The following is a 144,179-nucleotide window of genomic DNA, read 5'->3' as shown; positions in this document are numbered from 1 at the left end:
CAGAAAATAACAAAACCTATTCTGCTACTAACCAGAGCATAACACCTGAAGCCACTGAAAGTCGAAGAAAAGCCCATAGATCATGAAAAGCATGCCAGGAGAATCCTTTCCAAGCATCTTGGCAAAAGTAAACAATATACAAAAGCTGACTAATATCGATAATGTACCATGATATGTTTGATGTAATAGCTGCTCCAACTAACCCTAAACCCACTTCAAAGATTAATAACCAACTCAGAAACACATGAAATATCAATACAGCCAAGGCAATCCAAGCCATGGGCATGACTTTTCTCTGTGCCAGAAGAAACTTTTGCATTGGGAAACCTAATGCATATGCAAACAGTTTTGGTAGCATCCAAAGGGCATATTCTCCTGATAGATCAGCTACATCATCCCCCTGCCCTAGTAGCTTCAGGATTGGAGTTGCAAATATGTAAATAGAACTCAATAGCACTGCTGTACCAAGTAATATTAACCATGAACGCTGCAAATACACTCCAAGCATTTGACGATTTCCTGCTCCAACAGCCTGACCACATAGGGTTTCCAATGCACTGCCCATTCCCAGCTGCATACAAAGTCAAACCAGTTATGATTTTTTCACGGTGGTATGATTTTGAGCATTGTAACAAGCTCATAGATGGACTCTACTATACTGAACTAAGTAGATTTTTTTATTAAGAAAATAATACATGGATGGAATTGAGTCACTATTGATAAAACAAGAGTGATTAAAACTTTAATCTTTCAAGGTGAAGAAAAAAACGAAAGTTCTGCTTATTTTTCATATTTTTCATAAATTGTGTTATTCTAGTAATAAATAAAACTTATAAGTTTACTAGAGTTGCTTTTGGTTCCGACCATCATGGCTTCTACGGAGTTGCTTGGAATTTTTATCGTCTCCCCAAAGAGTATGGAAGCGTTGACCTTCTCTCCACATAGAAGAAAGGCCTCGCTCTTTGTGCAAGATGGATTATTTGTGCCATCAATGGAGATGAAGTTGGAAGATTTTGGTTTGGCATTGCATTTCTTCTAGCTCCCTGTTAATAGGCTTGCATGGAAGGGGATTGGTTTTCAAACCCTTCTCATCATGCGAGAACCCATGCACATACAAGGCTCTTTTGTTATCAAGAACATATGGAAAGCTTGGAAAGTTGTCAAGCCTTGATTTTGTTGGTCTGGTGATGGGTTCTATGATGGACTCTTTTTGAACCAACATAACATTTGGTGGTCTCCTATGTTTTCCATCTAGGGTATTCCTCTAGCCAAGACTCAGGGTGCTAGTGCTCTGCATTTTTTCAAATAAAGCATGAAAATTCCTAAAGATCTTTTCTCAAGGGTCTTTATGAGTCTCAGATCCTAGGAAGATATGTAAGTCCAGTTCTGTCTTGCCTGTTCAAATTGAAAAACTTTTGATTTGTTGCTTTCTGCAATTCCGGATCACTTAATCTACAAGGTGGGAATTCAGTCTATTCGACCTTGGTGGGCTAACTGGAAGTGGTATCCTACAACTCCCTTCACCAATTACAAGTCAAGTTTGGGATATTGATGGCTTTCTCCCCATCTATCGATGGTGGATACCCTCAACCAGCTGTGGCATTTGCAGTCTTCCCTTTCTTAGTGGAAAAAGTGCTTTGACACTATTTGGAGTGCCATTATAGAACCCAAGATTGCACATTTTTCTTAGTGCCTCCTAACTTTTCAAGGTCTTCTTCTTGGGCCTTGGCTTAAGCATATTGGGGTTCTAGATCCTCGGTGTCTATTTTGCAAGCAACTAGAGTTTTTCTTGCATATTTTTTGGTTCTGTAGATGTGCTCAAAATTATTACCAGTAGATTCATGATTTCTATAAGCCGTTTTAGCTTAACCCTTTTCTTGGCATATGGTTATTTTGGGTGATTCCCTTGGGTTCCTTAGAAAATTTACCCAGATCTAACATACTTTCAAGATGGAGATTTTGTTCACTCTGTGAAAAGATAGAAATGTTATTCTTTTCACTCACAGTTTTCTACATAAATGTTTCTATGTACACTAAAGTGTGCATTTGTAATAATCTAATGATGTAGATTCAAGTGCAAGCCAACAAGGTGGCTCTGGAGGTGGTCCACCTTCAAGAGCTTCTCAATCATTGGGGTAATGCCCCTTGTACGGTTGTCAGAGTGCCTCCTGATGCTTTGGTTGATACTATGTTGCAAGGGGCACAACTCTTCTGGCCACTGCTCACATACGCCATGCTCACAAACTTATCACCATCACTCTCCTAGTGGTGATGGTGGTTGACATCACCGCTCGGTTTCCCCACCTTGTGGTGGTACAGGCTAGTCGTTGGACCTAGTGGCTCCCCCCTGGTGCTTGTTTCTAGAAAATGGCCCTTTCACTTGGAATTGGCCATCTCACCTCTATGGCCTAAATACCAAAGATGCTGATTAGGCCTCTAATGATGCTACTAATGGTTGGACTATTCCTAGCTCGCCTACTAATCCCAGAGATGAGTAGGAATTTCATGATCAGGATAAACCACCATCCTCAACTGGCAGTGCTTTAGCTGCCTACAGATTGCTTCTTATATGATTTTTTTGATGAATAGATGTTGATTACGACTTTGGTCATGTAACTTTCACGGAAGTATATAATTTATTAATAGAAGATAACTATTCATTAAAAAAATGAAGTATACTATTTATAAATTGTCTAAATAAGAATTATTCTAACCACTTCAAAGACAACTCACACAAATTCAATTACTACTCCACATTTTCCAAGAAACAATGCTTAATGTAATTTTTAAAGCTTCACCTTTATTTATAATTATTATAATCTCCTAAATGTACTTACTCTGCTCTCACTCAGACGAAGAATGTACAGTAAGGAAGGAAGGATGAAGGATGATTGTGCTTAATATGCAAGAGGAAGATCGTCAATGGTAAATAGCTGTGCATGGAAATAGAACTCATCTCTTTCCTACTCTACAAGGCTTTAGAATATTCAAACATAGTACCCCACTACTTTAGAGTGTTACAAAATCTACAAACAACTGCCTTTCCAATATCCATTCACCAATCAACAACTATAAAAGACCCAAAAATATTTTTAAAACACGTACATTTTTCTTGTATATCAGCAAAACGAATGTTGCATTAGGCAAAGAAAGATTCAACCGACCAAGAGTCCAAAAGACAGGGATCCAATGACATTGCCTTGAATCGCCACAGCTGCCAACTCAACATTACCCAAGTGACCTGCACAAATTGTCGTGATTAACATCATTGAGTATGAGCAGACTCTGGTAAAAATGGCAGGCCCTGCAACTCTCCACAGTTTCTTCGACTCCCTCAAACTTTCTTTCATCAACTGTTTGAAACTAACAATATTCTGCAAGTCTGATAAACTGATATTCTCTCTGTCACTAATTTCATGATTAGCAATATCATTATTTTCCTCGTCTTGCTTCAACAATGGTGAAATAAGACCATCAGCCATGTTTACAAGCAGAGAGAACTATGCAACTTCATTCATGTTCTTATTTAAGGTGTATTATTTATCTATGGTCTTCGCTTTGAATGACAGGTGAACGTTAGTATAGATCTACGTGAAAGTTGAGTTGGCCAAGTATATATAAAACATTATCATACTCACAATTCCATACAAACGCCACAGTTTCCAAAGACTTCCAAAACCAAAGATATTTACGGCACATCTATAAATATAAATATTATTTTAAGCAAATAAATTTCCTCCTGATAAGATGCTCGCCTATTGTTCGTACATTCCGTCACTCTTACGCTAAGAAATAAGGAAAAATATGAAAGCGGTGTGGTAAAAACAGTCAAAGGCAGGCAAAAAAATGTAAGCGGTATCTGGCTCCGTCAGATTCCTACCACAAAAAAGTTGAAGGGAACTGGTTTCATGACTGTGGGTGGCAGTGGTGGCCGCGTTCTGGTCACTCTGAACTAATACAAGTGTTGAAACTAATACTAGTAGGTCTTACAGATTGTTACGTGAACACTTGACGGAGAATTGAAAAATTGATATTTTTATATTCTTAATAACCCCTTGCTATCTGGGTTGGAACAGTGCTGTCAACGTGGTTGGAGAAGAATTGAGACTGACTTGCAGGTGGTTGTGAATTTATTGAATAGACGGAACCTTGTGGATGTGGACTGATATTTGGCTCTAGTTATTCAACAGATCACTCAGTTATGCAATTCTCTGGATTCTGTGTCTTTTATGCATATCCCTTGGGAGTGGAATAGTGTGGCTTATTGCTTGGCTAAATGGGCCTGTGAGCATGCGTTGGATTGGAACATTGTTGATCATAGGATGCTTTCCCTTGATTTATCTCATAAGCTGGCTCAATTTGTTGACCAGGATAAAGCTCTTTAGTGCTCTTTGTTTCCTCTATTGTTCTATTCTCTTTGGTATACAAAATTTTTTTTACCCTTTTTTTAGTTTAATACTTGATAATATTGACTTCCTAGCTAAAAATATTAAGCACAACAATTAGATAATATAGACAATAAGCTGATTTTAAAATGCGGATATCTTTCATATGAAATGTATTATACTAAAATTCAAAAAAATGGAAAATAAAATTCAGTTTTTTGAAATTTTTAGCATTTGTTCATCTATATGTTTTGTAATGGAAAACAACGAATTTTTTTGAGGAAAAACATTGTATTTTTAGAAATTTGAAAAGCAAAATTGACTTTTGGTACATTCTGATGTAGAATAGTGCGCTGATTTTCAATGCTATTTCTTAAGTACTACTAAGTTGCATTTCACCTTCCAATAAATTCTTAGTATTCTAATATTGTTTCATAAATGCCCAGGCCATGTACACAAATTGAAATTTGCTTGGAGTGGTATCATCCTTGAAGAGATTAAAAGCTTTTTAAATTAATTTATTAAAATTTTGTAGTGTTATGCATGTTGAAGGCAATTCTTAATCAAAGATATCATAAGATATTCAATATAAATATAATGTTATTGAGTTGTGTGTGTATTATTCAAAGGTTAATAAAATGTGTAAATGAAAAGTGCAAAATAGCAAGACACACTAGAGGACATGGGAATACTATTGATTGAAAAGAGCAAGTTTACAAATGGATGCAATTAATATTTATAGATCACAAGAAATCAGTTAAAGAGACATAATATATTGGAGGAAAAATCCCAATAGACCATCTGTCTTCACGTACTTAACAATCTCCCCCCCCGAAGACAATAGATGCTTCAATTGATCATCCATTCCCTTCCTCTACATGCTGGCCTACTTCTTTTTAACAAGGCCAAGAGAAGTCTGGGTAGATTCAAACTTCTCCTAGAAACAACCTTCATCAACATGTTTGTCAGATTGATATTTGTATCAATTTTGGAAACTTTTAATCTTCCTTCTTCTACCACATACAGAACATAGTGAGCATGCTTGTCAATATGTTTAGACTAATGCTAAGAGGAATGACTATGAGCCATAAAAATTGCACTTTGACTATCAAAAAATAATACATAATCATCTTGTTGCCAATGTAGATCGTTGAATAAGAATTGCAACCAAATCATCTCTCTAGCACCTTCTAATAGAGCCAAGTATTCAAATTCAAAAGAAGAAAGAGAAACACAATATTGTAGCCTTGAGGGCCAACTCATAGCAGCTATAGCAAATAAAAAAATATAACTAATAGTAGACCTATATTTCTCTAGATCTCTAGCTATATCAGAATCACTGAATCCTTGTAGGTGAACATAATTTCTACCAAAACACAATGCATAATTAGAAGTGTCCTTGAGGTACCATAATATCCACTTAACCACTTCCCAATGAGGCTTTTCACAATTTCTCATGAATTTACTAACTACTCCCACAACATGAGCAATATTGAGGCATGTAGAAACTATAGCATTCATAATGCTACCAACCGCTGATTTATAAGGAATGTTATTCATAAATTCCTTCCATTCTTTTTTTTTGGGACATAAATCAGAAGATAAGATGCAAGTGAGGAGCAAGAGGAATAGGATTTTTTTTTGCTTCAACCATACCAAACCGCTCTACAACTTTGTCAATGTATGATTGTTGTGACAATGTAAGCACCTTTTTTTGTCTATCTCTAGTGACTGTCATTCCAAGAATCTTTTTGATAGCTACCAAATATTTCATTGCAAACCAAGAAACTAACTCTCTCTATAACTTGCCAACAATTCATGAAGAAGAACCAACAACCAACATGTCATAAACCTAGTGTAGAAGAATACAAAAATTACCACTAAGAATCCTTTATAGTAGACACATGGATCTAATTCACACTAGTTGAAGTTATGTTCAGCCATAAAATTAGCAAATCTAATGTACCACTACCTTGGAGCTTACTTAAGCCCATACAAACTTTGCTTCAGCCAACAATAGAGATGTTTTTTTTATCTTTGGAAAAATCCTTCAGACTATTCCATGTACAATTCTTCATTGATTTCACAATGTAGAAAAGTTGTCTTGATGTCAAGTTGTTCTAGTTCAAGATCTAAAATGGCTACCAATGCCAAGACTACTCAGATTGTAATCATCCACATAATTAGTAACAAAATATCTACAAATATTAGGCCCTTTTGTTGAGCATACCCTTTGACAACCAACCAAGCATAGTACCTCTTTCTACTACCATATTCCTCTTTCACTTTATATGGAGTTATGTCCAATGATTTTTAAGAGTTTTATAGTTGGGTTGAAGCCATACAATTCAAGAATACCTAACGATTTATTTTATGTTAATGAGGATGGTGAACCTTATTTCAAGATGGTAAACTTTTTAGAAACAAGATACTAGTAGGGGGAGGGGGAAGGGAACTGTGTAGTTTTTGAGTCAAACTCATTGACCCATAGTGATTCACACATGAATCTATATCTCATGAGAATAAATAGAATGCTTAGCACTCATTGGATTTAGGTGATGCTCATAGAGGTGAAGTACTAGACCCATGTATCATGAGTAGTGATTTACACATGAATCTATATCTCATGAAAATATATAGAATGCTTAGTACGAATTGGATATAGGTGATGCTCACAGAGGTGAAGTACCATACCCATGTATCATGAGTAGTGATTCACACATGAATCTATATCTCATGAGAATAATAGAATGCTTAACACTCATTGGATTTAGGTGATGCTCATAGAGGTGAAGTATCAGGACTTCCCGGGAGGTCACCCATCCCAATACTACTCTAGCTTGAGCATGCTTGTCTATGGAGTTTCCTCCATGGTTAAACCCACTTTGCAAAACCTTCACCAAGTTTTGTGTTTTATGAACCATTCATTAGAAAGCCCCTTAAGCTCATCAATTGATAAGTAGGAGATAATTTTCATAGCAAGTCAAATTATGATATTACTATTAGGATTTAACTGCTTAGTTATAATGATGATGAATAAATAGGATTTATTTCTATTAAAGATGAAAAGCCTTAAAAAGAAATAAAGGAGGAAGTTAAAGAAGATAAAACATTAGCTTCATAGATTGAGAAAATAAAATCTAATTGGATATAGATAATGGTTGTTCCCATCATATGATTGGAGATATTCAGTAAATTTAGGGAATTTAACTATTATGATGGTGGAGTAGCTAGAGTTGGAAATAATGTAACATGTCACATAAAAGGAAAATGATCTATTACTCTTGATGGAAACACTCACATTGATGATTTTTACTTTGTGGATGATTTGAAACATAATATTTTGAGTGATGGACAACTAATTAACAAGGCATAGTTACAGTTTACAAAGAAAACTTCCATTGTCAAGGATACAAATAGTACATTGATTGATACTGGTACATGGACAAGAGGTAATGTATTTTAGTTGAACCCTACTAAAATTATACTTTTAGTTGATAAAATGGATGTCAATTGGTTATGACATTACAGATTCTATCATATCAACTTTGATAACATTGTGAAGTTCTAAAATACATTCGTTGTTAGAGACTTGCCTAAAATTATGAAACCTTCTAACATGATGTTCAAATCACGTGTTTTGGAAAATCAGAAAAGTAATTCATTTTGAAGAAAGAAATTTAATAATTTAGTGAAGTTGGAGATTGTGTATATAGATCTTAGTAGTCCTAAAAAGACTTGAGATTTTTATGGTGAAATGTATTTCATGATTCTTGTTGGTGATTTCATCACAATGTTGTGAGTTGCATTTCTTAGATGTAAATCTTAAGATTTTCAAAATTTAAGATATTTAAGAGTAGAGTTGAGAATGAATTTGGTTTGACGACTAAATACTTGAGATCTGATAGAGGTGAAGAGTTAATTTCAAACAAGGTTAATATTTGGTAAGGATAATAGAATAAAAAGACATCGTTAAGCACCTAAGACTTTGTAGTAGATTGAGATACAAGAAATAAGGAACATATTAGTGATTGAAGTAGCTAGTGAAATGATGTTTGACAATAATGTATCATATATCATGTGTAGAGAAGTGGTAAGCATCACAATATACACTATGAATAGAGTGACATTAGATAAGAAACTAGTAAGACATCTTATCAAATTTGGTTTGAACATAAGCCTACTGTGAAATTCTTTAGAAAATTTGGAAGTAAATGCTATATTAAGGGAGATGATATTATTGGAAAGTTTGATGCTAGAATTGATGAAGGAATATTTTATGGATATTCATAGAAAAGAAAAATACATAGATATTTTAATTAGATAAAAAAAACTATTATTGAAAGTACCAATGTGATAGTTGATGAAAGATTCATAATTCAAGAAAGGATACTTGATTATGATTCTAGTGGAAAGACTAATTTCAGAACTAACTATAAATATGTTGATCATGAACTTTTTTATGAAACTAACACTAATTTCCAAACTAAACTACAAAGAGAAAATGAAGAACACAAAGAACAACCAAGATGTGAAGCTAGTGCAAAATTTGGAGTTGAACAAGTGACACCTAGAAGAATGTCACAAAGAATCATCCTGTTGAAAAAATCATTGGAGGTGTAAATAAAGGAGTTATGATGAGACATAAGGTACATGAAGAATTATGTTTAATTTCTCAAGTTGAACCTAAAATACTGATGAGGTTTGCAAAGATGGTTATTGGATTAAAGATATGAAAGAAGAATTGGAGTAGGTTGAGAAGAATAAGACTTGGGAATGAGTTCCTAGACATAAAGATACAAATATTATTGGTTTACTAAATGGATATTTAAAATTAAAATGGTGAATTTTTGAGGAACAAAGAAATATTAGTTTGTAAAGAATATTCACAGCAAGAAGGAATTGATTTTGATGAAACTTTAGCACCTATGGTTAGATTAGAAGTAGTAAGAACACTTTTGGGATATGAAGCTAATAAGAACTTTAAAGTTTATCAAATGGATGTCAAGTCATATTTTTTGAATGAAAAAATTGAAGAGGAGGTATATATTGAACGATCTAATAGTTTTCCTCTAACAGGTGATGAGGATATGGTTTGCATATTGAAGAAGACAATATATGGACCAAATCAAGCACCTAGAACCTGGTGTGCAAGATTCAACAAACACTTGACAAATTTGGGATTTGTAAAAGGTAATGTTGATAGTAATTTGAATCTAAGAAAGAATGAAGGTAGATTAATTTTTTTTAGTATTCATGGATGACATTCTTTTTGGAGGTAATGATGAAGCTAGCAAGACATTTTAAGAACAAATGAAGAAAGAATTTGAAATGAGTATGATTGGAGAGATGAAAGAATTTTTGGGACTATAGATAGTAGAGGAAAATGATGGCATTTGTAAACCTATTGGAACACCTATAGAAATTGGATGTATAGTATCTAGCAAAAATGAATCCCTTAGTGTTGAATAGAATAAATAAATATCTTTGCTTGGTGGACTACAATATTTGACACATACTAGACTTGATATAGCTAATGTAGTTGGAATTGTGATAATATTTCAAGATTATCCTAAAAAGAAACACTATACAACAATAAAAATAATTTTTGGATATTTGAAACGAATATTTGATTATGACCTATGATATGAAAAATCACATGATTTCACATTATGTGCATACACTGATGTTGATTAGGAAGGAAGTGTAGATGATAGAGAATGCACTAGTGGTTAAGCATTCTTATTGGGAGGAAGATTGGTTTCTTCACTAAGCAAAAAATAAGATTGCATTTCACAAAGTACAATAAAAGCATAGCATGTTGCAACAATAAATAATTGTAATCAAATTATTTGGATGAAGAAAATATTTAAAGATATTAGAATTGAGTGTGCACATCCTATTATCATATAATGGTATAATATAAGTACATTGAGTATGTAAAAGAATCTAGTTTTTCATTCAAAGAAAAAACACATTTCAGTTATGTATCACTTTGTGAGAGAAAAGGTAGAAGAGAAAGATATTAGATTGGAGTATGTTAGCAAAAAGGAGAATACATAAGATATATTCATAAAATCTTTCACTAAGGACATATTTGAGTATTTGAGAGATATGCTTAGGGTTATTCCCTAACCTAATTTTGAGTAGATGATGTAGAGATTGCATTAGTCTAGTTGGTATGAGAGCACTATATTTTTTACCTCGACTAGATGCTTGATGCTTCTCCTATAGGGTACTATCTATTTTTGAGATGAATCATTAAGGACTCTTGGTATTGGCATTTAACAATGTTATTGGACACTTGAGCTTGAAAAAATTCATTTGGAAATGATTATGTTGGTCAAATAAAAGGTATTGATAAATGAGTGTCAACACACTTAACCATTTTTATCATACATGTCGAGTACACAATAGATGCTGAGCCAGAATTTTGATAGGTGCTAAGTCACAGTTAGTGTTGAGCAGATTACAATATAGTATGTGTCGAGTGATCCAGGAATTATTCATATACCGAGTAATAGAATCATTCAGGTGCCGAGCAAACCAGGCAACATAGTTGGTGCCTAGCAATCCAAAAATAGTGTGTGCCGAGCATCAGCAATACTTCATGTGCCGAGCAACACAGAATCAACACAAGAGTTTGTAATTGCACAAACTAAGATGTAAACCATTTTTGGAGCCAACTTAAAGAACTTTCGTAAGAGAATAAGGATAAGGATGAGTTGTTTGCATTCCCTATGAAATTTGCATGCAACCAATTAGAAAAATGGTGAAGACATGCAGCCAATAAGAAAAATGCAAAGTATGAGTGAGAATTTGAGATTCAATTTGGATTGTACATCCATACCTAATCTTAAGTCTTTGCATTCTTCATAAGGAGAATGAATGTACCATTGTAAATAGATAGAAAAGCAGCAAAAATGGGAGACTATAGTGGAATTTCAGTGTGAAGAGAAAAGACTTAGTGAAAGGGATAGCATTTATATATCTAGTTAATCAGAATAGAACAGGGGACATATTCAGAGATTAGATCTAGTAGAGATATGAAGAGAAAGAGCAGATCAAGTGCCTGAAACTAGCAATTCGAGATTGCATTTAATTAGGTTAAATGTTCTAATACTCTTTCACAATTGTATTAGAGGATAAACTCCTATGGTGATAGGTTAGCTTAACAGCTAGGTAGGAGAGCCTTTGGAGAAGGTCAAGAAAATCCTATGCATTAGGTGGGTTTAACAACCTTTATGTAAATCATTTAATAGGGTGACACTTCTTGTAAAGCATTTGTAAATCCTTTCAAGAGGTCAATATTAACATAGTGTAAAGCCTTTCACAGGGTAGGCCTTTAACAAGACAAACCATCAAAAGTGGTTGAACTCATTGCTATAGTAATTTTTTTTGTGCGTGTCATCCCCACCCCAGTTTTACCTTCTTATTCCTAGAGGGTTTCTGGGTCACCAAAATCTCTTGTATTATGTGTTGATGCATGTTCTCATTTTATGTTTATTTACTTGCATGCATGTTTACTCTTCCCATATGAACATTCCAACAATTGGTATTAGAGAATCTGGTTCGCACAAGGAGAAGCCTAACAGTTTGGAGAAAAAGGTTAGAAGATGGAATTTTTGAAACTTGGCAAGATCATTGACAATCAGGTGATTGATGTACAACTAGCTCTACACAAAGTAGAGGAAGCCAGGGAGGAACTGAGAAAATATTTGAAAAGAAGAAAGGAGATAGCCATAGCTAAAAATGACATACACTACAAGGAGATTGACACCACACACATATTTTCTAAGGGAGATTCCAAGGAATTTGATGCAGCAATATCAAAATTAATGGAGAAAAACATAGCAGAAGCTGAAGAAATCAAATTACTCAAGCTTGAACAAGAATCACAAGCCATATTAATTTTTGAAGTGACTGAACAAAAGAAAAGAGCTATTGAAGATAAGGCCATGATAGAAGATGAAAAGAAAAATCTCATCCATAAGCTAGAAGAGAAGACAATTAAATTTGAAAAGATTTCAAACATGCAGTTAGACACCTTAAGCTAGATGATGAATGCTCATCACGAGCTAAACATGAAAGATATTGAGATCTCCACCTTGAAGATACAAAATAAACAATTGCAGAATGAATTGAATAGAGAAAAGGAAATAATAGAAAGTTACAACAAACCCAATGAGGCCATCAAGTACTTTGAGCAATTGCTGAAATCACCAAAGACTAGTAATGACACTATAGGACTTGACAACATCAGCACTTAATAATGAGAATCATCCAAGGCTATTGAAGAAATAAGCAACAAAGGTAAGAACACTAAACCTACTTGTCATTTCTATGGTAAAAATGAACATACCTCTAATGTGTGCAAAAGTAAGAGTAGTCATTAGCATGATAAGCCTACAGATGCAAATTTCTATCACAAGTGCAAAAAATAAAGACACTAAGCACAAGACTACAGAAATGAGACCATGAGAACACCAAGATTTGAGGGTCACTATTACAACTGCAAAAAATATGGACATATGGTATCTGAATGTAGATCAAAGCCTATGTGGAAACCTAATCAACCTACAAGGAAAAACAACTATGCACATCACTACAATTGGGACTATAATACAAGGAAAAGTTGTCACTACTGTCAAGAATATGGTCATGTACCTCAGAATTGCATAAGAACACACTTCAAGGGAAACTACAGTAGATGGTTGAGTCAAATTACTTGTTTTAGTTGCTTAAAGACTGGACATGTTAGCAGGAATTGTCCAACAAAGGCCAAGGCACCCAAGACTGAAGTTAACAAGGGCAAAGAAAAATTTGACGTGGAACACATCAAGAAAGATATGAAGAATACATGGTAGAAGAAAGGTGAATGCAGCACATCAAATGGAGAGATCACTTCACCCACGAGGTCAAGTGATCACACCTCAACAAACTAAGCACTAGAAAGGCATATGAGGCTGATACATATAAAGATGTATCATAAATTAGCCCAAAAGGAACATAGGAATGCTGCAAAGAAGAAATTTGCATAAGTAAAGATGTTAGGATAAAAGTTGAAAGATGATGTTGAGTTGCCTTTGGTTGCCTAGTAAAACTATAGTACATGCCGAGCTGAATAGTCTAGTAGCTATCGAGTAAGACTTGCTAGTGGCTGCTGAGCAATTAACAAGATCAGTAGATGTCAAGTGAAACAAGATAGTAGCTATTGAATGAATGAAATATAGTTGATGTTGAGTTAGAAAATCCTTTGGAAGCTGAGTGACAACTGTAAGCATGAAAGCAATAAATGCTAGGTTTTAAGCCTAATAAAAGGTAAAAAATTGTTTATTTTTTGATCACACGAACAAAGAGTAAAGACAAGCAGAGTGATTAAGCAATTTTCCAGTGATCAAAAGGCAATTTACAACAATTCAATAGCAACCCAACTTAGTTTCATCGATTTACCAGTTATTCCATTCAAGAGCCGAGTTATGCAGTTTGAAAAATTAGTTTAAATAGTAAACCCTAGTTCGGTTAAAGATGGCATCTGATTCTAAATCTGCAAAGGAAAAGGAAGGATTGGAAATCCAACTATTTAGTAATGAAGTTAAACAACCAAAGTTCAGACCCATCCCTGAAGTTTCTTACAAAAATTATTCGGCTGGTGCCCTATCCGTGATTCCTGATAAAGTAGTAATGGTTTAGGATGTATGCAAATGCTATAACTGTAAGATAGGTGCAATAGGAGATTTGGAGATTTTCAATGCATTTGATAAACTCTATAAAAATGGGATAGTTAAAGACGAATTCTCCATAGTTGAGAAGAAGGGTTTGACCAAAACCCTAGTTTTCCCCATTGTCTTTAAAACAAAATCGATATGCATTGTGCTAAGAAGAATCCATGATGGAGCTTTTTGGTTAGAAACTAAGCCAATAAAGTTCACAAAGAAGACTGTACATAGGGTTACTAGTATTCCAACCCTAGATCAACCCAAAAACCTAAGGAGTGATAAGAGGGAGCCAATTGAGAAAAATACTGGTGCCAAGTGGAACAACAGGGGCATGGCAATTAACACCATCAAAGACCCCCTACTAGATTTTTCTATAAGGATTATATCTCACAAATTTCATCAATCCAATAGGTTAAATAGTGTACCATGCATAGATGTAGAAGTTTCCTACAAGCTAGTAAAAGAGGATCACACTCATGATCTTGTAGAATTGATGATGCAACAAATAAATGAGAACTTGGGAGCCATAAAGAAATCCAAAGGGGCTCAATGCAAATTTGGTGCAGTATTGATTTGCATGTTTTTCTACATTATGAAAGAATTCCCCTCAATAGGGAAGGTGAGATGGGATCCAAATAAGAAAATTTTTGATCAGATAAATGGCTTCATTGATCAAATGGGTGAAAATTTTGATGCCCAAATGACTAGTTATTTTGAGGATTTCAAACAATCCATGAAACAGAGAGTGAGAATTCTAGTCTCATTAATGGAGCAACATGAAAAGGACATTTTTTTCTAGTGGGGATTGACTATACCTACATACAAGTAGTCATCCCTAGAGTCAGATGGCTTAGACCACTGGGCTATGAACTTGATGTGGATCAGGCATCAGTAGCTATTACAATATTGCTTGTAGAAGAAATTGATAAAACTGCAAAGCACTTTGGAACCCATGATGTTGTCATATCAAGGGTGATAACAAATCTCAAAACAACCATAATGGTAAAGAAGAAAGATAAAATGGTTAAGAAGATCAAAATGAAATTTGGGGTAGAGATTGGAGAGACAGGTAGTGTAGAAGAAGTAGAGAAAATAAGTAATGAAAAAGAAGAAGATGACAATGAAGGAGACAAGCTTGAACAAGAGTCTCTACAATTGACTCAAGGATTAGGAGAAGATGAAGAGGAAGATGCAAAGAAAGAAGAAGCTAAGGAAACACCCATCAAAACCAAGGCCACCAAGAGAAAACAAAAAGCACCACCTGCTTCTCAGCCCAAGCCAAAGAAGGTGACAAAGCTTGCACCCAAAAAGCCTACAATTAGAGCTACTACAAGGGCTACCACACAAAAGGAAAAGGAAGAGGTAGCTAAGAGGAAGGAATTCGCCAAGAAAACTGAAGAAGAACTAAAGAAAAGAAGAAAATTTGTGGCACAACTTGATTTAGAGGAAGAAAAGACAGAAGCAGAAGACCACAATCAATTTAAAGAGGTAAGTCATTCCCCAAAGTCTTCCATTGATAAATTATGTGCTAAGATTATGAATGGAGACTTAAATGAATTGAAGGATATAAATTTTAATAAGCTCACAACAGATGAGTAAAATGAAATAGATATATCTGTCTATAATATGATGGCAGAATATAAACATACACCTCTTGAATTGGATAGTTCATTTTAAAAGGAATTATATAAGATTGTAGAAGAAAAATGGCATTTTTTTTTGCAAACTAAGAAAGAAATAAGGGAGTCTACCTTAGCAAGCATGTTTCTTGATTTGACTAAAAGTAAAATAATAAATGCAGTCAAAAGGAACAATAGTAGATTTGCTCCCAAATATAGGGCATTTAGTATTTTACAAAATAAAATTGAAGAGGTTGTGAACAAAACCAAAAAAGTGTGGAAAATTATTTACAAGAAAATTGATGATGTGTTTGATGAAGAATACAAGGCAGAAGCAAGTGCCAAAGCAAGAAGAAAGAAGGTAGAGGAGAAGGAAGTAGAAGAAGAAAAGGAGGAAATTGGTAAAGAGAAGAAAAAGGGACAAGTGAGCAACAAGAATAGAGTGTACAAGACACACAACTACCACCTCCTAGCCCTCCTCATTCTACCATCACACCTATAGAGACAATCAAGATAAAAGATGTCATTGACACTTCTAGTCAAAACATCAATCCATTAACTATAGAGGATCTAGAAAAGATCCTTGACCAATAAAAATAAGTGGCTAGGCTATGTTCAAGCCCAATATTAGTCAGTGTTAATGAACTCCAAAAAGTAGTAGCTAAATTAAAAGAAAACAAGGCATAAACACAAGAACCACCTGTGACCATACAATCTACTAGACTTTTACTTCTTCCACCACCATCTCCACCAAAAGAAGTCACAGTTGCACTTCAGGAGCCGAGTGCAGCAATAGGGGATGATAAAGACAAATTAGTATAGTCAATAGGTACACCCCCAACCAGAATGATAGAAGAAGAGAAACAAACAAAAGAGAAAGAAGAGACAAGAGATAAGGAGGAATCTACAATACAAACTTTGGTTGAACTACCAAAAATAGGTACTCCAACAAAAACTCTTTAGCAGCCGAGCACTAGAACACTAGAACTGCAAATTAGAACACCAGGCTTGAGCTCCACTAGGGTAGCTAGGAAAATTCATTATGGAATTCCTGAGCTTGATGAAGAAATAAAGATACCCTATTATGAATCTAGTACTCTCACTGAGGAAAAGATGAATGAAATTCAGAGTGCATTGGATAGAAGAAGGAGACAAGAGGTACTTAGAAAGGATTACAAATATAGGCAAGCATTGACTGAAATTAAGGATATATTCATGGATGCCTTTAGTCTACAGTCTCTAGATGAATCAAGACCAATTATAGAGCAACTATTAGATATCATTGATCAGGTAACAAATGAGGACCATGACACCAATGCCAAACTAATGGAATGGTCAGAAAATAAATTCCAAGGAAAGGTCAATAAGAAGATAGCAAATACTATCATACTAGGACAAATTGATCTGAGTAAGAAAATAGAAATGGTTAAAATTGTATTAGGGAATATATTCTCCCTTTACAATAAAATGTGTGACTTTTTAAACTTTACACATGAGACTAGCCAGAAAATAATGAGCTTGGAGAGAAATCTAAATATTTCTAGTACGCAACTCCAAATCAATCCAACTTAGAGTGAGAAACATTTTTCTTAGATGTTTCATACTCAAAGGGAACTAGTTGTATTATTAGCAGAGGAGGCTAATATAAAATCTAAGTTAATACAAATTCAATCCTCCATCACCCCTCACTTAGAAGTACTTCATAAGGAGCAAATGTATGTAGAGACAGTCTTGAAGAAAGATCCCAATCTTTCTACACATGAAGGACTTGTAGACCTAGTAGTAGAGCTTGCAATCCAACACAAGTCATTGGATATTGAATTAAACAACTGGGATGCATCTCTAAAGATACTCCTTGAAGTCAACAACTCATTTTTGGCCAAACATGGTATTACTCCATAAAACCCTTTGACGTTAGTGTCAAAAAGGGGGAGAATGAAAAAAGGGGGAGATATATTATAGGGGGAGTAATGAGAAAAAGATGAGATATGTAGATACTATGGGTGATTACCAAATTTTGACAAATTTTGATCATTATGATTACATTCTTTCACTCCATTCTTTCATTCATTTTGAGAATAAAGTGGAATGATTGTAAATAGCCAAAAAGGGGAGACAAGGAATAAAGAAGTGAAGAAGAGATGTAAACTTGTGGTGATCACATGGAATACAGGCACATCAAACAGATCAGATATAGTATATAGGGTTAGAATGCGGAAACAGGTCAAAGGATAGAGAGGATCAAGCACATTGGCATAGAGTGGCACATAATTTTAATTTCAAAGGCATAATCAACATAGGGGAGTTATAAGGTATATTGCTACTCACAATTTTTTGAAAATTTGCATGTAAGCCAAGCAAGTAAAGAATGCACTCAATTAGACTAAGTTCATAAATGCTTAGTTAAGTGTTTTTGACACTCATGTTAAAGGGGGAGATTGTTGGTCAAATAAAAGGTATTGAAAAATGAGTGTCAACACACTTAACCATTTTCATCATACATGCCGAGTACACAATAGATGCCAAGCCATAATTTTGATAGGTGTCGAGTCACAGTTAGTGCCAAGCAGATTACAGTATAGTATGTGTTGAGTGATCTAGGAATTATTCATATGCTAAGTAACATAATCATTCATGTCCCAAGAAAATCATGAAACATAGTTGGTGTTGAGCAATCCAAAAATAGGGTGTGTCGAGCATCAGCAATACTTCATGTGCCAAGCAACACAGAATTAGCATAAGAGTTTGTACTTGCACAAACTAAGATGTAAACTATTTTTGGAGAGGACTTAGAGAAATTTTGTAGGATAATAAGGATAAGTATGAGTCATTTGCATTCCCTATGAAATTTGCATGCAACCAATTAGAAAAATGGTGAAGCATGTAGCCAATAAGAAAAATGCAAAGTATGAGCGGGAATTCGAGATTTAATTTGGATCGTACATCCATACCTAATCCTAAGTCTTCACATTCTTTATAAGGAGAATGAATGTACCATTGTAAATAGATATAAAAGTAGAAAAAAGGAGAGACTATAGTGGAATTTTAGTGTGAAGAGAAAAGACTTAGTGAAAGGGATAGCATTTATATATCCAGTTAATCAGAATAAAATAGGGGACATATTCAGAGATAAGATCTAGTAGAGATCAGAAGAGAAAGAGCAGATCAAGTACCTAAAACCAGCAATTCAAGATTGCATTCAATCAGGTTAAATGTTCTAATACTCTTTCACAATTGTATTAGAGGATAAAATATTATGGTGATAGGTTAGCTTAATAGCTAGGTAGGAGAGCCTTTGGAGAAGGTCAAGAAAATCCTATGCATTAGGTGGGTTTAACAGCCTTTATGTAAATCCTTTAATAGGGTGACACTTCTTGTAAAGTGTTTGTAAATCCTTTCAATAGGTCACTATTAACACAGTGTAAAGCCTTTCATAGGACAAACCATCAGAAGTAGTTGAACTCATTGCTATAGTAATTTTTTGTGTGGATGTCATCCCCACCCCAGTTTTACCTTCTTATTCTTGGAGGGTTTCTTGGTCACCAAAATCTCTTGTATTATGTGTTGATGCATGTTCTCATTTTATGTTTATTTACTTGCATGCATGTTTATTTCAGTTAAATTTTGTTAAAGGGGTTGAAAAAAAGAAATTAGTTACTTTTGATTCACTCCCCCCCCTAGAAGTACTCTTCCCATTTGAACATTCCAATAGATTAAGATTTGAAAATTGACATAATGATACCTTTTTCATTGATGTCAATGGGGGAGAGAAGAGTATCACATGAAAATAGCCTTTGGGAGAGAAATGAAAAAAACATCTTTGAGGGAGAGAATAGTACATGAAGAACATTGATTAATGTAGATACCTATGTATGTGGGAGATTAACACCTTCCTTATGCATATTGGTTATTGTATGGTCGTGAGTTGAACATAATAAAATATCTGCAAGTTGTATAAGTTAGAGGTATGTTTACATTCATAAGAAACATGAATGGAGGAATAAAGACAAACAATGAAGAAATATATTTGGTATTCATGGAATTTAGGCATTTTTCATCTATATTGCCATCAATATCTAAGGGGGAGATTGTTAGCATCAATATTGTTGGAATTCCTCTAGAGAAGTATATTAGTATTGCTAGAGATATGATTTAGTGTCTATGTGTTGCATTCATGATAGAGTTTTTCATTGATGTCAACATATGTGTTATTATGTGCATATTACCAGAATTAGAGAGGAAAATTTGTTTGGCATAGTCAACAATCAATGACTTCTAATTTGCACTCATAGATATATGTTTAGTGATGTGTAAGCATGGTATAGTTAAGTGCATGAAATGAAATATGAAGACATGATAGAGTTATACTATGTTTTCTAAAGGTATCTTTCAAACATAGTTTCTAGAGAGTAGTTGCTAGTAAATCAATTGTATCTTTTGATAGTAGTAGAATCTGGTTAAGTAAGCTTGGGGAAAGGTCAAAAAAAAAATCAAAGATGCTATGGTTGAGATAGAAAAACTAGATATGTCATTTGAGCTGAATTATTGAAGACTATTTAGAGTATTATTTCCTATGTGTCAACTATTGTTGATATCATTATAGAAAGAGTTTAAGTGTGATGTAACATCTATTGTAATATCTTAATAAAATTTCTATGTTATTATTGTAAATTGGAAAATCCTTTGGCCCAACTCAATACTTGTTATTAGGACTTTCTATATAAAGGAAAGGGAATTTCCTTGTGGAAAAGTGTGAATGAAGTGAATGATATGGTTTTGATCAGTTGTACGAACTTGAATGTGAATATATTTTGATCATAATAGAGATTGATGAGGATTGATGTATTCTAAACTTCAAATGAACTATATTGGCAAATGAGTTGTTTTTTAGTGAGTTTAGAGATCTTGGATATGCTTATCTTTCTAGTGGAGACTATTTGATGTCTTTCACATAGTGAGTTCATTTTTCCTCATCTCAACTTCTAATAGGGTTGGCATAGCTCCTTAAAGGGTTGGAATCTCTTAACAGAGATTCAAAGTCTCTTAAAAAAGGCTCTATGTATTGATTTTTTTCATTGAATCTTACTAGGGAATATCCTTTCACAAGAAACTTCTATATTAGTACTACATTATTCCCACTATGTTTTCCCTCTGATCAAGAATTTCCATAGTTAACATATCTAGTGTTTTGTGCCTGGTTATATTTATATGGACATTTGACTTCAAATTAAAATATCCACCCATTTTTCATAGCCCCATCTTCCGATTGAAATTTAAGATTGTGATATGTTGTCATTTCTAGAGAAGTAAGTCTATAATTTTAGTTTTAGCTTCCTTTTTCAATGCAACTTGATTCTAACTCCATAAACTACTGACTTTGATACCGGTTTCATAGTAGAGAGAACATGAAAATAATAGATATCAACACAATAACTGTCGATAAAATTAAAATCTCAAACAATTGTGCTACATGAGAATATTAAAACCAAAAATCTTTTTTTTTATTAATCAGCACACCAAATGAATTACATTACATTTGTTTATAAGAACCTTCTCACTAATAGTGATGGAAGATCACACCAGTTTATTATATGTAACATAGGAATAGTTTATTTTTTGAACTTCTGTTAAACTATCTTCTCTTTTACCTAATAGAAAGTTATTGTGGAAGACATTTGTTTATGAAGGTGATTAATCCTACATGAAATTTTTTTAGTTGATGCACTTACATTCTAACTAAAACATGGTAATCCATTACAACTGCTATGGAAGAAATGAATTTGGAGATCTATCTATTTCTTAATAATCTCATGCATATTTCATGCATGAAATGCATCCAACATATAACTATCCATTAATACAGTTACATGGAAGAAATTATATTTTCTATCAGAGATACCTTCCCATGCTAATTCTGAAAAATAAAATCACAACCCTAAAATTTTGCTCCACAAATGAAGGTGTCAAGTGCCAGTTTTCCTTGGCATTGATGGATGCTGAGTGATAGGAAGGTGCAAAGTAAGCTTGGCACAAGAGAAGCCAAGTGAACTCAACAAACAAAGGGACAACTTAGCTCAAGTATATGTCGAGTGAGCTTGGCAACAAGCAATGCCAAGTGAACTCAGTAGCCACTACAAAGTGGTGCTTGGTAGAAGAAGATGTCGAGTGAGCTGGGTAGAAATAACAAAGTTATAAACTAGTCAAAGACCAGGCCGAGTGACAATATGAAAGAATACCATTAAAATGCAAAGGGTTGAAGGATGAATATTTTAACAAAGAACTTCTCAAATGCAAAAAATGCAATAATAAATAAGAGAAGAACAACAAAGATATGTATGCCTACTTGCTTGCTATTCAAATATGATAAACTATTACAAAATTTGGGAGTATTTGGCCTCAAACAAAAAACCCTAAAATTTTCAAACTGGTAAAACCTAAAACTTTAACTTTTAAACTTATAGCTCTAATGGCTACATACAAAAATGCTTGGAGCAATCACTGCTTCACAAGAAAAATCCAAAAAAAAATAACAAACTTATAGAATGACAAGAGGAAACATGTGCAACTACAGACACAAGAACAAACTTCCTTCTATCTTTTGCATTTTGACTTGATCTGCTGACTTCTCTACTCTACTCTGCAACTCTCTGATCTGATGAACTGGTCAAATGAAACTGATTCATTCCTTTTGTCTCTCTTCAAAAACATTTCCCCCCTCTTTTCCAAATTTTAAAATCACCTACCAAGCATTAATATTTTTGATGCGATCAGGGTGGTATGTGGGCATTTGGTTCTAGGGGCAAACAAATATCTACATTTAATATTTCAACACTCTCCCTTTGTCTTGAGCCAAACAAACAAGGATCACTTCTGATCCAAATCAACTACACCAAGACTCTCTCTTAGGTGCACAAAAGTTCCAATGTCTAAAGGCTTTGTGAAAATGTCTGCTAGCTGCTACTTAGACTTACAAAATCCCATTTTAATATCCCCATTCTCCACCAACTCTCTAATGAAGCGATATCTAATCTCTATATGCTTGCTTCTCCCATGGAAGACTGAATTCTTGGATAATGCAATTAATGAGATGTTGTCACAATAAATTATGGTTCCATCCTCTTGCCTTTCATTCAAATATGTCAAGATCCTCCTTAACCGAAAAGCTTGACATGCTACTGCATTTGTTGCTATGTGTTCAACCTCTATTGTAGATTGAGCAACAATAGGTTGCTTCTTGGATGCCCATGAAATAGCACCCAATCCCATATGGAACATGTATCTAGAAGTGCTCTTCCTATCATCTAAACTTTCAGCCCAATCACTATCTATGTAACCAACCAACTTGAAATCATTTTTTGCAGTATCCAAAGTCCCAAATCCCTTGGTATCATTCACATACCTTAGGATCCTCTTTCCCACTTGCTAATGGAAATCCTTTGGTGTTTCCATAAACCTAGAAATTAAACTTACTACATGCATCATGTCTGGCTAAATTGCAGTCAAATACATCAAACTTCCAACCATACTCTTGTATAGTGTTGGATTCACACTTTTGCTACAATCTTCCTTGCTCAACGTCAGACCTACTACTATTGGTGTTGGGGCTGCCTTGCTATTCTGCATCTTGAATCTCTCCAAGATATGCTTTGCATATTTTTCTTGAGAGATGAAGATGCCATCATGCATTTCTTTTACTTCTATGCCTAAAAAGTACTTCAACAGACCTAGGTCTATCATTTCAAATTCATTTTTCATGGCCTCTTTGAACTCACCAATTAAAAAATTATCATTTCTAGTGAAGATTAAATCATTTACATACAAGACAACAATCAACACATTACCATTTGCTGCCTTGATGTAAAGTGTGGGCTCACCATCACTTTTGCTAAAGTCATTGCTCATCAAATATGAGGGTAAAAGCACAAACCTGTGTCACCTTTTATAAGGGAAAAGTGATATTAGAATTTAAACTCTTCAACTTTAATGACATAAAAGTGGCATTTGTGTTTAGAATTTGAAGATGATGTAAACTAATGTAATGTGTAAACTTGGATGAAGTTTATGTTTGTAATTTTTTTTAAAAACATTGAGTGAAAATTTTATTGATGATTGAATTTTTAATGTCTATTTTTAAATTTTTTAAAAATGCTTAAAATATAGAGTTTTTTTCCCATCAAACAAATATATGTAAATGTTCATATTTTGGTCTAATTTTGGAATATGTTAGAGTTGACATGTATACCTAGTGCACCAAAAAAGAAAAATTAAAATTTGGCTAATATTTTTCAAGTTATAACTGGTCAAAACCAAAGTTATCAGAAATTGATAGTTTTTTTCTCCTATCAAACTTTTTCCATAAAATCTATATATTTTTAAAAAATAATTACATATTCTTGAAGAAGACTCTCTCCTCTATTGTAGTATTAAAAATAAATAATTTTTGAACATGATTTACTATTTTTTTCCTATTTTTGAACAGACATCTTCTTGAATCTTAAAATACCTACTTGTAATATTTTCAAGTTATAACATATTATCCATAATAAAAATAATAAAAATTTATATGACCATAATCGTGACTCCAAGACCTACAAAAATTTATTTTTAGTTTTGAAAAAAAAATTAATTTAGTAGGTCAAATTGTCCTTCAAAGTGAGATGTTTACAAAAGTTCTTATTTTTTCTTGTGTGGCTGCCACCTAGGATGCCACATAAGGAGTTACGACAGAAATGGTTTCAGCCATAACACTTTCAGCTAGACCTATTCTAGAGGAAACCCCTATTGGTTGATTAAACCACATGTGATTAATGTGGCTATTTCATATAAAATAAAGTTTATGTTTTCTTTTTTAAAAATAAATATACAAAACAATGAAAATTGGAAGAGCATTTTCAGAAGACAACTAATTTCGAAGTCATTTTCAGTAACTATATCATGGATTTAATTAGAATTGCAAAGGATCAAATATTTTGAAGGTGTTTTTCCCATCTACTTATTTTTATTTTTATGTATTTTATATTGAAGCATTAGTTGGTATTTAGTGAAATGTATTTTTTTTTTGTTTCTATAGATTAAAGTATTCAATGGGTAGTAAAAGGAAAAGATCAAGGAAATATAATAGAATAAGAGATGATAAAATGAAAGGTCATACAAAACATAACCAAAACCAACCTACTAAAATTCCTGAACAGGATAAGATTCATGAAGAAAATGAAAGTAATGAAGAGGAAAAAATTGGCAGTTCTACTGATAGAGACAAATTAGAAGACATAAAAAAATTGATGGATTTGGATGAGGAACTAATTTTTAACCAAATTCCATTTAAAGATATGATAAATGATAACACTATTAGAAAGCACTGTCAGAAAATGTGGGATGAATATTTTAAGGATAAAAGTATATTTGGACAGGCACAATTATTTGTCAAGTTATTTCGGAGAAAATATATGAGACTTGTTTTGGAGTTGTTGGGTGTTGATAACAAGAAAAGCCATGTGCATAATATTAATAAAACAATAGTTGAAAACTTGCAAAATTCTTATAGCAAAATTGACAACACAACTCAAGGAGGTGATTTGAGTAATGCACGTAGAGCATTGATGACTACTATATCTAGTAGAAAATTGACACATAGAAAATAGGTAAATACAATTTTTGATGTACTACATATATCTAGAAGAATTGTTCAAAGATACATCAAGAGGAGAAATATGCTAGATGATAACATTGAGAATAACTGGGTGAATATTTGTAGAGTTCCTCAAAAAGATAAAATTTTTGAAGATGTAAAAATACAAGTTGTTGAATTTTGGACCGCACATTCTCATGTTTCTTCCAATAGATGTGATACTATACAAATTAAAGATCAAGAGACAAGGGCCAAAATTGAACATCCAAAACATTTCATAGATATAACTCAAAGTGAATTATTTCAAATGTTCAAACAAAAATTTTCAAATATCAAAATATGTCAGAGAATGTTTTAGAGTTTGCGTCCTTCCTTTGTACATATAAATAAGATGTATGAAACTTCTTGTTGTCAAAATCATGTTCAATTTGGTCTACATTTGCAATCATATAAAAAAGTTATGGTAGTACTTGATCCTAATTTGGTCATCCCTAGCAGTACAACACAATTTTTGAAGTCCATATTATGTGATAAATTAGAAGATTCAGATGAATTCAAAGTGCAATGCATAAAAAATTAGTGTGAAGATTGTGGAGATTTATTTAAATTTTTTGAAATGAAAATTGAGAATATTAAAGAATCCACTCCAGTTTCATGGATGAGATATGAATATGAAACATACCAAAATAAGATAGGAGATTACTCCAAAAAAATTGTATTGAAGGAGAGTGAATTGTGTTATGATGAGTTTATGACCGAGTTTCGTCCATGGATATATCCACATATCCAACATTGTCATGGTGCACAATGGCATGCTAAACAGTTTCATGATTCCAAAAATTATTTTCCACCTAGTTGTATACTTTCAGTTGTAGATTTTTCTAAGAATTATACATTTGCACCTCAAATAGAGCTTCAAGGGCAATATTATCATTTTGAACAAGTTGCAATATTTGTGCAAGTGACCTATAGACATGCACACTTTGAGGTGGATCAGATAGAAAGGTTGGAAGAAAATGAATGCATCATCATCAAAGAGGTTCATTTCTATATTAGTGATGACAGAGTTCATGATAGGAGTTATGTGGCTCATTATTTTGTAATGTTCTCTGAAGATCTCAAAAATCATGGAATAAATGTTTCAGAGTGCTGGATTTGGTTTGATGGATGTGCAGGTTAGTATACACAAACTTACACATTTATTTAACTTTATTTTAACTTATATTTATTTGGACATACCTATTTCAATTGGATACATGTAAGTACATAGATAATTGTAGATACTTATCATGTTTCATGTTCACATGACAATTCAAATATGCAAAAGCATTTAAATTGTTAGCAATGCAACATGCTAGAACCAATGTTATGTTTTTATGAGATTTCTTTGAAAGTTAACACAAAAAAGGGGAGCATGATGGAGTAGGAGCATTTATAAAATGTGCACTTCGACAACATGAACTTTTAGGTAAATATATGCATTTTTAATGTGCATGTTTAATACTAGAGTAGCATATATTTTAAATTTTATATATATGCATATTATATGTACATATAGGGAATAGGATAGAGAGTGCAAATCAAATTGTTGAATGGTGAAAATTTCATTTTGATACTCGAGATATTGAATACAATAAGCGTTACTTTTGGAAAGTGAAAGGTGAACTTTAAGTTATATTTATTTTGAATGTATTTTTCAAATCAAGTTGAGTTTCTTATTAAGTATTTATTTTGAAATATAATAATTATTTTTTTGTATTTGTAACATATATAGATTGATCTAATCCTTTCAATTGTCAAACAATTCCTGTTATTAGAAGTTTACATCAAGTGATGACTACAGGAAATCATAAAATTCCAATAATTAAAGTAAGAAAGAAAACACGTTTTTGTGATGATTGCGTTAAGGACAATCCAGTGAGTGCATGTGAAAATATTTTGAATGGATATGTTTCACATTGGAATTTGAAGGAGATAGTTAGAAAGCCTCCTTTTGAAGATGCTGACATTGAAATTGACATTCATGGTCTTGTATATTCAACTAATTATGAGCACATTTTTTATTTAGTTAAGGTAGGTTTGTGTGCATATATACATATATATAAATTAATATACATGTATATTCATTTTAAAATTAATTTATAATCATCTATATTTTTATAGACATGCAGTAGATATTTTTGCAGTTCAAGCCTTACCAGATAATGCAAAAAATGTGGACTATTATCTTTTAAAATGCACAAAAGCAAAACACAATTTTCTAGAAGGAAATATAGATGCTGATCAATAGTCATATCCAATTGGATCAGTTGTTATTGAAGGAACATATTATCAACAAACAAGGGTAACTGATAGTGGTATTGAATTTATCGAATACAAGCCTAGAGGAAAGGTTTTACATTATAGTAACCATGTTATAGCAACCAAATTACAATTTGAAGCAATACAAAGAAGAGGATGTCATGGAAATCAAAAGTGGAAACTGTCTATTGAAGAACATGAAAAACTTCTAGAGATAATAAAAACTAGAGAGGATCCTAACAATACATTGTTTGTGGAGCTCTAGTTCAGCTATGTCTATATAGTTCTTATACTTTCAAATTTAATGTTGACAAGATATTTGTTTTATAAATTTGTATACATTGGATCATTTATCTTGGATATGCGAAATTAGACATGTTTTATTATTTTTATTTAAATTCAACATGGATATCTCATTTAAGACCACCTCTTAGGACCTCCCCTTAAGACAACCTCTTATGACCTCCCCTTAAGACCACCTATTAGGACATACCCTTAGTACCACCTTTTACCTAACCTCTCCTTAAGACAACCCCTTTAATATTTATATGTATTTATATACATGTTTATGTTGTTATGTATTTATGTACATATAATCTTTATATGTTCTTATATGATACATTCTTTATGTAACTTGTATATAATATTTATGTTCTTATATGTATTAACTATTATTAATTAAATGTTGAAACATGCATTCTTTACATCATACTCTTTATATGTTCTTGCATGTATATGTTATATTCTATGTTACATATTACATGTTATATTTTATTAATTAAATATTGTTAATTATAGTTAATTAAGGCATGTCATTAAATATAGTTAATTATACTTAGATTAAGGCATTAAAAATAGTAACATATACATAAACATGAATATTGAAAAAATATACATGCCTACATCTAACATGAACATATTTACATATATCTATGAAATAAAATATACATTCTTTATGTTTGTATAAAATCTAAGTTATGTTCTTATATGTATTAAATTTTATTAATTAAATGTTGTAACATGCATTCTTTAGGTCATAGTCTTTATATGTTTTTATGTACATGTATGTGTTATATTCTTACCTATGCATTAATCTAGACATTCTTATAACATATAAAGTTTAGGATCTCCCCTTAAGACATGTCATTAAATATAGTTAATTATATATTTAGATTTTAAGGCATTAAAAACAATAACATATACATAAACATGATTATTGAAAACATACATGTCTACATTTAACATGAACATATTTACATACATCTATGAACTAAAATATACATTAATCTACATTCTTATGTATAATATAGGATCTCCCCTTAAGACATGTCATTAAATATAGTTAATTACACTTAGATTAAGACATTAAAAGATCAATAACATATATGTGTACACTAAAAGATCGATAACATACATGTACATATACCTAGAGAATAATGTACCCATATCAAATGTATAAAAATATCATGTATCAAATGTCTAGAAATAACATATATAAAACATCAAAGTGTCCATATAAACATGTATCTGGAAATAACATATAAAACATCAAAGTGTCTATATAAACATGTATCTGGAAATAACATATAAAACGTCAAAGTGTCCATATAAACATGTATTTGGAAATAACATATAAAATGTCAAAGTGTCCATATAAAATATAAATCCAAAATACTATATCAAATGTCTCCAAAATAACATGTGTACATAAAATAAAAGGCCATGATCTAATCAACTGCATCCCCCTCCTAACCCTGGATGTCCCCATAAGGGTCTATCAGCTGCATTTGAACCCTGTGTCAAATGATAGTGGACCAAATTATGTACATAAAAATTAAATCAAGGTACATGTATATAAATCAAATATATATTTAAATTGTAACATACTTGAGACTCAAGATGTGTAGGATTTGTCGGTGTTTGCAGATCAGCAAAACATAACATACTATCACTCAGACCCTATAACACATACAAAAACACACACATATATATAAATTTAAATATATAGACATATTATTTACCATAATTAAAATAAATTTAAAAATATAGAGATATTTACCATAACATCATGTAATGCTTTGCTGATTTGACTGATATCTAAATCATGCAATAAAAAAACACTATTACTATCCAAGTCGATAGCGCCACCCTGATCTGAAAGCATGGAGGTAAATAGACCGGGCTATCTTGCCATGAAATCTTGAGTAGCTGGGGCTAGTGCTATAGCCTAGGCTTGTGTAGCAATAGGAGTAGTAGAAGATGCAGGAATGTCCTCCTACCTCTGTGAACCCTTTGATCCTGTTGTACATGAAAAAATATGACTAATCTGAGAGGGGATGTCATGAAGTGGAATCCCTATGACTATAGATAATGTTCAAAATGAATTCAAAAGATCAGATGCTAAACATGATCCCAAATGCTGCAATGCATCCAACTCTGAGACTGCAAAAACCTCTAGTGGAGAAGGTATGTCTACTACTCCATATGCATCATCAATAGGTGCACTAGATGATGCAACTATGGGAATGGTACCTTGAGACCTAACATATATCTACCACATTGATAAGAAGAAATCTTGTACAATTATGTGGCGATGGTGGTGATGCTCAAATAAATCTGTGTCTTGATTGTATCATCAGGATCACTCTAGCCTACAACAACTATTTGTGGACCTCTTGGCATAACCAAAAGGTTTGGACCCACCATTTCCCATTTGTTAACAGGCACAATAGTGTCCACAGGTCTAAATCTATCTGAAAGTCTCCCCAGACCCTACCCAACATGCCTTGGATAATTTGTGTCGTCAACATCATATCTAAATGAAATTTTGCAAACAATTATTTGTAGAAATACAGAAGGAACTCATCCTTCTGTGGCCATCTATGATTAGTGGCCAACTAGTGAGGATACATGAATGGTGCGACAAGCTCATCAATACACTTCATTATAGAGTAGCCTCTAACTCTAGCTCTATCTCTATAAGATGGAAACATGGTCTTCACCATGGTAGTGGAAACCTCAATGTCAACCTATCTATACTTCACAATGCTAGTGACACTATGAGATAGAGAAGAATAAAAAATGTCTCAATGCTAATATCATCAAAAGGGTTGTATGATTCAATGGTCTGAATCATATAGAACAACTCCTCTCGCATCGCTATGATCTTCTTCCTATTAGGGAGGGTGGTAGAAGAGGAAAGTGAGGTGTCCAAAACCTCTATAGCACGAGATAATCTCACAAGTGTATCTTTGAATAACTGCTCTCTATTCTCAGTGGAGGGTGTCGATCTGCATGCTATGCCATACTCAACACTCTGATCCCCTCTATGGACACTAGCATCCCCTAAGGATGTAGGACCATGATCCCCAGAACTAGATGCCATAATATATACATGTATATAATGTATGAGGATATGAGTATGAAGCTACAAGACTGATAAATATCTAAAGATCTGCACATGCACACGCGCACACACACACACACACACACACACACACACACACACACACACACACACACACACACACACACGCACACGCACATGCACACGCACATGCACACGCACGTGCATGCGCATGCACACGCACACGCACACGCACACGAACACGCACACGCACACGCACACACACACGCACATGCACACGCACACACACACACACACATAAACATACATGTGTATAAATTAAAATAATTAAAAGTTAAATTTAATTTGAAACACACATACATATATAAATATAGAAGATTAAATGTATGGTGTTATTCAATCATGTAATGTATGTATTTTAAAACAAATTATCTTAAAGACCATATCTAATGTATTTTAACCTGCTCATGCAAATGTGAAAAATAAATATTCGTACATGTACATGTATATGCGATAAAAAAAATAAAAATTCTTGATTAAATTATAACTAAGTCTACACATGTATATGCGATAAAAAAATAAAATTCATGACTAAATTATATTTTGATTTAACTATAGGGTTAAACAATTTTTCTAAATTTCATATAAATGTAAAAGTGTTTCTAAGTTTCATATAAACATACATTTTACCTAATGTTTTTCTACATTTTTATCTAATTTTTTTTTGCATTTTTTCAGTAATTATTTTTTACATTTTACCTAATGTTTTTCTACATTTTTAAACTAATTTTTAAAAAAAATTTTACCTAATGTTTTTCTACATTTTAAACTAATCTTTTTCTACATTTTTACCTAATTTTTTTCTACATTTTAAAACTATTTTTAAAAACATTTTTACCTAATGTTTTTCTACATTTTTAACTAATGTTTTTCTACATTTTTACCTAATGTTTGACTACATTCTTGCTTATGTTTTAAATAATTTACTAACAAATCTGAAAACCAATTTAAATATATTAAAAAATTAACAAATCTAAAGATTTCACTCATAAAATACATAAAAAACAATTAATTTAAGTACCATTAACATTTACTAAACAAAAAACACATTAAAAAATTAAAAACTGAGGGAAAAAAACCCACTAACCTGTTACAACTAAAACACCTAGACTGCTCTCTGAGAAGTTGGGAACTGTAACAGTCAAAATGATAGTTACAAAGGGTTTTTCAACACTTTTATAGAACTTGGGCATTTCAGCTGGAACCCTTTCATTTGAAACCCTTTTGGCCAAAATGGTACATGCCACATCAGCACAGGATAATGCCATGTATGTATGGCCAAAAATATTACAGCCAAAATTGTTTCGGCCAAAACAGTTATGGCCAAAACCCTTATTGATATCACCAAAGATGTCATAGGTTTGTGCTTCCACCCATGATTCAATCCTATTGTACCATGCCCATGGAGCTTTCTTGAGCCCATAAAGAGCTCTTTTCAATCTATAAACTTTATGTTCTTCACCTACAACTTCATAACTAGGTGGCTGCTCCACATATACTTCTTCTTTTAATACACCATTTAGGAAGGCAGACTTCACATCCATTTGTGATACCTTCTATTTGTGATGGGCTGCAATTTCTATGACAACACACATGGTTTCCATTCTTGCAACTGGGGCATATGTCTCATCATAATCTCTGCCATACTATTGCTTGTACCTCTTGACCACTAAACGTGCCTTATGCCTATCTATTTTTCCTTCAGCATTGCACTTTGTCTTGTATACCCATTTCACTCCAATTACTTGTTTCTTGGGAGGCAAAGTAGTTAACTCCCATGTCTCATTCCTTTCAATAGCATCTATCTCCTCATCCATGGCATTACACCATTTCTCCTCATTCATAGCTTCCTCAAAATAGATTGGATAACTATGAGAAAATAATGCAAAATTTACACTCTCATCATAATCTTCCTCATACCTTTCATCTTGGTATATCTCCCTTAGGCTTTTGGTCTTTCTTGGCAATAGGGAGGTGAGAGTGGTATCTAAATTTTTAGTATTTCTACTGCTACTATTTTACATACTAGCCTAGGGTTGTCTTGAAGTGCTTGGAGCTGTTACTTAGCATATTAAGGGCTGCTTGCCTTTTTTCCTTTGTTTGCAATCTATGTTTGCTGCTCCATCTTCTTGCTGATCACCAATTCCATCTTCTTCCTCTTCAATAGTAGACACTTTACTTTAAGTGCTTGAGGATTCATCTAATGAGTCATCCCATGACTGATTTCCAAGAAACTCCACATCTCGTGAAATGATGATCTTCTTGTTAATTGGATCATACTATCTATAAGCCTTTGATTCTGAGCTATACTTTGTGAAGATGCACTTCACACCTTTGTCATCTAGCTTTTGCCTTTGTTCCTTAGGCACATGTGCATATGATACACATCCAAACACTCTCATGTGCTCAACTGTCCATCTATTCTTTGACCAAGCATCAAGAGGTATCTTGTCACAAACTGATTTTGTAAGACACCTATTAATCAAATATACTACTATTGCTACAGCTACTCCCCAATATTTAGTTGGAAGTCCTTTTGCTTTTGTCATACTTTTTTCCATTTCAACAATGATCCTGTTCTTTCTCTTGGTAGCTCCATTTTGCTTGAGAGTATAACTGGCTATAAGTTCTTTCTTGATGCCATTCTGCCTGCAAAAATTTACAAACATATTCGAGGTATACTTCCCTCCTCTATATGATCTAAGGACTTTTACATAGTGTCCACATTTTTTTTCAGCTAGGGCTTTAAATTAAAAAAATATATCAAATGCTTCAGGTTTATTCTTCAAAAAATACACCCGTGTCCTATGACTGAAATCATCTATGAATGTCATAAAATAAGTACTCCCCCCAATAGAAGTAGTTTGCATAGGGCCTACCAAATAAGAATGGACCAATTCTAATGGTGCCCTAACCCTTTTAGAATTTCCAAAATTAAAGGGAAGCCTATGTTGCTTACCCAATATGCAAGCTTCACACTTGTCATATGAATCTACAATGCTTGGCAAACCGTCTACCATTCTTTTCTTGGACAACAAATTTAAACTAGCAAAGACAAGATGCCCATACTTGAGATGTCAAAGCTTGGAGGGTCTTCAATCATGCTCCTAAGAGCTGATTGCTGATGTACTACTGTACATGCATGCTTGGGAGGTGCAACACTAAGTTTAGAAGAGAAACATGTCTCTATCCTCGATAGGAACATTCGGTTCTTTATCATTTGGATTGCTACAAGTAATCTATTACTCCCATCCTTCTCATGAATGACACATTTTTCATTTTCCATTAGCACTTTATATGCATTTTGAATGAGTTTTCTAACACTCATCAAGTTGTACTTCATACCGGGGAAAAAATACACATTTTATATCTCCTTCTTCTCACCTTGCTTGGTGCAGACCATAATAGATCCTTTTCGCACAATGGGAATGATTCCATTATTTTCCATCTTAATTTTAGACTTAAAAGTCTTATCAATGAAAGAAAATAAACTTTCATTACCACTCATGTGGTTGCTACAACCATTGTTCAGGTACCATACATCAGGGCTTCCTTCTTCACTGATGTTACACATGATGAAGTCTATGGGATTGCTTGTATTTCCCATGTTCACATTAGCCACATTAGCATTTTTCTTTGACTGAGCACCCTATTTCTTCTAGCATTCACTTGCATAATGCCCATACTTATGATAATAGTAGCATTCAACATTACTCTTATTGGTGTTGTAATTCTTCTTACCTCCTCTAGAGTTGTTTTGAGAGGTGCTTGCTCCCTCTTGATTTCTTGCTCTTCTTGAGCTTTCTACACCAACATTCCTTTGACCATTCCTTCCATGACCTTTGCTTCTTGAATTCTCTTGAGCCTTGAAAGATTACTCTTGGGAAGTTGTAGCTAATTTGTTTATCCAATGCTCATGGGTTTGAAGAGTTCTCGTCAACTCATCCATGTTCAATGTGGTGAGGTCCTTTGCTTCCTCTATGGTCATCACAAGGTTGTCATATTTCTAAAGAAAACTCCTCAATATCTTTTCTAAAATCCTTTGCTCATCATAGTCTCCTCCATTTGATTTGAGCTGGTTTATCAAAGTGGAGATTCATGAGTTAAACTCTGCAATAGGTTCAACATCCCTCATCTGAAGGTTCTCAAACTCTCTTCTAATCATTTGTAGCTTCACTACTCTAACCTTATCAATCCCCTTGAAGTTCATCTCAAGGATATCCCATGCTTCTTTTTCATAATTTGCTACTACAATCTTGGGAAAAACTATCTCTGTGATCGCTGCTTTAATTAGACTTAATGCCTTAGCATCCTTTCTCCTTAACTCTTTCAACTGAGTCTTTTGTGGATTTGTGAGAGCAACATACTGAGTTGGGTCTATCACATCATCGAACACATTTATCACAAACTCCCATAAATCATTTACAACCATTATGGTTTTCATCTTGTTTTCCCATGTATCATAATTTTGTCCATTAAAGGATGGTGACTGCTACCATATCTTTCCTGTATCTCCTGCCATGTCAAATATCCTAGAAAAAAAATGCCCTAACTTTCTATGGATGTGGGGCCTCAAAGCTCTGATACCATGTGAAAAATAAATTCACAACCCTAAATTTTTTCTCATCACATGAAGGTGCTAAGTTCTAGTTTTGATTTGTACCGATGGATGTTGAGTGACAAGAGGGTGCCAAGTAAGCTTGGTACAAGAGGAAGCTGAGTGAACTTAGCAAAAAAAGGAGCAACTCAGCTCAAGTATATGCTGAGTGAGCTTGGCAATAAGAAATGCCAAGTGAACTTAGTAGCCACTACAAAGTGGTTCTCGATAGAAGGGTATGCCAAGTGAGCTCGATAGAAACAAAAAAGTTATAAACTAGTAAAAGACTAAATCAAGTGACAATATGACAGACTACCATTAAAACACAGAGAGCTGAAGGATGAAGATTTTAACAAAGAACTTCTCAAATGCAAAACATGCAATAATGAATAAGAGAAGAACAACCAAGATATGTATGCCTGCTTGCTTGCTATTCAAATATGATAAACTATTACAAAATCTAGGAGCATTTAGCCTCAACCAGAAAACCCTAAAATCTTCAAATAGGTAAAACCTAAAACTTTAAGTTTTAAATTTACAGCTCTAATGGTTGCATACAATAATGCCTAGAGCAATCTCTGCTTCATAGGAAAAATCCAAAAAAAACAACAACAAACTTACAGAATGACAAGAGGAAGCACGTGCAACTATAGACACGAGAACAAACTTCCTTATATCTTTTGCACTTTGACTTGATCTGTTGATCGACTATTTCTTCTTCCTTCTTTGCTCTGCTTTGAAACTCTTTGATCTACTAAACTAATCAAATGAAATTGATTCATTCCTTTTGTCTCTCTTCAAAAATATTTTCCCCCTCTTTTTCAAATTTGAAACTCACCTACTGAGCATTAATATTTTTGACATGGTTAGGGTGGTAGGTGGGAATTTGGCTTCAAGGGCAAATGAATATCTGCATTTAATATTTCAACAACTTGATCAAAAATCCTAGATGCATTAAGGTATGTTTTTCATTTAGGCCATATAGCTCATAGTGTGATTCCATCATATTGAAAATCATTTACTATTTTTTTTATGTTAGTTGTGACTGTAAATTAGGGCTTGAAGTAGGAAGAACCTTTTTTTTTGTTTTTCAAGTTTTAAATGTAATGAAACACTTCAAAATCCAGATCAAAATGTTATGTATGCATAGGTTTTTGTAAGAGATTTTTTTTTTTCTTTTTGGCTCTCTTTGGGTAGGATTGTTTTCTCACAATATAGAAGAATTTAAATTTTATTTACATATATTATGTTCTAGGTTTTCATCTCTTTACTAATTAGTTTATCTCTATGCTTGATTTTTTTTTTTTTTTTTGTATATCCTTGAATAATTTTAATTTACAACCTTTAATAATTGAATTTGGAGAACATTTTTAGTCATCTATCATATTACATTTGTAAAAAATTAAATTGATGGTAGAGCTAGTACAAATGTAATATCAATCAGCCTCTTTACTAGCCATCTACTTGACCATGCCCTTCACCAACACAACTAATTTGTAGCTATAGTAGAAGAGGATCTTCAAGAAATGTTTTAGAACCATTTTCCAAAAGTTTTCATAGTAGGTCTTCACTATTTCTAATGAATACTCTTATCATTTTCTTTCCCTTGCAACCCAAATTTGAGAGCATCAGTCAAAATATGAAAAAATTTCACTTCACTTGAATTGACTGTTCCATGTATTTTTCAAGCAATATATCTAACATGCACACACTCACTTTCAATGATTCATTTGTCTAAGTTTCAACTAATCCTCCTCAACTCCTCATATGATTGTCAACTTGAGCGGCTTGAACTACAAAATAAAAACTAGTCACAACAAAAATTAAGATAATGCCTCAATAGCTTCCAAAGAAATATGACGCCTTACCTCTCAATTTTGGTTAGTGAAATATGTGATTAACAGTAAAATAAGAGTGTGGAGTGCTATTCCACAAATCATGTCTGTCCAAATGCCCTATTTCAGCATACAAAATTGAAATTCAAAAGAGTTTCATACTTTTCATAATGGATAGATAAATAGAAGAGATCCAAAGTGTATACCTTGGCTCTAAGGTTAAACTTATATGCAATAAGAAGTCTAAGGGATAATCCAATAACATAGTATCACACTATGTTTACATACACTATTAGACTTTGCCAACCTCCACCTACAGCCTCACCTGAGATTTTTGCACTGATAAAAAAGAGGTTTCAATAAACTTGATATAGCAGTATGAATCTATAATGAAAAGGATCATGAACTATATAGTATAAGCTATTTATCTTTCACAATTGCCTCCATGCAAAATAATATTTGTGAATGGGTATTTAGATTCTACCTAATAGAAATGGTGTACACTATTCAAAACCATTGTCACTCCAAGTAACATTACCATGGTGGACACTGTTTCCATGACCACTTCATTACTCGTGAATAGTACTGCAAAATCATCTTTGGTTGCAAGAATGATAGCCATGAATATAAGCCTAATTGACAATGATGTTATAACCACCACCACATTAGAAAATTTTGCAGCTTTAGGGTGACCAGCTCCAATTTCATTCGATACTCTCACACTACATGCATTGAATGAGAAATAGGCATGGATTGAAAGTTTAACATAGAGATGAAATGATTTTGATTGTTCAAGTAATATATGTTTACCACTGAATATATCTAGTAGTGGGCTGATAAATTTTATTTCAAAAGAATCCAAAATGAGTATGAAACATGATATACTGAAAGGAAAATTCATACTTAATGGCAACATTGAAAACAATGAAGATCATGGCTTCCTATCCATTCAGATTCATGTTGTAAAAGAAACAGATTAAGAACTATCCAAAGGAGAACATTTCACTACTGATTGCAAAAAAAAAAAAAAGTTTAAACAACTATATACACCTTTAGATGCCCAAACCCTAAACCCTAAACCTATGAAATGCTCATTTCTGATTAAATTGCTACTACACAAGTTGCATTTGAAAGATAGATAATGCATTGACTTCAATTGTTTCATTTTTTAAATTACCCATCATCATAATGATTGACATCATTTACCATATTTTTTGAGAATTGTGTCTCAACCTCGCAAGCTTTTTCTAAAATAATGTAGAAAATTGCAGAATTTTTTTGTGGTAGTATTCCACATGTTTATGAGTTGGAAGAAGGTGTATGAATTGTGAAAAACATGTTTTGTCCCTAGTGCAATATAGGAGGACTATTTTTAGGGTATAAACAACTCATTATATGACATGTGGCATGGTTGTTTTGCCTATGGTTTTGGCCCATGGTTTTGTAAGACCACAAATGGTTTCCAAGTTGTAAATTACTAGAAAAGGAGGGCTTGGGGAGGTGTTTGTATCATCAAGTTTTATTTGCAAGACTAGGTGCTAGAAGAAGTCTCTCTGACTCTGACTCTGAGTTGCAGTTGTGGTGGTGTGCTCCTCTAAGAACTTGCATTGCAAGTGTATTGTAATCTTCTTGATTTGAGAATATATTGTGCGAGTTTTAGAGGGTGAGGCTTTTCTCTCGGAAGGGATTCCCCATGGTAATCATTGTGTTATGTGTTTATTTGTTATTTTGATTATATTGTTATGCATTTTTGAGATCTTTGCAATAGTTAGTTGAAATTGCATAATCATCCTCTCAAAGATTAGTGTAGGAAGCAATTCCCCACACCTTTTCTTCCTTACAAGTGGTATTAGAGCTTGGCTGGTTTTGGTTCTATTTGTTGGCTACAGGGTTTTTTGAGCTAATCAAATTTTGAGTGGGAGCTTGTGTAGCGATTTTCATTTTTGTGTTATAGGATTGCAGAAATGGAAAGCATATTAGGGATGATTGATGTGGAGAATTTTTCTGGCACAAAATTTGAGATGTGGAAGCTGAGATGGAAGATCCATTGAATGATCGAAATCTATGGGATGTGATTAATGAGAAGATGTTGAGGCCTGTAAATCTAACTTTAGATGCACAATATGATCTGACAGATAGAAATACTATAGGTCTTGTTAGATTGTGACTTGTAGACTCAATTTTGATTAATGTCCATGAAGAATCTACCATGAAGAAGCTTTGGAAGAAGCTAAGTGAGATATATCAAGCAAAATCACTTATGAACAAGATTTCTGAAGGAAGAAGTTGTATTTCTTGAGAATGGAAGAAGGTGGATGAACTTCTAAGCATCTTGAAAGTTTTAATATGTTGGTGACTCAGTTGACCTTAGTTGGGGTGTCGATGGATGAAGAAGAAAGGTTCCAAATCTTGCTATGTTCATTATGAAATTCATAGCACAGCCTCGTCATAGCCATAGGGAGCACTTCAATTGTCTTGAAAATGGAGGACATTGTTGGTTCTCTACTTTCTGAGGAGATGAGAAGGAAGGTCTCTCTAAATTCCAAAGAGGCTTTGAGTGTTTGAGGAAGACCAAAAGAAAGAGGCAAGGACAAAAAGTAGCATGGTCATTCTAAGTCCAAGAATAAGGGGAGATCAAAATCTCCTAGTAACTCCAGGGTGATCTGCTAGAATTGTGGCAAACCTGGACACTTTTGAAAGGACTACAAAGAGGAGAAGAAGAAAAAGATGAAGAAGCAAGATTCTAATTCTAAGTCCAAGAAAGAAGATGGAGATGTTTTCATTACAGCCTTGGCCACTCATGCAAGTGAAAATGCATTGTTGATAGACTTAGGTGCATCTTTTCACATGACTCCTAATAGAAATTGGTTTAGTAAGTATGAAAAGTTTGATGGTGGTAAGGTGTATTTGGGTGATAACTCAGTTCTTGATATTGTTGGCTATGGAAGTATTCATGTGAAATTTTTTGATGGAAGAATTAGAAGATTTGAAGGTGTCTTGCATATCCCAGGACTAGTGAGAATTTTTTTAATATGTTAGCAAACTAATAGATGCAGGTGTCTATATATAGTTTTCTAAAGCAGGTGTGAAAATGGTGAGAGGCGCTATGGTAATAGCAAGAGGAAGTAGATTGGGTACATTTTACTAGCTTGATGCATGCATGGTTGATTGCAATAGTACTTCTGATAAGACTGTGAGGATGACTACTTTGTTGGAGAAGAAGAGGGTTTCTCTTTCAATAGATGGTCATGGTTTTTGGGTACCCAAGGGTGCTTTACCTTCTGAATCAAAGTTACCTATAAAAAAGACTATGTTATAGCACTAGAGACTCAGCCACATAGGTGAGAAGGGTTTACAAACCTTAAAAAATAAAAACCTTGTTAATGGGTTGAATGATTGCAATCTTGAGTTTGATTTTTGTGAGCATTGTATCTATGGTAAACAAAACCACATTTAGTTTTATTCAAGTTCTCATAAGTCCTCATGTATTTTGGATCTAATCCATTTAGATGTATTTGGTCCAATTGATGTTTCTTCTATTGGTAGATCAAGTTGTTATTTTTCTTTCATTGATGATTTTGATAAAAGAACATGGGTTTATTACCTTGGGAGGAAAGTTGAAGTTTTCAGTCATTTTAAAGAATTTAAAGCAATGGTTGCATTGCAAACTAGAAAGAAGATATAGTTTTTGAGAACTGATAATGGTAGTGAATTTTTCTCTGATGATTTCAACACATTTTGTAATGATTGTGGTATTAAAAGAGAGAAGGAAACTCCATATTCTCCACAACATAATGGAGTTGTAGATAGAATGAAGATGACCTTGATGAAGAAGGCTAGGAGTATGGTGAGTGGAGCTAGACTAGAACAAAAGTTCTAGGCTGAAGCTGTAGCCTCTACTTGCTACTTGATAAACAGGTCAACTACATCAGATCTTGTTGATAAGACACCAATGGAAGCATGGTCGGGCGACAAGCCTTCACTTGGACATTTGAGAGTTTTTGGTTGTGGGGCATATGCTCATGTGCCAAAGGAGAAGCATACAAAAATTGGATAGCAAAATTGTCAAATGTATCTTCATTAGATATAGTTATGGTGTGAAAGGATACAAGATTTGGGATCTTGTTGCACAAAAGGTATTTTATTCTAGAATTGTTATATTTAGAGAACCTAAGCTTCTTCTATTACAGTGCAACCAGAATGGATAGAAGAAAAGAAGGATGTGATTCAACTTTCTTCTACAGCTGAGAAAGTTGAATCGAGGCCCTTAGAAAGACAAGATATTGAAGAGAGCTCTATGAGTTCTAAATCATCAGAGGAAGAGGGGGAACTTGATCATGAACTTGAACCTGAATCAGATATTGTTCGAAGGTCTAGTAGATAGAGGAAAGCACTAGAAATGTATGGATATTCTCTTGATGATTGGAGGTGTATATTTTCTTTGAATGCTAATATAGATGAACCAAAATCTATAGAAGAGGCTCTTGGTATGAATGATTCAGAGTCCTGAAAAATAGCCATGGAAGAAGAGATGGTAGCTCTTAAGAGAAATGACACATGGGACCTTGTACCATTGCCTGAAGGATGAAAACCTATTGTTTGTAAATGGGTGTTCAAAAGGATGATGGGTTAAAATGGAACCATTGAGAAGTATAAAGCACAATTGGTTGCAAAAGGTTACTCCAAGGTTGCAGGAATTGATTATGGTAAAAAAATTTCTCCTGTAGAAAAAATGACATCCATTTGATTTTTACTTTCTATTGTAGCAGCTTATGATCTAGAAGTTGAGCAGATGGATGTGAAGACATGTTTCCTTCATGGAGATTTGGAGGAAAAAAATTATATGACACAGCCAAAGCATTTTATGCTGAAAGGTAAAAGTCATTTTGTTTGCAAATTGAAGAAATCCTTGTATGGTCTAAAACAAAGTCCTAGGATGTGGTACCAGAAGTTTGATACATATGTATTGAGTTTTGGATTTGTGTGATCCAAATCTAATCACTTTATATACTACAAGTTTGATGATGATTATCTCTTGGTTATTGCCTTATATGTTGATGATATGTTGTTTGTTGGGAAAGGAAAAGTTTTGATTGCAGAATTAAAATCTTAGCTCTTAGCAAAGTTTAAAATGAAAGATCTTGGTGCAGCAAGGTACATTCTTGGAATGGAGATTATAAGAGAGGCAAAATAGAAAGCTTTGACTAGGCTAGAGTAAGTATGCTGGTAATATTTTAAGAAGATTCAATATGCTGGATTCCAGACCATTGAGTGTTCTTGTTACTATGGGAACAAAGATTTCTAACTCAGTCTCATTCATCCCCATTAGAGATGGAAGAGATGAGTTGAGTACCATATCAAAGTGCTATTGGAAGTTTGATGTATGCTATGGTCTGTACAAGACTAGACATTGCCCAAGTAGTGGGAGTACTTACCTGTTACATGTCTAATTCAAGAAGAGCACATTGAGATGTAGTAAAAAGAGTTTTTAGATACTTGCAGGGTACCTTAGAGTACTCTATATATTTCCATGGAATAGGAAATGAGCATTCCTTGGATATTCAAGGCTATGTGGATTTAGACTAGGCTAGTGATGTTGATAGAAGAAGATCCACCAATGCATATGTGTTTGCATTATTTAGTGGTGCAATCAATTTAATGAGCAAGTGACAAGCTATGGTCACTTTGTCCACTATAGAGGCAAAGTATATGACAACTACTTATTCCTACAAGGAAGCTATCTAGCTTAAGAGACTGTGTTTAGATATATAGTTCAAACAGGGTGCAGTGACAATTTATAGTGACAGTCAGAGTGCAATCTACCTAGTGAAGAACTCAACATTTCATGCTAGGACCAAGCATATTGATGTACAATATCATTTTGTGAGAGATATGGTCAAGGATGGCAAGGTGAAGCTAGACAAGGTGGAGACTTTGGCGAGTGTTGTTGATGCATTAACTAAGCTTGTGAGCACAGAGAAGTTCAGATGGTGTTCAAAGTCTATGAGCCTCTCGACTCCTAGCAATTAAGTCCATGACACTTTGGATCCCCTAACTCTTGCAAGGTGTTCGACAAGTGGGAGAATGTTGTGAATTATGTTTCCACCTCACAAGGTTTTTCTCTCAAAAATTGTAGAAAATTCTAGAATTTGTTTGTGGTAGTTTTTCACATGTTTATGAGTTGGAAAAAGGTGTATGAGTTATTGAAAATGTGTCTTGTCTCTAGTATAATATAGGAGGACTATTTTTAGAGTATAAACAGCTCATTATATGACTTTTATGGGGGTCTAAACTAGAGGACAAAATATGGACGAAAATGTTATTCTTGGAGTTATAAATGACAAGTGGGTAACATGTGGCATGGTTGTTTTGCCCATGGTTTTGTAAGACCATAAATGGTTTCCAAATGGTAAATTACTATATAAGGAGGGCTTGGGGAGGTGTTTTTATCATCGAGTTCTGTTTGCAAGATTGGGTCCTAGGAGTCTCTCTAAGTTCGAGTCCAAGTTTGAGTTGTGGCGATGTGCTCCTATAAGATCTTGCATTGCAAGTGTATTGTAATCTTCTTGATTTGAGAATACATTGTGCAGGTTTTGGAGGGTGGGGTTTTTCTCCTGGAAGGATTTCCCCATAGTAATCATTGTGTTATGTGTTCATTTTTATTTTGATTATATTGTTATGCATTTTATGATCTCTAAAATAGTTAGTTGAATTTGCATAATCGTCCTCTCAAAGATTATGGTAGGAAGTGATTACATGCACCTTTACTTCCTTACAATATCTCCAAACTAAATAAGAAAAAATCCACAAATGATATGAGTAATACAGATTGATTCATTTCCTTAGAGATACACTATTGTCAATTTTTATTACTAGAATGAATTCTATAATTTTAAGTTAAATTCATTGATCTCCATATATCATATATTAAAAAAAATCAAGCATTGTGCTACTAACCATAACATAACACTCGAAGCCACTGAAAGTTGAAGAAAAGCCCATAGATCATGAAAAACTAGCTAGGAGAATCCTTTGCAAGCATCTTGACAAAAGTAAACAATATACAAAAATTGATCAATATAAAAAATATAGCATGATAAGTTTGTTGTAGTAGATACTCCAACCCACCCTAAACCTACCTCAAAGATTAATAACCAGCTCAGAAAAGCATGGACTACAAATGTTGCTAAGGAAATATAAGCCATGGCCATAAGTTTTCTTTGTGCATGAAGAAAATTTTGCATTGGGAAATATAATGCATAGGCAAATAGTTGTTGTAGCATCCAAAGTGAATATTTACTAGACAGATCAGCTACATCATCTTCCTATTCCAAAAGCTTAGGTTCCATTTGGATCGTGGATTTGAGTAGGAATTTGAATTTAGAATTCTCAAAAATTCTGAATCCCCTTTTGGATTTGCAAAATGAGAATTAGAGTTTGGATAAATGTGGATCTAGTATCCCCATTTGACCCCCAAAATAAGTATTTCATCTCCTCTCAAAATACTTGTTATTTGGAATTCTCATTTTAATTCCTATTTTAAATCCCATTTTTTGGAAATGATGATTTCGACTAAAGTGAAATTTTAATTGGGTTTAACATCTGGATGCCCATTTGGGAGCACCTATTTTTACACATATTTTTGAAATTTAATTGATTTGTAACTAAGAGGTGAGTAATTTCAAGAAATGATACCCTTTGCATCTACTTTGTGCACTCTTTGAATGCCATTTTGTAAAAATTAGTAGGTGTTGCTTGAAGAAATTAGAAAGATTATTGCAGAAATTTGTATGAATACAATTTTTTTAAATTGGAGAATTTTTTTTGGCTATTGTTGCACCTTCTCATATGTTTGGAGAAAGTAAAATATCTAATACACACACATAAAAATTCTTTCTTCTTTCTTTTAACTTTTTATTGAATTTTTGTTTTGCAATGAACATTGACATTTTTGGTAGGTGTGGAGTTCAAAGCGCCATGAATAGGGACTTGAACAAATTGGAGATATGAATCGCTTTTCTCACTATAACTTTTATATACATATTTTGGACCATATATTCATATTTTGAACCAAATAGGCTTGGAATAAGAAATTCCAAATATCAAATATTTTGGGTTTGAACCAAACAATCCCTAAATAAATTCCTAAAACTGTAATATGGATTTCGAGATCAAGAATCCTAAATCAAAGATTTTAGATTCCAATTCTTAAATCATATTCTAGCAACCAAATGAGCCCTTAAGGATTGGAGTGGCAAAGATGTAAATAGAACTCAAAGGAACTATTATAGCTAGTAATATTAACCGTGAATGTTGCAAATACATTCCAACCATTTGAAGTTTTTGTGCTCCAACTGGCTAACAATAGAGGGTTTCTAATGCACTGCCCATTCTCAGCTGTATACAAAGAAATTAAAATTTTGTCATGGTGAATTTAGTAAAATGAAAATGATTTTGAGCTTTATAAAAAAATCATGATTGATGCACTATGTTCTCTTGAATTACGTAGAACTATTATACCAAAATAAGGGAAAATGTAATATGTGGGCAATATGGGGCTAGGCTAATCTTCAGAAAAATGTACTAAAGAAAAAAAAAGTCATTTTTTTCCTAGATTCATGAAAATGTTGTGATTTTTTCCCTTTTTTGTTGTTTTCAACTATGAACTATGTAGATTGCTGATTTTTTCAAAAAAATCCATCATATTTTCAATTTTTTGAAAATAGGTGAACTATATAGTTTGCAAGGAGGATAGTTGTGTTCAACAATATGTGGGTAGAATGGATTCATTATTTGAAAAGTTTATATTGAAGTTGAAAAGAAAAAACTAGAGTACCAAATTCATAAGTTTTGAATGTTATGTGAATAGAAGAGGTAGGGTATGTAAGGGCTATGCATTTAGAATATTTTCTGAATTATCTAGTGGCTTCATGGCTTTTTTCTATATAAAATAGTATGATTATAAAGATACAAATGGACATATATTTTACATTTTTTTAAATGTAAATTGGATTTTTACATATGCATGTAGGTTGATGATAATTAAATAATAAAACATTGTTTTAGATACATTGTTAACTTAGCATTGTTTTAAGTTTTCTAAGATATCTTAACCCTACTAAGCAAGTTCTATTGTGAGAATATAGAACATATAAAATAAGAAATGAGGCTAATACACACACACACACACACACACACACACACATTACTCCGATATTATATTAAAGTAATATATAGTTTAAACTAGAGATAATAAGTGACTTAATAATTAAATCAATATGATTTAATTAATAAGAGGTTCATTTGGCATAAGTGAATTCTAAAAATTTCAAATTTCATTTGGGTGCACCAAATCAAAATTGTGAATAGGAATATGTATTCTATTTTTTTTTTCCCCAAAAATAAGCATTTGCAATTCCACCTAAATAGGTGGAATAGGAATACAGATTCCTGTTCCAATTTTATTTATTTTAGAAAACATAAAATTTTGGGTTGTGAATTCTCCATCAAATCCAACTGAACCAAATAAGAATATGAATATGTATTCTTATTCTATATTCTAGAATAGTAATCCCAGAATACGTATTCCTATTCCCATATTCTTATTCCCACAACCAAACATTTGTAGAAGTTATCACAACCAATCTAATATATATTCCAACTAAAAAATATTAACCCTTAAAAAATTCTATGCTGCACAAAATCACTTGATGTACAATCCTGACCTCATCCCTTATGGTGTTGGAGCCTTGCACTCATGAAGACTTGATCCTTGGTGGGCTCTTTGTAAGCCATTCAACTTCACCAATAGACCAAGAGCCCACAGAATCACATCTAATTTTCAATATCACGAGACCCTAAAATATTTCATATAAAATTATTTTCCTTGTCTTAATTTATAAATAGTGTTATTAATTAATATTAAATATTATTATCACAATGAAATAAATATTCTTATATACTTTTAATTTATTATTGTTAATTTTATTAATAACCTTATTTTGTTTATAACCAGTTTTGCATTATTTTATTTTTGATTCCATAAAAATATATTGAAGAAATAATTATCTCTAATTTTTTTTTTGACATATGAGTTGATTGAGAATAATCCTCAACCACTCAATTTTGACCATTTAAAAAATTAAAAAGTTATAATAATAACCTCTTCTAGAATATAATGAGAAACAAATCCTAGGCAACATCAATTTCTTTTAAAATATTTATGATCTCAAAGACAAACTATTAATATATATTAAATGTACAACTATTGACATTATTAGTTCATTCAATTCAATTGACCAATCAACTCATAGATTTTGCAAGATTACAAGAAACTTCAAATGTTCATATATTTTTCTAATTTTTTAGTATTTTAAAAATCCCATTTTTCATTCATTCTATTGGACCATGCTATTTTTGGTAGGGAGAGAATTCAACTTTCTTCAACAAAAATAAAAATATTTTCTAACAACTCTATCATGCATGCATTAATTACAACTTTATCTTTTACACATTTGTGACAAGTTGATTAGATTAAAAAAAAAAATCATTTTTATCTTCCACCTCAAAAATGAATATCTAATCAATATTAATTATCAAAATCTACTTTTATTACCAAGTTCAAACATAGAATTAAATATTTTATATTTCTTATTTTAAATATATCTATTAGTTTTACATCAATGTTTATTTTTGCCAATTGTAAAATGCTATTTCTTTAAGTTTAAACTATGTTTTACTAGCTACTATTTTACAATCTTGCTTTTATTTTATTTAAGACCACTTTATAGATTGTAAAACTAATACTACCCCTCAAACTTACTAGTTATTTTGGTAGTTTAAATTAAGTAATCAACAATTTATTTTTTAAAATTAATTATTTCAACTTATAATTGAATTGGTAGAAATGAGCAGTTCATTCATATAATATAATTTTTATTGTTATTTATATATTTCTTGAAATAATATGTAATTATTAATATTTTTAAAATTCCCTTCAACTTTCCCCATCATTCTACATTTACTCGTCCTTATAATAATATATCATTCTCTCTTTTAGCTCTTTCTTCGTATCCTTCCTATCTATCTATAAATATCTATTTTCCTTCTTGTCTAATTATTGGCAAGAACTTTGATGCAATGCATCTAACAAAAATAGCTTTTGTCATTCCTTTGACAATGTGACCATGAAAATATTTGGTAAATACGTTGCAACTACTAATAGTACCTTATTCTTTTACTATCTATATCAAATTGTTTCCCAAATAAGAGAGACCGATCACAAAGTTTGATTGTTAAAAAAAATCTATATTTAGATTAAAACAAATAAATATCCAACCAAAAGTAGCAACAATTATTCAAAGTTCATAATGTACTTTTGTGATATTTACAAAAAAAAAAAAAAGCAGTTACATTATAATTTCCAATAACTTAATAAATATAAACAAAATATATTTGGATTTCTACATACGCTTCTAAAAATTTCCATTACTAACTATGCCTTGTATAGATTCTAATAATAACAACTGATATTTAATACTTTTGATATCCTCACAGTAATTAATAATGACTTTGTGTCATAATTAGAACTAGGTATCATTCTTGGGGATGATCGCTTAGAGTTTGGATTGGGACGAAATGGAAAAAATGAAAGACAAATGAACTTGCAGTTGGGAATTCCTACGTGCCCATTCTTGTATTTTTTTTTGCATTTAATTCTTATATTAAGAATTGCATGATAAATCTATATAAGCCTAGTTACATTTTAGCTTAAAGAGTCCCATTGCATTTCCTAATAAGAAATTGCATATCTTGTTGCAAATTTGGCAATATCTTCATCATACTTGCATCAACTATGCTTTATACTTATTTTAGACTTAATCAATGAAAGAAAGCTTTAAAAAATGATAGTTATGCTTGACCAATTTTATGTTTGACAAGCTTATGAACCTCTTAAACTAGAAATGGTAGATTGGGTATCTTAGTGTGTTTGACCGACACCATCCATGAGATCTCTTTTACCTAGGTCCATACTGGAGGGTAAACTTTAAGAAACCCCCCTCTAGAAAAAAGATATAAATTATTGGTGAATCTTTTATTATTTTGAAAACCCAAATAATTTTTATTGGTGAACCTCTTAATTTTTAATTTTTAATATTATTTGCATTGAAAATTATTTTGGAATCATAATTTTTGAGTAGAAAAAAATGGAAAATCTCAGTAATAATAGGAAGTTCACTAATTGTCATGGAATATTAAAAATCAAAATTGAACATGTTTTATCTCATGGAAATTATGAGGATAATTACATTATATTTTAAATCAATAGGGAAAACTAAATATTGGTAATATATCCTAAAGTAACTAATAATTATGATAATTATTGGTTACTTAATTTTAATTTCTTTGATAATATATAATATTTAGGTGAATACAATCTAATATTTTATTGAATATTGAGGTGAAAAAACTATTGAACGATTTTAAATATTTTAGAACTAAATTTAATAAAAATGTGGTGATTTAGGTTGCATTAAATCTTAAATTATTAGCCAAATTACTAGCAAAAAAATTCTAAAATTTAAAAAATTATGAATATTCACCACTAAAAAACACCCTAGTCCAAACTTTTAATAAGGGTCAATAATTTGATTTCACAATTCCTCTTTTCTCTATCATAGTCGTATCCTTCTATTTGTCCTTGTTTGATCCAACTAGCATGTAGTGTGGTTGAGATTCTTGAGCAAGAATTGAGAAAGTTTAAAGAAAAACTCATATGAAAAGTTGCATGTTGTTAAGATTTCTTCAAAGGTGATTAACATCTCAAAGTTTAAATGTTTCCCTTTTTTTTCATCTCACATATGAGGCTTAAGTTTCAATTGGGTTTCTAGACAATTCTATTTTTTTGTATGAATATAGCATCTTTTTTTGTAATCCAGGATAATTGCTTCGACATGACAGTGGCATGGATAGGATTCAAGTAGTTCATAACAATAACAAACATAAAAAGACATTCTAGTTTTGATCTTGTCAGTCACAAGAAATAACAGACAGTCACAAATGAATTCTCTATTCAGCCATGAGGCCAAAAGGTCATCTTCTATGTGATTCAATGCCTCTTTTGGGTTTGAAATTGGAAGCAATTTCAATGTATTATTTTACAAAGAGACACAAATGTTAACATTTTCATTATACATCAAGCAAAAGTTTTAATAATTATTGTTTCTCTATATAGTAAAGGCTTCATGGGAATGCTCATTATCTTGAGTAGCCATTACATTATGCAGGGTTTCATGCTATGTTAGCCATCCATTTATGGTTAGTAGGTGATATTCCTAGAAGTTTCAAGATCAAAAAGCTAAGCACAACTAAATGTATAGTCACTCTAAGGCACATTAGAGAACAAATAGATCTGCATAAGTGTGTGTGACATCATCAATCCCTATTCTTTTCTTTGTTGTATTCCTCTAAAATGGCACATCAAAATTTCCCTTGAACTAAAGTCTAATTCACATCTAGATGAATGATTTGTGATACTTGCTAACTTTTTAGTCTTAATGGGAATAATTGGTAGATCACATCCTTCATAAATAAAATTATTTCCCTTTCAAACATTACAGAACATGTCTTCATGAAATGTAATGATTAGAGATGGGGAGGTCAACACTTATGTATCTATAGTGTGTTACTTAGAATCACATCTATAGGTTGTTAGATTAAATTATTTTGAAATTATTGATTCGCCCAAATTTTGTAATTTTAGTTTTTGGCAGAGTTAAAAATTAGGATGAGAAAAGTTTTTTCTTTGCATTCTACAACAAAGATTGAAAATATTTAACACTATAATCTCAGTGATATTTGGAAAACTGTGAAATCATGTTATGAATTTATTACTTAGTAACTTACTCCTACTACATTCATTTATTTATACTAATGAAATTATTAAGAAATTTCAATGATTGAAAAGCTACACCTACTGGAGGCATTCCATGTCAGCATTTTACTTTCTAAAAGTTTAGAATATGGATTATTTTCAGAAATCTTTAAAACAATGTTTTATAAATTATCTTAAGTATTTACTCTTTGTAAATCTATTCTAAAAGGATGATAAACGGCTGACTTAGTGTTGATGTTGCATGAAAACATGTCTAATATGTGCTTATGTGTAGATAGTGCATTTGAAATGTTAGTGTAATTTAGATGCAATACCAATTTTGGAATTATTATTTTCATTGACTTCATTACATATCTTTTGCATTGTCTTAAGAGGTGTTAGTTATGGAATACCATAGGAGGATATATCTATTGATGTATGCTTAAATTTTTATCCATGTATGGTGATGAAACACGCATGTGGCTAGGTATCTCGATGTTGATAAATCATATTGGCAATGAGACTGACACTAAAGTGGTAACTAAGAACAAGGTTGTTTTTCTATCTTGCGGAGCTATGTTTTCTAACACTTGAATATTTCTGAGACTATTTTGCTACATAATTCCATTACTACTCTTAGTTTTTCTTGTTTAGTCTTCCTTGATGGCAGGCTAGGTATCTTTCAAGTCAAGAAAGATTTCAAGCGAACTTAACAACTTCATGGTAGGTGGTAAAGCACTACTACAATATTCTCACCCTTGTGTTCTTAGATAGGTTCTTTAGCTTCTGTCAACATGGTCGATATAATCGATACATCTTGGTATTCTAGTAACAAAATTATGACTTCTTTTAGATATGAGCATATATGTACATGTAATATTTTTGTTAAAGTTAATGATAGTTAATCAACTATTGTTGACTGGTAAATATTCAAATGACTTTGACCCTTATTGAATTTCTTACATTTTATGGAGATTGCTGATGTGGCATTGGATTTTGTAAGGGTAGTCTTTACATATGGTATTAGAGCTCTTGGTTTCACACTTGGGCCTTGAGTTCACCATGCTAGACACACAACTATAACTCAACTAATTTAATTTATATTGTATGAGTTGATGACATGGGTGGCATATTGTGTCTCTTAGTTATGATCACTTTTGACATGTAAAGATATGATGCTCCTTATGCATGTCATGATTTTGAGTTGAAATGACATTCCTTTAAAGATTGTTAAAATGGAAAGTTATGGAATTATTGGTAATTATCCTATCTCATATGATTATATGATTATATTTTGATTTAAATTTAAATTATGTGTTGGTATAATATGCATATTTCTGTATTATACCTAAATTATTTGTTTCTTGCAAGTATGATGCAAGAAGAGTCTAAAATTTTGTTAACTGTTGAGATAGTCAAATGATGGTTGACTTTTGCACTAGACTATGAGTGCCTACCAAATGAAGATTTAGCTTGTGAAAAAAATAAAAATGTCCTTTTATTGTGTAAATGACATGTGATGTGCATGTGATATAAGAATTTATTTTTTATTTTATGCCAGATTCATGAGGTTCATTGAGTAACCTAGTATGATAATTAGGAAGAACACAGATTTCATTTACAAAAGTATTGCATGTTACATTATGCATTTAGAAATGTGTGATTATCAAGATTAATTGCATGTGATGTATGTGAATTTTGGTTATGTTCTTATCAGTCCTTACATGCAAGGTGTCATTAAATATCTACTCCCTCTTGGTAACTAGTGAGAGTCATTGTGCTTTATGTGAATTGGGTTTTCATTTGATTATGTTTAGTTTTCATGAACATTGATGTGATGAGGGGATAGCTTGAAATTTTTTCTTGTGACCACCTAGCCACCAATTTCTTATGTGACATATCTTCTGTGACTCTTGCTCACTTTTATTTTATTGGTTTTGTGCTTCCTTTTTGTTCTTTGATTTAAGAATTATGAATCCTAATTCCAAGATTTCTTGATCTTAAGGTGGCTAGGGTGTGTACTCTTATGGTGCTAGTCTTGTGTTTTGAAGTGATGTCATCTATCATGTTCAACTTGGGGCAATGATAGGATGTATAAATGAGTAGATTCTGAAGAATGTTTCATTCTTCCTTTTGCATTTATTATTTTATTTTATTGTTCTGGAAAGCTTATCTTTCGATGTGGGTGCTGAATGTGGATAGACACTCTACTTGCCAGTGTAATAGTGGAACTACAAAATGCTTTGGCCAAACTTATGTTGCCCTTGTTTCATCTCCCTACCACATCCATGATTATGGCTATATGGGAATATGTGGGGTTAGACATATGTGTGAGGTAGTACATTTCATGGTTGCACCAGATCCCTCATGTCTTTAGTACTATATGGGCATTCCATAATTGGGAATTCTACGTGTTAGATAAGATTCCAAGAAAGTACTTTTTGTATTACTAAGGCACTTTTGGGTTGGGTAATTCTATGAGATAGGTAGGATCCCAAGGAAATGTTTATTGGTAATATTTGGGCATTATAGGGTTGGGTATTCTATGAGTTAGGTAGGATCCCAAGGAAGTGTAAGGCTTTATGGCTAAGCAGGAAAACACCTCAACCATATTTTATGTGATGATTTAGTGGTACATGAAGGCCATACATCACAACTTGTGCTTATATGCTAGTTAAGCACACTCTGGTGACAAGATGAGATTGAGGGCTTGAGGTCACTGAATTGATAAGAAAAATAGATTTACTAATCCTTGCAGGTGATTGGTGAGCATACCTAGATGATTTAGTTAGTGATGTAGATCATATGGTATATGACATTGCACTTGTATAATGTGCTTATTTTTCCATGTCTAACATGTAGCTCAACATTTTCTATGATGCCCATTGAGTTATAATGTTTTATATTATACTTCATGTATTTATTAAACATGCATTTTGATCGATGGATGATGTATAGGTCAACATCCCTGGATAATTTCATGTCTTACCTTCTATATCATCTTAAAATGGAAGAACTTGCATGTTAAAAATGTTTAGCCCTCTAAGTAAGTGGTTTGGGGTCATGTCAAGTTCCTTGTATGGGTTTTTGTGTGGATTTGGTAGTTTTCCCCCTATTCTACTTCTCTCTCTATTTCCAACTTATTTCTAATAACTTTCTTTGTGAAACTGAGGACTTTGAATTTTTGGGCCAAGGATGACCTTTTAGGTCAAGGTTGACCTCAAACCTGACCAAGGTCAAGGATGACCTCAACCTTGACCTAGGGCAGAGTCGACCTCCTCCCTGACCCCAAATCCAATTTTTAATTTTTAGAGGTGTCAGGTTATTGGGCTTTAGAAATTTTCTTTTTCCCACTTCCAAGATGGTCATTTCAGGTTTCAAAATGGTAGACTCTTAAATTTAATTTAATCTAGGTCCATTTCTTAGGTTAATTGACATTTAATGCTCCCATGTCAGCCTTCTGTAGGAGTTAGTGCCCTAGATCTCTATACAAGGAAGCCTTCTTCCTTCATTTTGACATCCACGATCTATGAGAGGTTACCTAATTTTCAAAAGGATATATTAGTAAGCATTCTATTATACAATCATTCAAATTTTTTATTGAAGATCAAGGATTGAATCATTCAAGCCTTTGAAGGGATTTGGTTCAAGCATTCAAGTTCATCATTCAAAACCCTAGATCTAACCATTATGGTGATGTGATCTTCCTTAATGATCCTTTATTTATCTTCAAGTTTTATTCTTTTTTCTATCAAGGTGGATTCTAAGCATACAATCATAGAGGTTTTAATTTACATTTGCTAATGTTATGTTCAAGCTTTCATATCAATATACTTATTTACATTTTAAATACAATTGAAGATCTATTGAATGTCATAGCTTCATTGTTAGATTTACTTCTACTACTTGCTAACCTTCCTTATTTCAATTCTTTTTATTAAGGTTGATTCCAAACTGTGGTTTGACCAAGGCAAACCCTTCATCCAAAAAAAAACCATTTTTCTTGTAGATATAGGTGTGGAACAAAAAATTAAAGAACAAATTTGGATACCCTTTTTGTCAAACTTGTGAGATCTATGAACATAAATTTCATTAGAGAAGTATAGGTCAAGGTCAAATTTTTAGGGTACAATTGTGCCTTGGGGTAAAATTGTGCTCCACTATTAGGGTTAAGGTTGACCTCCCTTCAAAAGGACAAAAGTTTTCTAGGTTTTCTCCCTCTCAATAGTTCTAGTTTGGAACAGGTTATAGAGATCCCCGAAACTATACATAGACACCAAAAATCAACATTTTCCATAATTATTCTACTTCAAGATTAGTATTTTTCTTTTATCTTTAATATTTAAGCACACACTTCTGAAATAGGATGAACATAGGACCTATTTTCACCCTATTCACTTTCTTAAATGGATAATTATTTGCTAATCTTTGAACATGATTGTACAAGGTAGAATATGGATGAATAAGATTTAGAATAGTGCACATGACCACATTTTACTTATAAATATAGATTATTATGATATGGGATGTAAATATAGGAGATTAAAAGAAAATAAAAGGTACTGACCTCCAAAAAGGAATCGGCTCAAAACCTTATCAAATAATCTAAAAAACTATCAATTTTTTCTTGTCTGAATCGAAACTACAAGATCTTCAAAACCCATATATATATTTCTTTTTTGAGAGTAGGTCAACCTTGAGCCAAATAGTGGAGCACAATTGTTCCCAAAATAGTCAACCTTCACCTGCACTGCTCTGACAAAATTTTTGTTCACGGATTCCACAAGTTTGACAAAAAGGGTATCCAAATTTGCTTTTTAATTCATTTTCCTATACCTATACCAACAAGAAAAAATGTCTTGTTTGTTTGGATGGTGGTTTTCCTTGGCAAAACTCTAGTTTGGAATTAACCTTGAAATGTAATTGAAATATAAATAAAGTAAATGGAACTATTCATCTTGCTTATATTGAAATTCTTATGGAGGATTAAAATCCTTGAATCCACAAGTATGGATGCTCCAAATGAATGTAGAATAGGATGTATGATGTCTCAAATCAATTTTCTTAGACCTTAAACACAAATCTTGAATGGATCTTAGCATAGGAAGCGGCTTGGATGAATATAGATGGAGCTTGAATATTTCAATGGCTAACAATGGACTTCCTTGATGAATTGAATGCTTGAACTCTTGAAGGCTTAAATGCTTGATGGATAGTAGATCTTCACTTCATTGAACTTGTGAGCATAGACTTCATAATAGGTGGATATATTGTAGATGTCAAAACGAGGGAAGTAGGCTTTCTTATATAGAGATCTAGAGAACACACTCCTGGAGAAGGCCGACATGGAAGCATTAAATCCAAATCAACATTAACCCCTAGGAATGGACCTATATTAAATGTAATTTAAGAGTTTACCATTTTGGAGACCAAAACAGGAAACCTGGAAGTGGAAAAACAATTCTTTTTGAAACTTAACATCTAGAAATCATGGAACCTTGAAATTTGGACTTGGGGTTAGGGAAAAGGTCTACCCTACCCTAGGTCAAGGTTGAGGTCATCCATGACCTAGGTTAGGATTGAGGTCGACCTTGACCCTAAGGTCAAAAATCTTAGGATCTCAGTCTAGAATGCCATAAAAGTGTAGAAAGAAAGTGGAAAAGTGGCAAAACATGGAAAAACACTAGATCTAAGCCAAAGACCCATTCAAGGTGGTTGACATGACCCTAAATCGCCTGCTTGGAAGGCTAAACACTCTTAACATAGAAGTGCTTCTATTTTAAGATGATACATTTGGCCTCCACTTTAGTAAGAGTATGGACTCAATGCAAACTCTTGGAAAAGTAGATCATAATAAAATGATAATCTTATTAAAATCAAAGGGATAAAAGGATCCTCAAGCCTTGAGGGACTCAACTCTTTTCAACTCCAAGATTATAATAAGAGAGACATCACTAGAACAAAGAGAGAAGTGAGAGAAAGGAGTGGCTAGCTCGCCTAGTAAGATGTGTGTATCTCACTATGAACCAAAAAAAGGATAGGATGACCCACCAAAAAAGAACTTGATATTCACCACATAAAGTTGTATGCCTTTTGGTGGCTTTGTGTATTTATATAGTGTGTCTTGTGATTACTTTTATAAAGTACCCATGTATCCATATTCTCATATCACCATAAAATACATTTGTAAAATGCATATCTCTTTAGGATTTAGAAACGTATGTGCATTAGCTTCTGGGGATTAACATATTGAAAATTGAAAATGCTTGTCACTTTAGGATTTAGCAACTTATGTGCTTTACCTTAAGAGGATTAGCTTATTGAAAACTAAAAATGTGTGTCTCTTTAGGATTTAGCAACTTATGTGCATTACCTTCCAAGATTTAGTATACTGCAAAATAAAAGGTTAGAATAAAAATGCATAATATAGAATGAGGGAGGCCATAGATATGCCCCCCTCCTTAAGATGGAAAAAGTACATACTATTTTGACATGCTAAGGAAAGAAAAGAACAAGGATAAATCCTTCTTCAACATCAAGATAATATCCATAGACACCACCCAATCCAAGCCAAGAAGGTCATAGCTCCTATGAGGCCATAGAAGGGATGAATGCAAAGAGATATCATGCAATAAGAGAAAAAATAACCCTTGTGATGGATAGCACACAATTCAGCTTCCAAGGTGAGAGATTTATTAACATTAGAAACCCAATGCCCAACAAAAAAATAGGTTATGATTAAGGACATAGACCCTCAATGCAAACCAAAATTTTCATGTATGATTGAATATCACATAATAGATAGATACTACTTAACCAAGGAAAAGTGAATCCTAGAAAGATAGAAAAGAAGGAGATGACATCTTTTCCCAAAAGCATAGGAACAAGGATGAAAGGGGACCTACTATATTGCTTACAACACTATACAAGACAATGAACCTACAAATATTAGGCTAACATTGTTTACATAATGCAGAGTTCCATAATAGGAATATAAAAGTTATTTAGAGAAAACAAGATTGAAATACAACTCATTACCAAATGATATATAAATAACCTTACCATCAATGAGATACCTAATCTTATAATGTAAAGCTTGACATTCATTAGTAGAGTGATCATGAAATTTATGATATAAGAAAAAAGGATAAGTCTTTAAAAGTTTGAATTATGTTTCTTTTTGCATTTAGGTCTAGCAATCATCCTAGAATGAAGGAATTTATTGAAAAGAAATTCTTGATCAAAATCCTTCATAGTTTCATCATGTTTTAAAGTGTTATTTGAGATGTTGTTAACATTGATTTTTTTTTTTAGGATTAAATCTCAATGCATAAGAATGCTTATGCTCCCCATTCTATAAGGGCATTTGAATTTTGCTTTTTATGCTCACCACATGCTTGACCATTGAATCCTTATTTAACTAGGAAATTATAACCAAGAGCATAATGAGAAGCCATATTAGAAGGAGTGAATGGAACTTCATTAGTCACTATGTCATCATTAGTAGGTTTGACAATTTCATTGTGGATAGAAGCAATGAAAAAGTTATTATGAAGAGCTTTAGAATTAAAAACTTGTTTTTCAAACTCTCTTTGTGGCTTCATAAAATCAAGATCAGAAACCTTATACTCTCCAATAAATGTAGGAGTAAAACCCAAGATTCCCCACTCATCACTAGGAAGAGAAATAGAGGAAGAAGGATTACTATTAGAAATAGGAGTAGTGTGGGTTTGAATATTCAGAAAATGATTTGGAACATCATTTGCATGAAGTGTATACATCATGTTGTTATGTATAAGCTTGACTTTACGATGAAGTGTGGAAGGGATAGAATGCATCTAATGCAACCAAGGTCTACCCAAAAGAAGATTATAATTGAGAGTTCCATGCATAACATGAATAGGTGTATTTAGGATGACTTAACCTACTCTGATCGGTAAGGTAATGATTCCAAAAGTGCTCTTATAAATGTTATCAAAGCCACATATAAGAACATTATGAGGTTGAATAGTTGAAAGATCAACATTAATTGCTTTGAGCATGTGCATACTACAAACATTTAAGCCCAAATCCATTATCAATGAAGGTCCTATGAGTGATACTTTTATTGATAGTAACCACCATAAGAGCATCATATTGATTTTGAACTTTTTTCTAAGGTAAATCATTTTGAGTAAATACAATGTCATGAGCACTTGGGGTAGTGTGTATGCATTGTAAGAAGTTATTGATGTTCTCTTGATTAGGAGGTGGAGTGGGAAGAATTGCTAGAGCTTTTTGCAAGGCTTCATAGTAAGTAGTTGAAGTTTGAAGAAGCGCCCATAAAGAAATATTGGTAGGAGTATTTTGTAATTGGTTTATCAAATCATACTCCTTACTAGGAAGATGGGGTGGAGGAGGAAGGATTGGTTAAGAAGGTGGAAATGAAGTAGAAACCACAAAATTAGGTCAAAAATTACTTCTTGTATGATATGTGTGAGCTATAGAATCTTGGACACTGAAAGACTCTAAAGAATCCATAGGTTTTCCTTTGATAGTAATGTGAGGACAACCTTTGATAGTAAACAAAGGTTCTAGATAAAATGTTTTAGTTGTCTCAACACTACAAACCAAGGATAACTTTAAGAAACTCCTCCTAATTTTTTTTCCTAAAATGTTGGTGAATCCAACATTTTATGAGTAGGAAAATGTTAATGTTAAGGGTGATTGTTTTGTTCCATGTAGTGAAATAAAACACTATATGTTGGAAAAAAAAAATTTCCCTACCAAAAATCATTTTAAATGTGTCACCACATTAATTTTTTTCTTGATGACAGATAAATAAATGATGGCTATTTTTTCTTTGCCAAAAATGAGATTGTAACGTTAGAGGTGAATTACTTGTTTTGTAGGAAAATGAATAATAATGGTCTTGGCTAATCTTTAGTGGTAAACTAAAAAAATGTTTAATCTGAAAGTGAATTTGCATGTGTATTGGCTAGTCACTATACTGACTACTGAGTAGTCACTTCAAATTGTGTACTTAGGTCTATTATTAATAATGTCTTTATGTTAGTGTCACTATTACCAATTTGGCTACCATCACTTTCATATCATTAATAAAATAATTTTATCGACCATTGATTAATTAGATATCAACAAAAAAAGATGCATTTTGGGGCTAGTTTCTTGAAAAGACCCAGAGTCACATGAAATTCTTCGAAATGGAGACACGTGGAAAGTTTTACACAAAAAATATTAATTGGAATGTAGTGAACATCACATCAAGATTAAAATCATAAATGTGGTACTAACAGTTACACTTATTACTTTCCATTTACAACCACCTTGGCAGGCACTCTAACTATCTGACAGTAATGTGAGTAAATTTTGCACACTTGAAAATTAGTAGGAATTCCAAAAAAATAAGATATGAAAGATCACAAATGCCAAACAATTTAATGCAACTACCATTAAATAGACTCTTTAGTTCCTCTTTCATTAACATTTCTCAAATTCTCAAATCTGAATTTGGTTTGTAGTGTTTCTTAGTTTGGAGAGTTTCTTAGTCATGGATATGCCAATTCACCTTAAATGCACTACAATGGGTCTGCAAAAGCCCTTTTTGGGTATGATACCTGATGATGTCCTAGCCATTGTTTGCAAGGAAGATGCCCAAGGTCCTTTTATCTATCATTCTTTATTCATGGTCCTTGGCCATGACTTCCTAAGAAATGATAAGAGGTATCACATGTCCATAGATGTTACCTCTTGCTTCCTCATGTCTCTTCTCAACTTTGGAGGCAATCAAGTAGACATTTTGATGCTTTTACGTAACATTTTTAAGGAATGCTTTTAGAGGAAAATGTAAAAATTCCTATATTAGTAGAGTAGGTACTAAGGTTGGGTATTGGCATCCCTTTTGCAGACATAGCAGACAAGTGATGGGAGCAAGGCATAGGGAGCATTGTATAGAAGCATCCCTTCTTGCTTGGCATGAATCAATGATAATTGACTCACCACAGAAAGTAGGTTTGATTTGGGATTAATTTTCTATGGAAGTGGTTGTTGTTCGATGACATTGGTGAGACTGACTTCACATGGCTAGATGAGTTCAATGACATCATCTTCCCCAAGAGACTCCTCATAGAGGGGCTTGAAGACCTTTCTGATTAAAAGCTTCAAGCCCTGAACCCCTTAGCTTGCTTATGCTCCCTATTCCTTGGTTCCTTGTTCATTGGTTCCCTATTCCCTATTTCCTTCACCCTTTCCCTTTGGGAAAACAAATATTTTTAAAATATCTATTTTTTTTTCAGATTGGGCCTTTCCCTTTAATGTAAATTATGAAATAGTAAAACTAGGCTGATTTAATCAACTATTTTGAATATATATGCTATGAATCGGTATTATGTATAGTGTATACTCTAAAATATTATAAATGAAAACAATAGTTTTTGGCTTCTCAAATCGTTGTTCCTATTAGTCTATGACTCTATTTTTAGCATCTCAATGCACTATTGAAATGTTAGTCTATGACTCAATTATAAAAAATTAACTCTTAATGGTTATAAAGTTACAAACAAAAAAAGGGTTTCAACAATCCCTTTATGGTTTCATAATTGATTAACGATTTTTAATAAAAAATTATTAAATTAAAAATTATCTAAAGAAAATTTGTAAATTTGTAATATGTATATGTATGTCCTTTAAATTTCAAAACCTGTAAAATTTGATAATATATGAATGTAGGGGCCAGGGCCATGCAAGTTAATAGTTATTAGTTGTAATAGTTTTAACTATTATTAATTTATTTAAAAATATTAAATAATTATAAAAATAGTTTGTTAAAGTTAAACTTATGATACATGTAACATCATGATTCATGAATCATGAATCCTGAATCTTGATCAATGATCATGCAATTTCAATTGTATAGATAATATTAAAATTTGATTTGAAAATAAAAAAGTTTAAATTATAATTTATATATAAATGTTCATATAAAATATTGAATATTAATTAATTTATTTATTTCTTCCTATTTTGAAATGTAAATTTATTTAAATATCATGATCATCATAATATTTTTTAAATTTTTATCATATTTTGAATTAAATGAAAAATCCCATAGTTATTTAAATTAAAACTAAGTTATCATTATCAAGTTGAAGCAATTTAGCAAATATTGATTATAATCTAAATTAATTTGAATTAAGTAAAAATGCTGCGATTATTAAACCAAGTTATCATTATCAAGCAATTAATGATCGATGAATGATAATTGATTACAATTTACAAATTATAATTTTATATTTTAAAAAATTTGATGTTTCATTAATTTTAATTACATGCTTAATTTTATTCATCCAAATCATTGATTTTGGAAATTGTCAAGAACTTCAAAATTTTTTATGTTTGCAACTAGTTATTGCACTTTGTGATTTAAGTTTTAATTTGCATGGTGCAACAATAAGATAGGGGAGAGGAACCAATAGTCATGAGGGCTAACTTCATCAACATGTAGCCGCTATATGGGATATCGTAAGACCTTCATTTTTTTTAGAAATGTAAAATGGACATTGAACTACCTATAGGCTACAACTAAGGTTTGAAGCCATGACTCATCATGCAACTCATTAAAATAGTGCACCTAGTGAGATGTGTTGGTTGCCAGCTGGGCTAGGGTTTTTCCCCTAGCCTATTCTTGGTGTTTGATCTTTACTATTTTTCTGTTATGCTTGGATTGCTAGCTACTAGACATAATTTGCGTTGGTGTTTTTGGAAATCTTCTACAGTCAATTTTGGATTGGTTTTTTATTGTTTGCATGGCAGGGCCTGGGATTTCTTCTTCGTTGCTGAGAACAGATGGTTCTTCTCCAACTATGCATGCAATGCGATCTGAATCATTTTATTCAGGGGAGAGCTCCAAGCTGAAAAAAGTTAATGGTTGTTTTCCGCGTAGCCATGATCACCCTGTTCTGGTTATTCCTCCAACGACTGTAATGGAGGACATTGATTATTGGACCAAGCATGCTTTGATATGCAAATTTCTTGGAATTCGGATTTCCCTATCCACTCTTGAGGCATGGATCCACCATTCTTGGCAGGTGGAAGGCGATATGGAGATTATGTTGGTAAGGAATAGTTATTTTTTTGTTGTATTCTCTTGCATGTCTAATCGTGATCGTGTTTTTGAAGGAGGCCCTTATTTCTACAACCATGTGGGGTTATTTTTCAAACCTTGGCATTCAAGTTTTACTTCTGCTGAGGATCTCCCTTTAACAGTGCCAGTTTGGGTTCGCTTGCCTCGTCTTCCCTTGGAATTTTGGCATGAAGACATCCTTCGACAAATTGCTGCTTTTTTGGGGAAGCCAGCTACGATCACACATCAATCCCTCGATAAAAAGGTTATTTCTTATGGTAGAATTTGTGTTGAAATTAATTTGAATAACCCATTACCAAATTCTTTGGAAATTTGTTTGCGGGATTCTTCTTAGGTGCAGCAGTTAGATTATGAATCCCTCCCTTTTCGTTGCCAGATTTGTCATGAGTATGGTCATTTACAGCGTCAGTGCCCCCGTAACTCGAGTTTCAAAGGAGTGGATGGTTCTACAGCTGGCAATACTAGTGGTTTGGCAGATACTATAGGGAAAGGACAATCTCAAATGGTTAATACTACCAAGGGGATGAATCCACAAGATGCTATAGGTAAGGGTAAGGCTTAAATGCAGGATAAGGATGGATTTACCCCTGTTCGCCCTCGAGCTAAGGGACGTGGTCAAAAGAGGCCTTTGAAAGAAAGATTATCTAATTCAAGTTTTAACCGCTTTGAGGTGCCGGATAGTATGGTTCTAGAGGAGGGTATTCCTCCTCCTATCTCTTCTGATCTAGTTTTCCCAGATGAGAGATCTGTTCCTAATGATGCTTGTGGGGCATCTCAAGTTGTAGTATATCAGAACTCTGAGGTTCCTATAGCTCCTGTGATAGAGGCTCTGGTGACTCCTGCAGTGTTGGAAGATAATGATGTTGTTTTGGTTGACTTGGTTAAGGATGTGCTACCATCAGGTAAGGGCAAGGGATCTCCTCTCCCCTTGGGGTTGCTGCCTTGACCCTTTAAGCGAGCTTCTTCTACTCTCCCTCTAAGGAGTGGGTGCAAAACAGACCAAGAGAAGATTAAACTCACAGGAGATATATTGATTGAGTCTGGTTCAATGAAACCTTTGGATTATCATTTTCCCAATTCTACCCAATGATGATTATTCTCTCATAGAATGTAAGGGGGTTGAATAGCATCCCTGTTGGGCCCATTTACCGTTGCACCAAAAGCCATGACTATTAGTGAACATGGAACACCACATAATTAACCACCTGTGGGTAGGGGAGCGCGTCGCATCACCCAACAATCTCCCCCTTGACGCGCATACCAGGTGCTTACGCGGGTCGGGAAGGCACCGGGGAGATTTGAACCCATGACTAGGCCAAAAACCAGGCTCTGATACCAATTGTAGGGCCCACTTGCCGTTGCACCAAAAGCCATACCCTAGACAAAAGGCTATTCATAACTTGGTGGTTGATCATAGTCATAATGTTTTTTGTATCCAAGAGACTAAGCTCTCTATGGAGTCTATGGTCCAACATGCCTCTAGTATTTGGTCTCATGGCCAATGCCAGTGTGTTGGGGCAACAGACAATGTTGGTGGTTTAGCTATATTTTGGGATCCTCAAAAAATTTCTCCTCTTGGTTGGATGTCTTCTCGCTCAGCTCTCTCTATGGTAGCTTCTGCTCTAGACTCAGGAGAGGTAATCATGGTTACTAATGTGTATGCACCTGTTGATCTTGTGGGAAAGGAGGAACTTTGGGAACATATTCAATATGTTAGAAATTGTCATCCTTATCATCCTTGGGTGTTAGCAGGGGACTTCAATTCAGTTTTAAGTCTGGAGGAGAAGCATGGTGGTTTGGCTAGATCGGGGCCTTCTTCTGCTCTTCTTTGGCAACACATATCTCTTTTGCATCTCTCTAATGTTAAGCCTTCTAATGGTCTCTATACCTGGAATAATTGTAGGACTGGTGTTGCTGCTATCTCAGAATGTCTGGATAGATTTTTTGTTTCTTGCTTCTGGGTTAGTGGCACCCTTACTATCTCTTCAAAAATCCTTGATTGGAGGGGTTTAGATCATTGGCCAATCATTTTTTCTGCTATAGGGGCTTATGTTCCGAAGCATCCTCCTTTTAAGTTCCAATTGATGTGGCTTTGTGACTCCTCTCTTCATGATTTTATTTTTTGTTGGTGGAAAGATGGTGATCCTGCATATGGTACTGCAATGTTCTCATTTTCTAAAAGGCTTCAATATGTTAAAAGGTAGCTCAAGATATGGAATAGGGAATGCTTTGGGAACCTTCACTTTATGAAGAGGCTTGCTCAAGAAGATCTTGATGTCATCACAAGGGAGATTAGAGATTGAGGTTTCTTAGAGGATCTTGGCAAGGCTGAATCCCTTGCTTCTAGAGCTCTAGAAGAATGGGAACTTCGAGAGGAAATTTTTTGGAAGCAAAAGGCTAGAGTTGATTGGCTCTAGGAAGGTGATCGAAACATTACATTTCTCCATAAAATAGTGCAATCTCACCAGAATCAGAGCACTATCTCTTCTTTGGTTAATTCTCAAGGTATTCAACTGAATTCCTTGCCAGCTTTGTTCCAGGAGGCTATTTCGTACTTCTCTACCCTCTTCTCTGAGGACTCTCCTCCTATTGATAATGAAGAAAATATTATTTTGTCATGTATTCCTTGCCTTATCACTTAGGAAATGAATGATTATCTCATGCATCCTATCTCTTTGGAAGAGCTAGAGGAGGTGGTCTTTGGCATGCCTAAGGGGAAGGCTCCTGGTCTTGATGGCTTTCCAGTTGAATTCTTTCAGGAATTTTGGGACATCATTAATCATGATTTGTTGGAGGTGGTTAAAGAATCATATGCTAGCAAGCAAATGCTTCGAGCTTTGAACTCTACATTCTTGACTCTTACTCCTAAGAGAGAGGGTGCTAATCAATTGGAGTTTTTTAGACCAATTGCCTTATGTAATGTGGTTTACAAAGTTATTACTAAGTTGATTGCTGAGAGACTGAAAAGGTGGCTTCCCATTATTATCTCAGAAGAACAAGGTGGTTTTGTTGCTGGCAGACAAATTTTGGATGGGGTGGTTATTGCTACTGAGGCTATTCACTCTAAGGCTACTTCAAGGGAGAGAGCCATGTTTGTTAAGCTAGATATGGCTAAGGCCTATGATAGAGTTAAATGGAGCTTCTTAAGGAGTATTCTTCTTTCTTTTGGATTTAGCTCTGACTAGGTGAGTTGGATTATGAGTTGTGTTACTTCTGCCTCTTTTTCTATTCTTATTAATGGTCAACCATCTCAACTATTTGGTGCTTCTAGAGGCCTCTGCCAGGGTGACCCTCTCTCCCCATATCTATTCATCATCATGGCTGAAGGCTTGGGTAGATTCATTAAGCATCAGGTGTCCCAGAATTCTATTCAAGGCTGGCAGTGGGGTAATGGCTTACCTTCTCTTTCCCATCTTCAATTTGTTGATGATTCTTGCCGGTCTTGCTAGAATCAAGGAAGCTGAAGCCTTTTGACATGCTTTGGACATTTATTTGGCAGCTTCATGCCAGAAAGTTAATGAGCACAAATCTTTCATTTACTTTTTTAACACTCCTGATTCTATTCAGCACAAGATTGTTGGTATTCCACGATTTTGGATAGGTTCACTTCCTTTGACTTATCTTGGCATTCCTATTTCTGTTTCCAGGCAGCCACGTCTCTTCTAGAAAAATTTGATTACCAAGCTTCAGTATAAGGTAAATCATTGGACTCATAGATGGCTTTCTACTGCTACCCGAGTTACTCTTCTTCAAGCTATTATACAAGCTCTTCCTACTTATAGAAGCATGGTTCACGCTGCATCTATTTACTTTCTCAAGGAGTTTGATGCTCTTTCTCGACAATTCCTTTGGAGTGGTAATTTGCGTAGTACTAAATGGAGCTTGGTTAATTGGGCAACTATTTGTAGGCCTAAAAAGGAGGGTGGTCTTGGTCTTCGATCAGCTCTATTGAGTAGTCAAGCTTTGGCTGCTAAACTTTATTGGCGATGGTGCTCTGGACAACATCAACTTTGGGATCGTATTATCTCTCATAAATATTTTCATGGTGCTGATCCTTGCTCTATTTCTGCACTTCCTCTTGAAGGTCGTGGCTCAATGGTTTGGCATACTTTGAAGACAGGTGCGATGTTGGTGAAGAGGGGTCTGTTCTGGATATGTAAAGAAGGTTCTCAGGCTTTGTTTTGGTCTGATGCTTGGGATGGATTCCCTTCCATTTTATCCATATACCCTCATCTTCAGCCTCTTTGTGACTCTTTTCTTGCCGCTGGATGGGATAAAGTGGCTCATTACGAGACTCCTTATCAATTGGGACCTATTGTTGGTTACAGATGGAACCATTCTTCTGATTGGCCTCCTGGAGGTATAGACATGGATTGTTAGGAGCTTTCTCAAATTATGGCCTCTAGAGAGTGTTCTTCTTTGCTTGGTCTAGATGTTTTGGCTTGGGGCGGTACCTTGTCTGGTAAATATCATGTCTCTGTTGGGTATCAGGAGATAACTAGACAATTATTTGGGGATGCTGAGGTCCCTTGGTGGAAGCATGTTTGGAATAAAGTTTCTTGTTCCAAGTGCAATTTTTTCATGTGGCTAGTGGCTCACAACCGTTGTCTTACCTGGGATAATCTTTGTAAACGTGGATTTCAGGGCCCCTCTTATTGTGTTTTGTGTGGTAATGGAGAGGAGTCTGTCTCCCATCTGTTCTTCCATTTCTCTTATTCTACTTAGATATGACACCTTTGGTGGAGCGCTTGGGGTTGCTCTTGTCGGCATGCTTCCTCTTTGCCCGAGTTTTGGGCCCGCTTGGGTAGTGCTCCCTCCAAGTCTTCTTCTCTCCAAGCTGCTTGGATTGTTGGCCCATCTTTCATGCTTCGGCATATCTGGTTGGAGAGGAATCGTCACATATTCTAAGATGTTCGGCTTGGTGTTTTGCATCTTTGGTGAAAAATATCACATTCTCTTCAGGAAACTATTTTTGTGAAGTGTGAGCTTGATGGGGGTATGGATCCGGTTGATCTTGCTATCTGTAATCGCCTCAATTTTCATCTGCAGGATGGGGTTGCAGCTCATAGGTTTCCTTCTATGTCCAGGTAGCTTCACCATCAGAGGAAGGGTCAGGTTAACCGGGATGGGCACTGGACTCCTGCTCCCTGTGGAGTTCTGAAAATTAACACTGATGGTTCTTCCCGTGGGAATCCTGGTTCGGCTGGTATTGGCGGAGTGGCTCGTTGTAGTTCTGGGGATGTTAAATTTTTCTTCTTAGTTCATAAAGGTGATTATACTAACGATCTCATGGAATCTTGGGCTATTTTATATGTTGTGGAACAATTTTTCTTGCGGGGATGGAGTAAGATTATTTGTGAGTCTGATTCCCAGGTGGTGGTGAACATGCTTTCTTCACAAGAGCTTGAGGATGTTAGTTGACAGCTGGCCACTGTTGTTAAGCAGATTCTTTTCTTCTCTTCCTCTTTTCAGTTTATTAGGTTCACGTATATTCCTCGTGAATGGAATAGAACTGCTGATTGTTTAGCCAAATGGGCTTCTAGTCATGATTCAGGTTGGAATATTAGGGATAGGAGGCAACTGTCCTTTGAGATGGTGCAAGAATTTGATGATCTTGTTGCTCAGGATCGAGCTCCTTGTTGAGCTCTCCTTGTTGCATTCCTTTTTGTCTTAATAAATTTTTACCCTTCTTTTTGCCAAAGCTTCATCTAAAAATATATAATAATTGAATTTAAAATTATTATTTGTTGTTAATAGAATATTGTATAACTATATGAAATGTAACATATATGTAACTTACATGAACCAAATAGTTACTATTAATCATAAATATTTTTTACATATAACTTTTATATATAACACAACATGACAAATATATTTGTTGTTATAAAAATAACACATTATTATATAAAATATAGTCTATAACCATCAAAAAGAGACCATTAGTTGAACACTAAAAGTTTTTGACAATCTCACACATTTCATAAGAAATTACAAATTATTTATTAGTACTCACCTTTTATATTTGTGATGAGACATATTATTGATATGATATACTCTATGCATATGCATTGGTACCCCAATCATTGTACACATAAAGAGTAATATTTGTACACTAAGATATCAATGTTTATTTAATTGAGTATATTATATTTTTTAATTGACACATATATGAAATATGTAACACCCCGCCAGGGGACCCAAAAGAAGTTAGCCTAAAGTTTTATTAAGTTTGACAATTTTTTTTTTGAAAGATAATAAATTAACAACAAATATGATATAGTGGAAGCAATTAACATACACTCATACATCAAAAACAAATAAATAGGTTACAACTCTTAAGGGTCTCATGATGATGAATCACATTTAAGTTTAATTAAAACTAAAATTAATATATAATAAATCTACATCAAATAATAATATACAAGTATAAATCCATTTAAATTATATACAGTCATCTTGAATGCCACTTGGTAATAATCATAACATACCATCATCCACTATACAGGTCACAGGGTATGAAGGGCTAAAAGAATATACAACTTAAAAATAGATTACAACAACATCTGATAAGATTCACAAAATCAAATACAACACAAAAGGTGTAACCATCCATCACAGTACACAAGAATAGAATGAAAGGAATACAGAATAGGGAACTCGAGCCATGACATCAAACTATTGGATCTCAATAGTACAAGAAAAAGCACTACCACCTAATCTTGTGGAACTCAAAAAGGTCTACTCCTATTGCATTGAGGAGATAGTCTCAAGTCTCAAATAAGATAACAAACTCACAAGTCAAAACTGACATCTAGGTCAAGGAAACACCTAAAAGAAAATTATCTCAAAGGGTACCAAGACACAACTATCAACTAATCACAAAGGCAACAATGACACATAGGGAATTTATTATGCATTTGGGAAAGTGTCATCAGACAACCCAACTCTAAGGTTACCCAACTAGTATTTTAATTATCCGGCCCCCTAGTGACTCTATGTGACACTAGTATCCTTTCATACTAACAAGGCATACTAATGAGTCATCTCTAAGGTTACTTGGCTAGTCTTTTAATCCTCTACCCTCCTAGTGATTTTCTATGGTACCAATATCTTATTAATTAATTAAAAACCTATTCACTAAAATGTTATCACTTATTAAATAACCTACAATAGGTTACCTATTAGCTTCTTTAGGGCCTTAGCCTCCATTGCAAGCCACTTCCCAACATGACATATAAATAACCGACCCTAAGCTCAATAAAATTAAAAGACCTAAAATGACCATAAACTACACATTATTTCTTAAACAAGCAACTAGAAAGAATTGAAATATTACTGATCAAAATCACACATTCCACCACTACAATCATCCTAATTGAATTGAATGAAAATCAATTACACATAAACCAATCCATGTAATAACATGACATCACCAAGAACAAATCATACAAACACCTAACTCCTATAAAAGTGACTAAAAAGAAATCCAAATACAATTAATCAAAGACTCAAATGTTATATTAGATAGATCACACCATTCACCCCAATTTCACACAAGAACACTAGAAAGCAATAATAATCAATAGGTCAGAACATCTCATAGAGCATACAAGACACATTAACATGGTTGAGTATAAAAGATTGTTACCAAAAAATCATCATGACATCACAAAATAGAACTCCTGAGCCTCTAGTAAACATCCTAATTTGGTCAAAGTTAAGTCAAATCCTGAAACCCAACATTAGTAAAATTACACGTCTTATATAGAACATACAATAGTAACTTTTCATAATACATTAGGTTTTGGAAAATATGCATATTTAATTTTCACTATAGGTTTCCAAGTTTTCATTTCAAAATATTTAGTTCATAACATTTTTGATCTCAAATAGGGTTTCAGTTTCCATTTCTTTAGTTACTAGATTCACTATGGTTTTTAAGTTCACTAGAATCCTAGATGATTCAACAATTCATATAAAGTTGTTTAAATATTGCTTCATAGTTCAATTTGTTATCAAAACATAAAAGTTTAGTGAACATACACATCATAGTTTTCATCTCTTTAAAGTATGTTAATTACTAAGGTTTTTGAATAAGAAAATTTTCCTAGCAATATAAATCATTTTCATATAAAATTGAATCATCAAGCACAACCCAAGTTTACTAAAGATAACCATTAATTCTCCCAATTAATTTATTTGATTTTCAATTTACTTTAGAATTATATTTAAATAATAAAGTAATAAATCAAAATTTCAAATAATTAAATTAAAATTTTTAACAATACTTATTAAAATTATTAATAATTATTATTATCAATTATTACCATAATAATTTTAAATTTATTAAACTTTGGAAAAAAAATTCCAAAAATGAAATATGCTAAAAATAGAAACTTTCTCAAAATGGAAACCTACTAAAAATAGATACTTTTCCAAAATGAAAACTTGCTAAAATTGGAAACTTTCCTAAAGTGGTAACTTGCAAAAAATATAATTTTTTTTCAAAATGGAAACTTGCTAAAAATAGAAACTTTCTCGAAATGAAAACTTGTGAAAAATATAAACTTTTGTGAAATAGAAACCTGCTAAAAATAGAAACTTTTTTGAAATGGAAACTTTCCAAAAATAGAAACTTACTAAAAAGGAAAACTTACTAAAAATGAAAATTATCCAAAAATAGAAAATTACTAAAAATGGAAACTTACTCAAAATAGATACTATCCAAAAATGGACACTTAATAAAAACAGAAAAAAATTTAAAAAATGAAAAGTTACTAAAAATAGAAACTTTCCAAAAATTGAAACTTACTAAAAAGAAAAAAAATTTCAAAATTGAAAACTTACTAAAAATGGAAACTTTCCAAAAACAAAAACTTACTAAAAATAGAAACTTCAAATTAACAAGGGTTTCAATCCCTCCATTCATTACAGATACTTTTGAAAATGAAGAGCAATAATTTCAACATGAGGGTTTCAATTTCTCAAAGCATATAAAATATATTTCTCAATCAAGGAAGAATAACTCACATACAAGAGTTTTCAAATTCAATTCAATACTAGAACATATTTGTAAACATGGAGAAGATAAGAAGTTCGAAGAATGAAAACTAATATACAAATGTAACCACACAATCCTACCTAGATCTGATGCTAAAACGACGGATGCACAAAACACACAACAATTTGACTTTTCTGAAAAACCTTCCTCTATCCAATTACTCCTCCAAAATTCGATTCATGAAGAAATGAACTCTAGATCTCTGATAAAGAGTTCTCCCCTAAATTTAGGGTTCTTATTGTGTAATCATGCGAGGGAACTTGCTAATCAAAATCTTTTAATTATATTATTATCTTTTACATATTCATGCGCAACCTTTTAGATTTTTAATTAAGATATATTTATTAAATTAATTAGTTTTCTCTCTTTAATTTAATTTATTATATTTTAATTTTATGCATACACTTTATGAAATTTAATTAAAATAAGCTTTATTAAATAATTGTTTACCCTATCTTATTAATTTGTGAGACATTTTTAATATAATATTTATTAACTTAAGTAATAATAATATTTAGCATTTATTTAAAAATAAACTAATAAATATATTATTATCAAATTAAATAAATATTATCATGCCCAAATTAGGTTATAACTTAATCTTTAAATTGAATTCTTCTATCTAATTAATTCATGAGATGTTGTTAATAATATATTTATTAACTTAATTAATAACATTATTTAGAGTTTGTTATTAAAATAAAACTCCTAAATAATTATCAAGAAATTAAATAAATATAAGTAGGTCAAAAATAGAACTTTAATATAATCTCTATATTTAATTCTTTTATTTAATTAATTTCTCAATTAATTAAATATAATTATATATTAAATTTCTTTATTAAATTTCCATTAAATTCTCTCTTATTATGATTTAATTAAAATAGAAAATCATCACAAATTTGGTCAATTGAAGACAAAGAACATAATCAAACTCCGGGGTCAAAGTCACAAATTCATGTCACTTGACAAATTTGCAAAGGTGAAACTAACTGGGTTACTTGTCCAACTTTCTAGGACAACAGGCTTAGGGTTTAGGATTCAAACTCAAGAGTCGTATCCCCACTTATACCATTGAAATACTACATCAGGGTATGCTCATCCTAACAATTCAAGGAAGTCGATACCCTATACTTGCAATCTACATAAAATCCACACATATACAAACACATATATTCTAAACTAAATAGGCAATGGTAGGAAGTGGTACATTGTGTAGATCCTAACTAGCAGGTGACTATGACTCTCTTTCTCAACCACATCAAAAATGTCATACATAAAGTTAAATAGACAGGTACACCATACACATGCAAGTATGAGGTAAGTAACCATAGAACTACATATAAATAATCCATCTACTAATCATCATGAGATAACTGAAATCACAAAATAAACATGCATCTATCATTATTGAAATAATCATGAAATAATTGAAATAGGTAAGTAAGTCATCACATATATCAACTAAGAATAAAATAACATTTAATCAAATCTAGTAACCAATCATCAATAATCATAAAACATAATCCGAAAATTGACTTAAAAGAATTTGGCACTACAACAAAAAAGTCAAGTAGGGGTAGGCATTAAAAAATAGCTATGATATTTTATTTGAGAGAAATAGTTATTTATTTCACTCATTAATGAATTAATATATTTATATTTTCTATAACATTTATAAGTTTTCATGTATTCAAGTATTGGTATATTTTTTATCAACATTTGGATTTTTTATATGTACAAATAAATCAATTAATTACAATTTATAGTAAAAATGTGTTGGAAGATTGGACTCTATGTTCATGATAGGGTGATTGACTATTGGACCCCTCTCAACTATTGGGTCATCTCCCCTAAATTATAATTTAAATAATTAATATTAATTATGTGAAAAGTTTAACTATTCACGATTTGATCTGGACCATTCAATGAACGATAGATCAATGATCGTGACTCTATTTTGGGCCAAATATTTAAAGATTAAAGTTAAATTCTATTTCCACCCAAAATTAGGACACATGTAGTCAAAGATTCTTTCTTATAAGTTAGAGTTATGTCTGAGTCCTGACTTCCTACCATTGACTAAAAGAAAGATCGATGACCTAAGATGAATTTTAGGTAAATTTTTGAAATGCTATCACTGTTGTCAAGAAACATCTAGAATCGTGACATGTGTCTATGAGAATTTTCCACTATCCAACATTGGGACACATGTAGTCTAAGATACTCTCTTATAGTTATATCTCATGTTCAAGTCTCGACCATTGATTAAAAGAAAGATCGATGGCCTAAGATGAATTTTAGACCAATTTGGGGAATGTTTTTTGATTTGCCTAGATTCATCCAGAATCGTGACATATGTCCAGTCTTTGAAAAGATTGATTAAGTATCAGGACTCGGTTAATACTAATAATAATTATGTTTAGTATCCTAAAAAAATTATTACTTAATCCTGACTCTACGACTATTAAGTAAAAGATAGATCAATGGCCTGAGATGAATTTTGAGTAAATTTTGGGAATGCTATCGCTATTGTTAAGAAACAACCAAAATTTTGACATCTGTCCTTGACAAGTGTCATAATTTTGGATGAATCTTGAGAACAATGATAGCATTCCACAAATTAACCCAAAAATCATATCGATCATTAAGTTTGTTTTTTAATCAATTTATTTATTTAAAATGAACAAATTTCAAAATTCAAATGTATATTAATATAAATTTTTACTTTTTATTATTATAGTTATGTATATTTTTGTGTCTTGATATCATTTACATGTACAATGTACACAGTATTAGTAAAGTACTTAAAACTATTAATTACTTAATACTTATGTTTTAACTTTTAACTACTAACCTTTTATGTTTTTAGAGTATGAAGTTCAAAGTTCTTGAAGTTGAGAATTCGATATGATAGGATTTTCAAATTTCAACTTTTCAAAGACTGATTGAATTCCATTTTGTGTTCTAAAGATTCAAAGTGTGAAACTTGAGTATTACAAGACAACACCAATTATTTGAGTATTTGCTAGCACCAGTATTGTCGAATCTTGATTCTTGATTCCAAGTATTCAATTTATTTTAATTTTTTTTCAGTGCAATTTGCAGGAATAGAAATCTTGATTTTTATTGTCTTAGGTTTATACTTTACAATTTTTGTAAATAGGGCTTAAAGAAGAATTTTGTATAATAACTAGTAGCAAGCATGGGCAAAATGAAGTCAAACACCTCCAGTACGAGTTGAAGCATAAAGAGAAAGAAAGAGATTATAGAACTCAGGGAAGTGCTACAAACCCTAGGTTTCATTGATGAATGTCTTGATATTTTTGATCTTGTTGTCCATGGAGATTTGAGAATCATGAGAATTAGACATTCATTATTTAATAAGTGGAAATATCTACAAAAGGGGAGAGATTATTACAAATATAACAAAAGTATTCGTGCACATAAAAATAAACTACCTTTGGTTACTAGATTAGAAAACCTTTCTATACCCAAAGTATTCCCTTGCCTTGAAATTGTAATGATATTTGCTCAAAATTATGATGAAAATAGAAAGGCAATTGTAAACCAAAACACTCAGGAGGAAATTTTATCCATAACTGAGAGTGAATTTTTCACTCTATCAGACCTAGGGCTAGGGTTTAAACTAGAAATCTTTAGTGAGTGCATTGACTTGGATAAACTAGCATAGGCTTATGACAAACCGGATAGAATTTTTCAAGATTCATATATTAAGGGTTTAATAAACTCAGAGTCATTTACTGATCATACTAGTGTTACTGTTACACTAAACATAGAGCATAAGCCTCCTTATCAATATGATATTTTTGTGCCATGGGTTTAGAATACTATTTCTTTGTTATCATTTTGTTTGGGATTAGACAATAACAAGGAAGTGGTGGCCAGTGTTCTTGAAATGATTTATAATATCCATTGTCTAGGTTAGTTAGTTGAGAAGGTAGATGTAACATATAATTTTGTTTAGCACATTGTTGAATCTATGCAAGAACAATTACTAATGATTAAATAAAATATAAACATAGGAAAAATGAAGACATTTAGGTTCACAAGTTATTTGTGCTACCTTCTTTTAGCAAAGCATCACCCAATATTTGAGAAAGAGAACAACAAGCTTGATATTGAGGTTTATAAGTTTGATTGAACCCAGAAGAAATCAGAGACTTCCAGTCTAGTATATGAATGTACACATAAGAGGAGGATGATTACTAACAATAATAACTACAACCATATTATAGACTTCTTTTTGGCACCTATTTACCAAAAAATCATAGGCACTTTGATGCCTAGATTGCCTATATCAAGTGTAAAGATTGCATTCAACTAGGAATTCAAACTCAATTGGCTGATTGATTCTTCATGGAAGAGTACACTATCTTAAGGTTTTTCAGTTCAGCAGTTGAACCATGCAAACTTAAAATGCATGTTACATACAGGGTTTTTACATTGGAATATGTATGGAAGATGGAGAGCATAGATGAACTTTTCATTAGACAACAAAAGAAAATGATATTTCCTTCCTTGCCTTTTGCAATTGGAGGCCTCACATTTGAGAGAAAGGCTTTCAAAGTGGCAAATGAATTGGTAAAATTGTTTGGCTTTGATTTTGTCATTCACTGGAATTATTATCCACTGAACATAATAAAAATAAGACTTATTGTCAATGAGAACTCTGCAAGAAAATATCAACATCAAAAGATGTTTGATAGAAAAGTTAAAAAGTATGGATTCATGGGATGAGGTTAAGAAAGAGATGGAGAAACATGCAAAAAAGAATAATATTTCAATATAGGAATTTTCATCCCAAATTATGACATTGCACATATCAGAGTGACACAAATCAAAGCCTCTAACATACTTAAATTTCTGCAAGAAAGAATCTCAACCTTTTAAGATTTCTATGTTGAAAGCAATTATAGAGGCATGCGCATCTAAATTTTGGTGTCAAACCAAGATGATTGATTTTTAGAAAATGAAGCAAAATTTGGGTGAACCAAAGACCTTAGCAGGTATGGAGGAAATTGAGGAGGATGAACTTTTCAGCAATTATTGGAATAACGAGCATCCAACTATACTATATGATTTTGATAGTTGCAGTGATAGTGATATTCAAAGACATAAGGACCTCGAGTCTGATGGAGACATTCAAGGTATTCAAGATTTTGGGTCAACCAGGGGCAATTATAGTGTTAATTTTTAAAGGAGTAATTCTATTAAACAAATTTTTAATAAAGGGGCAACTATGACACAAAAAATGGGTTATGTGGGTATGGGGCCCATTGGTGCAAGTGGTGAAGGGATTTGGAATCTAGTTCCAATACCAGACCCACCCAAAATAGGATGTGAATCAATCATTGCACTCTCCAAAAATATTGAAGGTGATTCATCTAGAAAGGGAAAACAACATTATACTTCTACTTTTGAAGGTCATCCCAACACAATATTTGTTAAATCTTCAAATCCAGGTGAAATTGATCCCATTGGCACTAGCATTAGCACTATCATGGATGAACCTTGTACAAAAAGGAAAAAAGGTATGAAAATTACAATGCAAGCAATGTCAGTAGTTACTTCACCAATGTATGCACCAATAGGTTCTATACAAAACCTTGAAAATAGTCTAAAATGCTAGGATTTGGAATGGGCCATCTTCAGTATGTTGGAAATACTCAAAATACAATTGTAGGTGGAGTAAGTATAATTGGAGTTGGAGGAGCATACAACAATAAAACTAATAATTCATCTTTAAAACGCTCAATTGTGTTAGAAACTCCAAATTTTAGTTTAAAGGAGTTTGCATCAAAGTTTGATCAGACAAGCAAAAGAAATAGGCAAATTGTGAAGACTTTGAAAAGTGATGCAGTTACTGAACATTAGGGATCTACTCATAGTATATTTCCAACATATGATCCAAACACCAAAATGATGAACTTCATTGATGTTATTCCCTTGGCTATAGATAATAATCCACTAGAAAATGTAATAAATCATAACGATATACAAGTTACCAGTCTTTAAATGGATTTCTCAAAAGTGAAAAATGTTGACAAAATCAATATATCAAAAGAGAGCAACAAAATGGTCCAATCTAAAACAAAAAATTTACAAAGAAAATAAAAAAGTTATAGGCAGACCTTAATAATGTGAGGGCCAAGGAGAAAGCAATATACAATAGGCTCAAAGAATTGCAAAATACGATAAAAAAAATTTCTTTTATAGAGGCATTTGTTTAGCAAGAAAAGATGAATGAGTGCAAAAGAAGAATTTAGGATGAAAAAGCCTTTACTACATAGTTGTTCAAGTCTATAAAGAGTAGTGCACAAGTCAACAATAAATTAAAAACTAACCTGAACTCTATTGTCAAGAAAATAATAATTTGAAGATTGAATTAGAGAATGAAAAGAAAAAAGAGGAGTCTAAGGTAAGGATAATTGATAATTTGCGGAAGGAATTGGGGAATGAGAAGAAGAAAGAGGACTCTAGTGCAAACACAATCTAAAATTTGAAGAAAAAATTGGAGAATATGAAGAAAAAATAGGAGTCAACTACAAAAACAATAATTGATTTGAAGAAGGAATTGAAGAATGCAAAGAAAATGGAGTCTAGTGTAATTGTAAATAGTAACACAGTCCACCATATGAAGAAGGAATTGAAGAATGCAAACAAAAAGGAGGAGTTAACTGCAAAGAAAATCCTAGATTTGAAGAAGGAATTAGAGAACACAAAGAAAGAGGGTTCTACTCAAACACTACATGATTTGAGGAAGGAATTCGACAATGCGAAGAAAAAGGAGGAGTCCACTGCAAAGACAATCCATGATTTGAAAAGGGAACTTGAGGATGAGAAGAAAAAAGAGGTAACTACTGCAAAGACAATCCAAGATTTGAAGAAGAAATTGGAGGTTGAGAGGAAGAGATAAACTAATTGGCAAGGGCAACTAGTTGAAATACAGAAAAAAAGTGAAATAGAGATGTTTGAAATGAAGAAAAAGATGGAGAATGTAATTGCAAAAAATATAATGACATCTTCCGAAGACCATATTGTTAAGGATACTATAATAAACATGGTTAAGCTCATCAAAGAAGAAAATTGGGAGAAACTAATGAATAACAGTGATAGTTTTTTTTGAATGCCTTGATTTAAATAGCAATCTCAAAATTTTATTTGAAAATGTAAAAAAAGATGTTGAGGGTAAAAGAAGTATCTTAACCAATTCCTTAAAAAATCTCGCTAAACAAATTTTGAATAAAATATAGAGATCTAGTGATAGGGATTTGGCAAACCAAGGAATAAACAACTGCTTGGATGCCTCTGTAATGACTTTTGTTGTCTATCACAATTGTGAACAATTAATGGAAATAGATGAAACTCTAAAAAACAATTCCAGAGACTTGATGAAGATGAATTATAGCATACTGAACTTGGTAAATGTTGGATTACCAAATCCATCTTTGTTAGACGGAAAATTCATTGGAAAAAAAGATTACATGAAAAAGTTGCACAACACCATGAATTCTGATTTAGGCAACTTGCTTGAGGAAACCACTCTAGAAAGAATTGTGAGTTACATCAAACCACTATCAACAATGAATGTAGTTATAGATAAATTCCTTGATTCATATAATAATGTCTCTTTGAAGTATTCATTGTTGACAAGGTTACAACTATTTAGCTACAACCTCAAAAAAAGAGAGCTTCCAAAAGATGTAGAATGGAGTGCCCTAAAGAACATCATTGGAGCTAGGTCATCTTCTCAAATTATTACTGTTAGTGTCAATGATAGTCATAGCTAATAGCACTATGAAGTAAAAACTTAGTAAGTGATAGTACTATAATCGTTTTGTTACTCGTTGCTCTTTATTTTCAAATTTTAGATTTAATTTCAAATTTTTTAATGTTAATTGTTATAGGGATCAAGAGCTGACATATCATAATAGTTGGATAGGTAGGCACTGGCATACTATTACTACATAGAATAGATGGAAAAAATTTCCCTACTCCTACTTGGAAAAATTGTACAATTGACAATGTGGCAATGTGATTGTACACACATAATGTATTATATAATAATAATCTAATTATATATACAATTACAAATTGACCTACAACTATTGTTTCTCTATTATATCTATAAAATATAATTCAGGGTCATTTGACATTGAGTCATTTGCAAAGGGTTGTAATTGTTAAATGTATTATGTTACAAGCTGATTTATAACTATATATTATAATACATTTAAAAAAAAATAAAGCTTATTCTATTAAATGCATTATGTTACAATTTATTAAAGAAAATAGAACCAATGAAAATCTAAAAATGTTTAAAAACTAGAATGAATGAAAATCTCAAGTTCAACGTGTATTATTGTATTAAAACTAGAATAAATGAAAATCTCAACATGTTTAAAAAATACAATCAATGAAAATCTCAACATGTTTATAAAATACAATCGATGAAAATTTCAACATGTGTAGACTCTAAAAGTAAAAACTAGTTTCAATAAAAATCTCAACATGTAAGTTTGTAACATCAACATGTTCAAAAAAAATTTAAGCATCTATAAAAGGATAATGAATGAAGACTATAAATTAACTTCTATAAACATAATTAATTACTACATAGAGTCTTAGACATTGGTAAGCCTAGATCACATAAATTGATTTGAATTGAAATGGGTAAGACTAGAGCTACTAGCCTACTACTTGACTCATGCAGAAGTTAGAACTTGAAGTTGAGAAGCTTTTATAGTTGCCACTCTGCCTGGACTAGTTCAGTATCACTATCATCAGAATCCTCCTCATTTATTGCATATAACATTTCATTGTTCATTGTGTTTTCTTCAGATTCACTGCCAGTGTCAGTATGCATGTTGAAGTCAACACCATCTTCATTGCTTCCAATATCAGGACATGAACCACTACCACTGCCACTGCCATCGTCACTACTACCACCACTACCACTATCACCATCATTACCACTACCATTTGGGTTTGAAATGTTGGTCATCCCTCTTCTTCCACATTTGTTTCTCCAAATGGTGAGAGCCCTATCATAAGGGAATCTATCTACCTCATACCTAGAATTATAGAGTCTCAAATAATTGTCCAAATTTTTGTCTAATTTGTTTCTAACCTTTGACTTTAGGAAGCCCAAAGTACTAAAAACTCTCTCATCCTCCATTGAACCCAATATGATTGTCAAACATAAATTGGTAACCTTGAAATATTCTACTATTAACTCTCTCAACTGATTGCTCTGAGCAAGGTTTTTCCAAAGCTTTGTTATCACTCCCTTTTCATTTGGATTCTTCATAAGATCATATTGTTCCCTCATTATATTTGTAAAAGAATATGGTTGATCTCTTAGTCAAGATTCATCTAAAATTCCATTGATTACTTTAGGTTTACAAAAATGCTAAATCAAAGTCATCATCCTTCTTCAAAAATTACTCAAACAGTTTAGAGACTAATATTGAGGAAAAACACTAGATATTGCTTTAATCAGTTCCTCTAGAGGGAATTTGAATCTAATTTGTGACAAAATATTGTAGCAAACTCACGTGAAAAAGTCAAGCACAAAATCTTTGATCTTCTTGAAGTCTTCACTTGTAACACATGAAAGTACCTTCTTTGGTTCTCATTCTACTTTTCTTTCGACTTCATTGGGGTTGGAGTTAGGATCAACGTGGGCATAGTACTAATTGGTATGTCAACTCCACATACCCTAGAATATACCTCATCATTTGCACCAGTATTTAAAATGTTCCTAGGATTGTTCAAATCTATGATTTCTATTTACTTTACAAACTTTGATTCATCTAATAGCAGTAATCGATATAGAGTATCCATGCTACTACATGTCATTTTACACAGCTTATTATATTCTATAATGTACATAGCTTTGTGTTGAACCTTTTTCATAATACATCTCATTTCCTATAGCTTGGGGAGAATAGTTGCTAAAGTTAAGAGTATCTTAACATTAGTTAGACTTGAATGTAGCTTAGAAAATCTATCTCACACAGAGTGGATTAATCCAAGAAATGATAGATATTTAGAGAATACTTGATGCACTGGTCCATCCAAAGAGATCCATCTGGTGTCATTGTCTTTAAGAAGCTTCCTCCCATGAATAAGTCCTTAAGCAAAGTGTTGAAATTCTTAGACTCATTTTGGACTTCCATTTTATTTACACAACCAAAATTTCTAACAATTCCAAAAGATAGATTCATTTGATGGGCTATGCAGTGAATGGGAATAGCGTAGGGTGCCAAATCATTCTTGTTTTGCAAAGACCACCTTCATGAACTTGCATAATTGAAGCTCCATCCACTCAAACACACACCAACTTTTTGGCAATCTCCATGTTATCCATACCTCCACAATCAATTAGAGTACTCTTTAATATATCATATAAATTTTTGGCCATTGCACTGTAGTTCAATTTAGCAACATATAGTAGAAAGGGTTGATGAAAAAGATCATTTATAGTATAAACATGCATGCACACCTAGGAAGTATTATCAATTACTATAACTTCATCTAGAGACAATGCAATAAAATTTCAATATTTTATTTTTTCCTTCATATCTTCTTTTTCAACCTGTTGAAGACAACTAGCCCATTCCCACCCACTTTTTACTGACTAGTGACTATTCGAATAGTTTTGAACTTTAAAAAAGTGCAATAAAGTAGTAATTGAAGGGTAGTCCATCATAGGATGCCCTCTACTCAAAATATAAAAGACCACACTTAATTGAACTACTTTTCCCATATTTTGTGCTTCCATTGCTTTCCCAATGAATTCTTCAATGGAACCTTTTACTGCAGAACACCATAGTTGCATGTGTAACTTGTATATTTCAGAATTTCTAATATGTAGATAATTGTCCTTTGCTTTCCAAGTTAGCATAGATTTTTCAATTCCATCTATAGTTTCTTTTTTGTAAACTTTACTGACATGCTTTTCTTTGGTATCAAGTTTAAGCTACAAACTCTTCTCCTTCTTTGTTATCTTTGTGCAAATCTTATATTTGTATTCTATAGGAGGCTCACCATCAATTGGATTGGCTACTAGTTCAATGAACTAGTACTTTTTTCCATTCTAATTGAAAATTCCTTTTAGATAGATCGTAACGAGATCGATCTTTTTTATTCCAATTTTCTTTTCCCCTTTTGTGCATGAACATGATTTATGGAATCACTTTTGGTTTTCTCACCCAACTGGTCCATAATTGACTCCAAGTCTATAATATCAATTTTTGACTCCCTACTTAGGGGAAGTTCCTCCAAATCATGTTCAAGTTCATCCTCGACTGAGATATCAAGTTCAACAACTTGAACTTCTTAATATGGTCTCCAACTTGGGATGAATCTCCTTTTTCAATAAGAACTAGAGATTTAATTTGTGAATCTTATAGGTTGCTAAAATTTCACCACTAAAATATGAGGATATGGTTCTCCATTTTGGTAATGGTGGCTTCTCTTAGCTTTCAGGGATCCTATCAGAACCCTTATTACCCCTCTTGTTTGAATTTGCAAACTGATAAAGGTTGCAAAAAATAAATCAACTTAGTTGTTGAACAAAAGAATTAAAGAGTGACAAGTCAAAGAATGTGATAGTAGACTACTTAGACTACATATAATAACAATAATATGATTCATTCTCATAAAAAAGGGTACTACGGTCTACAGTACTACCCAATAAAATTTGCAAACCTATCTTAGCATGTCAGATGTCTAGTCACCAGTGGATACTAGATAGTAAAAATAAAAAATAGCCAGTACAATTACCACTATCCACTTGAAAAATAAATTAAAAATCACTTACCTTTTATGAAAACCACGGTCCACGAGTCAATGGGAAATGCACTCAGCACTCTGAAACTTTGACAGCAATAAGAAATGTCAGCCTCCAGACCATAATGGAACAAATTATGTAGAATAATAATTATATCTTATAGTCCAATCTAAGTTGGCGAATTATGTGGGATTAACAAGTGGGAATGTCAAATGTAGGAGAAATGCATCTTCTTATGCAATCCCACAATAGGAAATAGTTGGCTAAATAGGATTGGTGGTCAACACATGTCAAGAAAATGGTAAGCAATGCCCAACCCAAGGGAAAATTATTTGGTTGTAGTAATGGAAAGAGAACATTGTCTAATAAGAAACAACATGCAAAGGATGGAAAAAAATTCTAAAATAAATGTATCCAAAATGTATATTATATTGGCAATTGGACCAATATTTTTGACCAATCATGTGATAACTAATGGGCGACTACCATGGGCGGTGGATCCAAATCTAATAAATATTTGGTGACGTGGTTGACCTATGTTACATCTACTATTCACCAAATTATGATTGATCCATGAGATGGGATTGTCAAATGGCAAAGATTTTCAACTAAAGGAATCTCTGCTACAAACACATTCATAAGAAGGAAACAAAGAAGAAATCCTAAGAGAAGATGAGTTCAAATCTTGAGCTCAAAACATGAAAGTCGAACATTGCTCTCCCCAAATAGATTATTGTGCTTCCTAATATTCAACTCAAATCCCTACCATGGGTACAATAGATAGGGTGGGGGAGTTCACAGTTGAGAACAAAGTGGCAAATGGGTTCTCCATAAGATCATCACTAAGAGGGAGAGTATTAAGGGAATTCATATCATTCTCCACTAATTCCTCATCATTAGAAGGAATACAAAATGAAGGTAAAGCATTTATAATATCTGCATAAGAGGAGTGTGTATTAGAAAAAGAGTTATCATCATGTATGAATATGTCATCCATTGGTAAATCACCCTCTTGCATCAAAGATTCTCTATGAGGAGGGGATAAATCAATGTCTTTATCCAAGGGTTCATCCCAAAAATTAGATTTATTCACAATCGTTTCATGAGAAAGAGAGTAATCAATATCCAAATCTAAAGGTTCATCCCAAATAGGAGGATTATCATCCCTATCGATAAGGCATGTGAAAACACTTCAAAATAACTTGTACCACATGATAAAAAGTAAAGAAATGCATAGAAAATAGATATAGATATATCCACATGCATTCAAATGAAATTTATAAGGAAATAAAACAACACAAACATAGCAAGGACATCTAATTTTAGAAAGCAATGTAAATGTTTTTGTATTTTTAAAGAAATTTTGCAATTTTTTTGTACTTTTGAAATATAAATGCAAGAAAATTAGTTAGCATTCAAGATTTAACATAAAAGAAAAACCTCACACCAACAAGATAATATAAAAGGAAATCTAACACCATAAAACACATTAGGGCATCTAATTCCACAAAAGAAAAGAGGGTATACATGTCCGGTTCACCAAAATGTATAGGGTAAAATATGGATGAATAGGATTTAGAATAATGCACATGAAAGAGACCCTAAAACCACATTTTACACATAGATATAGATTATCATGATATGGGATGTAAATATAGGAGACTAATAGAAAATAAAAGGTACTTACCTCTGAAAAAGAATTAGTTGGAAATCCTGTCAAACGATCTCAAAAACTATTGATTTTTTCTTTCTTGAGCTAAAACTATGAGATCTTCAAAACCTAAAAATATTTTTCTTTTTTGAGGGTAGGTTTACCTTGGCCTAGATAGCAAGGCAAAATTTTATTTGCACTACTCCAATGAAATTTATGTTTGTGGATCTTGCAAGTTTGACGAAAAGCGTATTCATATTTGTACTTTAATTCATTGTCTTGTACTTTTACCTTCAAGAACAAATTGGTTTTGTTGTTTGGATGAGGGGTTTTCCTTGGTCAAACCCCAATTTGGAATTAACTGTGACATCTAATTGAAATATAAATAAATAAAGTAAATGGAACTATTCACCTTTCTTATATTGAAATCCTTGTGGAGGATTTGAATCCTTGAATCCACAGGTATGGATGCTCCAAATGAATGTAGAATATAATATAGGATGTCTCATATCAATTATCTTAAATCTTCAACACCAATCTTGAATGGATCTTAGCATAGGAAGAAGCTTGGATTAATATGGATGGAGAAATTTCCAACAAGAGAGTTCCATAGAGCTTGAATCCTTCAATAGCTAACAATGAACCTCCTTGATGAATTGAATGCTTGAACTCTTGCAGAATTGAATTCTTTTATGCTTGATGGAGAGTAGATATTCAATTCATAGAACTTGTGAGTGTAAACTTCATAATAGGTGGATAGATTGTAGATGTCAAAATGAGGGAAGAAGACTTCCTTATATAGAGATCTAGGGTAGAAACTCCTAGAGGAGGCTGACATGGGAGCATTAATTCCCAATTAACCTTAACCACAAGAATGGACCTAGATTAATGTAATTTAAGATTTTACCATTTTGGAGACCAAAACAATAGACCCAGAAGTGGAAAAACAATTCTTCTTGAAACTTGACATCTAGAAATTATGGAACCTTGAAATTTGGACTTGGGGTTAGAGACAAGGTCGACCCTGCCCTAGGTCAAGGTTGATGTCATCCTTGACCTAGGTTAAGGTCAAATTTCACTTTGACCTAAAATTTCATCTTTGCCTCGAGGTCACAAATCTTAGGATCTCAGTCCAAAATGCTAGGAAAGTATAGAAAGAAAGTGGAAAAGGGGGTAGAATAGGGGAAAAAGCCAGATCCAATCCAAAGACCCATTCAAGGCACATGAAATGACCCCAAATCACCTACTTAGAGTGTTAAACACTCTTAACATGGAAGTACTTCCATTTTAAGATGATACAATGATAAATGAAATAGTTTTTCACTATTCAAAATAGTTATTTTCTTGATTATTTATGTGTTCCTTAGAATTGATGATCTAGAAAGTGCTTAGTAGGACATGGTTCTTACATAAAATAGAATAAAATTTGACATGTTGATCAATTTCTTAAGTATATTTATTTATGGTATATTCATGTGATGATATGTTGTGTTCGACAATTTGGTTGGTAATTGGCTTATGAAATGATATTATTAAAGTATCTATAATCTCAACATGTAAATTGGAAACAAGAATGGAGTTGCATAATTAATTGGAATATATTTTAGCTAGACTTGTTGACTCAACTGTGTAGTTTACTTTTAACCTTGACTTGACTTGAATTTTTGGCCCATGTGGAAAGTGTATGGAAACACAGTCTTCCTATGAGAATGGAAAAGGGTATGTATGGATCCTTCTTTTATCTATCTTTGAAAATATATATTACGTGGGTGTTATGTTTATGCGATGATCCACCATGTATCTGAGTTCTACTTTATAGAAGTTTTTGACCTATTTTATTTAGTCAATCTAGTCAATAAACATCAATTGATGAAAGAGAAACAAACTTGCAGTTGGGAGTTCAAAGGTGCCCATTCTTTCTTTCTTTTTGCATTTAATTCTTGTGTTAAGAATTTGAGAATAAATCTATATATGCCTAGTTACATTTTAGCTTAAAGAGCCCCATTGCATTTCCTAATAAGAAATCACCTCTATTACATGTATTTATCTTGTTGCAAATTGTGCAATATCTTCATCATAGTTTTGCTAACTATGCTCTATACTTATTTCATACTTAATCACCATAGACTGATCACTAATTGAAAGCTTTCTTTCATTTTTTCCTCTTGCCATAACCATCTACTAATTGCAATGGGGTAAAAGCACAAACCTATGTCACCCTTTTGTAAAGGAAAAGGCTAACAAAAGTATAACTATTCACCTTCAATGACATAAAAGTGGTATTATTATTTTGAATTTGAAAATGAAATAAACAAATAAAATATGTAAAAATGGATGAAGTTTAGGATTATAATTTTTAATAATTATTTGGAATAATAATTGATATATTTTCCTGATTTTTATAGATGTTGAAAAACACTAAAAATTAAGGGTCTAGTTCCCACCACAAAAATATATGAAAATAAACTTATTTTCACTTGATCTTAGACTATGTTATAGATAACACATATATCTAGAACAATATAAAATAAAATTTTACTTTAGACTTATATTTTCTCTTTTATAATGATTGAAATTTTGATTCATCTGAAATTGATAGTTTTCATCTCCCACCACATTTTTCTAAAAAAATCTATTCTAACTAAGATAAAAATTATACATTTTAGAAGAGGACTCTCTCCTCTAGAACATCATATAATTTTTATATTTTTATGATATGATTTAATATTTTTTCTTTCTCAAAATTGACATCTTTTTGAGTGCTAAAATATGTGCTTGTATAATTTTTTAATTACAATGTACTATGTCTAATTAAAACACTATAAAATATATACGAGAATATTCTTGACTCTGAGCTCTATAAAATGGTTCTCATATGTTATTAAAAAGTTATCATAAAAAATAATAAGAGTTATTGAAACATCACTTTTCTAAAATAATTTTATTTCTTTAGTAATTGGATACAAACTAGTATAAAACATGCATTTAATAGACATTTCCAATTGGAAAAGTGTGATACCATATATAACTTAGATATAATAAATTTATCTAGATCATATGTTTAAAAAAATGATTTTTAGATATAAATACTCAAATATAGTCATTCTGATAAGTCAGCCTAAAAGTTGGCATTGCTTTGTACTTTTACACAATGATTCATCCCCATTTAAGGAATTGTTTAGTGTGGTTAGTGAAATGTTGTAGTGCACATAATATCTATAATTGATTACTTTTCTTTTGCACTCTAAAATTCATGACTACGTGAAACTTATTGGGCATCCTTATGTCAATAAAAAAAAATGATAGCTATCCTTGACCAATTTTATGTTCAACAAGCTTATGAACCTCTTAAACTAGAAATGGTAGATTTGGTATCTTAGTGTGTTTGACCAGCATCATCTATGAGCTCTCTTTTACTTGGGTCCACAATTTTAATGAGGGTCAATAATTTGATTTCACAATTCCTCTTTCCTTTATCATAGTCATATCCTCCTATTTGTCCTTGTATGCTTAAACCATCATGTAATGCAGTTGAGATTCTTGAGCAAGAATAAAGAAAGTTTGAAGGAAAACTCATATGAAAAGCCATATGCTATTCAAATTTCTTCAAAGGCAATTAATAACTCAAAGTTTAATTGAACATCCCTTTATTTCATCTCCCATATGAGGTTTAAGTTTCAATTGGATTTCTAGACAACTCCATTTTATTTTGTATGAATATGACATTTTTTTTAATAATCCACAAGAATTGCTATGACATGATAGTGGCAGGGACATGATTCAAGCAATTCATAACAATAAAAAATAGAAAATGATATTCTAGTTTTGAACTTGTTGCTTAGGAGAAATAACAGACAATCATAAACAAATTCTCTATCAAATCATGTAGCCCAAAGGTCATCTTCTATGTGATTTAATGCCTATCCTGGGTTTGAGATTGGAAGAAATTTCAATGTATTATTTTATAGAGAGACACGAATGTTAACATCTTCATTATACATCAAGCAAGAGTTTAAATAATTATTTTTTCGCTATCTAGTAAAGGCCTCATGGGAATGCTCATTATCCTGAGTAATTGTTACATTGTGTAGGGTTTTATGTTGTGTTAGCCATCCATTTATAGTTAGTAGGTTCTATTCCTAGAAGTTTCAAGATCGAAAAGCTAAGTGCAGATGAATGTATATTACCCTAAGGCATATTGGAAAACAAATAGATCTGCATAAGTCTGTGAGACATCATCAATCCCTATTCTTTTCTTTGATGTATTCCTCTAAAATGGCACATGATAATAACCCTTGAACTAAAGTTCTATTCACATCTAGATGAATGAATTGTGAGACTTGTTAAATTCATAGTCTCAATGGGAATAACTAGTAGATCACATCTTTTATAATAAAAAAATTAATTCCCTTTCAAACATTACAGAACATGTCTTTATCAAATGTAATTATTAGAGATGGGAAGGTCAACACTTATGTATCTATAGCATGTTACTTAGATTTAGATCTACAGGTTGTTAGATTAAATTACTTTGATATTTATTGATGTATGGCTTGAAGTGTTATTCATGTATGATGATGAAACACACATGTGGCTAGGTATCTCGATGTTGGATAAATCATATTATGTTTTTAAAAGTACTGGAGATGAGACTAACACTAAAGTTGTAACCAAGAACAAAGTTTTTTTTCTATTTTATCGAGCTATATTTTCTGACACTTGAATATTTCTAAGACTATTTTAGTAGACAATTGTATTACTACTCTTAGTTTTGCTTGCTTAGTTTTCCTCGATGTCGAGCTAGGCATCTTTCATGTTAGGAAAGATTCTGAGGAAGCTTAACAGCTTTGTGGTAGGGTGGTAAAGAACTCCTACAATATTCTCACCCTTGTGTTCTTAGACATGTTCTTGAGCTTCTATCAACATGGTCAACATAATCGGTACATCTCGGTATTCTGGTAACAAAAATATGGCTTCTTTTAGATTTGAGCATATATGTATATGTAACATTTTTGTTATAGTTAATAATAGTTAATCAACTAATGTTGACTAGTCAATATTCAAATGACTTTGACCCTCATTGAATTTTCCACATTTTATGGAGATTGCTGATGTACCATTGGTTTTGCAGAGGCAGTCTTTACACTCTGCTCTCTCAGATGAAAAATAAGCACTACTCATTATCTACTTCCCTAAAAAAGGATGATTATACTTATAAGATAGGATAGAGAAAAAACATTAATAGTTAATAGATATGAATTGAGAAAAATTCTTCTCTATCTTGCTTTATAAGGTTATAGAAAACTCAAAATATATTTTCTTCTATCTTAGCTTGTTGCAACATCTACTAAACAACTAACTTCTTATATTCTTCACCAACTGAATCTACTACTTTTAATCCTACGTCAACAAAGCTATAAACCACCTGGCATAATTTTAAAACAATAATATTTGTCTACTATATATTAGAAAATAATTGTTAAATTAGATATTGAGAGAAAGGAGGGCAAGAAAAGGCTATATTGACCAAGAGTCCAAAAGCCAAGAGTCCAATAACAGAGCCTTGAATTGACATAGCTGCCAACTCACCATTACCCAAATGGCTAGCACATATTGTTGTGACTAACATCATTGAATATGAACATAGTTTGGTAAAAGTGGTAGGCCCTACAATTTTTGATAATTTCTTTGACTCCACCAAACTATCTTTGATCAACTATTGAAAACTAACAATACTATCCAAGTATGTTAATCTACTATTCTTTATGATGTTAACTTCATGATTACTAATACTATTATTTTGATCCTCTTCCTTCAACAATATTTTTGAGCTAAGACCATCAACTATGTTTACCATCAAAGAAAACTATGGAACCTTCATACAATGTTCTTATATTTCATTTAGAATTGAGAATAACTATAAAATATATGTGTTCCCTATGGTCTTAGCTTTGAATGGCAGATGGAGTTTAGTCAAAAATCTATGACATAAGTGAGTTTTCAAGCAAAATAGAAAACATTATCATAGTTCTAATTCATTTTAGAAGGTGGACCAAGATCTTAAATATTCTCTGATACCAATTAGAGAAATCTAAGACAACTCTGATGCACCTTGTGAAAGGTGGATGGGAAAAAAAAAACTAAAATGGAAAAATACTCAATCTTCTGTAGCACTAATATATTTCAATAACCATTTTGTCCATATCAATTACATGACAAGATGCTTCTATTTATAGAGGTCTTTGATTGTTTCCAAAAACATCTAAATTAGTTGACATAGGACAAATAAATTTTTCTAGAATTATCTAAAAAGAAATGACTTCTAGAACTTCACCTAACCCTATTTGTCAATCCAAGAATTTCTAGAATCCTCTATTATTCTTTTACAATTCATTTGAGGGGAAATTACACATTCCAACACTCCCCCCGAATCTCAACATCAAATGTTGTTGCATAAAAATCCAAATCCTTTCTTCTGCCTGATGTCATTTTCTAATAATCTTCGTATCTATTAATTTCTTCATAAATAGTATCTTCCAAGGTTGCAACCTTTAATTTTAAAAAATATTTTGTCAGCAATCGACTACAAACAATTTCCTCTTTTCACAGGATCCACTGATAATCTTTCCTCATCTGCCACAAATATCGATGATAGGATTCACTAATAACCTTGATCAAATTCATGTCTTCTATTAGGTACCCCTTGATAGCTTCATCTACCACAAATGGTGATAGGGTTCTCCAAATAACCTTGCTTAAAATAAAATATCTCTTTGTTGTCATAAATGGTGACAAATAAATTCTTTCCTTCTTCACCTATTCATTGATTAGCTACTTCTGTCAAAAAATAATGATAGGATACTCCTAATTAACTTGACTCTGATTTGTCTATCACAAATGGTGACATGATTTTCTTAACTAGGCTTTGAATCATCTATCATAGATGGTGATAGGATTTTCTTACACTGGCTCTGATACCACTTGTAGAAGGTGGACCAAGATCTTAAATATTCTTTGATAACAATTGTAGAAACCCACGATAACTTTGATGCTCCTTGCGAAAGGTGGATGGACAAAACAATCTAAAATAGAAAAATACTCAATCTACTGCAACACTAATATATTTTAATAACCATTTTGTCCATATTAATTACATTACAAGATGCTTCTATTTATAGAGGTCTTTGATTATTACCAGAAACATCTAAATTAGTCGATATAGGACAAATAAACTTTTTTAGAACTATCTAAAAAGAAATCACTTCTAGAACTTCACCTAACCCAATTTGTCAATCTAGGAATTTCTAGAATCCTCTATTACTCTTTTGCAATTCATTTGAGGGGAACTTACACATTTCAACATTCATCACACAACCTCAAGTTTTCCAAAAAAACTTCAACATCAATGAATATAATCATTTAGTCTTAATCTAAACCTTTTAGGTAAACTAGTCTCGAAAATGATCAACATTATGTCTATTATAAATAAAGAGTACTATTCTAAATAAAGAGAGAGGTATACATACATCATACTTTCCATGACAAGGGTGTCTCCAATCCAAAAAAGGGAACCTCACAAGAATTGTGTGTGAAGAGATTTGGACGTCTGATTAGAGTTTTGTGTTCTGACTAGTAGGAATGAGATTAATATGCGATGGTGGAATCTGAAAGAGATTGAGTAAGTGAGCATATCTTAATGGTTGGAGGTTACATTTCCTAATTTGATCCATTAAAAAGAGTATACTTTCTTTTGTTTAAACATTAAAATGGCAATGAGTTTATTTATTGTGTAGAATGTATCACATGGTTAAATTTTTATTTTATTGTGTTAATAGGTATCACATAGTTAAATTTTTAATTAATTTATAATATAAGTTAGATATATCGAAAATTCCATAACTTTTTATTAGTCAATATTTAAAGAATAATTCTTTCTAACTCTTCCATATTCTATATGAGATAAAATTCAATGTTACATATTTACTTTTAAAAATATAATAAAAATACAATTAAATATTTATAACATTTATGCAATCTTATAAGTAATTTCTTGAAACAATTCATGGGTAGTAATATGACTTTGTAAATGTCTAAAGTCAAGACTTCAACTACCAAATATTAAGTCATGCAACAATAAACAAATATTTATTTTTGTATGAGTAAGCATCATATAATTAATTCTTAATTTTACTTTAAATACAACATAGATACACCAAAATAGGCAAGAGCCTACAACACAACAGTACATTGTGAGCCTCTTGTCAATCTACTCACACTTAATGAACAAGTGCCGACTTAGCATGTTAGTATTAGTAGAAATTTAGTATAATATAAGTATATATAATATTTTTAATTGAATGAAAAACATTAATTTTTAAAATATAAAATTAAAAATACTATATTAAAAATATTAAAAAGTATATAAGTACTAAAAACAATCTGAGTTAAGATGATATAAATCAAATTATTAAATATATAACTCTTATAAATCCGGTCCATATAAGAGTTAAAATGATTCATCCAATCAAAACATAGAAAAGTATTTGATAGAAATTATCAAGTTAAAAAACTTGAATCTAACTATGCACAATGTATTGATTTTAAAAATAATTTTAAAAATGATAGATTTTAAAAGTTATCCATGAAATGCAAAAAGTATCACAATACTTAACCTACTACAAGTAATAATACATAGTGTATGGCAAGTAATAATTATAATTATAATCAATTACACCACATAATAATTAATCTTGATTTCTACTACACCAAAATCTCTCAAAATATTTTACAATAACAAAATAAACATTTTTAATTAATTGTACACTCAATATAGACAAAATGTTTAAGAACTATAATAAAATATTCTTTACACTTGTATAATCAAACACAAATAATGTATGAATTTAGAGAAAAAATATCAAATCTAAACACTCTTGATATTTAATAGATAAAATACAAGTACTTTACACTTGCATAATCAAATACAAATGATGTATGAACTTATAGAAAATTTATCAAATCAAAACACTCTTGATACTTAATAGATAATATAGAAGTATTTGACATTTAATCCTTCCAATAATTAAATATGTTTTTAATTAGACATAAATAATAAAAATTAGTTCTGTTCTAAATGATGCTATGTTGAGATTCATACGGGGAGCGAAACCTCTTAATTTAGGAGTATATTTGGTGGTTGATCATATTTTGATAGTTATGAGAGTACTTGTAATTATTTATTCCATTAATAGAATATGTGAACATTATTATTTAAGTACTAAAATATCTACAAATGGGTAAAAGTACAAACCTGTGTGTCACCCTTTTATAAAGGAAAATGCTAACAAAAGTATCAGTATTTATTTTCAATGACATAAACATGATAGCATTATTGAATAAATTTTAGGATTATAATTTTTAATAATTATTTGGAATAAGATTATAATGTATTTTCCTAATTTTTAAAGACAATTTTTTACTTGTTGAAAAATAAGGATCTAGTTCCCACCACAAAATAATGTGGAAATAAACTTATTTCCCTTAAATCTTAGATTATGTTATAGAAAACATATATAGCTAGAACAATCAAAAATAAAAATTGGCTTTAGACCTATATTTTATCATGTATAATGATTCAAGTTTAACTAATCTGAAATTGATAGTTTTCATGTCCCACCACATTTTTTGAAACAAATCTTTTCTAGCCAAAAGAAAAATTATGCATTCTTGAAGAGGATTCTCTCCTCTAGAACGTTATGTGATTTTCAAATTTTTTTGGATATGAATTAATATTTTTCCATTCTCAAACCTGACATCTTCTCGAGTGTTAAAATATGTACTTGTAGAGTTTTTTAATTACAATATACTATATCTAATTAAAACAATATAAACTCTATATGAGAATATTCTTGACTTTGAACTCTACAAAATGGTGTTTATATGTTATTAAAAAATTATTATAAAAAATAGTAAGAGTTATTGAAACATCAATTTTCTGAAATAATTTTATTTCTTTAGTAATTGGATACAAACTATTATAAAACATGCATTTAATAGATATTTCCAATTGGAAAAGTGTGAGACCATATATAACTTAGCTAGAGTGAATTTTTCTAGATCATATGTTTGAATAAAATTGATTTTTAGATAGAAATATTCAAATTTAGTTAATCTGATAATTTAGCTTGAAAGGTGATGCATCCTTGTACTTTTACCCAAATATATATTATTGGGTTACAAATATTAATAATTATTTTTTTAGTTTATTTTTAGCTTGGATACTCCAAAAGCTATGCACCTACCTATTTGCCAACACCTAAATAGTATAATTACCATCTATCTCTACCTTATATGTCTATGTCCCACCCCCCTCTCTCATCACCCATCAAGGTCTATATCTATATATCTTTCCTCATCATCCCTCTTACTCTTTGCCTCATTTCTTCTCCTTCTCTCATTCTCCTATCTCCCACTGCCAGTAATTATATCTTCCCATCAATTACTATCTATTGATACGTCTTATCTTTTACCCCTACCCCTCTCTCTCTCTCTCACACACACACATTAACATTTGTCCCATTTAAATACCTTTAATCTCTACCTCTTGCCCTCCCCTATCTTCCTTTCCCAATCACCACACCTATCTATTCCAAGCCACAATTACTATCATTTTAAATTTTCATCTCATCTCTTTCTCCCTTCCCTATATCTCTCTCTCCCTCTCCCTTCTACATTTCTTCCTTTCACCCCATGCCCCCACACAATCTCTCCTCCCTACTAAATATCTATTAGCATCTCTCTCTCTCTCTCTCTCTCTCTCTGGCACACACACACACACACACACACACACCCATGCCCATGCCCAAGCCCACACCTAGACACACGCACATGCACCCACACACCCACACCCACACCCACACCCAATTAAAACTTTCCCTTGTAAATATGTTCTTTCTCAACCTAATGTCCTCCCCTCTCTTCCTTATCCAATCACCATACCTATCTATTCCAAACTATAATTATCCTTATTTAAAGCTCTATCTCATCTTTTCCCCTTTCCTTTATCACTCTCTTCCTCTTTCCCTCCCTCCCCCCCCCCCCCTTTTGTATTTATCCCTACCAAATATCTTTTACCATCTCTTCTGCTCTCTCTCTCTCTCTCTCTCTCTCTCTCTCTCTCTCTCTCTCTCTCTCTCTCTCTCTTAAAATTTGTGCCCTTTAATTACCTCTTATCTCTACCTATTTTCCTCCCCTCTCTCCCTTTCCCAATCACAATTGTTATCTATTCTAAGATATTATTACCCTCATTATAAATACCTATCTCATCTCTTTCCCCCTTCCTCGCATCTCTCTCTTTCTCATCTCTATCCCTCTCACTTCAACATTTCTCCCTTTCACCCCCACCCCTTCACCATCTCTCCCCCCTACTAAATATCTATTAAAATATCTCTTCCCCTAACTACTCTCTTCCACTTTGTATTCTTTCTCCTAATACCGTCTACTATTACACCACCCCCCCTCCCCCCACCCTCCCACCTCACTCAATATTTTATGTTATGCCCTAATTACCCTCTTTCCCTCTCCACTAGATATATTTCCTTATCATCCCTCTTACTATTTGCCTCATTTATTTCCTTCTCCTTCTCTCATTCTCCTATCTCCCCCCACCTCTAATTATATCTTTCCATTAATTACTATCTATTTATGCCTCTTATATTTTACCACCCCCCTCTCTCTTTATCACACATTAACATTTGTCCCCTTTAAGTATCTTCAATCTTTACATGTTGTCCTCCCCTCTCTTCCTTTCCCAATCACCATGCCTATCTATTCCAAGCCCTAATTATCATCATTTTAAATTTTCATTTCATCTCTTTCCCCCTTCCCTATATCTCTCTCTTCCTCATCTGTCTCCCTCTCCCTTCTACGTTTCTCCCTTTCACCCAATGCCCTCACACAATCTCCCCACCCTCCTAAATATAAATTAGCATCTCTCTCCTCCTAATTACTCTCTTTAACTCACTCTTCTTTCTCATCATGTCATCTAATATCCCCTTCCCCCCCCCCCCCCCCTCTCTCTCTCTCTCATGCACACATGTGTGCGCACACACATGCATGCATCAACAAATGCACCTGCACACACATAAACACACATGCATGCATGCATGTATGCAAGAACATGTGCACATCCACTCACACACATGCAAATGCACACATACACACACTCATGCATCCACATCTACACCTATGCACACACCCAGGCACACACTCCATTAAAATTTTTCTCTATAAATACCTTCTTTCTCTATGCCATGTCCTCCCCTCTCTTCCTTATCCAATCACCATTCCTATCTATTTCAAGCCATAACTATCCTTGTTTTAAAGATCTATGACATCTTTCCCCTTTATCATTCTCTTCCTCTTCTCTTCCCCCCCTCCACCTTCTATATTTATCCCTACTAAATATCTTTTACCATCTCTCTCTCTCTCTCTCTCTCTCTCTCTCTCTCTCTCTCTCTCTCTCTCTCTCTCTCTCTCTCCCTCTCTCAAAATTTGTGCCCTTTAAATACCTCTTATATCAACCTATTTTCCTCCCCTCTCTTCCTTTCCCAATCACCATTCTTATCTAATCTAAAACCTAATTACCCTTATTATAAATACCTATCTCATCTCTTTCCCCCCTTCCCTTTATATCTCTCTTTCTCACATCTCTTCCTCTCACTTCAACATTTCTCCCTTTCACCCCTACCCCTTCACCATCTCTTCCCACCGCTAAATATCTATTAAAATCTCTCTTCCCCTAACTACTCTCTTCCAGTCTATCTTATTTCTCCTAATACCATCTACTAATGCTCCCCCCCCCTCTCTCTCTCTCTCTCACACACACACACACAGACACACACACACACACACACACACACCTCTAGCCATCCCCCCTTCTTTCTCTACCTCACATATTTTCCTTTCTTATTTCTCCCATTATCCCCACTATAAAAATAGCTTTCAACAATTATAATCTATTTCTACATGATGTATGTCACCCTTTTCTTATTTTATCTCTCTAATGCATTATCACCATCTTTGTATACTGAAGTGCTAATTATCCTCTTTCTTGATCTCTATCTCATCCTTCTTCTTCTACTTCTCCTTGTGTCTCTATCTTTCCTATTCTCCCATTCTTAACATTTATTCCCCCTCATTGCCATTTTTTGTGTTTCATGTCAATGCCACCCCCATATTTCTCTCTCTCTCTCTCTCTCTCTCTCTCTCTCTCTCTCTCTCTCTCTCTCTCTCTCTCTCGTGCGCGCGTGCTCATATTTTTCAATATATTTCCTTTTATCAAACTCTCTAAACTGCCTCACATATTTTTAAATATGTCCCCTTTCTATAAAAATCTCTCTTTCTATCTCACATGTCTCACCATATTTATCCTATTTCAATATCTCCCTATGTCCTCTCACTATATCCAAATCTCCATTTACCCTTAATTTGTATACTCCCCATTCTCTCATGTATCCTCTCTCTCTCTCTCTCTCTCTCTCTCTCTCTCTCTCTCTCTCTCTCTCTCTCTCTCTCTCTCTCTCTCTCTCTCTCTCTCTCTCTCTCTCAATATCTCCTCCGTATGTCTATGACACGTGTTACACACTATTTACATTATTTTGAGTGCTAATATTCCTCCTCATAAATAAAATTAGGGTTAAGTTTCATTGAGAATTAAATTTTATTTACTTTTACTTTGAGGATTTGATTTGATTTAGAAGAAAAACAAATTTTTTGTTGAAAAAATAAAATATATGCAAAAATGTTAATATAAATTATTTAAGGAAAACTTAAAAAAACAAAAAAATTAAATTGTAAATTTAAATGTGGTACATTTTTTTAAATGAAGATAATAAAATATATTTTTTACTATTTTTATCCTATTTCTTTTTTACTTACTATTAATTTTTTTTTTTAAATGGTAAAATAAGTTAATGATTTATTAAAAAATATTTTAATATTTTTCACTAAAAGGAAAAAAATATTATTATTTTTTAAATATTATTAAATTTAAAATAATTTAAAACATCTATAAAGAAATTACCTTTTGCATTTCTTTGTGAGAGTAAATCATTTACCATGACAAAACAAATTTCTTTCAAAAAATTATTTACATTCAATTTCGATAATATAATTGAGGCAAACAAAATTCTTTATCATTAGAATTCTAGTCTATGATCAGACTCACCATTTTGAACCCTACTCTCTTTTCCTAAAATCAAATATAATATTATCAATGGTAATTTATCATTTATTTAAATACCAATCTTACTCTTTATAGAGTCTCCATTTGAAAAAAGAACCAAAATCACAAGGATAAGTTAAATTTAGGATAACCAAATTTGAATTCCTTTGAAAACAACAATATCAAAATATGAAAATACTTTGCTTGCAACATTTTTCAGCTTCAAGTTATAAGGTTTTATTTATCATTTAGTTTGCATTCTCACAAAAAAAGGCCAATATTTCATTTCCAAAGTAGGCTTTCATTCTCACACTCAATACCATACAATTAAGATATTTGAGAACAATTTAAATAAATCAAATCTTAGTCCATGTAGTTATTTATGTTTCTATAAACTATTAACAATCTTGTAATGCAAAAATAATTATTCAATTTCTCATACAAAAAATCAAACCCATTACTATTGAATTTGGCTTAGCAAGAACCAAAACCAATCTCAATTGATTTTTAACAAATGCAATTCCATTCTAAATCAACTTCAGAGATTGATCACACAATCTGTTCCAACTCCCAACTTCGTAACACAATGGTTCAAGTCAAGCATTAGATAAATACATTGAATCACTATGATAGCCAATGAATTTAAACCATAATATAAAAATGTGAACAATGTAAAATAACCAATGCATTTCAATCATATGCATAACTTGGCCAACCCTCAAAAACTAGGAGGTAGAATTACTAGTGACATCTAAATCCCAAACATAATTCTTACTAAAACTTTCCCAACTATTTAGTAAATCATACATAACTAAATAAGATAAATTTTATTACTTTTCTTTCTACTGTTATTGGAAAAAATTCACCCAAGAGAGTAAAGTAAATGTTATAGCATTGATTTTAATCAAGATTAATAGTCTGATCTGTTGTAATTTTTTAACATGGCACACAATTTTAACCAGTTTTACTCACTCCAATAAATTCCTTTACACTCCCATGGATGCATTTGCAAAGATTTCATGATTTTTAAACAACTAAAGAAAATAAATATTTTCATTAAAACTCAGTAATATGAAAAGTCACGGCTAAGTGGGGCAAGAAAAGATAATAAAAAATAATCCAGGGCAGATGTAAGATTTAAAAGATATTACTACAATGACTTGTTATCCTGCAGCCTGATCATACAATAGTACTAAACCTTTTTAAACCTTGAAAACAAAATTTGGCCAGCTGAAGGATGCTCACTGAGATGTGTAATGGGCCATTTCAATCTATTATGAATTTGGAGGCTGTACAAACAACTATCTCAAGCTACCATATGGTTGTCCTTTGGGAAACTATAGTATAAAACATAGCTCCTTCTCAAAATATTAAGTTAAGTCTAGTATGAAAACCCGTTCCAAATCAAAACAAAAATCAGATCCTTTTCATCTTATCAAACGAAATAACTATGGCTTACACCACTTGCATCCTATGAAAAATTAAGATTTTCCATAAGCAATTAATAGCAAATTTATTGAACCATTTCTTAACTCATTGGCAATACTTTTTTTTTCAAATTGTTAAAAATCAATCATGACAAGAAAAGATTTTCAACACAATATGAACAAGGAACCTGGGTTGTGTGGTTGCCCCCTTTCACCTATGATTTCTTGTCTCCACTCAAAACCTTATGCTCCAATTCGATGGCACCTCACGAAATCCCTCCAATCCTTTTCAGAAGAAAATGTGTGGTCTGCATTTTTTCTCCCCATTCTAAAAGAAAACCCCTTCTCTCTCTTAACAAGTTGCACTAGTTAATAATTCATTTGATGAATTACACGTTCTGCACTCATCTCACCTAGGTAGATTTTTTTTTTTGGTTATCATTTTACAAGAGGAAGCTCATTGTGGCTAGTGAGATTTTTTCTAGTATATTAATAAAACCTACCATGAAACTCTCATCGAAGCTTGGTTCTTTGCAAAAAGAGGGGTAAAAATTTATTAAGACAGAAAGGAATACAACAAGGAGAGCTCAACAAGGAGCTCGATCCTGAGAAACAAGATCATCAAATTCTTGCACCATCTCAAAGGACAGTTGCCCCCTATCCCTAATATTCCAACCCGGATCATGACTAGAAGCCCATTTGGCTGAACAATCAGCAGGTCTATTCCATTCTCGTGGAATATACTTGAACCTAATGAACTGAAAAGAGGAAGAGAAAAAAAGAATTTGCTTAACAATAGTGGCCAGCTGCCAACTAACATCCTCAAACTCTTGCGAAGAAAGCATGTTCACCACCACCTGGGAATCAGACTCACAAATAATCTTACTCCATCCCCACAAGAAACACTGTTCCACAGCATATAAAATAGCCTGAGCTTCCATGAGATTGTTAGTATAATCACCCTTATGAATTGAGAAGAAAAATTTAACCTTCCCAGAACTACAACGAGCCACTCCACCAATACCAGCCAGACCAGGATTCCCACAAGAAGAACCATCAGTGTTAATTTTCAGAACTCCACAGTACTCAGACTGAAAACATCTTTTACCATTGTTCCCGAACAACCAATCTTGTGTCTCACCTGCACAAAAATCCTTTCCTCTGAAGATCTTTTGTAAAAATAACCTTTATTGAAAAATCATTAAATAAATAATATGAAATAAATCAAACCAAGAAGGTGCTAAAAAAAGAAAAAGAAAAGAAGGTGCTAAAGGAACCTTCAACCTCGTAGTCTGAGCAGGGTTTCCAAAAGAAGCCACAATTCATAAATATGTACACACACTCTTTCATAGGTTGTATGGATGATTTCATGATAGTAAATATAGGTTCTTGGCCATCAATTTTTTTTCCAAGATAGCCTTTCCATCTATGGTGCAAACTTGGAAGCTACAATAGAAGGTAAGCAACCATAAATCAATTAGTTACGTGGTAAAATTTCTAGATTGAACATGAGTAACAATAAATCAATAGATTTTGTAGGTTGAACATATAGAAATGAGATACTTTACCTAAATCTAGAAAATGAAGGAACCTGGTGATTACAATGGTTTTCAGTTTGATTCTCCAATCCTTTCTTCAAAACTTTTTAGCTCTCCTACCCAATATTTGTGTCCTCTTTTTTGTATCCCCTTTTCAAGATTTCAGTAGTGTCATTCTAACCAGAATTCTTTCCCATATTTAACTGACCCAATACACAAGAATAATTATTTGTTTGATAACTTTTTTCTTTGAAAATTTTTAATTTTAAAAAATAACAAGTTATAGTGAAAAATTGTTACACAGATTTGAGGTCTCTTATAAGATTGAAGTACCCTCTAGGCTAAAGCCTCTCAACTAATTAATTTTTTAGTTTATTTTTAGCTTGGATACTCCAAAGGCTATGAAACTACCTATTTGCCAACACCTAAATAATATAAATTTTTAGTTCAAATTGTATACTATAAACAAGTGCCAATACTTGCCAAACTATTGTAGCAGATTTATAGTACAAAACATGAGTAACTAACATTGTTAGATTTTCTAATTATTTAAGCGAATTAACATTGTTATTACATTTTATAGAAATGAAACATATATTTTTATATTAGTTTTATAAGGGAATGGTTAAAAAAATTTAAAGTTGATTATTTAGTTTGATAAATTATTATTATTTAATTAAATTATTATGAAAAATATTAATTAATTATTTATTATGATTTTAAAATATAAATTTTGTTGTAAGTGATTTTCCTCAAACCGTAGTAATGAAATCAATAAACATAGTTCTTTTGAAGCTATAAAAATTATGTTTTTCTTTTAATTTTTGAATGAACTATCTAAAATTTGTTTAAATTGATTATTTAGTTATATATATTATTACTTTTTTTATCAAAGAATTATAAAAAAGATTAATATTGTAGTAAGGTTACACTATTCAATCATATTTTCTTGTAGCAAAAAATTGAAAGAGCAATAGTTGCCTATGACAAGTACAATAAAAAAATAATAATATTATTCATGACATAAAAACTATATCTTAATAATAAAAATATAGCAAAATAATAATAAAATATTTATTACACTGGTATAATCCTATTATTTTGACATGATTCTTCCAATAATCAAATTTATTACTGATTTGACCTTTTTTTTTCCTCATAACCAACTCATAAATAGTGTCATAAATGTCTAGATTAGAGCCTTAAACCACCAAATATTTAGCATATCTTAAATAAATATGTTAATGGACAACACACAATTGAATCAAATTAATCCATATATTTAATACATTAAAATTATATTTAATGACATATATTATTGTATTAATAAGTATCATGTATTTAATTTTTAAATTTTTATTAATCTAACATACATACTCCAAAATATATTGTCCTAGTGAGTATTCCATATTAGACAAAATACAATGCTATTCCATATTGTTAAAGGCTATTCTAAAAATATATAACAAAATTATGATAAAATATTTATTACATTGACACAATCTTACATGTAATATTTAACATATCTTAAATAAATATGTTAACGCCCAACACACAATTGAATCAAATTAATTCTTTAATATACCAAAATTATATTTAATTACATATATATTATTGTATCAATCAGTATCATGTATTTAATTTTTAAATTTGTATTAACCTAACATAGATACTTCAAAATCTATTTTTCTAGTGAGTATTACATATGAGACAAAATACAATGCTATTCTAGCTTGTTAAAAGTTATTCTTTAAAAAGAAAATTATGATAAAATATTTATTACACTTTTACAAACTTACATGTAATTTCTCCAAACACAATTTAAAAAAAAAAAATCACTATAATCTTTTAATTCAATTGATAATATGCAAGTATCAAGCATTTCCAATAATTAAAATGGTCTTGATCTCATATTATAAAAACTTCTTTTTTCTCATAATCATATCAAAATATTATGTTGGGAATGTGTAGATTAGAGACTTGAACCACACGATATTTAGTATGAGTTAAGTAAATATATAGATGTCAAACTTTTCAATTCTATCAAATTAAATCTATTAATATACCAAATTTTAAGATCACATCTACCAAAACACATCATCACTACTTATACAATAAAAGTCCACAATTACAAATTGAAAAAAAAGCAATTCAAAAGAAATATAGGAAGAGTTACAAGAATTGGGTAAGCCTACAATCATGGGAGCTCCATTAAAGAAGGTTGACTTGAGAGAAATCTAGAATTCAATTTCCAAAATACAAAATATAGAAATCTAGAATTATTTCCAAAATGTTGGTGAGGGGTCTTACCTTGAATCTATGAGAGGATTTAACTTCTTTTTGTCTTCTAAATTTTCCAATTCTTGGCGCAAAGGCACTCTTAAGATTGAGATCCTTAAGTTTGTAATCAACCCTAAATGAAATCATGAAGACATTGTGCTTAAATGTGAGGGACATTGCATAGAATCGAAAAGCTTGGTGAAGTAGAGGCACTTTAGAAAGAGGTCCTTCAAGGATGATGAGAAATTTGAGAGGATCAAATAAAAAATTGTAAGAACCAACCCTATAACAAGATTGCTCAATCACACAAAAGAAAACTAAAATTGTGGAAAAACAATGCCACATCATACAATGCTGAAAGAGAAAAGTCAAGCATCTTTGTATATAAAAAGTAATCAAGATTAACAAGTTGTTAACTCAAAGTACAAACTCATAATACAATGTTGTTTATAATCATGAGTATACAATTAATTAATGAGCAATTCAACATAGTTTAAAATTTATGTTTATATTGTAAGAACATTACATTATAAGAACCATGGTGCTGAAATTGAATGTATATACATCACACGCCCATCAAGAGTATGAACATAAGTACATAACCAAATTTAAGTTTATAGTATTTGATAATCAGCATTACATCAATAGAATGATACCGTACAACATCACTAAGGTGAAGTTACAAGGCCATAAGAAAGGTATTGAATGTTTGATAGGTGTTTTGAAAGTACATCTAGTCTCTAAAGCCTTTGGAAGTCATCTATTTGCTATCTGAGATGGGAGTGTGGCCCAAGCACTTTTACCTCACCAACCATAGAGTGTTAACTCTCCTAGGATTCTTCCTGACAATGAAGAATGTCTCGACCTTGGCATGAGAGCCTAGAATGCCCCGACCTTGGCATGAGAGCCTAGCTTCCGGGAACAAGATGGATTGGATGGATCTAGTACAATCATGAAACATACTACATGCATCCATGTGCCTAGCAACCTAATCACAAAAAGTGGTAGGGAAAAGAAAAGAACATTGCATTACTACCCGTATGTAGTGAAAGAAAACTATAACAGATCTACCCACATGTACATTTCTTCTAATAAAGCACATCTACACATATGCAAGATAAATTGAGCAATTTCACACACTTATGTTGCATGTCAAAAAATAGCATACTTAAATGCAATAAAAAATTACTTTGTTACATTTAATAAAAGACAGAATACAAATTTACATTTAGTTATAACAGAGTGCTCCAATTTACATTAAGTTATAACAAAGTTCTCCTAAATAGTCTAATTCATTAACATAAATTAAGCATAAGTAGCCTTTATATATAGCTTAAATAGTGTAAAAAAAATAGTGTAACATCTACATGAATGAACTTAATCAGTAGTAACTTGTATTAGAAATTATAGCGCATTTTGCAATGTAGACCAGCATCTACAACCAACAATACAGAATGGATTTAATGGATACCAAAATCAAAAGATTTAAGTTATAGTTCAGCCATTACATGTATTTGCTTTGGGTAGAATAGATCTGAGAGAAAAAAAAAAAAAAAGATGAATTTATTCAGTACACATTAATTTGTACTATGTTTCAATTACTTCAATGCCCTGTCCATGCATCAGCAATCTTTGCTACAATAGATATAAATGCTTCAACTTTTGAGGTTTATAATTGAATTAAGTTGATGTGAAAGTTCCTCCTGCTGAATCTAGTCACTCCAGATTGATTATATAGTGTTTACAGCTTATAAGTTCTTCCTAAGTCGTAAAGGTTAAAAAGTTTACCAGTTGAATTAGTCCAAGGCAAAATAATGCAAAATTTCAATCATATGTAGAATGATTGATCATTCACAACTTGCAGTCAGAGGTTTAATCCCCTATTGTCAACAAATTCACAACCATTTCTAGAATACGTGGTTGTATAGCTCAAATGTGAATGTCTTCTTTTTTTTAATAAGTCTAAACTTTCAGGATTTCTAAGCATGGAATAATGAGAAGAGATTATTGTGTCAAAGAATTTAGGGTCTTTAAAGGAGGTGAAGCATTTTTCTGATGTCCCATTAAAAGAGGGTTTTTTGACATTAAATATACGAGACCAAAATAAATAAGACTCTACAGCTTGGTTCCGCTCTAACACCTTCCACAACAAAAATCTGTAATGGCAGCCTTCAACACATGACTAAATCATCCAAGGTTATCATTAAATTTACTAACATCCAGCTCTCTTAGACTGATTATAAAAGAGTAAATGACACCATTTAGCTAGAAACATTTTTTTGAGCAAAACTGTAGATGTAAAACGTTTTAAAACAATACTAGTAATGTAAAATGTTTTTGAGCAATACTAGCAAATCTAAAATGTTTTAAAACAATAATAGCAATGTAAAAACATTTTTGAGCAATACTAGTAGATGTAAAATGTTTTAGAACAATAACAGCAATGTAGAAACATTTTTGAGCAATACTAGTAGATGTAAAACGTTTTAAAACAATAACAACAATGTAAAAATGTTTTTGAGCAATACTAGCAAATGTAAAATGTTTTAAAACAATAACAACAATGTAAAACGTTTTATGAGAAGTAGCTGCAGATGTAAAATGTTTTTAACCAATCAACTAGTATGCTACAGGAAAGAACTTGGAGAGCTTGTGGTAGCTCAGTTCCAATCTTCTTCTTTTCCCCGTGTTCCTCTAGCTGCACTTCAAGTTTCCCAAATAGTCTAAAGTGACTTCCCAGCAAGAGAATGAATTTCTAGGCTCCCATAGGAAAATAAGCACCAAAATATTTAAAGCTGACTTCTTCGGTGGTTGTCGAAGGTTGTTGTAGCAGTGTGTGCTCTCTCTCCCCCTCTAGCTTCAGCTGTCAAAGATTTCTCCAAACCTCTTTCCCAGTTGCTACCTTCTTCCCAATCTCCCGCCACACTTTTTAATTGTTCCCCTCTTTGCAAAAGCTACAAATCAAAGCCCGCAACCCCCATTTTCCCCCACCATTGTAACTTCTTCGCAGAATTCTCAACAATGACGGCCCCTGCCATTGTAACTGCTCTCAATTTGGGCGTATTTAATTCTAGGGTAAATTCTCAAGTTACATTTGCATATGTATTTTTTTATTAAATAAAGAAAATGTGATATCTTATTTTAGCATATAATTTAAATAATAAATAAATATTATATATAAAGTAATATTAATAATGATATTAAAATAATAATACTTTATAAAGTAATATTATATTATAATCATATAATAATATCATATATATTGTATTATAATAATAATAATCTAATATAATTATGATTAATATATATTTTAATGTAGCAATGTGTTATATTAATAAAGTATTATAATCTAATAATATAGTTGATATATTATTAAATTAATATATGTTATAATATAATATATTTTATGATATTAATTAATATAAACTAAGCTTATTAATATAAATATATAATTAATATAATTATATTATTACTAATATAATATAATTATTATATTGTGAAAAGACTTGACTCTTAAAATATATATATATATATATTGAATGCAAATTTTAGTAAGAAGGATCATCAAGAAGAAAAAGGATCATCAAGAAGAAAAAATATAAAATATATGCACGGTTATTATGCAACCAGATTGATAAAAATGATCTATAAAGAGCACAAGAAATGAAAGTATAGTACAAATCTTTTCTCAGATATCACAATTGAAACTTGGTCATTTTAAACAATTGAACGGCCGTTGGTACAGGAATCAGTACACACAGCCAAGAAAAATTCCGTGCCCGCATTAAAATCAAAGGAATCAAATTAAGTGTACATATAAAAAAAGTAATTTTTTAAACGTAAGATAAGCTTTTCACAGTTCCCGTCAATCATTAGATAGTCTTTTAAACATAACATGGAGATTTTCACCGTCCCAATTAGTAGAAAGACTTTGAACAATTGCCACGATGGAACTGGCTTATATTTCAGAAGAAGAAAGTTCTATGTGGGCAGATATTACAAATGAAGATGATCATACTGGAGAATAATGGACATATATGTTATGCTTGAAGTTATATTCCAATTTTTTGTGTTTTGAGTGGGTATTGTGTTAATCTTGCTGACAATTATTTCCATAAAGTTAACGATGACTCATATTATTATCATTTTATCATCGAATCTGCAAAGAGGAGGATTTCAGAAATATATATGATCCGCGATAGAGGGAAATTGACACTACAGATGACCGTTACTGATCAAACAAATTTAGAAGAGTCTATAGGGAATGGCATACTGAGTGTTGATGATAACATTTTCAATATTCTTTGGCATTCCAAATCCAATGAACAATCACCATCAAAGAACAAAAACGGTATGCAGATAAGGCTGATAGCACAACGAATAGAGTTCCAAGAAATATAAAATGGAATAAATAGAGATGACGTGGAGCATAGCCACATCACCATTGACCTAAGGAATATAGATTAAGGTATTTATTACAAAATCCATAGTAAGAACGAGAGAGTATAATAACAAATATCCATCCGGTTATAAAGAGTCATATTGACATTAACAAATGCTATGAATGATGAAAATAATATTAAACGGTTGTTGGTTACAAATATAAGTTGCAACTGCATTAAGATAAAAATAAAAAAAGTGTTCAACATCAAAGAATAAACATGACTATCATTAATAACAAAGACCATTAGAATAACAAGGCAAAATAATTTTGGTAATAAAGAAACAAATATTGGCATTCCATCTTTATAAGATCAACATGGGTTTTTAGAGGAGTGAAAAAGAAGAAAAGAATTACAAAGATGGTGTTATTTATTGTGAAAGAGGATTTAGTTCAACACATTGTCACAAATGGTTCATAGAAAGAATATTGTCTTAAGAGAATAGTCATCAAATCAAGATAAGTTCATGTTTTAATTTATTTTTAAAATTTTAAATAGAATGTTATCAAATTCTTTATTTTTAATTAAATTAGTTAATATATTGTTATTCTAATTTTAAGCTCTAATTATTATTTTAGAATCAAATTAAAAGAAGATACCAACTAAATCCAATACAAAAAATTGGAAATGAATACTATAAATTGTGACCTCAAGGAACAAAATTGGAATTATAGAGAAAGATCTCCTAAGGGAATATTATTCAATCCTTTGTGCTTAAATTCATGGATAGGGATTCTGCATAGAGGGAGGAGTAAATCAGTCGCATTGGGGCAAGAAAATCTCAATATGAATTTTAAGATCTGAGGGAGCCCTAAGCTGAGTGTGTCCAAACTCGAGCAACAATAAATCTTCCATCCATAATGAAACTAAACAAGTTCTTAGTGGGTAGGGAGTGTGCACAGGGGGAGGAGTAAATCATTCATGTTAGGGCAAGAGAATCCTAATATGGATTAAAAATTTGAGGAAGTCCCAAGCTGAGCATGTCCAAACTCAAGCAACACTAAATCTACCATCCACTATAGAATTATACACCCTATTATAGTACTAGCTATGAAAAATTTGTCTAAAATATGCATTTCAAGAACTAATTATTTCAAGACAGGGGAAAGGAGCATGACATTCACGATCAAAGTGGTAAAACATTTCCTTACCCTTTTCTTGGTCCAATTTGGAAGCTAGATTCTAACATGTATACTATGTGTCTACATCACATCTTCATGCATCAATGTGTTTTCTTTGTGTCTTCTTCATGTCTTCATGCATTCGTGTCTACCTCGTGCTTGCATCGCGTCTTCATGCATTAATGTGTCTACTTTGTGTCTTCATTTATATGTTCTTGTACATGCTATTATATACTAACATGTCTACTTTACAAGTGCCTAACACATATGCAGGAAAGAGAATGAATCCAAACTATGAATTAATAAAGATCAAATCAATTGCTTGAGGACAAGAAAATTCGAGAGGGGATGACTGTGATATCCCATTTTAGCATATAATTTAAATAATAAATAAATATTATATATAAAGTAATATTAATAATGATATTAAAATAATAATATTTTATAAAGTAATATTATAACAATAATAATCTAATATAATTATGATTAAGATATATTTTAATGTAGCAACATATTTGGGGGTTCCCTTTTCCATCTCCCCATCTCTCAAAGACATGTGGATTTGGATTAAGGATAAAATTGTTAAGAAGCTCTACAAGTGGGATAACAGGGTGTTGTCACTTGCTGGTAGAGTGCAGGTGTGTTAGAAAATCTTGTCATCCTATAGTATATACTACTCCTCTGTCTGGATGTTTAGTAACTACCAAGTGTTTGAGATTCAGAAAGCCATTAGAAGATTCTTATGGTCTGATGGCAAAGGTCACAGGAAGAAACATGCTATTAAATGGAGTTGGTGTCATGTTGCCAAGAACTCTGGTGGCTTAGGCCTAATTGACCTTAGGATCCAAGGAATTTTCCTTGCTGCTAAGTGGATCTTTCAGGCTCTTGATGGTTAGGAACCTTGGAAGATTCTTCTTAGAAACAACATTCAGTTCGATTATCCTAAGCAGGCCAAACATTGAAAAAACCTTCCTTTTACTGATCTAGTTGCTGGGTCATTCCTGTCTCTGTCCAAGGTTCATGGTTTTCAAGTCTATCTAGAAAGCTTGGGAGCTTGTGAGGGGTTTCATCTATAATTCCAAATTTTCTAGTAATAACTCTATTCATGGTGAGTGTTCTATATGGTGGAATCTGCATCATAATGGTAAGCCTCTTGCCATGACTCAAGGTTGTTCTATGAAATTTTGGAACAACCTTGGCATCCAGAGCTTTATTGACATTTTGGAGAATGATAACCTTGTTAGTTGGCAGGATATTAGAATCAAGTTCAATCTTCCTATCTCCCATAAACGTACATATAATATCATTTCCAATGCCTGCCACACTCTTAATCTTCCTTGCAGGTGTGATGTGGACTCTCATAGATTTCTGAATTTTCGTTGGGATGATGGATCTCTCCTACATAAAATAAAAGCTAAAGATATATATAAGGTTCTCAATAAAGACAACTCTGTTATTTCTCACCTTAATACCACTTGGTATATGAACTTGAAATCCCTTGAATGGTAAAAAATTCTTGACAGATTTTGGAAATCACATATTCCCCCTAAAATCTTACATTTTAAATGGAAGCTCCTTCTCGACAGACTTCCTGTTAAAAATCATGTTGGTGATGCTGAACTTTGTACTATTTGCAGGGTTCCTGAAAATTTAAGGCATATATTCTTTACTTGTCAATTTGCTAGGATTATATGGAAGTTTTTTGAAATTTCTATAGCTGATCATGTTCCTGTTTTAGATACCATTCTTGGCAACTTATTTGGTCTTAAAAAGAATGCTAATTTTTTTTGGAACATTCTATCCTCTCACATTCTTTGGTTTATTTGGAAATGTAGAAATGAGGACAAATTTAAAGATATTGGTAGATCCCTTACTTTGTTTCATTTGAAACTCATCCGTTTTAAGATTGTCTCGTAGATTTGTTGCATTATGAAGCTCGAGATGGACAAGCTAAAAAGATTCCTCCATGATGGGCTCGCTATGATATTCATTTATGAGATGAAGCATGGGATGGAATTGGCTAGCATTCTTGATAACCAGACTGCTTTTGGAAAAGCTCTTAAAGAGCTGCTCAAGGAAATACATGAGAACAGGGGCCCCTTTTCTGATGAACATGACTTCTTTGCTCACACTCTTGAGCGGAAAAAAGTCGTGTGGATGGAAGGAGAGCTAGGATGGACAACTTGGTTCGATGATGATGATGATGTTTTGGAATAGCTTTTCTATCTCCTCTTTTTGTAATCTCACTAGAAATGCTACTTAATGTGTTAGTTGGCTATTTCTAGCTGATTGTTGGACTTTGATTTGGATGGTTGAGGCTTGCCTCCTCCCTTCTTTTGATACTGTACCTCTTTTTTGTTCTCTCGATTATTTAATTTAAAAAAATATATATTTGATATATTATTAAATTAATATATGTTATAATATAAATATTAATATAAACTAAGCTTATTAATATAAATATATAATTAATATAATTATATTATTATTAATATATTGTGAAAAGATGTGACTCTTAGAATATATATATATATATATATATATATATCTATATATATATATATATATATATATATATATATATATATATATATATATCTATATATATATAGATATATATATATATATATATATATATATATATATATATATATATATATATATAGATATATATATATATATATATATATTGAATGCAAATTTTGGTGAGGAGGATCATCAAGAAGAAAAAATATAAAATATATGCACAATTTAAAATCTAATGTCCTAAAATGGGACATTACAGAAAAATGTTTTATTTCCTAAGGTTATAACATCCAAAGAGGTATATCACAGCTAAATGTTATAATCAATTTTCTAACTAAACAACTTATAGAAAAAAAATAAAAAATAAAAATAAGACACACACACTTAAATATTTTCATGAAAGAGATTACAAAAGAAAATAATTAAACAACAAAGTAGATATACATGTAAATCTTTTACAACTCAACACATTGTTCTATGTGATTGTGTGTGTGGCTACATGAGATGATCCATCCATCCCCTTTCGAGAGGCTAACACCCTCTACCTCAACCACACTCTCGTTGCCATGCATCCTACATCCACTCAAACACTCACAAATAAGATTGAGTCAATATCCATCAATTTGATAATTGATTTGACATCATAACATAAATGTGATAACATAAGCATCAATGAACTAAATATGACATCATCATGTAACATTACATTATCATTTTAATGAAATTCATCATAACATAAAACATTACTAATAATCTCATCATAAAGTCCTAATCAACTTAATCATTACTTAATCTAAGTTAAAACAAAGTTTGACCAAGTCAAAATCAACAACATGGTCACATGAAAATAAGTATGATAGATTTTCACTCCATCTTCCCTTTTCTATTGTTTTATTTTGGGTAAAAAAATATTTTACCCTAGAAGAGCATTTCAACAATATCGTGCTTATCACTTTCCTCTGCTCGATTTCCTACATAATTGGGAAAAAGTAAATGTCATTTTTTACGCTCTCCTCTCTTAGTAATAGAATTGTGAGTGGAGTCAATCTGTGCTCCACAAACTTTGTGTTCATTCTATTAATAAATTGTAAAACTAAGAATTATTCTAATCTCTGCAAAAGACAACTCACAGAAATTCAATTACTACACATATTCCAAGAAGCTTCACCTTTATTTATGATTATTATAATCCCCTCACTGTACTTACTTTGCTCTCACTTAGACGAAGAATGAGCAGTTATAAGGAAGGACAATTGTAGTTAATATGATAGAGAAAGAACGTCAAAAGTGAATAGCTGTGCATTGACTACAACTCATCTCTTTCCTGCTTTACAAGGCTTTCGAATACTCAAACATATTTTTTCTACTATTTTAGATTGTTACAAAATCTATAAACAACTGCATTCCAATATCCATTCCCCAATCAGATCTACATCTTTTAATCTTATATCAAAAATTATAAAACACCCAAAATAGGTTTGAAACATATACATTTGTCTTGTATATCAGCAAAACGAATCTTGCATTAGATAAGGAAAGATTTTACTAACCAAGAGGACGAAACACAGGGATCCAATAACATTGCCTTGAATTGCCACAGCTGCCAACTCAACATTACCCAAGTGGCCCGCACATATTGTCGTGATTAACATCATTGAATATGAACAGACTCTGGTAAAAATGGCAGGTCCTGCCACTCTCCACAATTTCTTCGACTCCCTCAAACTCTCTTTCATCAACTGTTGGAAACTAACAATACTATCCATGTCTGCTAAAATTACATTCTCTCTGCCACTAATTTCATGAATAGCAATATTATTCTTTTACTCGTCTTTCATCATTGCAACTTCATTCATTTTCTAGGTGTTTAACATGTATTTTCTATCTATGAGTTTCTCTTTGAATGACAGGTGAACGTTAGTACAGATCTACGTGAAAGTTAGAGTTGGCCAAGTATAATATAAAACATTATCATAGTTACAGTTCCACACGAAAGCCACAGTTTCCAAAGACCTCCAACATCCATGAACACATATATTATTTTTAGGCCAGTAGACTTCTCCTAATAAGATGCCAAGAGATAAGAAAAGGGTGCTGTAAAAACAGTGAAATGCAGGCAGAAAAGTCATCGGTGTCTGGCTTCGTCACTGATGCCGTCAGATTCCTACCCAAAAAAAAGTTTGATATTACTGATTCCACTGGGCTGGTTAAGCCCAGCCATAAAGTCGATGAAAAAATGATCCCACTGTCCCCACACACACTGAAAAGGAAGCCAAATATTGCAAATAAAGTCCATTTCGCACCAAATATTGAAAATTAAAGACAAACAACAATATCTAAATAATCAGAAATTGTATCTACAAATTCTGTGTGCAAACAATTAGAGACGTCAATTATTTTTAGTTTTTCAATTCACATTTATAAAATGAAATAGTATGCTGAAAATGTGAAACGAATGTAGAACAAGAGGGAAAAAACCATGACAGTGTACTCTACCGAACATTCATAATTGCATGAACTTAAATGCATAGTGAGCCACAAATATTGGCCTGTGAGTAGAACTACTAAAAAGTTGAATTGATTAAACTGAAAAAGGAAGAAATGATCATGAGTAGATGCATATTTTATAACATCCGTCTTACTGATCTTACTTTTGTTTTCAGTTATTGATCGAATATCGGATGGGGACTGGTAGGTATCTTCGTACTTCCCTTCTAAGTGATCTGCAGATATGATGTGATTGCTGAAATGCAATATGAGTAACCAAAGTAATGTAATAAAGAAGATCGGTGAAGGTATGGCACTCTATCAAAATTGTGTATTTCCATCAGTGATCTCTTGATATCATATATATTATTTGATGTCTTGTCCTATGCAGGGACATGACTCTACGTGGCCCATGCCAAGTAGGGTTATACCCCCAACAACGGAATGATTGTTTATAAACAAGTCGTCTTTTATAACATAAAGATTATTAAACAAGCCGTCTGATACATGTAAACGTATTCACTGTTTAATACCTGCGATCTCCGTTATATTAATTGTTTCTTCTATTAATAAAGTGGATGATCATATAGATTAATGATTCCATCATTTCTAGTTGCTATTTATTAGACATTTGTGTGTATGTATATATAAGTTATCTAATGATTATTAAATAGAGATAATAGTGATTAATCATTAATCATAATAATGAATACATGATCAAATCAATCTTATGAAGCTACAACATTAACACTCTCTTTTAGCAAGAGAGGATTGTTATAGAATCAACATGATGTGCTTTCAAGAAATTGAGAATTATCAATATGATACTCTTGAAAAAGACATATTTATGATATCAACATATATCCACCAATTAGTTGCTAGCTTTCAATATCATCAGAAGTATGATTCAACAAGGAATATCAACCACATGATATTCATCATACTTATGCTTTCTTGGTATGTGCATTGTCATCAAGTCTCATGATGCCTTTTAAGAAATTATTTGCACATGTTGTATATCTTAGTACAATAACTTTCAAAATTATTATGTAAGATATGCACTATCATGATGTTCTAGACATCAACCAAATAACATCCATCATGATAAAAGATTAAGCTATTGTTAAGATCATCTCTTCACAATAGAAACTATAATCAAACATTAATGAAAGATCATCACATTCCATGATGTTTCTCCAAAATCATGTAGTAACCACATGACATTCACCATGAACTATATTAGAGGGCAAAGCAAGGGCTTTCACCTCAAACTTCTCTCTAATAGAGAAGAATGCATTACAAAAGAATTTCCCCTTGAACTTCTCGGCCATAGAGAAAACCCATTAAGAAGATATCAATTTGTTGAACTCCTCATCTAAGGTTCTCTCTGATGAAATTCCAAACTCCCTTTGAATATGATATCAACCTTCTAAGCTTCTGGTATAAAGTCATGCCATTATCTTTGGTTCAACAAGTACCCATCTATTTAGGAATGTTATTGTCTAGATATCAGCATAAAAGGCCTTCCAACCTATGTTATTGGATTTTCATCCAATGAATCATAGTCTTTGCTGCTAGAGTTTCCCAATCACACAAGAAACCAACTGAACATGGTCTTCTCCCTCTAAATCAATCTAATCAAGATCCTTGATGGTCAAATGAAGTAAATCTTCTAGTTTTGGAGTTTAATCATGGAAGGATACATTTTTCACATAGTCCTAATCTTGGAAGATATCTTGCTCCAAGAGACTCTTACATATACAACTAAAGGAGCTAAATCCAATACTTCCTTGGACCTACTATCATGACCATCTTGAGGTCTAAATAAAATCTCCCTGAAGTTACCTTCCTTTCAATGGAAGATCCCTCTTTGTCTCAATATTGTTTTAAAATCTTAGGTGTTCCATCACTCATAAAATTACCTGAGCAACATTCCTAATGCACCATCCCTCTTTTCCTACAAGATCATCCCCATGGGCTAAAGAAAAGAATAAAAATATTACAAGGAAAATGACTCCTATACTACATAAAAGGCTACAAATAAGAGAATGACTACAAAAAGGGAAAAAGGGTGATACTCAAATATAATAATTACTTATCTACACATCAACATCCTTGATACAAGCTATTTCAAAAAGGGTCTGTATACATCAAATGAGAAAATGCCTATATATAAGCATTTGTCAAACAATTTGGGTAGATCGTGTGTGCTCTCATTTATCACTATGAAGGTTTCTAAAAGACTTTATTTGTGAAGTCAACACAATCTCAAATTGTTTGAGAGACATCTCCCCTCCAAAGATGAGTCAAATATGAAACTTTGATGGTATCTCTCTACTGACATCTCACCTTTAAGGATGGTTCAAATTGAAACATAACCCATTTTGTATAGAATTTTCAATCACCATTAGGTCCAGTGACAAACAATCATGCATGAATGATATCTATGAAGCCTCCAAAACTAATAACATCCTCAGCTTAACTCTTTGCAATATCTAAATTATGAACTTCATCCAGAAGAGCTTCCCTTAGTTCCTTCCTTGTTCACACTTTTCAAATTAGATCTACACATTTACAATAAGGACTAAATTCTTATCAAGATCCAGGCCAGTTATAAAGTATTCCACTAGAGCCCACAATTTTTTATGGTCTTGTATGATCCTCGGGGTCCCTTGTGATTGTCAAAATATAAAGATTGAGCATGCCTTCTCAAATATGTTCATAAAGACAAAAATTATTGTGATTAGATTTACTTTAAAAGCCGATGTTTCTTGATTATTTTTTTATAATGAAGGCGGGGGAAGGGCCATGAGCTATGATAATAACATTAAGTTGGATTCTAATGATTTTTCCAACTATTAACGCCAAAAACGTGCTAGAACAACATAGTCCAAAAAAGGAACCTAAACAATATAAAACCATACAAAACTTAAGCAAACTAACTAGTCTTAGTTGTAATAGAGTATAAAAAGAGTAATTACTATCTTGGATAATCATTAACTAAAAGTTTTAATAGTATAACATCTTACTGTTAATCTCAAATATAATTTCTTGATAGTTAATCTCAATTAGATGCTATTAATTTGATTGTGTTGGCCAATTATTTGGCATTTTCCTATAAAAGAATCTTTGATCTACACTTCACAATATTAGTCTCAATATTCTGCCAATGGATGCAATGAAAATTCTTGTAAATTATTATTTGGAAGAAATGTATAATCCAACCAACTTTCAATTGGGCCCACAATCTAGTTATAAAACCACTCTACTTTGAATTGTGCCTTAATGAATTCCATAATTCTATGAGCCATGGTGATGTAATGATTATTCATAATAGCATATAGTTGCCAATGCTAATTTATTTCTTCTCAAGTAATAATGTATTTATTGCTAAGGAAAGATAGTGTTCTACAATGTATATTTGACCCAAAGAACCATCATTAGTCTCTTAGTGTAGATTGTGCCAAAGCTTCAATCTTGTATCATTCAAAATGGTACTTACATTTTCCATGTAAAAACTATCCACATCAAATAAAATAGATACTCTATGTATTAGGGTTGTATAAGTGGTATTGACCAATGAGAAAGGGGTAAAGGGAACTCTTAGTTTGTCTAGTGTATTACAAACATGTATAAATTCTATACTTGGATGGAATTTAAAAGACATCTACTACCTCTAATAAATGTTTCTAATTAAGGCTAAAATAGGTTTTTTCACAAGCAACTAAAAAATCCAAATGTTTTACACGTCGCAATAAAATTTAAGACTCAAAATGAACAATGTTTTGACCAATAGACATATACAAAGCTACAAAGTAGAAGCTATAAAAATCTTGTACCAAAAATAGCAACATTAAATATTGAACTACCTAACTAAAGAGAAAAACCAAAAAGAGACAATAGTAAAGTGTACGGAACTAGGCTAATTCTTAGTTAGTCTTGGTCTTTTTCTTCTACTTCTTCTTAGTGTTTAAATGGGTACATTTTCTAGGACCAACCTCCAAATGTTCCTTCTCAACATCCTCTAAGACAAGCACAACCTTCACCTCCTTGCCCCAATCCCTATGACTAAGCACCTTTCTCATACACTTGACCATAGTATCCAACAAATCCTAGCAGTTTTTTAGTGCATCTTTAGTCATCTTTTCCAATTTTTTTGATCTTCTTCCTCATCTCTTCTATTATCTCTAGGTTTCCCTTTTGCTCTACCACCTTCTCTTTTTTCCCTTTCTCATTCATTTTTCTCTGCATCTCCTCCATTTTCCTTTCTATTGATGTGTATTTTAAATTTAACATTTTGATGGAGTGAAAGGTCCATTTTTCCAACCTTATCAAGTATAGAGAAACTACTTTATTAGCTTGCAGAAAACCATTAGGAGGATTGATGTCATGGTCTTTGATGTCATCCTCTGTCAACTTAATATTGAACTCCTACTCATCCACCACTTGTAACATAGGAATTATCACCTTCCTCTTCTCTTTTTCCTCCCAAAAGGCTTTATCCCTTTTCTTAAATTGTTTCATGTTGGGAGACATGACCTCAATCTCTTTCCCTTCAATATCTCTCATGTATATATACACATCACTATTAATCATTTTTTCATAATCAACAAGCCTAATGCCTTCTCTAGGATCATTATCATCTAGTTTATTATGAAGAGACAAGTTTTCTTTAATATTAGTACTCATAGGGGTACTCAACCCATCTTGAGTTATTTGAATTTCTTTTACTTTTACCCATGGAGATGTTCTCATTTTGATCTGAACACAATGAGGAAGGGGAACCTAGGACATTGCCACCTCCAAATAGTCTTTCCATTTACTCAAAAAATAATTCTTCTTTTGACTTATCCATCTTCTCTTTCCCCTTCCCTTGAATCTCACCTTTCTGTACTTCATACTCACTATCTTTGTTATATTTAGAGACAAGTTCCTATGGTTCTATAAAACCTTTCTCAACCAAATCCCATATATCATGAGAGGGAAAAATCTTTTTCATTTTGAGAGACCAAATATTGTAATTCTTACCATAAAATAATTGAATTAAATTTTATTTTTTGTGTGGGGTTGCGGGGATAAAAAGCCATAGACCCATACTTAATTAATAAAATGAGCTTGATTTTCCTATGCCAACATTTCTACTTGGGAGCATTGGAATGCATCCCCCTATATGTGCTGGAAAATATTTAGTGGTCTAACTAGTGATTAGACAAAGACATTCTGTAATATATAGCATGACACACAAGTTGAAGGACATCACCCAATATAAAACCACATCGGTGTCTATCTCCTTGTTGTTCAAAATGTAGTATAGACTGGGTGACTGAGAGTTTTTTTTTTTTTTTTTTTTTGGGTGGGGGGGGGGGGGGGGGGGGTGTGTGAATTAGGAACCAATAAAACTTATAGTTTAATTCACCAATTAAGCATTCACCATATAATATGATCTAATTGTATTCATGGAAGACTGAAAGCAATAAAACATTCATAACACTTGACACAATATTTGATAACCTAGAAACCTTCCAAATTGAAAGTAAAACTGGGGTGGGGATGATGCCCACAAGCTTTATTATGTAGTATAAATTTGGCTTGTTAAATCTTACAAATAATCACTCTGGTGATCTGCCATGTTAGGAGAAATAAGGACTATTAGGTCCACCTTATGAAAGGACTTGTTAGAATATATAGTCCATTGATATAACTTGTGTGGGGGCAGGGGGCTGGGTGAATTAGTTATCCAACTATTATCACAATTCTCAACTTTAAACAATCTTAACCATATGAGAAATATAAACTGAAACCACAACAAGATACTCATACACAATAACACCAGATATGTTAACTAGCGAAACCCTTGATTAGATGGAAACCCTTGATGGGGATGATACCCACAAGATGATGCACTAATATAAATATTCCTTGTTAGAGGATGGACCTTGTTAGGAGTCTATGAATATATTCATTACATATGAGTCTTTGTTAGGAGACATTGAATCCCTTTTAGGAGACTCCAACACTATGAGGAGTTGTGCCAACCCTATTAGGAGTTTTGGGAGATAGTTCGACCCATTGCCCAAACAACTTCAAGGGAAATATCAATGAACCCATGGTCCAAATGATCTATATATTATTCCTCACAAAATAATAGAGTGGTACTATATTTTTCCTTCCTCTTTCTCTGTCCTATCAACCATAACTCTGCCTCTTTTGATCTTGTAACTAGATCAAAAATCTCCCATCCAATAATCCCTTGGATTGCTTACACACATTATGTAAGCACTCTACTCTTTTTTTGACATTTTACTTCAACAAAAATCATAATACTTCAACAAAATTCTTACAATCAAGGAAAATATCTTTCCTTTATACCATATCTTCATAATAATTCCTTAAGTCATCCTTGAGGATTTCCTAATTAATTATAATAAGATAATTAATTAATTACAATTACAATAGCATTGTAGGCTCATAGTCTATACAAAACTTCACACGTGCATTAATAAGGCTTAAGCACTTGCTAATGTCATCAGTTGACTATCCTCTATCATTGCCTGAATGCACATCTCTTTATTACATCTCAAATGAAAGATAGAAAAGAAACATCAACGATTGCTTTCCCAATACTCTCCTTGAACTGCTCTTTATAAATTAGGTACAAATTTCGTATGTCTTTGACTTAGACTCTGCACACTCAACCATGTCATCGAGACACTATGCTATGCATGTCCATAAGTACACATGACCAAAAAATCAAACCATTGTCTATACCATCAGGATCCTTGTCTACTTCTTAGTGGGTCTTTATAGAAACCATGCTATGTTGACATCAATGTCAAACACAATCATAAATGTAATATGCCAATACTCTCCAATGCTCAAGATACTCCCCAAAGTAGTATTATCAACATTCATGCTAAATGTCTCCCCCATTGGCATTTATCGCAACATAGATGAAAAACCATCTAAGTTCCAAGAGTACCAAGTAATACTCTATTTCTACTTCTGTCCTCATCTACTAAAATCCTCTACATCAAGCAAGTGTGAAATCCTTTAAATTTTGAGATTGACATTAACTATTCACACACTAAAAAGAATCTCAATTATAATAGATGCACATATGTGCATACTCCTTCTTCTTAGACATCAATTGTTTACTTCGAACTAAAAAATTCACAATACATCAGCCTTATTGCTTTCATGAATCTTTCTAAATCTCTCTAAAAGATATCTCTACCCCATAATTAGGATTTCTTCTCATGTGTATTCTCCCCCATGGCTTAGGAGATGTTTTCCATGCCATACTCTCCCCATGGACATCAATTTCAAAGGCCTCAAACAAATGCAAAAATACCAATTGTTATAACTACTTCTTCAACTTCTTCAATCAACTCAAGTGTCCAAAGACACTATTCAATATAAAATACCAAATACCAAATACTAAGAGTCCTTAATGACTCAGTACATACTAGATACTCCCCCATACAGGAAGTATCAACATTAAATCCAGACAAACAATTGTGCTATGTACCACTAAACTAATGCACTCCCTGCAGCATCCACTCAGAAGTAGGTAGGTGCATAACCCCAAGAATACCTCTCAAGGACTCAAAATTTTAAGGAAAAGGCTTCATAAAGATATCTACAATCTGATCTTTAGTACTTACATACTCTAATATGATATCCTTTTCTATTTCTTTCTCTATCAGCACCTAATACTTAAAAGATAAATGCTTAGTCTTAGAATACAATACAAGATTCTTAGACATACTCACTATACTTGTGTTATCACATTAAATGATAAAAATTTATTCACAATCAATTCTGGTATCTTTCACCATCTACTTCATCCACATAACTTGATTATAGTTATTTTTTGTTGCAACATACTTTGCCTCAGCTGCACTCTATGAAATACAATCTTTTTTTTTTTCTTAACCAAGAAACCAATCTTCTTTCAAGAAAGAATGCTCCACCACTGGTGCTCTTTATATCATCCATATTGCCTACCCAATTTGCATCAGTATATGCACATAGAGTGAAATCACTCAATTTGGCATAACAAATTCCATAGTTAGATGTCCCTTTTAGATATCTGAAAATTCTCTTCACTGGTACAAAATGATATTCCTTGGGATCAACTTGAAATCTAGCTACAATCCCATCTGCATTTTCTATATATGGTTTGGTGTGACTCAGATATTGCAAACCTCTAATCATGGATCTGTACTTATTTTTCTCTAGTGTAGGTATCTCATCTTTGTTGGATAACTTATGACCAGTTACCATGGGTGTACCAATAGGTTTACAATTTTCCAAACCAAACCTTTTAAACAAATCTTTTATGTACTTAGCTTTTAAAATGAAAATACCATCACTATTTTATACAGTTTGCAATCCTAGGAAAAGCTTCATCTCTCCTATCATGGTCATTTTAATTCATTCTTCATCTCTTTAGAAATTTTTTCACTAGCTTCATCATTACCTCCAAGAATGATGTCATTAAAAAATATTACAATAATTAGCAAACCATTACAACTTCTTTCAAATACAAGTCATTGTCTAATGTACCTTTAGCAAATCCAAAATTTGCCAAGTAACTATCCAACCTCACATACCAGGCTCTTGGTGCTTACTTCAAACCATATAAAGCTTTCTTGAATCTGCATACCATGTCTTTGTCTTTTGATAAAGGAAAACCTTCATGTTGCTCAATATAAACCTCTTCTTCAAGTTCTCTATTCAAGAAGGCTGATTTAACATCCATCTAATAAACCTTGAATTTCTTGTCTGCTACATAAGCTAGGAACATCCTTATTACTTACATTCTGGCTACTGATGCATATATTTCCTCATGATTTATTCCTTTTTCCCTTGTACACAAGTCTATCCTTGTTCCTCACAACTAAACCTTGTTCATTCATTTTGTTTCTTAATATCCATTTTGGTCCTATCACATTCTTGTCTTTTAGTCTAGGAACTATTGATCTCAGATTGGTTTTGACAATTGAGTGTCAACACACTTAAGCCTTTTACTAAGTTCATGTTGAGCTAGTAACATATGCTGAGTATAATACAGATGTTGAGTTGCAATGAGTGCCAAGTCACTCATATGCCAAGTAAATAGTAAGAGTCGAGAAAATAGACAGAGCTGAGCAAGTTCAAGTGCCAAGTGAACAATAGATGTCGAGCAAGTTCAAGTGTCAAGCTAGATAGAATTATAGTATGTACTGAGCATTAGCATCAACAAGTGTTGAGTGACACATAATTGACCTAGTTGTTTGTGGTGGAATAAACAACTATGTAAACCATTTTTGAGATGACATATGGATAGATCTGGAAGCTTTGAAGATAAGATCGAATCTATTGGATTCCCTATGTGATCAACATGCAAAATATTAGAAAAATGGAGGGAATTAAGTGAGAAAGTTGGATGAATCTCAATCGTAGATTCATACCTAACCCTAAGCCACCAAAGTCTTTTTAAAGGGAGATGAAACCCCATAATTTACAAAGTATGTATGAGAGAGCATTATAGAATGCATGTGAGAAAGTGATGATAGTAGTGAAAGGGGTGAATTGATCAGCATACATTCAAGTTGACTCAGAAGAAGAACAAAATTGTAGGATTAGTTAGCAGAACATAAGATCAAGGTTACAACAATTTATATCAGATCAAAGAGGATCAAGATGGACTAAATTGGGATCTAAAATCAGCAATATTAGATTGTAAGTGTATCAAATTAAACATTCTACTATACTTTCTAAAACCTATATCAGTAGGATAAAATCCTTGTATCAAGGTTAATTTAACAGTCATAGTGAAATCCTTTAATAGGGTGACATTCCAAGTGAGTGTTCTAAAGTCCTTTAGCTAGGCACACTTCTAACAAGATGTTAAAATCCTTTAACAGGGTAGGATCTAACAATCCTTTGTAAGCCTTTAATAGGGTAGGCCTTTCATAGGGCAGATCATGAGAATGGTCAAAACATGTAACCTTAACAAGTGAACTTTATTGTTGTAGTACTAAAGATTTGTTGGTGTCATCCCCACCCCAATTTTATCTTCTCATTAGAGGGTTTCTAGGTAATCATATCTAGTGTCAAGTGTTTATGTGGATGTATTTACTTTACATGTTATTTTAATATGCTATGCATGCATTGTTTTAAAGTTGAAAGTTTTAGTGGTTAGAGTTTAGTACTTTTGATTCACCCCCCTCCACCCCTCTTAGAGGTATACATTTCCCATTTGTAATTCCAAAAATTGGTATCAGAGCTAAGTTCTTATTAGGAGAAGCCTTATAGCTTGGAGAAAGGATCTTGAGAAGGAGGTTTACAAGTTGGGAAAGACCCTTGAGAATCAAGATATTGAGATACATCTCTTGCTGCAACAACTAGATGAATCTAGAGATTCCTTGAGAAGTTCACTAAAGAGAAGGAAATAGATTACCATAATAGAAAATGATACTCAATACAAGGAGATTGACACCATAAAGTTATTTACAGATGGTAAGTCTTGTGAATTTAATGTAGTAGTTGTAGATCTCATGGACAATAATAGAGCACAAGCTAAAGAGATCACAAATCTCAAGTTGGAGCAAGAATCACAAGCTATACTACTATGTGAGGTGACTAAGCAAAAGAAGAAAGCTATAGAAGACAAGGTCATGATTGAAGAAGATAAAAGAATTTTATCAAATAGATTGGAATAAAAATTAATAGAGTTGTCAAGGATCTCAAACATGCAATTGGACACCCTAAGCTAAATGATGAATGTCTGTCATGAGTTGAATGTCAAGGACATTTAGATAGCTGCATTGAAGTTGCAAAATGAGCAACTACAGAATGACTTGAAAAGAGAGAAGGAGTTTGCAAAAAGTTTCAACAAGCCAAATGAAGCTATCAAGTACTTTGAGTAATTAATGAAATCCCCTAGATCCAGTAAAGATACATTAGGATTGGGCTACACAAGCACTGAAGAAGGAGAATCATCCATAGCTATTGAGGAAAGGAACAAAAAAGGTAATAACTCTAAACCTACTTGTCATCATTGTGGAAAGAAAGGAAATATGGCTAATGTTTGTAGGAGCAAGAATGCTAGTCAGAATGCCAAACCAAGGAACATAATCCATTGTTACAAGTTGAACAAACAAGGTCATTGGGCACATGAATGCAAAACCAGAACAATGCATGCACCAAGATTTGAAGGATACTTCTACAATTGTCAAAAGTTTGGACACAAAGCCTTTGAATATAGATCCAAGCCCACATGGTCATAAAACAAGGGAAGAAACCATGAAAAATTCTACAATTGGGACTACAACACAAGGAAGATTTTTCATTATTGCCAAAAGTATGGACACATCCCTTAAAATTGCATAAGAACGCTTTTTAGTGGAAGCTATAATAGATGGTTGAGTCAAACTACATGCTTTAGTTGTTTGAAGACTGGTCATATTGGCAAGCATTGCCCAACAAGGACAAAGGCACCTAACTCAAAGTTAAATAAGGGAAAAAGGCAAGGTAGATGTTGAACACATCAAAGGAGAGATGAACAAGACATGGAAGAAGAAAGATGGATGCAACACATCAAATGAAGGGATCACTTCACCTGAAAGGTCAAGTGATCACACCTCATCAAACTAAGAAAAAAGAGGTATGAGGGATTGATATTTAAATGCTTCATCATACATCAGTTCCAAGATAAGTTAGTATTGAAAAAGGATAAAATAGCATAAATAAAGATGCAAGTTAACAAGGAAAAGCCAAGGTCAAACTTTAAGTTTTACATCTTACTGCTAAGTGTGAGAACTTCTCTTTAATTGCCGAGTAGAATTCCAATGTATGGCGAGTTATCAACCAAAGTTTGTTGAAGCCGAGTCAGTAGTGGTTGCCAAGTAAAAGGAGGCTCCTATTGAAGCTGAGTAAGGGCAACTCTAGTGGATGCCAAGTGGTGAAAAATCAATGGAATCCGACTGAAAAAGAATTCCATAAAAGCTGAGTTTATAGTTGTACAACACAATGCATTAAATGTGATGTTTTGAAAGGGCATAAGGAAAATTTTTACTTATTATTCATCATTATGAACATAGAGAAAGAGCAAGCAGAGCATAGAAGTGATTGGAGACCAGAGATTGAAGCTTTTACACAAATTCTAGCATAGTTCAAGCATCATTTCATTGATTTAAAGGTATTCCTCACGAGTCGAACTACGTAGTAATGCAATTTTATATTTTGAAACCCTTGTTTTTGTGAAATGGCCTCTAGCTCTAGAAATCCCAAGGATAAGGAACCTTTTGAAGTTTAGAACTGGTTAGCAATGAGGTCTAGCAACTAGATTTTAGGCCAATTCTTGAAGTTGCATATAAGAATGACCCGACAGGAGCACTGTCAATCATTCCACCCAATGTTGTTAGATATGGAAATTTGATAGGCATATAAGAAACTATGTGAGAATGGAGTATTGAAGGAATAATTCCAAATCATTGAGAGAAAGGGCTTAACCCCTACCCTAGATTTTCCCATTGTCTTTAAGACTGTATGGATAAGAATCATTTTGAGTAGAATACATGATGGATGTTTATGGCTAGAGGGAGGACCCATCAAGTTTCCAAAAAGGATTGTCCATAGGGTTATAGTATTTCCAACCCTAGAATGACCCAAAATCCTAAGAAGTGATTCTAAAGAAGCAATTGAAAAGAATACAGAGGCAAAGTGGAATAAGAGGGGAATGACTATTTACACCATCAAGGATCCACTTCTAGAATTTGTAGTGAGGGTCATATCCCACAAACTCTATCAGTCAAGCCAACTAAATAGTGTGCCATGCGTCGTAGTCGATGTAAGGTACAACATTGTAAAGAAATATCATACTTATGATCTTGTAGAGCTACAATTGCAACAAATCATGGAGAATTTAGGAGCAATAAGGAGATCAAAAGGTGCTCAATGCAAATTTGGTTCAATTTTGATATGTATATTATTTTATGTATAGAATGAGTTTCCTTCTTTTGATAAGGTAGGTTGGAAGACCAATAGGTCTGTGGCAATACAAATTAATGAGTACATAGAGAAAATAGGAGATAATTTTGAGTCTATAATGACTAGTTATTTTGAGGATTTCAAGACAACCATGAAACAAAGATTGAGAATCCTATTTTCCCTATGGAGATGTATTACAATGACATATGTTTCTTAGTAAACATTGATTATACATTTATCTAGGTTACAGTACCTAGAGTAAGATGGCTAAGGCCATTGGGGTATGGAATTAATATAGATGAAGCATCAGTGGATATCACTGTATTACTTGTAGAGGACATTGATAAGTTAGTAAAGATTTTTGGAAATTATGATGTTTTCAAATCCATGGTAGAAATGGAGTTGAAAACTACCTCAACTCTAAAGAAGAAGGATAAATTGGTCAAGAGGCTAAAAGAAAAATTTGGCAAAGGAGCAGAAGGTGATAATGAAGACGATGACAAAGAAGAAGAAGAACAAGAATAGGGTCAACAACCTCTTGCCCTCACACAAGGAATGGGTGGAGATGAAGATGAAGGTGCTAAGGAGGAACAAGTCGAGGAAGCACCAGCTAAACTAGATCCTAAGAAGAGATAAGCTCATAAATAGGCTATAGCTCAGTCCAAGTGTAAAATGATTGTAAAACTTAGTCCTACCAAGCCCACTACTCTAGCCACAAGAGCAACTACAAGGGCCACAAATCAGAAGGAAAAGGAGTAAACAAAAGAGAAGAAGAAGGCTACTAAGAAACCAGGTCTAGTGTAGAAGAAGATAAGGAGGAAATATGTTGCACAACCTAAATCTGATGAAGAAAGGATCGAGTCAGATGATAACAGCTAGTTTAGAGTGGTAAACCATGCACCCAAGTCCAATATTGATAAAGTTTGTGAAAATATTAGGGATAATGTAGACTTGACTAGTTTGACAAATTTTGAATTCAATAAATTAAATAGAGAATATCAAAATAAGATTGAGGAGTTAGTGTATGCCATGATGGAAAAATTCAAGAATACTCCACTTGAATTTGACACTACTATGACTAAGGATTTATATTCCATTGTTGAGAAAAAATGGCATTATTGCCTAAACATGGAGAAGGAAATAAGGGAGTCTACATTGGCACAAGTGATGCTAGATTTATCAAAAGGAAAAATAACAAAATAAAATAAGAAACTTGGTAGCAAGTTTGCACCAAAGTATAGAGCCTTCAACATTCTTCAAAATAAGATTGAAGATGTTGTCAAAAAGTCAACTCAAATGTGGAAGTTGATATATGGGCTAACTACTATCAAGGAAGGAGAGGAGATCCCTTTGAGGGAAGAAATTATGAAGAAGAGAAAGAGAATGAGAAAGAATGAGAAGTTGAAAAAGAAAAGGAAGGCAACACAGTGGAGGAGGGAACACAAAAAGAAAATGAAATGGAAACTGCTGAGGAGTAGAAAATAAATCAAAGTATGCCAGACACACAATTGCCACCACCAAGCCCTCCACATGACACCAACACACCTACAAAAAAAATCAAAGTGAAGGATGTTCCTAATAGCTCAATTCAGAACATCAACCCACTCACTACAGAGGATCTGTTGGCTCCTGATTTAATAGTGTTTAAACAACCAAGTATGCAAGGCAAGAATGCGTCTATGGGCAGCTATCTCCAATAATGGACACAATTCACCAAGAACCTAGGCCAACTATAAGGCTACACTCCTTCTACACTTTAGGCTCTACAAAAACTAAGCATGTGAACCTCTTAAGATCCAATTATGTGACTAGTGCAACGAGCATAATCAAAATCTAGAATAGCAAATAAAATCCTTGAATCTTCTATACTTAACCAGGAAATCACAAGCATGAAACAACTAATAACATGACTCATGAAACTGGCAAGCTAAGTGTAGGTTAACATTGAATAACTTTCAACATGAAAGGGGAAACATTTGATTGATGATGTTGATTCAACACAATCTCAAATATGTAGAAGTATAACAAGTGATCCTATGACTGATCAGTGTCTAATCCATTGGGTGATTCCATGAATTCAAAACATACATCTGTGACATTAGGACATATTTCATATACCCAAAAATTAGATCTATCTAATCACCTTGTGATTCAGACATCAGTGTTCATTTAGATCTCATTCTCACAAAATATCCTTCTCAAATAACCAATAACCTTATTAAACATATCAAGCATTTACTTGGCCCTTTGGTCCAACAGCAAAATACATCAAACATACAACCTGAAGGGGATGAAAATGGATCTTAAACCTTTGTTCCAAGACCACATAAGACTTATAGATTGCTGAGATAGGAGACAAGAACCAGAATGAAACTAGTGAAATTATTGCTCATATGTATTGATTTCCTTGAAACTATACATTCAGATGCACAAAATTAAAACATGAAAACACCTAACATATCAAAAATTGTTGTATTATCTACACTACTTCTATTCACATGAGAGAATTATGCTGAAGAATGGTGTCTTAGTATTTGGAATCCATCAAAAATGGAACCAAAATATGGTCTCACAGTAATGTGCAATTTTTTTCCAAAGAACTGGAACCCGTACAATGAGAAAGAATGAGATTGATATAAGAAGAAGAAAATCCTAATCTGATAAGGAGATGACAAGTGTCCCTTTATAATTCCTCCCCAAGAAGCAAAAAAAGCCTCTCTCTAGTCTCTCTCTTCAATTGAATATCAAATCCTTTCCATTTTGCCTCTACAAGGAAGAATATCTCAGATATTTGATTTACCATCATAACTGATTTCTGATGCTAAAGTTGAACTCATGGTAAAAGTGAAAAATCAGTTGAATATGGCCTTCAAGATGCAATATAATCTTTCCCAACTTATTTTCACCACATTCAGGCTCTAAAATGTCATCAAATCCGCCCTCTAACAAACTCTGATGATTAATGATCAAAATTACCTGTTCTGTTGCCAATGCCCTGGAAGTCATAAACTGACCTATAGTAGGAACTTGTGAACGCCTGTGCTAAAACTGACTTTAGATTAAAAAAAATTCAGCTCTTCTTGGTTTCAGTGGTATATTGGAGTGCCAGTTTTCAACAAAAATTGCCCAGGTTATGCTTGTTTGAAGTTCAGACCTCCATCTCATGGCTTCCATATTCATTTTGCAAAAAATTTAACTTTTCAAAGTTTAAACTATATAAAAAATTAGACATTATTTAAAATTTTTGATGACTACACATTTGGAGAAAATATCGTTAAAGATTAATTTTTTTTTTTAACTCTTGAAATTTTCCGTCTCAAGTTTCATTTCGGGTCAAACATAGTTTGATCATCCCACCATGTGTCATCACATAACTGTCTTAGGCTTATACAACTAGATGCCACATGTCATGATCTCAGAAACCCTCGCTATGTTGCTATGGTAATTCTCGTGCATCTTTCGTGTGGCGACATAGCGATGACCACATGATGAAGACACATGTCAACATCTAGTGACCTCTAAGATTTTCCCACCACATCATCGCTCAATCATTTTATTTGTTGCTACTTGTCGCTACTTGATTCACTGTGAGATCTATGACAGGACCCATGTTGCTTATTATCTCCTCATTGGACTATGAAATTTTTCGACGCATCGCTATGTCCCTGGCCAGAATTTCTTGGATTTTCTAGCTAGCGACATAGCGACTAGCCAAATTTTGGATTTTTTGGCACATTTATTATTGCTGATGTCAACATCAATCTTGGATTGTGTGCTAATTCAAAATTTTACCAGTCTCTAGGAAACCATGGGCCCACCTACGTAAGCTTTAGCTTTTCAAAAGCCTTTGTCTCAAAGACAACAATCTAATTGAGTGCCTTTTCATTTAAGGGGAACAAAAACTCCCCGTATCCCCAATGTGGGATAAAAGGTTTTAAATGTTTCTCCTGTGCATGGCGTGTTAAGACAAAACTACCCTATTTCTAGCATTGCTCCATATCCCAGCGATGAACACCCCAGCCATCCATTAAGTCAGAGAAGCAAAGGTTTCATGGAATGGTCATTAATGGCCTCCACAAAGTAGTAAAAGAATTCTCTTTTAAATGTCTTACAAAGTGCAAGTTCCTCAGTTTTTTTAGGCCATGAGGGACCGCTTTTAAAGCTGACTCCTCTTTTTAATGTAGGCAGTCTACTCTTAAAATGTGGGGCATTCTTTCTAAGATTTCCCCATCCTCAATAATGCAAGCTTTCTGGCATTGGAGTTTGAGAGAAAGTAGTCTGCATTTGGCTATCTAACTCCTCCTTTCTATGTTGGATGACTATCTCTTAATTCGTTTGCTTGCAATTTGATGGGTGCCTCTTTTAAACATGGGCATCCCATTTCATAACATGGAGTTTCTTTGTATACTGACACTTTGTTCTTTTAATGCCTCCCCTATTTTGCTACTACCATTTTAATGTTTGCATGGCTCACTGGTGACTTTCATTGTTTGGAGGCAAGCTTTTTCATTTTCTCCTCAATGTGAAGCCCTTGTTCTTCTTGCTCATGCGAATTCTTTATGTTGCCACGGGTTCCTCATAGCTACTACACTACTTCATGTGTTTCTCTTAGCGAGTGCTTCCTCCTTCTCCATGCACTAGTCATGCTTTTTCTAATTCATAATTTGCTTCTTCATCCATCCAATGTCTTATTCAAATCATTGGGTGCATGACTGTATACATATTCAAGATTATAACTTAAACCAAACCCAAAATCTATACCTTGTACACTTTGACCAGAACCAACGCTTCTACCTTTTGTCAACCATGAAGATAGATGCAAAGCTACGGTTTCTTCTTATTATCAATGGTGTTGCATCTTAAAGACATATCACCATTGGGACAAATGATCTTATCTAGTTTTGGTTCAAAAGATTTTGCAAAGCCACGTAAGATATCCTTAAGAGCATCATGCCAAATAGGCCGGGTTGCTTTGAGAAATTCATGCATTGTTGAATCTGGAATAGCTACTTTTTCCCAATCAATTTCATCAGGACCACCTTTTCCATGAAAATCGGACCCTCCAATCTTTTAGGAAGCCATAAGCATTAGCCAATTCATTGAATCTAGCTGCTTTTTTTGCCACTTCTATAGTTCAATACCATGAAGGCCAGATTCTTTTTAAAAGTCTTTTAACAATAGATACATGGTTCTTCAAAGCTGATGGATGAGCAAGGGTTGCCACTCCTCATAGCATAAGCAGGTCCATCATCATATATGTATTTGGTAAAAGCCTGCTTTGTATTATCAACATATCTAGCCTCAACCATTGCCCGAGTCTACATGGAGTCTTCCTGAAGCTACACCATCTCCAGTAACGTGTGCAATGTGTTCCCATTTTAGGGGCATTGTTATATCTTTAAGCTTCAGTAACATGGTTTTTTCCCTCTAGTAGAGGCCCTCTCTTATATTGGCTAAGCATTCTTCTATCTTTGAAAATTAGCTGGTCAACATTAAAATCCATACCTTAGGTGCATGTGTACCAAAATACCTGGTTGATTCAGAATGACTAAATGTGCTTACTGAGAATTTATAATTGTTGCAACCATTACGATCTCCATTTAAAAACAAAACATCTTGAAACATAATGCTTTACCAGTTTGATGGAATTAGCTGGATCCCAAAGTAGGTCTAGCTAAAAAAATTTCATTTTCAAACACCCGAACCATCAAACTAATCCATTAATTTCCTAATACTGATTTGAAACACATTCAACCATTGAAAAATCATTCGAAGCTTATTTTATCACTTATCTGTAACGTTCGACTTTCTGCTAATAGGGCCTCTCGGCTGGCTTTAAAAACTGACCCAAATAGATAACCAAGCTCTAAAAATCAGCACATTGATTCTTTTTTCTGCACACTTGCATGCTATCAAATCTCATCTCATGAAAAATTTGAGGTCAAAAGATATTCATTGTCAAAGTTGACCTCTCAGAACTTCCTACAAGAAAACATGTCAGAAAAAACTAAATTGGATTCAAAATTGGCTTCAAAAATTGGGTGAACTAACACTTGGGAAGATGAAAATTGGGATGTTGGTTCACTGTCATGAGGAGAATATGGATCTATAATTTGGGCTCATGATGAATAATAGGGCGCAAATGGTGATCAGTCAAAGTGGGCTACTCAGATTTTGCAAATTGGAAACATTGACAAAAAACATTTTTTACAAATGGAAAGGACCTAAAAAAGTGTGCATACGGATTCGTCATGACTTGAAAACTAACAAAATTAAATTATTTTTTAGAGGACAACATAGTGGTACAATCCATTTGACTTCACCTATCAAAAATTTTGAGTTATAATGTCCTGAATAGGGGTTCCGACAAATCTACAAATGCTAACACTAGTAAAAAGATAGAAATTGCATTTGGAATCGTGTTTGACAACTGATCAAACGGATTCATCATAATCTGAAACTTGAAACATAACAAGTCTCTAATGTTTAAAATGCAACACAAAAGGACATTTAGCATTTTTTTTAACTGGTCAAAGGTCAAACAGGGCTTCTTAGAATTGTGTGCAAGTTGCAAATGTGTGAAAATAGTAACTGACCAACTTTGAGGGGTTCAAAAATGAGTCAAACAGACTCAAAATGACTCAAAATCTGAATAATAGGTTCTTACATATGGACATTAGATACTCCCAAAGTAGGTAGATCATGAAACATTTTTGGGTGCAATATATTCAGATTCAAACAAGGCCTCCTGTCGTCGTTTAACACTTCAGGGAAAAAGCAGAAATGACAAATGCTCAAAACAAGAGTTCACGAAATAGTTCAAAATGTCAATTTATCATCATATAATACTTAGACAGACTAAATGAAAGGTTCTAGAATCATTGAACACCTCTTAGGCCTCAAACTGATAGCCAGGTACATGTTCATCAAAATGCATTTATGGGGCTTGATTTTCTCAACAGTGCTAAAAATTAGGGCTACAATTTTGAGTGCCAATAGGATCTAAAGAATATCCTTGACCAATCAACTTTATAGGAAAAATTGTGTGATAATCTAGTATTGGTCCATGTAGATGAGTTACAAAAAGTAGTAGCTGACCTAACTAGGGACAAGGTGGCTGCACAAAAAACATCTTCTACCATCCCTACAGCTAGCAATAGACAACCTCAAGAACAAGAATCAGCATATACATTAGCTATAGTTGATACCATAATTAAAGTTGCTATAATTGTTGAAGAGTCAAAAAAGGAACAAGCTGGTTAGGTAGAAGTATTTATTCCTACTACATAGACATAAGGTGCACCACTGATAATAGTGATTGATAAAGGAGGATCACAAGAGGAGAAGGACATTCCAAAGGAAAAGGAGCATGAATAAATTCAAACATTGGTTAATCTACCAACTATTGGAACTCCTAAAAAAGTCCTTCAAAAGCTAAGCACTGAAGCAATGCCACTCCAAATTTCAGGACCAAGCTCGAGCTCCACAAAGGTTGCAAGGGTACTTCACTATGGAGACCCTACATCAGATGAAGAAATTGTCATACCAAAGTATGATTTTCCCACCATGAATATTGAATAGATAAATGAGATGTAGGAAGCATTAGAAAGGAAAAACAACCAAGAGATACTTAGAAAGGAGTATAAACAAAGGCAAGCACTGCATTAAATCAAAGACATCTTTCGAGATGCATTCAGCTTTTAAACACCTAATGCAACTAAGCCAATATTGGAACAATTGTTAGAAATTATTGAACAGGTGACCAATGAAGACTAGGTGACTAATGTAAAACTCATGGAATAGTCTGAGAAGAAATTTCAAGGAAAGGTAAATGAGAAAATATCAAGTGGAATAGCACCATCACAGGTGGAATTGGCTACAATGATAGAAAAGGTGAAGAAAGTACTTGAGAATATATTCTCATTATACACTAAATTGTGTAACCCCACTCTTTTCACACAAGAAACAAGCCAAAGAATTTTGAGTCTAGAGAGAAACCTGAAAGTATCTTGCATGCAGTTACCACAGAACCCATCTCAAAGTGAGAAGCATTTTCATTCCATGCTTCACACACAAAAAGAACTAGCTGTATTGACAATAGAAGAGGCTAATACAAGAGCCAAGTTAGTTCAAATTCAAGCCTCCCTGACCCTACACATGGAAATCCTATAGAAAAAAATAGACTATGCTGAGATAGTACTGAAGAAAGATTCTAATCTTTCAACACTCGATGGATTAGTTCACCATGTAGCTGAGATAGCCATCCAAATCAAGTCCCTCAATGTTGCAATAGACAATTGGGATGCTGCTCTCAAGATTGTAATGGAAGTTAGCAAGAACTTCTTAGATAAATACACACTTAGTGTATAAACCCTTTGACATTAGTGTCAAAAGGGGAGAGAAATAGTTAAAGGGGTAGAAATATCTATGCAAGGGGAAGACATGTGTAAGGGGGAGTTACACAATAAATAGAGAGAAGAAAAGGGGGAGAAAACAATAGGAAATAGGGCTTCATATTAGAACACATCAGATAAAGAGTATCAGATGAAGATAGACAAAGAGTCACAACAGAAGAAAATCTACTCATGTCAAAGGGGGATACATAAAAGACACATTAACTCAGTGGGAGTTATAAAATTTTGAGGTATATAGTCCTTTACAAAATTTTGAAAATTTTTTGAAGCTTTGTATATATGCTGAAATGGATATATAGTATACTCGAGGAGATTAGATTCATTATGTATAGTGAAGTGTTTTTTCCACTCATGTCAAAAGGGGAGATTGTTGATCTTAGATTGGTTTTGACAATTGAGTTTCAACACACATAAACCTTTTACCAAGTTCATGTTGAGCTAGTAACATATGTCGAGTATAATATAGATGCTGAGTTGCAATGAGTGTCGAGTCACTCATGTGCCGAGTAAATAGTAAGTTCCAAGAAAATAGATAGAGCCAAGCAAGTCCAAGTGCCGAGTGAACAATAGATGTTGAGAAAGTTCAAGTGTCGAGCTAGACAAAATTATAGTATGTGTTGAGCATTAGTATCAACAGGTGTCGAGTAACACAAAATTGGCCTAGTTGTTTGTGATGGCACAAACAACTATGTAAACTATTTTTGAGCCAACATATGGATAGATCTCAAATCTTTGAAGATAAGATCAAATCTATTTGAATTCCCTATGCGATCAATATGCAACCAATCAGAAAGTTGGATGAATATCAATCATAGATTCATACTTAACCTTAAGCCACCAAAGTCTTTTTAAAGGGAGACAAAGCCCCATAATTTACAGAGTATGTATGAGAGAGAGAGCATTAGAGAATGCATGTGAAAAGGTGATGATAGTAGTGAAAGGGGTGAATTGATTAGCATACATTCAAGGTAACTTAAAAGAAGAATAGAATTGCAGGATTAGTTAGTAGAATAGAGGATCAAGGTTGCAATAATTTCATATCAGATCAGAGAGGATCAAGATGAACTGAATTGGGATATGAAATCAACAATATCATATTATAGGTGTATGAGATCAAACATTCTACTATACTTTATAACAACTATATCAGCAAGATGAAATCCTTGTATCAAGGTTGATTTAATAGTCATAGTGAAATCCTTTATCAGGGTGGCATTCCAAATGAGTATTCTAAAGTCCTTTAACCAGACACACTTCTAATAGGGTTTTAAAATCCTTTAATATGGTAGGATCTAACAATCCTTTGTAAGAATTTAATAGGGTAGGCTTTTCATAGGGTAGATCATGAGAATGGTAAAAATATGTAACCTTAACAGGTGAACTTTATTGCTCCATTAGTGAAGATTTGTGGGTGTCATCCCCACCCCAGTTTTACCTTTTCATTGGAGGGTTTCTGGGTAATCATATCTAGTATCAAGTGTTTATGTGGATGCATTTACTTTACATGTTATTTTAATATGTTTATGCATCTATTGTTTTAAAGTTGAAAGTTTTATTGGTTAGAGTTTAGTACTTTTGATTCACCTCCCCCTCTTAGAAGTATACATTTCCCATTTGTAATTCCAATAGGAACTAACTCCCATATATCATTCTTTACTATTTGATCCAATTCTTCCTTCATTTCTTAAATCAAATCATCATCTTTAACTACTTCATTTGCACTCTTAGGTTCAACTTAAGATATCAGACATACTTGCTCATTCACTCCATTCCTTGTCATCAGTCCTTTATCTTTGCTTCCAATTATTTTCTCAGGAGGGTGATTCTTTGTCATATTCCTATTAGAGGTAAGAGTTGACATCTCAACTCTTATCTCCTCGCTAGGTTTAGATCTTTGTTCTCCTCTATGCTCAATAGTTAGCACATCATTCTGCAAATCATTTTTAGTCTAAATGAAAACTTCAACATTCTATCTTACAATTCCAAAATTATAATCTATCATCTTTTCTTTAGTTCCAAAATTTTCATCAATCTTTACATTTGCGCATTCAACTATTCTCTTAGTAGTATAGTTGAAACATCTATAAGCCTTAATTTTCTATTAATATCCAAGAATCATGCCTTAGTCACTTCTTGGATCAAACTCACCAATGTCATCATCTCTCTTAATATAATATTTTCTCCCAAACATTTTGAAAGACTTGACTGATGGTGAATTTCCAAACTATAGTTCATAAAGCGTCTTGTCCAAACCTTTTTTGATCTATATTTGTTTAGAGTATATACTATTGTATTGACTCCTTCTCTCCAAAATGTCTTAGAAGCATCATTCTCAAATACCATCACTCTTGCTGCTTTTGCTAATGACTTATTTCTTCTTTCAGCAATCCCATTTTTCTCAGGTGTTCTACGTATAGATAGTTTTCTTTTGATACCATTCTCTTCACAAAATATGTTAAATTCTCTAGAGGTGAATTCTCCTCCTTTATTAGATCTCAAACACTTAATCTTAACACCAGATTCAATCTCAAATCTATTCTTAAATATCTTAAACTTCTCAAAAGCTTTAGTTTTCCCTTAAGAAATGCTATCCACATCATTATAGTGAAATCATCAACAAAAATCATAAAATACCTTTCACCATAGAATCATCTTGTTCTAGAAGGACCACTTAGATCTGTGTGAATGATCTCCATCTTCTCTATGGTAGAGAACTTCCTTGCTAGGGAATGGTACTTTCTTCTACATACCCAAAATACATTCCTTACACACAACATTAGTAGGCTTTTTAATCTTGGGCAAGTCTCTAGCTACAAAAGTGCTACTAACCTTTACAATATTATCAAAGCTTATGTGAAAAAATCTTCTAGATGACACAACCAATTGTTATACACTTTAGCTACCAAACATGTCATTTTAGTAGAATTCAACTGAAATACATTACCTTTACATCTAGTGCCAATTCTAATCATCTTACCATCTCGGTATTTGATAATGGAGGTCTTCTCAGTGAACTATAACAGATAACCCTTGTCCACCAACTATCCAACACTCAACTAGTTATGCTTCAAACTATTGACAAAATAAATATTATTAGTGTTATTTTTACCATCAAGAGTAATGGATCCAATTCTTGTTATATGATAGGTTGCATTGTTACCAAATCTAAATATTCCTCCATCATGATTCTTCAACTTAAAAAAATTATGTATATCACCAGTCATGTGATGTGAACAACCACTATCAATTATCCAATCAAACTTCTTTTCCACTTGGGTAACTAGAGCTCTTTCTTCTCCAATTTCCTTATCAAGATAATCTTTCTTGATAGCCACAAATCCCAATTCATCATCACTTTCACTTTGACCCTTCTCATCAGATTCTTCATCTTCATTTGCATACAAATAATTTCTATCTCTATCTCTTCTAGGATTAAAATTTCTTTTATACTTTTTCTCTCTTTTAAGATATTTAGATGCATAATGACCAAATTCATTACAAGTCCAACATTTAAAGATCTTCTTACCTTTTTTTTCTCTTTTCACTAGAAGGACTATTCCTTCCTCAATCTTCTTTTCTTCATTAGATTTGCTACTACCAGCAAAATCCCTATGTGTGCTTGCACTCCTTGCCAAATTAGGTCAAATGTCCAGGTCACTGAAAGTTGTTTTAACTCTTACTAAATCTCTAGACTATCGCAGATTTTATTTTTCTGATTCTAATCTTCCAAGCAACGTTTCCCTTATGAATTCCTTAGTGTAGGGAATTACAAGTTGAATCATCTAATCTATCAACTTGAAAGGTGGTGTCAAACTTTCCAAGATTCATCATATGACTTCATCATCTTCCTTGGTTCCATAATGAGACCAAATTCCTGCAACAATTTATGATATTCTACCAACATAACTTCTTATAGATTCATCTTCACTTATTCTAGCATCTTGAAATACACATATCAAACTTTGTAAACTCATTCTCTTAGCATGATCATCACCTTCAAAAGTAGATTCTAATGCTTTCCAAATTTTGTGACATGTTTCAAGTGACTTTACTTGACTGTACTCATTTTTTGGAAGATTTGAAAGTAGAGATTCTCTTGCTCTCATGTTACACATGAATAGATCTTTTTCTTCTTCATTGCAATCTTCTAGCTTAGCTTCTTCAACAGTTTCCTTCTTACTTTTTATCAAGATCCAATATCCCAAACCCATGCACAACAGATGTGTCTTCATCTTCTCCTTCCAATTGTCATAGTTGGCCCCATCAAATCTAGGACTATCCTTTTTGAAAATATTTTGCATTAATCTCCCAAAGTTGTTAAGCTTATCCTTCAGGGACTTGATGCTCTGATACCAATTATTAGAATATATAGTCCACTATTATAATCAAGAAGGGGGGAGGGGGTGAATATGTTATCCAACTATTATTACAATTATCAACTTTAAACAATCTTAACCATATGAGAAATATAAAATGAAACCATAACAATATACTCATACGCAATAACATCACATATGTTAACTAGTGAAAACCTTGATTACAGGGAAAGCCCTGGTAGGGATGGTACCCACAAGATGATGTATTAATATAAATATTCCTTGTTAGAGGATGGACACTATTAGGAGTATATGAATACATTCAGTACATATGAGTCCCTTTTAGGAGACTTTGAATCCCTGTTAGGAGATTCCAACCCTATTAGGAGTTTTAGAAGACAACTAAACCCACTACCAAAAGAACTTCAAGGGAAAGATCAATGAACTCACTGTCTAAATAATCTCTATATTATTCCTTATAAAATAATAGAATGGTACTACATTGTTCCTTCCTCTTTCTTTTTCCTATCAACCAAACCTCTTTCCCTTCTAATCTTGTAACCAGATCATAAATCTCACATCCAATAATCCCTTGGATCGCTTACACATATTCAGTAAGCACTCTACTCTTTTTCATAGTTTTCACTTCAACAACATCTTTCCTTTATACCATATCCTCATAATAATTCCTTGAGTTGGCTTTGAGGCTTTCCCAATTAATTATAATAAGATAATTAATTAATTAAAATTACAATAGCATTGTCAGCTCACTATATATATAAAACTTCATACATGTGATAATAAGGCTTGCACACTGGTTGACATCATTAGCTGACTATCGTCTATCATTACCTGACTATGCATCTCTTCATTACATCTCAGATGAAAGATGTCCAAAAATTATCATGAACTTCTTTCCCAATACTCTATCTCTAAACTACTCTCTATAAATTAGGTACAACTTTTCTATGTCTTTGACTTAGACTATGTGTGCACTCGACCATGTCATTAGGATATTGTGCCAAACCTGTCCATAACTATGCATGACTAGAAAATCAAACCATTGTTCGTACCAGCAAGATCTTTATTTTCTACTCAATCAGTGTTTACAAAAACCATGCTATGTTGACAAAAGTGACAAACATAGTCATGAATGCAATATGTCAATACTCTACAATGCTCAAGATACTCCCCAAATTAGTATCATCAACATTCATGCTAACAAGACTTACAACATACAATCAAGTATTCACTCTATTAGGAGATTTAGAAAAGACTGTTAAGTCCACTTGGTTAGAGGATTTTACTAATGCACTTGTTAGGATGAATCAGTGTCTAATCTCTAATCAACAGCTTGATTTTCTAAATAATATCCCTTTGAAATACAATGATCACCTGACTATGATAGATAAGACTCTGGTTTTCCTTATATTTCTTGTAGCCTTATTAATTCACACTCATCTACTTCTTTCTTGATTCACTTTGATATATTGGATATGATAAAATGTATTACATATATACCAATCCAATAAATTACCTTCTAGAGTCAGCACAATACCTAATTCAAAAAATCTTCACTAAGTTGGCTTGTTGCTATAACTTGGGTTTTGAAGACCACTCAGGTGATATTCTAACACTTGGTAGCACTATGAAACCGAAAAAACTTTGGCATTCATTCTTCATATTGATCACTTGGGAGTAGTAGGAACTTGGTTAGCACTTGATGACTTGGTGAATGCTGAAGAACTTGGTAGATACTAAAATACTTGGTTGACACTCCATGGCTTGGTCAACACTACCTTCATTCACTTTGTCAACACTACCAACTTGGCAGACATTGATAAGATCGGTTAACACCATAGAGCTCAGTTAACACTATATCCTCCATCACTTATACTAAAGAGCTCGATAGACTCTCTGAAGCTCAGCTTACATTGCACTTTGGATGACTAGCTCGGTAGCAACTATGAAACACAACTTACATTGCATTTTGTCTCAAATGCTCGGTAGATACTATAAAGCTAGAGAGATTATTCTTTCTACATATGGAGCTTGATAGAAATGTAAACAACTAATTAAGTGTTAAGTCACTAATAGACAAATGATTTGACCATAAGGTTGACATTTTTAACTTCTAGAAGCCACAAAAATTACAAATCCATTCAAAAACTTACTCACCGATCCTTGTATATGTAGAAGGATTTTACTTTCATGAGATTTCATATATGAGGCAATATTGAAGCTCAATGGATAAACCCTTAAGAATGACATTGACACCAAAGAGATTGACATTGGTGACTACTAAATGACCAAATATCTAAAAATAGTCTATTGTACAACCTCCTGTGATGTATCCCATCAAGT

The 144,179-nt window shown here is 32.6% G+C and overlaps 1 protein-coding gene and 2 pseudogenes across 1 annotated transcript in view; all 3 read right to left on the bottom strand.

Annotated features, from left to right (window-relative positions):
• LOC149544195 (protein DETOXIFICATION 35-like) overlaps positions 1 to 3,482 on the bottom strand; it is a 5,313-nt gene extending 1,831 nt beyond the window's left edge. Inside the window, exons 1-2 of the mRNA XM_089795931.1 lie at positions 3,165 to 3,482; positions 33 to 571 (exon numbers count right to left, since the gene is read on the bottom strand). Coding sequence (XP_089652057.1) covers positions 33 to 571; positions 3,165 to 3,482 — 857 coding nt within the window. The remainder of the gene's footprint in view (positions 1 to 32; positions 572 to 3,164) is intronic.
• Positions 3,483 to 37,499: 34,017 nt separating this feature from the next.
• On the bottom strand, positions 37,500 to 91,919 carry LOC149544194 (protein DETOXIFICATION 35-like; annotated as a pseudogene).
• Positions 91,920 to 133,757: 41,838 nt separating this feature from the next.
• Positions 133,758 to 134,563, bottom strand: LOC149544193 (uncharacterized; annotated as a pseudogene).
• Positions 134,564 to 144,179: the final 9,616 nt, after the last annotated feature.

This window comes from Cupressus sempervirens, chromosome 8 (genome assembly GCF_028749045.1).
Source record: "Cupressus sempervirens isolate cs-2001-9-10 chromosome 8, ASM2874904v1, whole genome shotgun sequence".
NCBI lineage: Eukaryota > Viridiplantae > Streptophyta > Pinopsida > Cupressales > Cupressaceae > Cupressus > Cupressus sempervirens.
This window is presented reverse-complemented; position numbering and strand designations above follow the sequence as displayed.